The sequence below is a fragment of the Leptopilina boulardi genome, unplaced genomic scaffold, assembly GCF_019393585.1.
Source record: "Leptopilina boulardi isolate dan_hultmark-lab unplaced genomic scaffold, ZJU_Lbou_2.1 LbouV2_265, whole genome shotgun sequence".
Classification (NCBI taxonomy): domain Eukaryota; kingdom Metazoa; phylum Arthropoda; class Insecta; order Hymenoptera; family Figitidae; genus Leptopilina; species Leptopilina boulardi.
Genome location: NW_026137824.1, coordinates 18979 through 163157, shown reverse-complemented (window position 1 = coordinate 163157; position 144179 = coordinate 18979). Strand labels below are relative to the sequence as shown.

Below are 144179 nucleotides of genomic sequence, written 5' to 3'. Positions count from 1 at the left end.
TATATATTAAATTTATAAAATATAAAGAGAAAATTATTCTGGTGGTATATAAATTCTCTGCAAAGATATATCGCTTACTATTTAGTAAAAGAATAATAAAAAAAAAAATTTCGTACTCAAAAAAAAGAGATTACACGCGAAAATTTTTTCAATTCAACGTTAAATAAGAAAAAAATCAAACGAAATTACAATTATTTTGCATTATCATTGAAAAATTTTTTATAATCATATATATTTAATAAAACCTATATAATATTGTTTAGTGAATAAATTATCAATCCTTATTGATAACTTCTTTTTTCGCGCATTATTATTATTTTTTTTAATGATTTTTAAATAATCATTTTTATAAAAATAACATCCTAGACGATTTTTGGAATAATATACAGTCGTTTTTATATGAAAAAAAAGATCACATTTCACTTTTGAAAAGTTTAAAATATTCAGCGAAAAAAAATTTTTAAATTTACCTATAAATATTTCGAATGTCTTAAATAAATTTTATATGTATATATAGATAATTTTATCAAAATTTTTTTTTTTCGTTTGGATTTTTTCTTACGAAGAGGTATTTTAAAAAAATTCCACGTTGCTTTAAATAAGAACGTCCAATAATGAGTGCAAAATGCACGATAATCTGGAAATACGATATTTTTACACTGATTGTTCATTAATATTAAAAACTAGAAAGAAGCAATTAAATAATTAATATATATATATAGATATAATAACGTAAACTTAGCATTTAAGAAATGTTTAAGAAAAAATTACAATATTTAATAAATTTCATTGTTAAGTGTATATTTATAAAAAATATTTTTAATATTTAACTCTTTATAATGTCCAAAAAATTTAGCATATTTAATTAAAGTTAATTAATTATTTATTTAATACCATATAATTTACAATTTTTTATTAAAGTATGTAAAATTTATTATTATTTATTTGAAAAAAAAAATGTTTACTTACTATAAAAAAAAATTTTTTATTTTGAAAAAATGTGTATTTTGTTCTGTAAAAAAAATTTTTTCTCCTTTTTTCATGGACACTTAGAGAATTAAAATTAAAAACATAAGCAATTGTACATTTAATGCAATTTTAATATTAATATTAGAGAATTTATCGCATCTTCCCTTTGCTCAATACAGTAAAATAACAGGTAGAAAAATATCTTTTCTCGTACTTTAGATCATTTAAAAAAAAAAAAAAAAAAGAAAAAAATAAATTAAGACTGAATTTTTTGAAACCATTTTGTATTTTTAAGATTCTGAAAGCATATCTCCTGATAAAAATTTTAAATTTATTAAATTCTTTTTTAATAATCAAATTATTATCTATAAAATGTACTCTGAAAAAAATTTATTTTATTCAAATAATTGGTTACTTGACTATATTATCAAATAAATATTTACCAAATAATTTTTTTAATTTTCTTCATTTAAATAAAATAACCTCTATTTGAATCAATAATTTCTGTATTTGAAACAAATACAATTTAATTGTCTCAAATAATAATTTTATTTAATACATCTAAATCTTTTAATAAATAAGTAAATACAAATAAATATTTATTTGATAATAGTCAAGTACCCGATTATTTGAATTAAATAAATTTTTTCAGTGTGTGTTTTTTTTGTAAATTAATAAATTCCACTAAAGTCTGTTAATTTCCATTTTTCATAAATATTCAAAATAAGTATAATTAAGCAGCAAAAAAAGGGCCCAATTTTTGTAAATTTTCTTAATTAGGTTCATATGTGATTTTTATAACCTTTTTCCAAATCAATGAAAAATTTTGTACGAGTATTTCTACCTCCAACATTTTCTGTACTTTTGTAAAAAGATAAAAAAAAAAAAAGTGTACATCTACAGCCTGTATCAGTATTATTGTAATATTAAGTGGAAAATCGATTTTTACATATCGATTTTTCAAAAATAAAAATAAATAAATAAAAAATAATTGTAAGAATTTATAGTTGTAACAGAATATATAGTAATAATAATAAAAAAAAGACAGCATGCCAAAAATCTCTTGCCAAATTAAACAAAGTAGTATTTGAAAAATTATATGTTACAAAATATTAGTTATAAAATACTATTACATTAAAATAATAACTAATTGTGGCAAAATTTTCCAAAAAAAAAAAGTGATGTAATGTTTAAAAATAAAATAAGAAAATCAATGTGTGACAGTATATAGGAATATTTAATAAAAATAAACAATTTTCGATTAAAAGAAGAAAAAAAAACTTGGAATTATATTTTTTCTGCATTGGTAATTAATTATACTAAAATTATTATTTATTTAAATCGTGTGTTACATCTAAAAAAAAATTATATTAAATTTTTTGTTCTCAATTTCCTACTGTCGAAATGCAAACTGTTCTCATTTAAAAGTGTTCACAATTAAATAATTGTATTTGTACCAAATATAATAAATCACGAAGAAAAATGTTTATGAAAAATTGACACAATTTTTTTTTTTTTTTTTTTTTTTTTTTTTTTTTTTTAAATAAACTTTTTAATACAAAGAGTGAAACATGCCATTTCAACATATTGTCAATTTTTACATTTTTTTTATTTGGCTAAATTTTATTTATCTTTTTGCGCACTACAAAAAATATTTTCGTGATTTTTTTCTGGAATTTTTTTAAAATTTTTCAAAATTTCAAATTTTTTTCAACGTTTAACTTCGACGGGACCTGGTTTAAATTTTTTTTTAAAAGAAGTAGTTTTATTGAAAATTAAAAAAAAGTCGTTAAACATAAAAATGTCAAAGTCAACGATATGTGAAAATGGCATGTACATATTAATAATAATTAATCCATATTAATTAATTTAAAATATTAACGGAAAATAAAGGTAAAAATATTTTTACTGATTCGCATATATTAGTTTATTTTTTCTTATAAATCGATTATAATTCTATGTCATAAATATAAAAAGTAATGTAACAAATTTTTTTTAAGTAATTAAATTTAAAATCATGTAATAATTTGCAAAATATTTATTAAATTTTATTTTACTGTTCGACGAGTGTCTTCCACAAAATTCAACAAAGTGACAAACACTTTTCTTCGCTTTAATGTACCTAATTAATTATACATAATACAACAATGTAAAATGCAGTACATGTAAATTATTTGTTAAACTATCTTATGTAATTATTAGGTAAACTTACTTGTACAAAAACCTTCAATTTTCATACATTTCAATTATTTCTACTATTTATTAATTAAAATTCAATTAAAAAAAAATTATTACTTTTATTAAATAATAAATAAATTATAGAAAAAAAAAGAAGAAGAAATTTCTTTTCTTAAATTGATAATAATTTTTTATATACAAAATAAATTTCAATAACATTTTTGTTAAGAAAAAAGAAAAGAATTTGAAAAACTGTGAAAATTGAAGTTTAATCTATTTAATAATTAGATTTTAAGGGAAACACAATATTGTGTATTGCGTGAATTACGTGCCAAATTTTAGGAATAAAAAAAAAATACTTAGAGATACCTATAAGTATTCTCGTGATTTGTTCAAAATTCAATGAAGTAAACTTCAGAATTTATAACAAATCGTGTATATGTAATTTAGATATCTTAATAATATATTATACATATACATTATAATGAAGCCTGCAATTAAGCGTCTTATTCAATTATTCGCCTAAGATTGTCACAACAAAAATATAATATCTTCTTATTCCACTTTCAATTATATATTTCGCAAAATAAGTTATGTTCGATTTTTTTTTTTTTTTTATAAATATTTTCAAGTTCTGTGTACTAGATTAGTAAACAATTATTATTGTAACTTCAAATTAAGAAAATAAATTTGTGATTCTATTTAATGAAAAAACATTTTTTTTCTTGCATTTAATTTTACTTATTATCGTTTACCTACTTATTTTTTTTTTTTTTTGGTATAGTTTGTAATATTTTTGTATTAATATTTTGCAGAATTTTCATCAAAAAAAATTTTCTATATTACAGAATTTTTTTACTTATTAATTATTAATATTTAATTTTATTTAACAGAATTTCTAATTGATAGAATTTTCATCATTTGTCCGAAATTACAAATGGCCGAACAAACAATCGACAGAAAAATTTCGGCGCGATTTTTAAAATCAACCAATTACAAGTTATCCATAAAATTGTGATTGGTTGATTTTAATAATGGCGCCGAAATCTTTCTGTCGATTGTAAAAAAAAAAAATTTCGGACTAATGATGAAAATTCTATCAATTAGAAATTCTGTTAAGTATAAAAATTCTGTTGTATGAAAAATCTGTTATATCCCAATCAAAAATTTACTAATGGCGCAGTACTGGCGCAGTACTGGCACTCGGTATTGGCGCCGGAGTTGGCGTAACTTTGGGATGATAACATTTTACCAGTATTGGTTACCAGATTTGGCACCAGTATTTTTTTTACTACTTTCATAGTAAAATGGGATCTGTCCGAAGTTTCTGCGCATCTATGGCAACTTTTACTCCAAAAATAGTAAAATTTGCTCCAGAAATAGTAAAATTTACTCCAGAAATAGTAAAATTTACTCCAGAAATAGTAAAAATTATTACAAAAATAGTAAATTTTACTATTTTTTGAGTAAAAGTTGCCAGAGATGCGCAGAAACTTCGGACAGGTCCAATTTTACTATGAAAGTAGTAAAAATTACTTTTTCTTTTTTTCCGTGTAAATTTTATTTCAAAAAATATTAATTTTTTATAAACAAATTTATTTATTTTTAGTTTGATCTTTTAAATTTTTTTTTGGTTTATTGCATATCTGAAAACAAATAGAAAATCTTGCAAAATATTTTAGACTTGGTCTCAGGAAACTTTTTGTTCAATTAATTTTACAATATCGGCTCAGTACTGGTTGGGTGGTACTGCAGCAGTACTGATACAATGAAAATACCAGTACTAGTTCAGTACAGACTGCCCAGCCTCGGCAGCCAATACTGAACCAGTACTGCGCCAGTATTTAACTCTGGTATAATACCCTCACAGCACCAGATATCCTAGGATATTCCAAAAACATCCCTTGGATATCCTAGGGATACCCCAGAGATATCCTAAAGATACTTTAAGGATATCCAAAGTAGCGGCGGTTAGGATATCCTAGGGATATCCCAGGGATATCTAAGGATGTCCCTAGGACGTGCCAGGGATATCCTAATTATTTCCCCGGATACTATTAGGATATCCTGTGGATATCCTTAGAACGTCCCAAGGATATCCTCAGGACGTCCAATTACGTCCTAAGGTAACAGCCCAAATTTGAAAGATGATTGACAATCACGGGAAACCTATTTGTATAAAAAAATCGCTATCTCAAATAGTCAAAATTAGATCTTAGCGATATTTCTAGAATATTTTAACGATATACCAAGTTTATCCCAAGAATATTCCCACGATATCACTAGGATATCCCTGGAATATCCCAGGGATATCCCTTGAATATCCTCAGGATATCCCAAAAATATCCTACTTAACGGCGGTTTGGATGTTCTGAGGATATCCTATGGAGGTTTTCAGGATATCCTACATTAGTTTAGGATATCCTGAGGATATCCTCAGGATATCCTTTTGTTGTGAGGTTACTGAAATTTTTGGTTGGGATATGGAAATTATATCAAATAATAATTGGAACAAATAAAAATTCTATACCCAATAAAAATTCTTTAAAATGCCTATTAGGTATGTTAAATGAAAATTCTGGCAAATAAAAATTCGAGCAAATAAAAATTCTTTAAAGTGAATTTTCGGTTAATATAAAAATTCTGTAATATAGAAAATCGTTTTGAATTGAGCTCAAAATTTTATGTTGAAGTCAAAAATAGTATAAGGATTCGTTAAACATGTGTCCGAATAATTTTTAAAATTGAACGCATTGTGGCAATCGTGGCAATGATTAAAATCGCATTGTCGTCATATTAAATGTTTTTCAATTGTGCAACTTTTTAAAAATAAATTTTTTAATAAAATATTAATAATCTTGCACATGACAAAACGTGTCTTTGTATAATATTTTTGAGTTTTCCACAAAATTTTAGCTTTAATTTATCAAATATTTTGCGAGAAAACCTATATATACGAAGAAAATTTACATGTGAAATTACAACAATCACATAACCTTAAATTATAAATAATTTTTTTTTTTTACAAAAATAATTTTAAAAACTTAGTTTATTTACATTTTTTGCAAACAGGGAAAACTGTCGAGGCCCTGACCAAAGTCCTATTTTAAATACTTTGAAAAAAAAATTAATATATAAATAAATTTAAATGGGTCAATTTTTGCACGTGTAAGCATAAAAATTATCATTATATTATATATAAAAGAATGTAATTTATATATGTATATATATTTTTTATCCTATATCTGTACAATTTTATTTGTAATGTTTATTTTTCTATTACTAATAAGAAAAACAAGTTGCATATTTAATGATATAAATATCTAGACTATTGTACAATTTCATGACCATGATGATATAGTTAGTTTTGATTGTGTAGAAAATATGATCATTAATAAGATCATGAATGAGGATGTGACGTGAAATGAATGCAAGAAATTAGAGGGAACAAAATGTTAAGTTGCTGCTTGACTATAATGAGAACATTTGACTAATTTTCCTCATTCTGACACGTGTATCTATCTACCTATATTGCACAAAAATATTCATATCCTCACATTTCTCAAAAAGTATATAATTTTCAAAAACTATATTTAGACTCTTTTTGATAATCAATGATAATTTACTGAATATAGTTGAAATTTAACAATTTTTCTGAAAATGCAAATATTTTTTCTAATTTGCTTATAAATTTATTTATATTAGAATAAAATTGGGCCTTGGTCAGGTCTTAGACAGTTTTCCTAGTTTGAAAAAAAGGAAAAAAATTCTTTACTAAAAGTAATCTTTCTAATTACTTTTAATTTTTAGGGAATTGACTATAATTCCATACCAAAACCCTAAATGATGAGGTATAAACTATAATTTGAAACCGGGCTGTAGTCAGGATTTTGCCAGTTTTCCTAGTTCAAAAAAATGTAAATAAACGATATTTTTAATTAATTTATTATTTTCTAATTTGTAGAAAAACTGACGAAGCTCTGTTAGGTTTTTCTAACAGAAATTTTGACCGGGCTCCAACAAGGCCCAGGTTAGTTTCTGTACTGACTAATATTTTAATAATTTTTTTTTTTTTATTTTATAATTTTGATGAAACTTTCTGTTTGAAAAATGCATAATTCGCTTGTAAATGTCAATTCAATTAAATATTAATATCGTTAAAATTGAAAATTTTCAAAACAAACTTTTATGGTGATATTTATGCGTTTTCAAAATTCAAAACCTGAGGATATAAAGGAAAAAGAAAATTCTTTTTGTAAATTCTATTTTCTTTTTATATCAAATAAACTAGGAAAAACTTCAATAAAAATTCTCATGTGAGAATAAGAAAGGAATTCAAGCAATTTCGTTGTTTTGTTTTTCTTTCAACAACCAAGTAAAACCGATGGCCTAACAGCAGGCGTCTCACGCGACATAAGAATCCACTATTATAGCCTTCCTCATAAATAAATAATTTTTTTTTTTTGCTTGTGACTTTTTTACAATTTTAATTCTAAGTTGACCATTAAAAAATTTGTTATTCCCATACTTATACTTTTTTTATTGAAAATCATTAGCCAAGCGACTTCATTAAAGGTAAAAGCTATTAGCTTATATAGTATATATATATATATAAATGCACTATCGGAGAAATTTTTCTACAAATAAATTGAGGTAATTCAAAAGTGTATATATTGCAGGATCGATATTATTTTAATTATACAAAGGAGAACCTCAATATCATATTATTATAATTAATATAGAAAAAAAATTGTATTCTATCGATCGAGTTATTTATGATAAAAAAAAAATGAGTCATTAAATATATTAAATAAATTAAGAAAGAAATAAATTACTTAACATTATTTTGTTGAAATTAATATTAATAAATATAGTTTCGCAAGAAAATTATCATCAATATATTTGAGTCAATATTTGGTGAGTTCGAATATATCAAAATTAAATTTTACTTTTACAGAAGTAAAAGATAATAAAAATTAAAAGAAAATTATTAATAAATTACTAAGCATTTTAATTATTATTATAGTAGGCTTTTTCTCAAAACTTCAACTGTAATATTGGGCCATATGGGAAAAAGACATTTTTTACAACTGGTAAACTTTCTTTAAAAAATGAATAAAGATTTGGGTTTAAAATTTTTTAAGAAAAATTTTTGAGAAATGATTAAAAAGTATAAAAGGAATATCACTTTTCTACTCATTTACTAAGATTTAATGCAAATATTATGCAAATAAAGCAATATAACGAATAGTAAACTAATGTGTCTTTTTCTAGTTCATTCCTAGCTCGCATTGGCTCTGCCTTGATCTCTATATACGGTACTTTGATTAGAAGACAGGAAGCGCCATTTTAATAATTCCCGTTTTTTCAAAAAAAGCGGCGGGAAAATTCAAATAATATTAAGGGATTTAAATTATATTGAATAACAAATTAAATAATTAATTGTAAATAATTAAATTATATATATGAGGCAAAATTCCTGAAATGTCCGAACAAAAAATTAAAAGTTCTCGAATTTAATCCATACTTTTCTAAAATGTTGTTATTGTTGGTGAAAGTCTAAAAATCAATTATTATTGAATTTAATAAAATAGTTTTTGAATTACAACGTTTTTAATTTTTGACTTTTGAAAAAAAAAATTTTTTTCAATGTACAATATTTATAAGTAGAATGCATAAAAGTTAACATATATATAATGATTTTTAAAGCTTTTTTGATGGGCTACACGCTGTTAATAAATTTTTTTTTTTTTAAATAACATTTGACCTTGAAATTCAAGGTCAAAATGTTAATTTACGTTTATCTCAAAATCGGATTTTTTAAAATTATTTTTAACTATCTCAATGGAAAGCTTGACTAATTTCCTACAAAACATGTAATTTTCAGAGTGGGATCTTTTAAAGTTTTTGAGATATTAATTAATTAATTAATTAATGTTTATAACAAATGAAATATTTTACAAACGAATAAAGTTACCGTAATTCTGAAGTTAGTAATTGAAAGTTAACGTAATTCCGCATCCAACGAGCCCTATATGAAGTATTTTGGATAAGTAGATTGTTAATAAACAATTAGTTAACATTGCAATTGTTTATTAACAATCTACTTATCCAAAATACTTCATATAGGGCTCGTTGGATGCGGAATTACCTTAAATTTCAATTGGTAAGTTCAGCATTACCATAACTTTATTTGTTTGTAAAATATTTTATTTTTTACTAACAACAAGCATCCAAAAGCCCTATATGAAGTATTTTTGTTCAATTTTAGTTAAATAACAATAAAAAATGAAATATCTTACAAACAAATAAAGTTATTGTAAATCTAAACTAACCAATTGAAAGTTAAGCTAATTCCGCATCCAACGAGCCCTATATGAAGTATTTTGGATAAGTAGATTGTTAATAAACAATTGCAATGTTAACTAATTGTTTATTAACAATCTACTTATCCAAAATACTTCATATAGGGCTCGTTGGATGCGGAATTACGTTAACTTTCAATTATTAACTTCAGAATTACGGTAACTTTATTCGTTTGTAAAATATTTCATTTGTTATAAACATTAATTAATTAATTAATTAATATCTCAAAAACTTTAAAAGATCCCACTCTGAAAATTACATGTTTTGTAGGAGATTAGTCAAGCTTTCCATTGAGATAGTTAAAAATAATTTTAAAAAATCCGATTTTGAGATAAACGTAAATTAACATTTTGACCTTGAATTTCAAGGTCAAATGTTATTTAAAAAAAAAAATTTTATTAACAGCGTGTAGCTCGTCAAAAAAGCTTCAAAAATCATTATATATATGTTAACTTTTATGCATTCTTCTTATAAATATTGTACATTGAAAAAAAATTTTTTTTTTCAAAAGTCAAAAATTAAAAACGTTGTAATTCAAAAACTATTTTATTAAATTCAATAATAATTGATTTTTAGACTTTCACCAACAATAACAACATTTTAGAAAAGTATGGATTAAATTCGAGAACTTTTAATTTTTTGTTCGGACATTTCAGGAATTTTGCCTCATATATATATATATATATATATATATAGAGAGAGATAAAAAATTTTCAACAATCTATCTCTATGTCCCAAAGTTTTTAATTAATTAATTATTTTTCGAAAATTTGTTTTGCAATAAATAATTTTTCTATAGTTAATCTTTAACATACATTTGTGTAAAAAAAACTAGAAATAAGTAAATTAACAAGGGGTGCAACATAACCTCAAAAATGTAACATGTATACATGTTTTTCAAGTTAATTTTATAACTTTCTCTCTTAAAATAACTTAAAAAGTTTATTGGAAATTAAATTGACTTATTTGCTTAACCTAAAATAAAAATTTAAAATTAATTTAAAAAATATGTTACATTTTTAATAAATATAGATTTTAGTAAAATTTCAATTTTAACCTCCAGGTACTAAAAAATTACCCTTAATATTTTACTCGGTCTTTCAAACCGCTATTGCTTTTTTAATAATATTTTTCTAGTTTTTTTAAATTATGCAATGATAACTGACGAATGTATTTTTTATTTTTTTTTATTAAAAAGGCTATTGCATTATTTTCTCAGTAAAAAAGCGAGAAATTGAGAAGAATTGAACATTTTTAATTCTTCTCAATTCCATTTTTGTCCATTTTAAATAATTTAAAATAGTCTCAATTCAATTCTTTTCAATAACGTTTTTTCAATTTTGTGCAGAAAAAAAATTGTCGATCCGAAGATTTGAACTTTCGATTTTCAGTACAAAAGTCGAGCAATTTATCCAAGCAGCTATATCAGCTGTACTATATATAATTAATTTTAAAGATACTTAAAAGAAGACGAAGAAGAAGTATTTTCGATATTTAGAAGAATTGAATAGTTTATAAAGTATAAAAATAGAAATAGACTAGATTAAAATTTACTCTCTGAAATTCTTTGGCAAAGAGAGAGACCTTAAACAAATCGTCCTATAAAAACATCATTGAATGTAAAAATTTGATAAAAATTGATTTTAAAATATTTTTTTTTCGAAACACGGAACATTTTTTAAAACATCGTCAAAAATATCAACAATCTTTGTCTTCTAAATTTTCAAAATCGAAAAAATTATCTGAATTTATGCTAAAACGCGATTGGATCATCTTCTTCCATGGGAGAAAGAATTACTTCCACTAAATTTTCAGGAACACTGCAAAATTTAAAAAATATGATTAATAATTTAATTATTTCAAAAAGCATGCGTGTGCTATATAACTCATGAAAATGTCAACTATAAAAATTGAAAAATACCTATCAACACTCGTTTTATTTGTATATGCTTCCAGAGCATTTTCCAGATCTTCTTCTGAAGAAAGTTGATTTAATATCTCATCTGGCAAATTTGTAATCTTCAGGCCCGCTCGAATTGGTCCAAAAACAGCCTCATATGGAGTCAAGTTTAAAATTTTATGCTTGGTTGTATTTTTTGCCCACTGAAATTGACATATATTATTATTATTATTATTATTATTATTATTATTATTATTATTATTTATAGAATTATTAATGGGGACACGCATGATTATGTTCTAAAAATCATTAGTTATCCCTATTGAAAATTCCTATACAAAGTTTCCCAAGTGCGTGATCCTTTAAAACTAACCTATAAGGAATCCTCATAAGATCCTTTGTAAGATCCCTCACAACAAAAGGATATCCTGAGGATATCCTAAACTAATGTAGGATATCCTGAAAACGTCCATAGGATATCCTAGGATATCCTGAGGATTTCCTCAGAACATCCAAACCGCCGTTACATAGGATATTTTTGGGATATCCTGAGGATATTCTAGGGATATCCCTGGGATATTCCAGGGATATCCTAGTGATATCATGGGGATATTCTTGGGATAAACTTGATATATCGTTAAAATATTCTAGAAATATCGCTAAGATCTCCCTAGGATATCATTATAATTCAAATTTTGACTATTTGAGATAGCGATTTTTTGATACAAATAGGTTTCCCGTGATTGTCAATCATCTTTCAACTCTGGCCTGTTACCTTTGGACGTAATTGGACGTCCTGAGGATATCCTTGGGACGTTCTAAGGATATCCACAGTATATCCTAATAATATCCGGGGAAATAATTAGGATATCCCTGGCACGTCCTAGGGACATCCTTAGATATCCCTGGGATATCCCTAGGATATCCTAACCGTCGCTACTTTGGATATCCTTAAAGTATCCTTAGGATATCTCTGGGGTATCCCTAGGATATCCAAGGGATGTTTTTGGAATATCCTAGGATATCTGGTGCTGTGGGGGATCTTACGTAGGGTGCGTATAAGGAATTTAGGTTTCAGACATCATACAACAATACTGTACGAATTTGGTTCAGGAAATGTTACAGGAAACTATATAGTTTAATTTATTAATTTAATACCGACTTTAGGTACTAAATTGTTATTTGGTTCTATTTTTAACCTAACTACCGACTGCCAAGAAAAAGAAAAATCTTCCTCATACTCTGCCAATCTAGTTTCTACTTTCCAGAGTATAAGAAAGTTTTTTTTTCTCGGCAGTCTGTGGTTAGATGTTAGTGGAAATAAAAAAATTATTTTTAATTTTCATTTTCTGTGACATCCTTTATAGGATCCTACGTAGTAAACAATATATAGTTTCCTGTAACATTTCCTGAACCAAATTCGTACAGTATTGTTGTATGTTGTCTGCAAGCTTCCTTATACGCACCCCACGTAAGATCTTACAAAAGATCTTATGAAGATTCCTTATAGATTGGTTTTAAAGGATCACACGTGGAAAACTTTGTAGGAATTTTCAATGTAGGGTAGAATTTTCATTTTATGAAATTTGATTTGTCATATGATTATTTTTTAGCCGCATTTTTATTTGTTTGAATTATATTATTTTATATAATTTACATATAACCGATTTTTCATACTTCAGAATTTTTACCTAACCGAAAAATTATTTAACAGAATTTCTAATTGATAGAATTTTCATATCATTTGTCCGAAATTACAAATAGCCGAACCAATCAATCGACAGAAAGATTTCGGCGCGATTTTTAAAATCAACCCAGCAAAATTTTATCGATAATTTTTGATTTTAAAAATTGCGCCAAAATCTTTCTGTCGATATTGTTTGTTCGGCAAATTCGAACAAATATAAAAACTTTGTGAAATGAATTTTCGGTTATATAAAAATTCTATAACATAGAAAATCGTTTTGATAAAAATTCTTCAAAATAAGAATTCGATCAAATAAAAATTTGGCTCAAAAATAATTATATGACAAATAAAATTCCATAAAATGAAAATTCTAACTAATGATTTTTAGAACATAATCATATGTGTCCCTATTAATAGGTTTTTTTTTTTGAGTGTAGAAAAATTCACAATTTAAAATTTTTTGTTCAAAATAACAATTATTTACCTGCACTTCGTAAATACCATGGCTCCAATTTGTTGATTTATTGTCCACCATCCAAGCGCGAATCATGTTTTCGATATCACTTTCTTGATTCGAAGGATGTCTAGAGTGGCCATGGACAATTTTAAAAATATGACAAATTCTTGTAAGTTCAGTTACAACAGAAGCAACAAATACTTGTCCATTATTGCTTTGAAGAATTTGTGGTGCTCCAAATGTGCAAAAAATTGTCAACAATTCCTCTGCTATATTCGCTGCATGTTTTGATTTCAACGGTCGCAATTGGATAAATTTTGTAGCATAATCTTGATAATTCATTATCCATTTATAATCACCGTCACTGCATGATTGAAAATCAATTATATCCACTTGACCACGTATATTAAATCCCTCTGAATTAATTGGTTCTATTATTTTTTTTGAAAACGATTTTTTTCTATTACAACTTTCACAGCATTGAATAAACAATTCACAAGCTTGTCTTGAAATTCTCCACTTATTTCTAATATAATATAACATTCTATCCCTTCCTCCGTGTCCAGTTTGAATGTGAGCTTCGAGTAATTTTTCATAATAATCCTCAATTGCAATAACATAAATCAACTGATTTTTTTCTTTCTTTCGTTTTAAAATTAAATGATTTTCACCATCATGTTTTATAATTTCATATAATTTTATACAATGATAGTACGAACTGCTTTTTGTTGATTTAACATTTTTATATTCTATAAGCATTTGTATTACTTCAAGTAAACGTTTTTTATTCCAAATAGTTTTATTACTTTTTTGTTCACTGTATAATAATTTTAATTTTTCATCAAATTCACTGCGATTTACACTCATGTTTTGTATAAGAAAACAAAAAAATAATAAAATTTCACGTCAACTTTAATTTATAGAGTGTAGGAACAGTATAAGATTATACTAAATGAAATTTTATTTTGTAACGCATATTTAAGCTACTATTAAAGTTTCAATCTTCTGTTTACAATTTCTATAAATTACTTGTATACATTTAACATTTCTAACTTTTATTTCAGAAATTAAATATGTTTCCCTGTTTTCAATACATATAGATGATATAATAGTTATTTTCTTCTATTTGCCTTCACAGCTTTAGGCAAATAGCCGAATTTAATCATTTTTCAAGTCCATTTCTCTATTTAATGTCGGTTTGCTAACAGTCTAGGCGTTTAGCTAAATGACGGATTCTTCTATACTTGCCTACGTTATGCACTGTAAAACGAGAGGTATTAATTTAATACCAACTTTAGGTAAACAAAATTGCCTTTTGGTTCTATTTTAATACCTAAAATCGGTACTATTTTAGTACCTTCTTTTTACAGTGTGAGGGCAAATCTCCAGAACAGAACGATTTAACGTTATAAATACGAAAATTAACCGAAAAATCATTTAACAGAATTTCTAATTGATAAAATTTTCATCATTTGTCCGAAATTACAAATGTTCGAACAAACAATCGACAGAAAGATTTTGTCGCGATTTTTAAAATCAACCAATCAAAAATTATCCATAAAATTGCACTGAAAAAAAGCAATGGATGTCACATCCATACGTCTGGTTGCCCCAACCATATTATATTGAAAAATACGTCCCATCCTTATCTATGGATGCTACATCCATATAAAATAGTTAGCTGTAAATTGATGCAATAACAAAGGTATATAGCTGTGTGAACCATATAATATGGAAGTAGCACAAATCTCACTATGGATGTCACAACCATTTTTAATTGTTGCTGCAACCATTGACCTGTGTGTACTATATTAATATAGTTAACGTATCTATTTTATATGGTTATACTTAATATTTATTTTATTTTCTTAATTATATTATTAATAAGGTTATTTTTAATTAATTTAAAACATTGCGTATCATATTAACATATTTATTTTTTCCAATAAAACGTAAATGTAAATGTTTATTACAATAAAATATAATATTATATATAATAATTCGTGCGAACAACTTAAAATAATATCGCGATATACTTTTAATAATATTATAATTATAATTTATGACGTAAAGTTGCAAAAACATGGAACCATTTCCCCATTTGCAAATTGTGACTGGGAAAGGAGAATGCAAATCATTTACAAGAACACAATCATAATTCGGCAGTATCGTAGACATAATTCTAGAACACTCGCCACACATCATAAAAAAGCTCTTCTAGAGAAGTAGAAAAAAAATTGGAATTAATACATATAATAATCGTTATTTTTGAAAATTAAAAAAAGGTAAAATTATCATGTGAAAAACATGTGAAAACATTATTATATTTAACTTAAAAAAAGCAATTAAAAATCCAACAAAGATTTGAGCACGTGGAAACATAACCTATAATTTACTGATATTATTGCTTATCTTCAAAATGCGGTATGTATTCCTCGAATCCATCTTTTTTAAAAAATTGAAAGCACTCAGCTTCCATGTTGTTTATATCCAACCCGAACCACTTAGAGCCAATTTTAAATAATTTAATTTATGCCAAAATTGCTTTTTTTCTTTCAAACACGCTTTTAGGACGCGAAATAGAATGACGCAATATGTGACCAGCTGACCGAGTCTGATTACCGCGCAAACGCGTACATCTATTTAGATCAACGAGCGTAACCATTTAAAAATGGATAGGAGATCCAAACTAGTAAAATCCATAGCGGTATTGAAAACACAACCAAACATATGGTTGGTACATCCATATCAAATTTACAAATATTATATGGTTCCCACAACCATTTTTTTTTTTGTAAATTCTTCCATACTTGAAGTTGCGCCAGCCATATGAATGGATACCCCAACAATATTATGAATAACAATATTTTTATGGTTATGATATCCATTCATTTTTTTCCGTGTGTGATTGGTTGATTTTAAAAATCGCGCCGAAATCTTTCTGTCAAATGATGAAAATTCTATCAATTAGAAATTCTGTTAAATGATTTTTTGCGGTTCAGTAAAAATTCTGTAGTATGAAAAATCGGTTATATGGAAATTATATCAAATATAATAATTCGAACAAATGAAAATTCATCTGAAAGAATAAAATGAAAATACTATGCAATGAAATTCTACCGAATAAAAATTCTTTAAAATGCCTATTATGTTAAATGAAAATTTGAGCATATAAAAATTCTGACATATAAAAATTCGGTGAATTGAATTTTCAGTTATATAAAAAAATTCTCTAATATAGAAAATCGTTTTGTAAATTTTCTCTATTAAATATGTTCTCAAATGGCACTGATATCTATAAACAATATATTTATTTATTTATCTGTTATTAAAATGTTTTCTGTCATAAGTAACATTGAAATTGCCCGATTCTATAGATTTGCCCATAAATATATAAATGAAAGTGAATGATGAAAAAAAAAAAAAAAAAATACTGCCAGCTGCTACTGCGCGTCAGCCACCACCGGAAGTTAAGGGAGTAGAGGGTAAACTGCGTAGTATTAGAAGCACGAGATTCTATAGGTACTATATAGTCAGCAATGTGAAACGTCACGAGCTACGCCCCCTCGAAATGTTGTCATTGATCCACGAGGATTTAACCAACACAACGTTGTATTATTGGTGTTTCAAGGACCACCGAATTTTCAAAGTGTATAAATTCATCCCCTCAATATAAGTGGTAACGCTTTAGAGAATTTTCCCTAAAAAAAAAAAAATAGCGACCTCCCGTGGTTGGAATTTCTATGGTTTTTGAAATTAATAATCTTTGAATTTATATATTGAATTATCATATTTAAGAATTTTTATTTAACTAAATTTTTATAATATAATTCTTATTTCACCGAAACTGAATTTTTATTTGCAAATTATTATCAAATCACCGAATTTTTATTTGACCGAAATTGCAAATAGCCGAACAAATAACAGACAGAAAATTTTTGGCGGGAATTTTAAAAACAATCATACAATTTTCTTGATTATTTCTATGATTTGAATAATTTTTAAAATTCGCGCCAAAACTTTTTTGCCGCCGGATATTTGTTCGGCCATTTGTTATTTTTATGAAATGAATAATAAATTTGATGATTTGATAATTCGTGCAAATAAAACTTCCGGTAAAGAAAGTTTTAATGAAATGGAAATTCTGCTATATTTCAAAGTTCGACTAAGTATGGAAATGATATTATAAAAGATAATTCTGCTAAATAATAATTCGTTTATAAATAAAAAATGTCTTTATTGAAAATTTAGTTAAATAAAAGTTTTTACAAATAAAATTTATGTTACAAAAGTTATCTATGCGAGTCCTTAGAAAGAGAATTTATAACTAATAATTAGTTATTTTTAACTAAAAAATTAGTATATATAAATATTACTATTTGAATTAGTAACTGATTTTTTCTTATGTCAAATTAGTTATTTTTAACTAATTCAAATTAGAAATTTTACATATTTAAATTGTAAAAGAATGGAGGCTCTAACATAACCTTAAAACTGAAAAACGATTTTTAACGCAAACGAAACCTTCATATATATAAATTATTAATTTTCAAAAGCAATTTTAAAACACAGAAAATTATAAGGTATTTAAATAAGCTGCAACGCTTATTATTTTAATCCAATTTTGCTTATTTTAATACCAAAATGGATTAAAATAAGCAAAATTGGATTGAAATAATAAGCGTTGCAGCTTATTTTAATGCCTTTTAATTTTCTGTAAAATGTTTAAAAAATAATCATTATTGAACAAAAGATTTTAATTTAACATATAATTTCTTCCAAAAAGTGTATATAACTAGATCTTTTAAAATTGTTTGAAATTAATTTTTATTGAAGTTTTGTTTGCGTTTTAAAAACATTTTCCAGTTTTGAGGTTATGTTAGGGCCTTTATCCTCCCTAAGGGTGCTTCGCCAATTAACATAACCTCAAATTAAAAATTTATTTTTAACAACAAATAAAACTATAAATATAATTAATTTCATTAAATATATATTAAAAAATTCAGTTGCACAATTATCAAAATAAATTATTTTGCTGAAAAATTTCTTTTTAAATAATAATTATTTCATTTTTTATATTTTTTGTTTAAAGTTGATGAAGAATTGTAATTTTTATTCAATTTTTACAAACAATAGCGTTTTTCGAAAAAAAAAAATTATAATAATATAAAAAATATTTTTCTAATTGTAAGTATAGTAAGATAAATCATTCCCATATTATATAAATTATACTTGAAAGTAAATAATGTGGATTTATGAGCTAAAAGTTCTGAACGTTCAAATGAACAAAATTTTTTTTTTCAATCTATAAATTATTAAAAATTATAATATTAATGTAAAATAAAACAGAAAAATTAAACAAATATTAAATTAATAACTTCTTTTTAGATATTTAAAATAATATTTTGTAATAAAATTCATACTTAAAAAAGTTACAAAAAAAAATTTACGTTCATTTGAACGTTCAAAACTTTTGGCTCATGTGGATTTTTGATTGTTTTCCTTTCCCGTATACTCCGTGAAATATATACATATATATATATGTATATGTGAAAATGAATTATGATTCCTTTGCTAAATTACTGCTCTGTCAATTAATAAATTACATATACCTTTAGGGTGAAAATTCATTAACTGATACGAAAATATTAACGATTTTGCAGAACAATTATTCAAATAAAAATTTTAACATAAATCTTTTTACAAATTTGAAATAAATAAAAAATCCACACTTTAAGTAAAAAAATTTAGTAAAAAAAATTTATATATGCTTTAAACCAATTCTTTTTTCATCATGGATTATTATTATTATTGTTTTATTTGTATTATTTTTATTATTATTATTATTTATAATTAATTATGATCAATGTTATTTTAATACCAAAAATAGTAGATAATTTTTTTTTTTAATATTAATAAATTTTTAAATATATATATATATATACAAAGAAATTGGAAATATAAGATCTAAAAAGAATGAATGTGCTATTTTTAAAGAAAGTCTGACAGAACCTTCAATTTTAAATTTAGAAACACACGGAGATGATACAAAATGCTTAAGGGTACAGTATATAAAAGGGTATATAAGTATTATAAAATATAAATGTGTAGGTATATAGCATAACCTTTTCTATTGTCACTGAAGACTGACAGTTCTTTTTTTCGCACAAATGACAAAATATAATATGTTTGTTTCATATATACCTTCTAACTTTGAATTATAGTTAAAAATAAGTAAAAATAGCAAAAAGTCAATTACTGATGATTCAAATTGTAATATTTCTACTATAATCAATGATCTATATACTGAAAAATAATAATAATCTTAAAAGGAGAATATTTCTTAATTTAAAAATTATTTCTTATTTTAAAATTATTTTATTCTAAATTTAAGAATAAAATACGTGGTAATAAATATTCTTAAATAGGCGCCAAGAAGATATTCTTAAATTTAGTACGAAGCTGAAGTACGCAACGTTTATATGATAAACGATTTTTAAAGAAATAATTTTTTAAAATGAAAAATTCTATAATTTTTTGCCTAAAAAATATTTTTTTATAATATTTATTGATTAATAAAAACTGCAAGAAATATTTTTTTAGGCAAAAAATTATAGAATTTTTCATTTTAAAAAATTATTTCTTTATAAAAATCGTTTATCATATAAACGTTGCGTACTTCAGCTTCGTAAATTTAGTTTCGTTTTTTTTGGGTGTAATCATAAGTTAAATTCATTTTTAGGTTATTTCAAAATAGTTAAAAATTTGGTATATTTTTGTTTTTCCTTCCTAATTTAAAATTAATTTAAAATAAAAATTATTCAATTATATAATTTCACTTTCACTGATTCTTATTTTTATTCATATTTTCACTTTCATATCCAATGATTCTTATTTTTACTTATATTTTCACTTTTACTTCCACTAATTCGTATTTTCACTTTCACTTCCACTAAATTTAATTTTCACTTCCTCATTTTCCCTTTTTTTTTGCATTGATTCTAATTTTTCACTTCCACTTCAACAGATTATAAATTAGTGGAAATAAAAATTAAATCGTGAGTTAAAATTCAAATCAGTGAAAGTGAAAGTGAAAGTGAGAGTAAAATTAGAATATATAAAGTGAAAATATAAGTAAAAATTAGAATCAGAGGAAGTGACAGTGAAATTATCAGTCAAAATTAGAATCGGTGAAAGTGAAAGTGTAAATGGAATTACACTTGAATTCAAATAATTTACAACAACAACATTGTTTACTGACTTGTACAAAATTTACTAATCCAATAGACGTTTTATCATTAAAAAAATTTTTATTTGGTCTAATATTTTCAGAAACTTATTTATTATTATTAAAAATAAATTTCTAAATACAATAATAATTTCATTCTTTGAGAAAAATATTTTTTATTTTTATAATAATCAAAAAAAAAATAATAATAATATTCCAATGACATAGATATATTTTTCAAAGAGAAAGAGCAAATTTTTTAGTTTGAGTTTATAATAAGAAAAAAAAAAAAAAAACCTCCCCTTCGCTCATTTCTCCCTTATTTCACAATTGAAGACGGCCCTGAGTTGAGGTTTCCTCGCCTACCCTGGGGGTACCAATCGTCAAACGGTTTGGATGGTCCCTTTAGTCCGTTATCGGCCAACGAACGGAACACATCGCGACGTTATAAGAAAAAAAAAAAAAATAACACATTTTTTTCCAATTCAAAAATTCACGACTTTTTATACAAATTAAAAAAACAAAAAATTTCACCAAACTCAAAGTTTTCAAAATATTGACATACATGGGTTCAAAATTGACACCGGCTATTATTCACACCGATTATAACGCAAGTTTGCACAATCTCAAGAGTATCAAATTCAAGTAATCCACGCCTTTGCCGGTTAGCATTTTATCGACTCCTCGCTGTGGAATTTTGACAGAGTTTACATGATTAAAACAAAATTTACAAGCATCCAATAGAGAAAATCCAGAAAATTTCATCTAAATTTATAATCATCTGAATTTATTTAGATTCAATTTTGGAATCACTCTCTCTTTTTTTTTAAATGCAAGAAAAAACCAAATACAAAAATATAAGAATATAAAAGAAAAAAAAGAAAGAATAGAAAAGAAATATCGATTAAAAAATAAAAAAATTTAAATAAGTTAATAATGAAAAGAGAAGAAAAAAAAATGATGCAAATATGAAAATGAAAACAAATGTATTTATAAAAATGTATAAAAAAACATAATACTCTGTAAATAAAAGAAAAAAATTTTCGTAGGCGAAAAAAAAATCAGTGGCAATTTTTTGCAGCCTTAAAATCAAAGTGTTCCTGTTTTAATCAAATATTTGAATTTCAAAGGTGAATCAACATTGAAATATAAATTTGCGCAATAATAATCCTTGATGGAATGAATCATTAGTAAAAAAAACCAAATTCACTCCCTAGTGTCACGTGCTTTTTTTAAAAAAGTAAACATCAAACAGTGGAAAATTAATATCAATAATAAGACTCTATAGTTCATTGCATACTCGCGATCTTCCAGTTAATTTCTTTCTCAGTAATTATTAAAAAATAATAAAAATTTTCTCCATTTTTTGGATTTTTATTTACAATATTTCATTGAAACAAAAATTTTTATAAACGTTTTGTTTTTAAAAGTAATTATTGTTGTTTTCTTCGAAAAATTGTTGAATTTTACAAAATACGATTTTTTTTTTTTTTTTTGAAAATAGTTGAAAAATTTTTTTTGATATTTTCTTTTTCAAAATAGTTGAAATTTCAAAATATAACTGAAAATAATTGAAAGTGACAAAAATAGTCCAAAAATAGCTACAGTCACAAAAGTATATAGAAGAAACTTTTAAAAATAATATCTAAAGTCTCAAAATAGTTGAACTTTCCGAGAGAAAAAAAAATACCTAAAAATAGTGAATTTTCAAAAACGTTAAATTTAGAAAAATACAATAATAATTTAATTTTGAATTTTATTTTAAAAATATAATACAATTTTTCAAATTACGTTTATAAATTAAAATTTTAATTACACAAATTTAAAAAAAAAAAAAAAACTATCTGAAAATTAAGAAAATTGTAAAATAGTTCCAAAAAATAGAATTTGATAAAAAAAAATATTGTTTTATTAAAAAGTGACATTTTCGAGTGTTTAAAACGTGTGCATTTTTTTCCCCCTCCCCACTCGTGAAATGAATTTAAAAAGTCGATACTTTTTTATAGACTTTTTTCTTTAACGGTGTTTTAAATATATTAAATATAAAAATAATTCTTTCGACATTTTTTCTCCCCACTAAACGAAAGGATTAAAGTGAGAAAGAAGAAAAAAAACAAAAGCAATTTTATTATCGTTTGGATAAAAAAAATATATATATATAATTAAAAAAAAAAACAAAATTTAGCATGGGGGTAAATCCGGAAAATTCAAAACACGGCCATGAATTGGCTCCCCTGAATGAAGGTAGATTACATACTGGACACAATGTCACCATTGTTGTACCAGCAAATCAAAATGCAAGAAATCAGGAAACCGAAGAAGCTAATCGGGCACAATGGAGTGGCAAATTGCAGTTTTTTCTCAGTATTATTGGTTACAGTGTGGGCCTCGGGAACATATGGAGGTTTCCATATTTATGCCAACAAAATGGAGGCGGTGAGTATATATATATATTTTCAAAATATATAAATATATCATTCTTCTAGCATGGGGAAAAAAATTTTAATAATATATTTTCTCAAAAATCAAAATTTTGTGGCCAATTTTTAATTTTTTTCAAAAATTTAATTTTCACTTCCTTTACCATAATTTTTTTTTTTAATTAAAAATTTCAAAATTTCAATTCAAAATCGAATTTTAATTTTATTTTTTACATTGGTGAAGTTCAACGATTAAGAAAAAATTTTTTTAATCAAATTATTTAGAATTTTTTAATCTAAAAAATTTTTTTGCAACGTTTCTCTCTGTGTAAAAAATTTTTAAAATAAAAATTTTAGGCAAAAAAATAGTTGTTTTTTGAGTAAAATTTTTAAAATAAAAATTTTAGGCAAAAAAAAGTTGTTTTTTGAGTAAAATTTTTAAAATAAAAATTTTAGGCAAAAAAATAGTTGTTTTTTGAGTAAAAAAATTTTTTTTTTTTTTCAATCGTTGATAATAAACGTTGGAGAATTTCATCAATATTTTTTTTATTTTTTTTTTATTTTAAATTTATTTAATAATTTGAATTGAAGAATAAATTTCAAATAGGGGGGAAAAAATTAAATAAGTAAAAAATAAATTTATTTATTTTCCACCCATATGGACTGTGGGGAATGTAAAAATAAATAAATAAATAAAAAAACGATATATTAAAAGAAGGAATAAAAAAGAAAAGATTTAAAAAAATTAAAGTTAAAAAAATAAATAAAAAACTAAGCTTTTTTTTCTTTGTGTGATAATAGAGGATAATTTGAACAATTATATATGAAAATTATAATCAAAGCTCTAAGAAATCAATTCTTTATAACTGGTTTGTGGATTCAGGGAGGTAACCCAGATTGAAAGTGCAGTCTAAAAGAATCAATAATACTGGATGTCAGTTGGTGAATAAAGTGCAGATGCTCTATTAGGAAAATTATTATTATTATTATTATTATCAAAGGCCTAAACTTCTCGAGGACTTTTAATTAATAAACTCACATATGACAGACGTCAAACATTTGAAATTTTAATCCATATATATATATGTATTTCAAACTTAGTTAATTCTCTATCTCTCTGCATATAAATTAATAATTTATTATTCTCGTACGCCTGAAACGTGCAATTAGAGAAAACTCAAATAACTCTCACGTATCGGCGAATTTTATTATCTTAAAAATAATAAAATTATCAAGAATCAATTAGTAATTTTATATTTAAAAGTATATTAAAAAAAAAATTTTCTTTTTTATTTTATTATTTATAACTCAAACTTTTTTTTAAAATTTGTGTGCACTTTTAATACTAACTCTATTTATATCAGGTATATTATTATTATTTATTTTTTTGTATTAGTTGTTATTATATTGTTATTGAAAATAAAAAAAATATAGTTATATATCAGGTCCCGTGAGTAAATAAATAAATATTATTAAAAAATTTTCTGTAAAAAAATATTTAATTAAATTTTTTTTATTATAAAATAAATGATATATTAATAATAATTGCGCATTACATCAAGATCATATAATCCAACCTGAAGGAATTAATTTTTTTTTTGTTTTCTTATCAAAGTTCTACACTCTGTTATTTTTGGAATATTTCTTAAAAAAAAAAAAAGAAAAAAAAAGACCACAAGCCAATCCCTTGAGAAAATGGGGAGAAATGTGATTTACCGTATTATATAGATCAAAAACTTTTCTTATTTATATATATGGATAAAATTTTTGCTGCGTCACACTTTCTCTATTCTTAATTGAAAAATATATTTTTGAACCAAGAAGCTGAATGAGAGATTTTCCTTTGACAGTTATTCTGTAATTTTTCATAGGAAAAAAAATATACTCAAAAAAAAATATATATAGAACACAATGCAAAAAAAAAAATTTATAAAATTTTTTTTCAAAAATATATTTTTCACAATATTTATTTGTCGTCAAAATTTACGTCGCGGTGAAATTCACAACGCATATGATAAGCGATTAAAGACAAATTTAATGAAATAATTAATTAATTACTTAATTAATTAATAAATGTAATAAATAATAAGTATTTTGTATGCCTGCAAATTTTTTTTCAAAAAATTACTGTTCAAGAAACGTTACAAAAAATTTTTTTAGATAAAAAAAAAAATAATAATAATAATAATTTATATAAAAATTTAAAATAATTAGGATTTAATTATATTATTAATTTAATAATTAATATTGAATGCTATAAATATTACATAAAAATAATAATAATAATAATAATAATAAAATAATAATATATGTACAAATTTATTGCGAAGCCTCAAAAATCAAAATATCTACAGGGAAAAAAATCTTTATCTGGAACAGCGATATGTTTCTCTAGATTAGCGAATACTTTCCCTGTTTTAGTGAAATATTTCGCTATTCCAGTGAAACTTATCTTTGTTTCAGATAAAGATTTTTTTCCGTGATAGAAACTTTTATTTTGAACAATTTTGTGTTTTTTTATTTTAACAAAAATATTTTACAGATTTTTAAATAAAAATTTTTCTTTTTAATAATAATCCTTTTCGAAGGGTTAAAGTTGAAATTTTTAGAAATAATTAAATTTCAAAAGATATTGTTAATTTTCAAACAATTATTAAATTTTACAGAACTAAAAATAATTTATCAAACAATTTTTGGAAAACATTTTTTAAAATTAATTGAATTTTCAAAGATTTAAAATTGAGATTTTTGAAATTAATTGAAACTTTAAGTGATTTTTAATTAAAATTTTAGATGATTTCACTAAAAATTTATTAGAAAATGCGGACAAAATACAATAATTTGAAAATCATTTTTTTTAATTGAAAAATGGTTTCAGATAGTTGAATTTTCAAAGAATATTATTAAAATAGTTAAAAATAATTGAATTTCCTTAGAGTTATAATTGAAATTATTAAATTTCAAAAAAAAAAAATTTTCGATGGAAAATTTTAGAAATAATTAAATTTTAGATGCTTTTAAATTCAAATTATTGAAAATTCAATAAATTTTGAATTCAAATTTTTGAGAACAATTAAATTTTATTTGATTTTAAATTTGGAAAATAATTGAATTTCAATTCATTTTAAATTGAAAATTTTGGGAAATAATTGAATTTTAATTGAAATTTTGGATAATAATTTAATTTAAGTTCATTTTTGATTGAAAATTTGGATAATTAATATTGAATAGAAATTTTAGAAAATAATTGAATTTTATTTCATTTTAAATTGAAAACTTGGTAAATAATTAAATTTTAAATTGAAAATTTTGGATAATTATTGGATTTTTAATTGATTTTGAATTAAAATTTCGGGTAATAATTGAATTTTAGTTTATTTTGAATTGAAATTTTTAAAAAATAATTCAATTTTATTGTGATATTTTTTTTTAAATTATAAACAATTGTTAAATTTCATAAAAATTTTAATTGAAAAATAATTTTGATATAATTGAATTTGTGATGTATTTCATTAAAATTATTAAAAATAATTAATTTAGTGAAGAATCATTTTAGTTCAAAATTTGTTAAATAATTGAATTGAAGAAGATCTGAAGAAGATCTACATTTTATACTAAAAAAATGTATTTTATTTTCATTTTTTTTTCAAATGTAAAAAAAAGTCGCATTTTATTAAAATAAGTCGATATAAAAGTCGTATTTTTGAAAAAAGTCGGAAAAAGTCGTATAATCCAAGGCCTGTAAACGAATAATTTTCATTATTATCATTTAATATGTAATAATATTCTAATAAGTTAAATTATTATTGATAATATTAATCTTTAATTTCTTTATAACAAACAATTAAATACTCAATTTGGCGCGCGTTTACTTTTGCTAGTTATGAATAAAATAATAATTAAAAAAAAAAATGAAGATATTTTTTAAATTAAAAATATTGCGATTGAAATCATATATGAAAATTTATACTTTCAAGTGTCGTTTATAAAGATGTAACTATCACAGAAGTGTCAGTTTGTGACGTTATCAACGAATCAATGACATACGCTATATACGTACGCTCACTAATCTCGTTGAAATTGATGAAATGCGATTCAAGCAATGTATATATGTGTATGTATATGTGTCCTGACGCGGTGAAAGGGACCTTACGGTTCCAAAGCAAATTTTACAGGAGAGGCGCTCGAAGTGTAGCACGAAAATAGACATTTGAGTAGTGGGGACGTACAACTGCAAATCAGCACCACTGCTCACCACTACAACGCTACACTCATATGTCTGTGAGCATGCTACCTTCGTGCATCTTCGGCTCTACCATATCTTGTACCTCCCTACTCTTTCTAAGCTCTGATGTAAACATTGCCCTGGGCCCGGCAAATGGATTCATTTTCTATTAAAGTTAATCGATTAATTTTGATTGACAAAATAATACGTAAATAACTTGAAATATCTTGTTCGGATTTGTCGGATTAATTAGATGAGGGCGAGCTGATTAAGAAGCATCTCCATTTTTAAAAGTAATTTTGTGGTTATAAAAGTTGGATTTTTGACAGAAGTGGGGACAGACATTGAATCTATGTGTCAGTGGCCCAGAAGGTGGCGCCAATTCTAGCTAGTGGCCGCTGCTGAACTAACTTACCCCAAATTACTCCACTTTAAATCTTTAATAAAATAATTTCCTCACAATATTATTGCAAAAATAATATTCCTCTATTATTCCTCCAAATGCCAACTCGAAATACTTTATCCTTTAAAGATGAGAAGAAATTTACGAAACCCCTTTTTGACAATGTTTAAACATTTTTTTAATAATTATTTATTAATTCTCTGAAAATCGTTGTTATCAAATAAAATTAATTTTTATTATTTATTTTATCAACAGAGAAATTTTCAATTTTTACTTTTCTTACAACAGTAAAAATAACATTACTTTTGCTGTATAAATAAGTTATATGTCTTGAATTTAAAATATAAATTATTATTATTATTATACATTATTAAAATAATGAAAATCTAATAAATTGTTTATTGCAATTTTACTGGCTTTAATATGAGATAAATCCATTTTCCGGGCCCAGCGCAATGTATACATCAGAGCTTAGAACTAGTGGGGAGAGACAAGAAATGGTAGAGCCGAAGATGCACGAAGGAAACACACTCACCGATATACGAGGGTAGCGTCGTAGTGGTGAGCAGTGGTAGTGGTTTTGCAGTAGCCACGAGGCGCCCGAGAATACGCGGAAAAGTACTTATGTTTAAAGCTATATAACACAATAAGTATTTGAAGGAGACAAATTTTAATTGTTGGAAATGAAAAAGCAACTCAAAAACTATCGATTGGTATAAAAAAATAAAAATCGATTTATTTAATCATAAGGTCCCTTTCACCGCGTCAGGACACATATATGAAACGGTAACTCGAGAGGCTAGAATATTTCCTATTCAAATAAAGTATGCAATTTTGTATTGCAACAGAAATAGAAGTTTGCTGAACCTTGAGTTTAGAAACAAAAAACATATGCCGGCAATAATATTGCTAAACATACTGTAAAATTTTCTTTATTTTGATCCGAGAATATATATACAAAGACCTTTATATATAACGTATTTGTTAAATATATTTTTCAAAAACAAAAATGAAATTTTTTTTTCGATTTTTCTTCGAAAAAATGAACGATTCAAAGAGATTTAAAAAGTTAAAAAAAACAATAAATCAAAAACATTTGTAAAAACACAAAAAAAGAAACAAAATTCCCTTTTTAACATATATAAATAATAATTTAAATAACTTTTTTTTTAAATTATATTTTCTTTTTTTTGGTCAATTTTATTTTGAAGTTATTATTTATATTTTATTATTTTATTTAAAAATATTATTTGTGATGCGCTCTGAAAAAAAGGACGTATAGAAGCAAAATGAATTATAGGTTATGTTTACGCTAATGTTTTATCTTGATTTAAAAGTTTCTTTTTTATTTAATTAAAATCAAAATTAGTTTTTATTAAATTTTACAGTTGTAATAATCAATTATTTTTGTATTCTAAATTGATTTTTGTGTATTTTTACTTCAAAATTTCGAAACATAACCTACAATTTTTTGTGCTTTTTTAGCGTCCCTTTCTTTATAGAGCGCGTCATATTTCTTATTTGAAAGCATTATTTATATGTTTTGTTACAGAACTAATATAATAATAGCTACAATTTTTTTTTTAATATAAATAAATTTTGTTAAAAAAGCTAATTAATATTTATCTTCATATATTTTTGCTATATTCCTTCAACATGCGTTTTATTTTAAGACCTTCTTTTAAAGATAACGCGAATAACTCTGGAATGTACAAACAAAAAGTGAGAAAAAAAATACAGAGCCTATTTCTGTTTTGCTTATTATTGCAGTCTCTGATTTGTTCATTTTTTTCAAACAAACTCCCCCCCCCCAAAAAAACAAGAAACATTGCAATTTTTTTTGTTTATGAATAATACAAAAATAATAAAAAATAGGAGTCAATTCATTATATTTCGATCAAAGCAGTTGCGACCTATTTTTTTAAAATTCTAATATTTTTTATATTTTTCTAGAAATATAATCTTAAATGTTCTAATAATATTTATTTTATAAATGTTTTTCTAGAAAATGAATTAGTATTTTTGAATCTGCTGAAAATTAAGTATTTTTGAAGCGCATGATGACTGCTTCTCAATTTTACTTTTAAAGAATTATTTTTCTTAGTAACTTCAAATACTCTATAATTTTTATAGGTACGAAATATTTTTTTTCCATAATTTCATTCTGACATAGTTTTTATTTTTTTTTATTTTTTATTTACCCGAATAAAGATTTTTTTTATAATTTTCATTTATCGAATTTTCTATTTCCAAAAAAATGCAAATTCAATAAATTTAAAAATTAAAAGAGTTCAAAAAATGTACAAAAGAATATTTAGATAAAATAAATTTTATGATAGATAAAATATAGGTGAAATAAATTTTATGTTTAATAAATGAGCCAAAAGTTCTGAACGTTGTTCAAATGAACGAAATAAACTGTAAAAAGTAAATCTTATTTTAAGATCAGTCTTAAATTCAGCAGTACTATGCCATAATGTATTTAAATTCAAATTGCATGTAAATTCATTGCTTAAATTCAGCAAGGGATGCATTAAAAATATTGCCTCTTAAAATAAGACACCTTTTCTGTCTTAAAATAAGACTTTCTTTTTACTGTGTATTTTTTTCAATCTATAAATTTATTAAAAAATTATGATATCAAATATAAAATAAAACAGAAAATTAAACAATTATTAAATTAATAACTTCCTTTTAGTTTTTAGATTTATTTAAAACAATATTTTGTAATAAAATTCGTATATTAAAGAAGTTGCAAAAAAAAAAATTTTGTTCATTTGAACGTTCAAAACTTTTGGCCCCGAATTTTTAATTTATTTTCATATAATCTGTTAAGTTTTAAAATTATTTTTGTTGAAATACGAAATATTTTACCTTAAATTTTGAAGTTTTATTAATTTTCAACAATTTCAAATACCAATATCTCCGCTCACCAGAAAAACACAGAAAATTGCCATTTTGGTTTTAATAATCGAATTGAACTTTTCTTTTCATGGTTTCGAAGTTTTGCGTTAGAGAAGCAGATATATATTTTCCAAGTTAAACTGAATCCGGGAATTTTGGTCAGACCTCTAAAATAAAAAAAAAACATTATTTAAACACTAGTATAAAGATTCCTTCGAAATGTTTACAATATATTTTTTTACAAAAGGTAATATTAAAATTTTTTAAATATTTATACATTTTTTTCAAATAGGAATAAATTGTCAAGGCTCTGTGTCTAAAGCCAGATTTTAAATTGATTTTATACGTAACTGTCTTATTTTTGTGTCAGAAAATATTAAAAATAAGTCAATTATATTATAATTTCACAAGGTTTACAACCTAACCTCAAAAAGTATAACATCTATTTATTTTTACATGGTTTTTAACCCCTGAGCTGTCGACAAGATTTCCACTGTTTGGGCCAAAAGTGTGTTGAAAAAAATTTTAACGGATTTTCATGACACTTATGGTATACTAAGGTTTTTAGGGTTGCTGATTACGAATCTGACATCAGTTTTTCAAAATTCAAAATGGCGGATCCAACACTGAAAAAAGGGTTTGGTATTCACAACCAAACGTTTGGTTGGTATTTAAGCAACCAAACTTTTTTTGTTGAATCAACAAAATGTTAGTTGTCCCAATAAAATCTTTAGTTAGGACAATAAAAATCCTTTTTTTCTAACTTTATTTGTGTCAAACAAATTTTGGTTGAAACAATTAAAATTTTGTTGATTCAACAAAAAAATTTTGGTTGCTTAAATACCAACCAAACGTTTGGTTGTCAATACTAAATCCTTTTTTCAGTGAATATGGTGGATTGAAATTCTTAAAAATGTGCGGATTCGATTATTGACCTTTTGGATCCGCCATTTTGAATTTTGAAAAACTGATGTCAGATTTGGAATCAGTGACCCCGAAAACCCCCGAGTAACCGCAGTTTGAGGAATATTTAAGATTTTTTTAATCACTTTTTATGAGTTGCGCATATACACAGAAAATTAAAAGGCATTAAAATAAGCTGCAACGCTTATTATTTTAATCCAATTTTGCTTATTTTAATACCAAAATGGATTAAAATAAGCAAAATTGAATTAAAATAATAAGCGTTGCAGCTTATTTTAATGCCTTTTAATTTTCTGTGTATGCGTCAACGACAGGCAACGGGTTAAGTGGATTTAAAAATTAATTATTTTATGAGCAAAAACAAATTTTGTACCACAAGTTCCCCAACCGCGGGGCTATTATGGTACAAACTTTTAGTTATAAACTAACTCAGATAAAAAAAAAATTCTAATAAAATTTAATGGCGTCTTTTTTTGTAAGCAAATGAGTAATGAATAAATATTCTACTTTACTATTATCAAATAATTATTTACTTGAACTAGATAATTTTTATTTGAATTAAATAAACACTATTTGGACCAATAATTTCTATATTTAAAGCAAATAAAATTTAATTGACTCAAATAAAAATTATTTGGTTCAAGGAAATATTTATTTGATAAATAGTTCAATAATCGTTTATATTTGAATGAAATAAATTAATTTTTCTAGTGTAATAATTTAAAACATTTTTGTATATAAAGTTTCCAAATTGTTTTTTAAGACAGAAAAATAAAAAATACAATTGAGACAAAAAATCATAATACTTTTTATTTAAAAAAATATTTCTTTAAAAATCATTAATTATAAATATTGGAAACTTCAGTATGGTTTAAATTTCAATTTTTTAAAAATTTTTTTCTCCAATTATTTTGTCAATCAATTAAATTTAACTAAGTATATAAATTAGAAACTGAAAAACAGTAAATTTTCCACTAGTGGAAATTTATAAAGAATTTATTTAGGGTCAGTTGGGGTAAATAGGGACAGGGGGTAAATAGGGACGAGAGGTTTTGGAGCTTAATTTACAGTTTTAAAATTAAGTTTTTTTTCCCCATTTACCCCAACTGACCCTATTTAAAAATAATAAAAAAAAAGAGAAAAATTATTTCATATTTGAATAAGTTTCAATTTGTTGGTAAACTTAAATTTCAAAGTTAAAAATTGAAAATATTTTGAATATTTATTTATCGAAAAATTTTGAAACAGCAATTTTTCTATATATTGAAAAGTAGACTTTTTTTTGAAAAACGCAATAGATATATTTTTATTAATATTCATTGTAAATGTTTTAAAAATGTACTGATAAAAGTTGTAAAAAGTGCATAAAAAATGCAGAATAGTTATGTTATATCTATATATAGTATAACTTAAATGAATATAGTGAAGTGATAAGTAACAATTAATATTTCCGATTTAAAAGTCGAATGGGATATATATAAAGCTCTTAAGAAACGGAAATGATGATATGGCTACTACGTCATCAAGGACGTGCGACGTAACAAATGATTGATATATATATTTGCAAGTGTGTATAATGCAGTAAGTGCTGCTGACCTTTTCATACACTCTCTGTTCGTATTGATCGAACGACAATGTATATATACTCTGTTGCGTTGCATCGCGATGTCATCCCAATTTTCTCGAAACGCATAAATAACATTTCGGTGTGAATTTTAAAATTAGCCAATCAAAATTTTCTTGATAATTTCTGATTGGTTATAATTTTTAAATTTACGCCTAAAAGATTCTGTCGAAAGTTAATTCGAAGAATTAAAATTTCTGTCAAATGAAAATTCGATCAAATATAAAGTAATTTTTAAATTAAGTTTTGGTTAATTAAACATTCTGCAATTTGAAAAATCGTTTATATGGAAGTTCTGGCAAATATAATATTTCGAATAAATAAAAATTTGATTAAACAAAAATTCTATGAAGTAAATGTTCGGCTATATAAAAATTTTGTAATACAGAAAATCGCTTCAATGAAAATTTTTATTCAAAAAATAAATAGAACAAATTAAAATTCGGCTAAAACAACATTCGATCTAATGAAATTATATCAAATAAAAATTCTAACAAATTAATCTTGGCATTATTAATATAAATTTTTATTCGGATTTTTGCGGAGTAATTACCTCCATGAAGTTGGCTTCGACGCTCAGCGCCGAAAATTGTTTTTCACAGGATCAAAAATTATGTATTATGTGAACCCAAGACCTTTTTAAAAAATAATTTAATATTTTTGGTTTCGACGCCAACTTCATGGAGATGAATAATTCCAGATTTCTTACATAAAGAATGTCGGAATATTCCACACTCATTTCTGATTCATTTTTTAAACTGGACTAGATTTAGATTGTTGTACAAAAAGACAAAAATTTAAGATCAGTCCGGAATTTTTATGAAATCTGTTTGTATAATACTAATCCGATTTTAATTCAATTCATTTAAATGGCCATTATGTTAAATGAAAATTAGAACAAATAAAAATTTGTCTAAGAGAAAATTTTATATGTAATTTTGTTGAATAAAATTTTTAACAAATTAATTTTAGGCATTATTCATGCGTCTCATTTTCTCTCGCGCATATATGACAATAAATTATGAGCAGATGAATTCATAAATTATTCATCACTTTCTATCAGTCTTCTATTATTATCATCATTATTATCAACATCTCAATTTTTGCCGATAATTATATACAGTAATTATTAAAATGATGAGATTATTGTAAATTTTAATTGTTTTTTGTTATTTTTGTCAACTACGTGTTATTTATTTTTAATTTTAATAATTACTAACATTAATAAAATAATCATTAGTAAGTAAATAATAATTAATACTTTTTATATACTTCAAAATTTCTAAATAGTACTGACAAAAATAATAATCTTTCTGGTATTGTTGAAATATTAGAAAAAATAATTGTAATCCAAAATTATTTTTTAAATGATGCCAACATAGAAATCTGAAATTCTGGAAAGGTCGAAGAATCATTTTGAGTAACATGAAGTTTGTCCCTATTACTCATTTCGATAGCCAACTTAAAATAAGTTGCAACAAAAATGAGTCCAAGTTTTTTTTTGTGTTACACAAAAAACCAGGAAGTGGTCCACTCATGACTACATTCCCCTACATATGTAGAATATCACAAAACTATACATGACCTTAATATTTCCTCATTTTATTGTTGAAAATATTATTAATTTAGGTTATGTTTTGTGATGTTCACTTTTGGCCGTATATGCCTACACTTTTTTGTTCTTTTCTAACTCACATGTTGTCATGGCAACACGTGCGTTAGAGAAGGACAAAAAATTGTAAAATTGTATCCTGACATTTTCAGGACTTTTCATGTTAAAAATTACATTTTGTAAGTTTTTCATTAAGTTATAATTCCATGAAAACACGTTTTTTAAGTTTCAATTATAGGCATATTGAAGAATTACATCCATCTTTCTAGAGTAATATTTTGGTAACATTTTTACCCATCACAATATTACCTTTTACCCTGTACCTAAACGCATTTTACCCTCTACTCACAATCACTTTTTACCATTCTTTTTTTTCTGTGAGATTGAATTCTGAATTGAGAAAAATCAACAATAATATCAACAAATCAAATACAACAAGGTGAATAATAATAATGATGATGATAATAATAATAAAAAGAAAACTGCGCAAAAGTGATATACATAGAGTGCAAGGTTAATACCGCAAAGATAAATGATAATATTCGCGTGACCCAGATAATAGACGAAGAAATGTCATTTATGATTGTTCAAATGTAGAAAATGAATATATAAAATCGATTTTGAAGAAACTTTTTGAGCCACGCGAATTTATGGAAATTCTCTCTCCCTCTCTCTTTCTATATATATATATATATATATATATATATATATATATATATATATATATATATTTAATGGAAATAGCATTTCATACGATATAAGAGCAGGCAAAAAGGGGGACATTGAATCTTCACATGTTCCAGTGGAAATTTCCACGGGATCAGGTCTCAACTACGTTTAAATCGATTCACCCCAACAAACGTTAGAAAGCCACACATATGTATGTACACTATTATTATATAGATGTGAGCGGGTGTCAGCTATAGGTTTTCTTCAGGGGTTTATATGTATATACATTAGAAATCTAAAACGTTGAGTTTTTATCCAATTCTCTATACTTATAATCAAGCAACGTCACTTTTTGATCCTTTATTCTTTTCATCGCCTAAAATCGATTTTTATCAAAGTGCTGAATGTGAAATTGCGTTTTGTGCAAAAAAAACTATTCTCCCTCTATATATGTATAAGTTCTTTACAATATATATATATATGGAACATCCATCAAAAAAGAAATATATATATATTCTTTCTCTGAGATTATAATCTCAATTGTAAGATATTTCTATTGTTTGTTTGACATTTGAAAATACGAGTTTATATTCTAAAACTTAATTTCTATATATAGATATAATTGACAAAAAAAAGATTTCATGTTAAGAGGAAATTATTTTTGGAAAAATATTAAATTTTCTCTCATGCAAACCACACATTATATAACGTTCAAAATTAAGAGTGTCGAACGGTCTCTGAAATTCTTTGGCATTTAACTATCGCCCTATAAAAACGGCACTGAACGTAAAAATGATTGATTTTAAAATGCTTTTTTCTTAAAACGCGGGTACTTTTTACAAAATCGGCCAAAACACCAAGGATTCTTATCTTATAAATTTCTTAAATCCAAAAGATTGTGCAAATCTGTACAAAAACGCGATTGTAAAACGAAAAGTAGGAAAGTATAATATAATGACAGCTGCTATATTGTGCTCCCTGCATGCTTCTGCCACCTAACGGCAGCAGGACGTAACAAAGCTGTCATTATATTACTTTCCTACTTTTCGTTTTACAATCGCATTTTTGTATAGATTTGCACAATCTTTCGTATTTAGGAAGTTTATAACATAAGGATCCTTGGTGTTTTGGACGATTTTGTAAAAAGTGTCTGTGTTTCGAGATGTAAGGCATAATGATTTATTCTGAAAACAATTTTAATTCAAAATTGATCTAGAATAATAATAAACGATTTTTAAAAAAAATAATTTTTTGCCTAAAAAATATTTCTTGTAGTTTTCATTAATCAACATAAATTATAGAAAAATATTTTTTATGCAAAAAATTATAAAATTTTTCATTTTAAAAATTATTTCTTTAAACATCGTTTATCATAAACGTTGCGTATTTTAGCTTCGTATCTAAAATAGGAATAATACGAACAGATTTCATAAAAATTCTGGACAGATCTTAAATTTATCTTTTTGTTCAAACTGATATTGGTCTACTGCGGATGATTTTCGGACTGTTTTTTGTACAACAAGCTGAATCTACTTCAGTTCAAAAAATAAATCAGAAATGAGTGTGGAATAATCCGACATTCTGTATGTAAAAAATCTGCAATTACTTCGCAAAAATCCGAATTTTATATGGTTTTTGCTGCTTTCGATACTGAATAATAATTCGTATAAATAATGCCGAAAATAATTTGTTAGAACTTTTATTTGATAGAATTTCATTATGATCGAATGTTGTTTTAGCCGAAATTTAATTTGTTCTAATTATTTTTTGACAGAATTTCCATTGAAGCGATTTTCTGTATTGCAGAATTTTTATACAACCGAACATATTTACTTCACAAAATTTCTGTTTTATCGTATTTTTATTTGTCAGAATTTGTATATTTGTTTGAATTTTCATTTAATAGAATAGCCATTTTTTAAATGAATTATTAATCAGCAGAATTTCTTTACATAGAATTTATTTTTAGAAGAATATTTATTTGTTTGAAATATTATTTGACAGAATTTCCATATAACCGATTTTTCATATTGCAGAATGTTTAATTAACTAAAACTTCATTTAAAAATTAATTTATATTTAATCGAATTTTTATTTGACATAAATTTTATTTTTTCGAATTAACTTTCGTCAGAAACTTTTAGACGCAAATTTAAAAAATAACCAATCAGAAATCATACAGAAAATTTTGATTGCGGTTAATTTTAAAATTCGATCCGAAATTGTTTCTGGCCAAATGTCTATTCTATTAAATAGAAATTTTGTCAAATAAATATGTTTGTTTATTTAAAAAATCTGTAATATGAAAGATTGGTTTAATGGAAAAATTCTATATCAAAAAATAATAATTAGAACAAATATAAATTGAGCTAAAAAAAATTCTATCTAACATAATTTTATCACATATAAAAATTCGAACAAATTAATTTTCAGCATTATTGATGTGTCTCAAAATCAAAAATATATGATATATTTTGTTACGTACGATCACTTAAACTTCCCTCGGTACTAGAGTACGTAACACTTTTTCAAACCTCTCTTTAAATCCCCTAAATTCTTACATAATTTTAAAGCAACTTATTATGTCTATAAATTGCGCCGTACACCACTAAAAGTACTTTTATTTAATAAAATTGATTCTTTTTTTATAATATCAATCACGCGATGCCAATTTTAATTTATAATTAAAGATTAAAAATAAATTTATATTGTGCACTTATTGTATTTGAAAATTGTTACTTTAATACCAATATTACATCATTCATATATATATAAGATGCTATGGATAAAAAAAACATAAAAGATTCATATGAAAGAAAGAACATTGTGCCCGTCAATAAACTAGGGTTTCCCACCCTTGATGCATAATATACTATATTTTTGTATCCTCCATCGTTAACAGATTATAGTCATATTCAGATGCGTATAACTTGAACATAAATTTATGGATTTTAATTATCAACCAGTGTTTTTTGAAGGATTTTTCATATATGAGGCAAAATTCCTGAAATGTCCGAACAAAAAATTAAAAGTTCTCGAATTTAATCCATACTTTTCTAAAATGTTGTTACTGTTGGTAAAAGTCTAAAAATCAATTATTATTGAATTTAATAAAATAGTTTTTAAATTACAACGTTTTTAATTTTTGACTTTTGAAAAAAAAATTTTTTTTCAATGTACAATATTTATAAGTAGAATGCATAAAAGTTAACATATATATAATGATTTTTAAAGCTTTTTTGACGAGCTACACGCTGTTAATAAAAATTTTTTTTTTAAATAACATTTGACCTTGAAATTCAAGGTCAAAATGTTAATTTACACTTATCTCAAAATCGGATTTTTTAAAATTATTTTTAACTATCTCAATGGAAAGCTTGACTAATTTCCTACAAAACATTTAATTTTCAGAGTGGGATCTTTTAAAGTTTTTGAGATATTAATTAATTAATTAATTAATGTTTATAACAAATGAAATATTTTACAAACGAATAAAGTTACCGTAATTCTGAAGTTAGTAATTGAAAGTTAACGTAATTCCGCATCCAACGAGCCCTATATGAAGTATTTTGGATAAGTAGACTGTTAATAAACAATTAGTTAACATTGCAATTGTTTATTAACAATCTACTTATCCAAAATACTTCATATAGGGCTCGTTGGATGCGGAATTAGCTTAACTTTCAATTGGTAAGTTCAGAATTACCATAACTTTATTTGTTTGTAAAATATTTTATTTTTTACTAACAACAAGCATCCAAAAGCCCTATATGAAGTATTTTTGTTCAATTTTAGTTAAATAACAATAAAAAATGAAATATCTTACAAACAAATAAAGTTATCGTAAATCTAAACTTACCAGTTGAAAGTTAAGCTAATTCCGCATCCAACGAGCCCTATATGAAGTATTTTGGATACGTAGATTGTTAATAAACAATTGCAATGTTAACTAATTGTTTATTAACAGTCTACTTATCCAAAATACTTCATATAGGGCTCGTTGGATGCGGAATTACGTTAACTTTCAATTACTAACTTCAGAATTACGGTAACTTTATTCGTTTGTAAAATATTTCATTTGTTATAAACATTAATTAATTAATTAATTAATATCTCAAAAACTTTAAAAGATCCCACTCTAAAAATTACATGTTTTGTAGGAAATTAGTCAAGCTTTCCATTGAGACAGTTAAAAATAATTTTAAAAAATCCGATTTTGAGATAGATGTAAATTAACATTTTGACCTTGAATTTCAAGGTCAAATGTTATTTAAAAAAAAAAAATTTTATTAACAGCGTGTAGCTCGTCAAAAAAGCTTTAAAAATCATTATATATATGTTAACTTTTATGCATTCTACTTATAAATATTGTACATTGAAAAAAATTTTTTTTTTCAAAAGTCAAAAATTAAAAACGTTGTAATTTAAAAACTATTTTATTAAATTCAATAATAATTGATTTTTAGACTTTCACCAACAATAACAACATTTTAGAAAAGTATGGATTAAATTCGAGAACTTTTAATTTTTTGTTCGGACATTTCAGGAATTTTGCCTCATATGTACTTTTCAATGTTATAAATTTTTTTTCAAAATTAAATCTTATTTTTCAGTTTTGACCCTCTTCGGAAATTTTTTCTTCCTTTTTTTTGAATTTTTTTTTTTTTTTTAGAAGGACGAGATTTTTTCCAACAAAAATAGAGGTCATTCAAGTATTACGTAAGCATATTTTCAAGCGTCTTTGACCCCCCCCCGCCGCCTTAGATGCTTACGTAATAGTTGAATGGCCCCACCCAATAAAAAATTTACTAATGGCGCAGTACTGGCACCCAGTATTGGCGCCAAAGTTGGCGTAACTTTGGGATGATAACATTTTACCAGTATTGGCTACCAGAGTTGGCACCACTACTGGTTCAGTACTGGCCGAGTACTGAAAAATAACATCCAGAAACAAATTACAATAATTTTATTGACTATTAAAATATATAAGTTTGTAGCTTTAATTATTTTTTATAATTTCTATTAAGAAAGGTTAATCGTATATTTTATATTATTGCTAATATAACATTTGTGCAATTTTACTTGTGATTGTATTTAATTTTTGAAATTAAATGTATATTATAAATTTTATTTTTCAAAAATATTAATTTTTTATAAACAAATTTATTTATTGTTAGTTTGATCGTTTAAAATTTTTTTTGGTTTATTGCATATCTGAAAACAAAAAGAAAATCTTGCAAAATGTTTTAGACTTGGTCTCAGGAAACTTTTTGTTTAAATAATTTTACCCGAGATTTTACCCACAGAAAAAGCAAAATAAAGTAAATTTTAATTTTGAAAAATAAAATCAAGTTGAAAAAATTCTGATGAACAAAATATTTAAAAACAAAAAAATTCATTGGGTTCACTTTAGAACTTTTTGTAAACTAGTATTACTCAAAAAGAAAATCTATTTGAGCCAATATTGGTTCAATATCGGCTCAGTACTGGGAGGGTGGTACTGCACCAGTACGGATACAATGAAAATACCAGTACTGGTTCAGTACAGACTGCCCAGTCTCGGCAGCCAATACTGAACCAATACTGCGCCAATAGTCAACTCTGGTATAGTACTGAAATTTTTGGTTGGGCATATATTAAAGCGAATAAGCTATGGGAAAACAAAAAGTTTGTGAGGAAATGTAAAAAAACTATTTATTTTCTTATTTTAAATTTTCTCAATGAAGTAGTATAAGGATCTCCCACTCTATGGATATACATTCGAAAAATTTTGATGACGATTTTTCTTTTCTACTTGAGTCATTCTTACACTGAGAGACCTTTTGCACTCACTAATATTTTGGGCAGTCACGCTCCCAAAATTGCACCGCCACACACCAAAACCATAGTGGCGCTGCTGTCACTTACCTTGTTCCGCTGCAGTCCAAAAGGTCTCTCAGTGTAGTTAGCGATACTAGCGCTCTTGCGGGGAAACTGTTGCAACTCAGGTGAGAAATGAATTATTACAAATGGCGGACATGTAAATCTACGCATGCGTTATGTGTTTAGCAGACGAAAAATGTGAAAATTCTTGAGTTGCAACATTTTTACGTTAGATGTACTCCAATCGCTAACTAAGTATGACATCAGACAGAAAAAAAATCGTCATCACTTTCTACATTGAAAGACTTTTTATTTCAAAATGAGGAAAACTCTGTTTTTGTACTGTTTAGTCGTATTATCTGGTCAGAAAGTAGTACGTTCATAAGATTAAATAGTACAAAAACAGAGTTTTCCTCATTTTGAAATAAAAAGTCTTATGAGAGCTCCTTATACTACTTTGTACTTTTCCCGAAAACCCATTGTTGTCCCACTTTCAAACATAAAGTTTTAAAAGATAATTATGTGGATTTTAAAATGCCAGTGTCATTTAAAACTTCAAAACTTTCACCCACAATAATTTAACAAAATTACAAGCTAGTTCAATAACTTTAAACATTTGATCTCGAATTGCACCCCTTACACGGAGAGAAATTTCTAAGAATATTTACCGTGCTGACACCTGAAAGTGAGTGCAAAGTACATTCTGGCAGTTTTTACTGTGCTGCCCTTACAATTTTGCATTACAGATTGTATAGAGGAAGCACAGTACAAACTGCCAGAATGTACTTTGCACTCACTTTCAGGTGGCAGCACGGTAAATATTCCTAGAAATTTCTCTCCGTGTATATACAATAGTAGTTTTTGGAAAATAGGGGTGGTTTTTTAAATTTTTTTTTTTTTTGTAAAGAACCTTAGATGCTTACGTAATACTTGAATGACCCCTTTTTTAAAAAAGGGAGAGGGTGTTTTTTAAAAATAGGTTATTGATTTTTATAGCCCGAAATTATGGTACAGATTATTTTTTATTTCCAATTTTTTATATAAAGGTAATTTTTTGTACAAGGTGTCATTCAAGTATTACGTAAGCGTCTAAGGGGGAGGGAGGTGTTCCTGAGTTGCTTACGCACCATACAAAATTTTAAATTTTTCCATTAAAATTTGCTTATTTGGAGGTGATGGGGGGCTTACATAATACTTAAAAAGCCCCTAAAGGTAATTTCAAAATTCATTTGTAGTTATGCTATATAACTAAACGTATCTTATAAAAAATAAATTGATTATAAAAAAAATATATAGAGAAAAAAAATATAGATTATTTTAATCCATTTATTTTTATCTACAATTCATTCAACTTTTTTTGCTTCAATGTTTTTTTTAAAAAAATTATGTAGTATAATATATTACAAAGAAGGGAGCTTAATTAATTTATATAGGTCAAACAAAATTAATGAGAATGTCTTATGTGATTAATTTAATAAATTTTTTCGATTTGGAAATTCATTTTTTTTCTCCCCTTCCTCTATTTTTTTTTCTAACCTCTCAACTATATAACAGAGGAATTTCTAGAAGCTTCCATATCGGTCCCTTTCATACCCTTTGCGAACTAAAGTAATTCGATTGTGAGTTTGTAGTACGAGGAAGAGAGAGAGAACATCAGAATGAGAAGAGAGTGAGAAAGTTTGAGAGTATATGTTGCTGGATCAATACGAGACAGTCTGGCTGCTTGGCCTGTAAAGGATACATGAGAAAGAGAGAGAGAGAGAGAGAGAAATGTTGTGAGATGGTATGCGGAAGGAAAACCCCCTATATAGATTTCATAAGGATTGAGATGGTTAGGGTCTATTTTCAAGGACATATAATATACTGAGTCCCATTTTGCTAAATATTTATAGGTACTCAACGGTACTCAAATTATATTACTGGAATTCATTTCTAAATATTCATGTTTATTATTGAAAAAAAATGTTTTTAGTACAAAAATTTTAGTAAAATTTAAACGAAAATCGCTTTACGCATGTTTCGACGCGTTTTTGTTTGGTTCTATGATCAAAATATTAAATAAACTTATTCAAAGGAATTTAGATTCTGCGCAGATGAAATCACATATATTTTTGAGGTTAGACTTTTATCGCATCTCAAATATCCGCGTTTTCATGATTCTGCGCATGAACGATTATTTATCGATCCTCGCGCTCAGTTATGCATTTTGAAACGAGTGCATCACTCTTGATCTTTATGTGTTTATTAATAAATGAAAAAAATCAATAACTTTTTAAAACCAACTGGAGCAATTAGAAAAAAAAATTTTATACCGTGGATGTCCCAGTTACCGTCCACCTAAGACCTAGTTTCCGTCCAGTTTAATTTTCAAAATAACATTTATAAAAAAATTATTTTCTTTTATTTGTTTACTTAAACTAATAAGTCGATTGTGTGACAAAAGGAATAAATTATTGTTAAAAAATAATTTAAATTACTATACGAGATATTTGTAAAATGGACAGAAACTGGGACATGGACAGTAACTGGTACATCCACGGTATATAAAATTTATATAACGGTATTATTTTGACACAAAATTTTTTCAAAACAATTGTTAAATTTTATGACAAAAAACATTTTAAACTTATAAAAAACAAAATTTTTAGAAACCGAATTTTTTACTATAGAAAGAATTTTTATTTTAAATATTTTCTCAGTACCAATTTTTTATTTAAAAAGTTATAATCTAACCGAATTTTAAGTGATTCGAATCTTTAAATGACGGAATTTCTAATTCACCGAATCATCATTTTTGCCAAAATTTTGATTTTTTGAAATTCATAAAACGCGGAATTTCTATTTGTCCAAAATTCCAAATAGCCGACAAACAAACGAGAGAAAAATTATTAAAAATATTCTTCGTTGGCCATTTGCAATTTTCAATAAGTAAAAATTCAACGTTATTATGGAACTTCATTAAATAACAATTTGGGAAAATGAAGATTCGTTAAAATTCAGCCATTTAAAAATTCAAATCACTTAAAATTCTATTGAATGAGAATTCTTCTAAATTAATATTCGGTTAAATGAAAAGTTTTTAAATAAAAAATTGAGACTGAGAAAATTTGTAAAATAAAAACTATGTCAAATAAAAATTCGGTACACAAAAATTTTTAGACGAATGAATATAATTTCTAAATTTCTGATAAATTAATTTTAGATATTCAAGCGCACATGATTATCCCATAAAAATCATTAGTTAAAATTTTGATTTGAAAGAATTTTTATTAGATATAATTATTTTTTAGACGAATTTTTATTTTTTTAATTAGAATTTGACACAATTTCTCTTTTTAAACAAATTTTTATTTGTCCGACATTGCAAATGGCCAAATCTAATTCGAAAAATAAAAATTCGTCTAAAAAATAATTATATCTAATAAAAATTCTTTCAAATGAAAATTCTAACTAATAATTTTTATGGAGAATTCATGCCCTGAAAAATCATCATTCTTAAAATGACTTTTGGCATCGCTAAGTAGTAGATTTTGATAAATTTTACAAAAGTATAAACTCAGCTTTAAAATCAGATTTGCGAATTCAAAAGGTGGATGATTCTCCTGAAAGTGACCTTTTGGTTAATTTTTGATTTTAAATGAATTTATAAAAATTTCTTCGATTTTAGGTGTTGCTGATTTTCTTAGTGGTAGTTTATATTTTGTTGAGTAATGTAAAAGCAGGTTTGGACAAATATATATAGTCCTAAAAAGTTTATGCAGGAGCTTGGGAGATGAAATGTCTCCCAAAAAGGCTACGGAGATGAAATAGTTTTAGCTCTTATACATAGATTCTACTTGATCAAACTGCTAAAGAATTTTTTATTTGCAAAAGTATAAATGCAAAATTTTGACTGTAGATATGTGTCAACAATTACTAGTGAGTTAATTTCGTAAAATTAATAAAAAAGAAAAAATAATTTAAAAACGTTCAGGATTGTCACTTTCAGGAGAAAGTGAATATCAACTGTGACGTGATAATTTTGACACGTTACACCCGAGTTAAAATTGTTTTAATATTAATATATTAATATTAACACTGATACTAATTAAAAAGGTCTTAGCCAATCACCATTTCTATGCAATGAAACACTAACGACAAAAATTTTTACTATTCCAAATTAATCGCGATTTTAAAATTCGAATACTGATTTTGAAATCAAAACTGCTTGTATTCCTTATATCTGAAATAAAGAAAATCATATATTTATAGATTTCTGGTAATTGTAAATAATTAACAAATGATTTTGATTTTATTCCCTTTTAGGAGCGTTCCTCATACCCTTTTTCATCATGCTCATATTGGAAGGTATACCTTTGTTCCTGATTGAATTGGGCCTTGGTCAAAAAATGCGACAAGGCGCACTTGGTGTATGGAATACTGTACATCCATGGTTAGGAGGTATAGGAATGGCTGCTTGTATCGTCACATTTTTCGTGGCACTTTATTACAATGTAATCATCACCTGGTGCTTCTATTATCTCTTTAACTCATTACAGGTAATATCATCCGCAAATAATTTCGAAAGAATTCAATTTCTTTTTTCATTAATAATACTAATTTTTCTTTCCTTTTTTTCCCCACCACACACAATTATTTGCACATCAGGCTGTGACATATAAATTTGGTGTAAGTATTAAAAATACGTTGTTTTTTTTTAAAAGAAAACTAAAAACAATTACTAATAAAAAAAATTATTTAGGAACCTTTATTGTGGGCTTCCTGTCCAATGGTGAATGGAAAACCGGTCGAAGAATGTGCAAAAAGTTCGGAGACCGCTTATTTTTGGTATCGTGTAACTCTTGATGCATCACCAACAATTGACGATGGCCAAGGATTAAAATGGTGGATAGTTATATGTTTACTAATCAGTTGGCTAGTTGTATTTTGCATCGTTATGAAAGGAATTCAATCGTCGGGCAAGGTATGTATGTAAAAATTTTAGGGACGTCTCTTGTTGCAATCATTTTTGGAATGCAAGGAGTCGCCGAATTTTTTTTTTTTTTCTCTTCCCATAGCTTCCTACAAGAGAGGCAATTTCTCCATCGAACTTAATTCGTCGTCATCGATTCGCAGGTGGTTTATTTCACCTCAATGTTTCCCTACTTGGTCCTCACTATTTTCTTCATTCGTGGGATTACGTTAAAGGGTGCTGGAGCCGGATTGGCTCATATGTATACACCAAAGGTATTGGCTTCTAGTTTTGTGATTGTGTTCGGATTTTTTTGGGGCTTAATTCTAAAATAGGAAATTTGAAACAATTCTTTTTGTATTTTAATGTTTAGGTGGAAAAATTATTGGAGCCAAAGGTTTGGTTGGATGCAGCAACGCAGGTATTTTACAGTTTTGGTTTGGCGTTCGGATCTTTGATTGCTTTTGGTAGTTACAACACTGTCAACAACAATTGTGTTAGGGATGTGTTACTTGTGAGTTTTTGCAATGCTTTTACTGCAATTTATGCAAGCGTTGTTATTTTCGCAATTCTGGGTTTCAAGGCAATGAGTAATGTGGAAAAATGTCTTGAAGGGTAAGAATTTTATTTGTTGAGATTTTGCACGCAGGGAATAAATTTTTTTGTTTAGGTGCGACAACAATCCTTCGATTTGGTTCAAATATTTTATAGATGATTTTCATCTTGGAAAATAGATAATAAATAGAAATTTCAAAACTCTATTTTAAAAACTTAAGCCTCTAATATACCAATTGTTAATTTCCACAAATACAACATACACATCTTTTAGCTGCGAAAAAGTTCAATTATTTGGATTTTATTTTCTCTAGATCTCTAACGTCCTTGAGCATGAATCAGAAAGTAATTGCAATTCGGCTCAAAAATAATGATGACAAATGAAATTCCATAAAATGAAAATTCTAACCAAATAAACTTTCAATATCGTATGAAATTTTAAAATCAATTCTAGCTTGGGATTAAGAAATTGGATAGAATAGTATATACGAGATACCCAAAACCAGAGGAACTAATAAAATTTGTAAAATCCAGTACTAGAGATATGAATTTAAATTCGTATGTGCAAATTTCAAAACCATTTGAACCAAATTGTAGAATTACCATAAAAAATATTTATTCCTAGCGTGAAATATATTCCTCAATTAAAAATTTATGAATGCTTGACATTTTAAATGTAAAATCTGTAAATATACAATCAACGTTTTTTATTTTACAAAAGAGAATTAATATTTTTTAGAAACAAAAATTTGCTAATCGAGGCTGGACTATTAAGTGGAAATACATCGATTTCAGTTCATTCAAATGAATTTGAAAATGCTGTACATCATTTTAATTCTTCAATGAATTTAAGTTTAGATGTCTGTGATTTAGGGGAGCAACTAAATAATGTAAGGAAAATAATAAATATATATAATATTAATTGTAGTTAAGATGATAAATAGGTGTCTCCTATTAAGTATTTGATTAAGCTAATCAAAATTACCATCCTCACTATAATATTAATTCTTAACATTTATAAATATACAAAAATATCTTTTTACCAGGCTGCAGAAGGCACAGGATTGGCTTTTATAGTTTTTACACAGGCAATAGTCGAACTTCCAGGTGCACCATTTTGGTCTTGTATATTTTTTTTAATGCTTCTTGCTCTTGGTTTGGGATCACAAATTGGACTTTTAGAAGGAATGCTGTGCGTTATTTTTGAAATAGATCTTTTCAAAAGAATCAAAAAACAATACATGACAGGTTAGTATTATGTAATTGTAAATTATATAAAATTGTTAAATTCTTATACTAATTCTGATTATTTAGAGAGTATATAAACTAATGAAAAAGTTTTATCTAATTGCTAAAAATTTTTTAAGGTGTTGTTTGCATTATCTGTTTCTTCGTGGGTCTTATATTCTGCACAGGGGCAGGTGAATATTGGTTAACAATGTTTGATAGTTTTGCCGGAACAATTGGTCTTGTTTTAGTTGCTCTCATGGAAATGTTAGCTCTAATATTTGTCTATGGACATGAAAAGTAAGATTTTGCCTTTGCAAACAGTCTTTATTGTAAAAGTTCGAAATTCATGAATAATTATTACAGATTCACTAAAGACATTGAAGAAATGACTGGATACAGACCAGGATGGTATTGGCAAATAACATGGAGATTTTTGGCTCCAATAATCATGGTTGCAATTTTAATTGCCAGTGTTGTACAAATGATTATGAATAAACCAAAATATCCTGCATGGGTTGCTGCTTTGGTAAGAAATTAATTATTATTTTACACGAAATTTAAACACAAAATAGATTTCTATACACGGAAAAGAACTTCATCTTGGAATCAGAGAAAAATTTCAATAGAATTGTAAAATATTTAATGGAAACAATTAAAATTTTTACAATTCCAGTAAAATCTTTTGCTATTCCCAATAATTAAAGAAAGGTTTTATTAAATTTGAATTAACTTTATTTAATTAAACCAGACAAAATAGATTAATTGATCTTTTTGCAGTTTAGTCAAATTAATCATTTAGGTAAATATTATTTTAAAAATTGTAGAAAAAAAATGATATTTTTTTTTATTACAGGGCAAAACCGAATTAACAATATATCCAGATTGGGTTCTCGCAATAGGAGTGGGAATTATTCTTATAGGAATCGCGCCAATTCCTGTCGTTTTTCTTATGCGAAGGTTCCAATTAACGAAACTTGATGTCGACATTCATCATGGAAGTATTCGTCGAAACGATACGACAGTGTCAACTAAAGAAATGATGGGCGATGTCGATGTAAGTATTTTAAAAAAAAGAAATTCAGTTTATAATCTCTTATTTTTTTTTTTAGTACTACAAATTAAATTAAAACTATATATTACGTGTTTTACTTTAACCCGCCGTGACTAAAGTAGGGTAAATTTTACCCTATGAAACTTTTATTCCTCGATAGTTTGAACTAGGAATGCTGAATTTTACTGCGATTTTTATATAAATGCAAATTTTGTTGTGACACTAATAAATTACATTACTAGACAATATAAAACAAATTTGTTAAAAAATTTCCATGATTTTAAGCTTTTCTTAAATATAGAAACAGAAAATCATTATAGGGTAAAATTTACCCTACCTTAGTCACGGTGTTACAAAATTGAACCTTAGTCTCGCCGGGTTAAAATGCAGAAAATTTAGTTTAGAATCTTATTTCTTTGAATATAATTTATTATCTGCATTGTTTAATATAACTTTGAATAAAAATTTTCAATTTTTATTATAAAATCACAAACTTTTATAGAATTGCCACCAACACCTTTTAAATAATAATAATAGAATTAATTTTATTTATTATGCAATTCGTTACCAGTTCCCAGATAGTACGTAAGCTTGCAGCAACCTTGCGATAAGCTTGCCGCGCAATATTGCCAACCTTGCACGGCAAACTTGCCGCAAGCTTCAAATTTCCCACCTGACCCAAGCTTGAATGGTAAGCTTACCGAAAGATTACAGTGTAAGATTACTGCAAGATTGCACAATAAAATTATCGTAATATTGCTCAGTAAGCTTGCACGGTAAGCTTGTAACAAGGTTGGTGTAAGTTTGCCAAATAACCTTGCATTAAACCTACAAATTTTTTTTTAATGTTTCGTCTAATTTATATAATTTTATTATATAGATTTTTTTATATAAATTAGTAAGAAACATTAAAAAAAATTTTTTAGGTTTAAAGAAAGGTTATTTGTCAACCTTGCACCAACCTTGCTACAAGCTTACCGTGCAAGCTTACTGAGCAATATTACGATAATTTTTATTGTACAATCTTGCAGTAACCATGCAAGCTTGGATCCTGTGGAACATTTGAAGCTTACAGTAAGCTTGCGGCAAGTTTGCCGTGCAATGTTGGCAATATTGCGCGGCAAGCTTGCCGCAAGGTTGCTCTAAGCTTACGTGCTATCTGCGTTGTAAATGTTTAAACACAGCTTGAAATTAATATTTCTCTTGTTTGCTTTTTTTGTTTCACAAAATGCTTTCTTTGGTAACGTAGAATTATATCGTTGAACAGAGAAAAAAAAACGTTTGAATGCAATTTTAACAGAAAAAAAATTCAATGTAATGATAAAATTGAGTTGTTTCTAATAATGACAATCCAGTAATTAAAAAAAATTCGTTTTAATATTTATGGAATATAATATTTGGGATAAATAATATTAATAATATAAATTCTTGTGATAAATAATAAATTGGCATATCTAATTATTGAAATGAAATATTTACCATACCTAAATGTGATCCGCAGATGTATGGGTAATCAACCCCTGTCTGTGGTAACGTCGGTATCCGCTTAGCTACTGTACATGTGAGTCGTTGGTAGTTATTTTGAGAATGCAAATTTTAGATAAATTTCATGTTAGCTAGATTCTACATACAAAAAAAAGTATATTTATTTTTATTGTTTTTATAATAATGAAATCAATTCAAAAATCATGTACCACGTCAATCAATATCATTATGCCATAGTTTAGATCAAATAACATTTTCATATATATATTCATAAATCTAAATTCTGGACTAAGGACATTTTCAGTTTGTGTTGTCTGTAAGATATGAGAATGCTGCGCGCGTCTGTTGAGAGTGGTGGGGGGGAACATGCATCTACCAATCACAACACCGCTAATTCCACTCTTTGTGCAGTGATTGGTAATTGCACATTATCCCCACTCCTCGAAAGTAGTGTTCTCAACTTTGACATCAAAATAAAAACAAGCTAAAAATAACGCTAGTTCGGGCTTTAATAATCATTACTAACATTTCTACAAAAAAAAAAAAACTGGATTTATCTATTAAAAGAATTCAAGATTTATCTGGTAAATTAAATTCCATTTTTTTTCCATTCGACAATGTTTGAAAAAGAAAATTCATCTTCAAACGCCGAAAACATTAAACTTCATATTTATGGAATGAATTATAATAAATCTTCTGATCAAAACATTCTTTATGTAGTAAGAAATTATTCAAAAATTATAATATGAAAAAATGTAATTTTACTTGTGTACTTTTATTAATGAATAATTTCTCACTAATTAGTAAATTATTACATTATTCATTATTAACCCTTAAAGGTCACACCTCTTTTTGATGTTTTTGGTAAAAAAAAAAATCATAACTTTTTGAAATTTTAATATTTTTAATTGAAATTTGTACAGTTAATATAGAATACCTAAGGAAAAAATACGTTTTTTTGTTTCCTTGCAAAAAAGGTATTTATATTGAATATTAATCTTCAAAACTAATGAATGAATGACATTCATACCCAGTGTGACCGTTAAGGGTTAAATTCATTATAAATTAAGGGTAGATCAAAGTCGATGCAATTTTTACATATAGAGCTTCAATGAAAAAATTACAACGACTTTCACCTAACCTTAAAAATAAACTAATTTAAATAATATATATTTATCAACTGATTTTTGATATTATACATTTTCAGGGCGTATGGATTTCCCTAAAAAAATCAAATCAATGGTTATAATTTTCATTTTAAACATTTTTATTTAGTTCATTTTTAGACAAATTTTCATTTTTTACAATTAAATTTTTCTTTTAAATTCTAATTTAACCGAATATTATTCATTTAGCAGAATTCTCATTCAACAGAATTTTAAATGATTCGAATTTTTAAATGCCATAATTTTCAAATTATCAAATATTTATTTGTTTAAATATTTATTTCCAAGAATATTGTTATTTGATAGAATTCATAAAAACGCCAAATTTCGAATTTTCAAAAATTGCAAATATCCGACAAACAATAGACAAAAAGGATTTCGGCGCTAATTTTAAAATTAATCAATCAGAAATTATCAAGAAAATTGTGATTAGTTAATTTTAAAATTCGCGCCGAAATTTTTCGGTCGATTGTCGGACATTTGTTAATACCGAACAAATATGGAAATTCGGTGAATTGGAAATTTTTGGAATGTAAAAATTCGAATCACTTAAATTTCTGATAAATTAATATTCGGCTAAATTAACATTTTTTTTTTTTTAATAAAAAGTTGGTTAAGGAGAAATTTTGTAAAATAAAAATTCTGTCAAACAGAAATTCGGCATCTAAAAAATCTGTTAAATAAAAATTTTTTTTTAAAACAAATTCTATATCAAATTTTGTAATTCAAAAAATGATTATTCGTCTAAAAAAAAAATTATATCTAATAAAATGCATAAAAATAAAAATTTAAACTAATGATTTTTGTGGGAAATTCATGCGCTTCTATGTTTTGAATTTAGAAAAAAAAAATTTAATAATTATAATTATTACCTATTCGTTTAAAATAATATTTTCAAAAAAAATATTTATTGTGCTTTTAAAACATTAAAAGAATATACTCTTAATTTATGATAGAATCAATTGATAAATTAGATTTAATGTATTAAAAAGAAAAATATATAATATTCTATAACAAAATTGATTTTTCATTCACAGTTGGACGATTATCAAGATCGATTAGAAGACTTTCCTGAAGAAGATGAGAATATCGATAGTGACGATGATAATAATGCACCCCCACGAATGAAAGATAGAGGTAAAGCTTTCGAAATGAAAGTTATTAACTTCTAACTTTTATTATAGGCTCAATTTCTCGTACTTCCGATATAAATTATGCGAAAGAACATGAGATAATGAGAGAATTAGAATGACGAATTTTAAATATCGTGAATAGAAGTTTGCAGAACATTATCTCAATAATCATCTATTTATTTACCATATATATTTATTATACCCCCTTAGACTATAAAAAAAAAATAAGAAAAAAAACTATTATTTATTTTTCAAATAAAAATAATATATATATATATATATATTTTTTTAACTTGGTAAAAATTATGATTTGCAAAATAAACGAAAATAAGGAAAAAAAATTAATATATTATGTATTATTGTACTAATATTATTATTATTATTAATAATTTATTTATTTATTTATTTATGAAACTGAAATATTTATTTTATTTGTAGTGAATATTCAGATTATCTTAAAAATAATTTATTTAAATTAATATAATTATTCATTTTTTTTAGCTCACTGGCACAAAAATAGTGTTTTTAGACCCTATATTTGTGCCTTTGGAATAAAAAAAGTATGCGGTAAAAAGAGAATTATTTTTTCTCTTTACAATTTTTACATCGGTGAAAGTTAACAACATTTATTATCAACGATTTAGAAGAAAAAAAAATATATCTTTCTTACAATTTTTTTATTTAAAAAAATTTTTGCAATTTTTTTTTATCAACAATTAAAAAAAAATTTCTGGAAAAAAAATTAATTTTCGCAACTTAAAAAAATATATATTTTTTTTTCAAACGTTGATCATAAACGTTGTGAACTTGATCGACGTCAATTTTTTACCAAGAATTAAAAATTTTATATATCTTGTATCTGCAAGCTTGACAATTTAATGCGGCTGATTTCATCAACTGTAGATTAAAATTAATTGACAATTATGAAAGAGATTTTAGTGAAAGTTGATGAAATTAGATCTAAAATTATATAGTTTTAAGCTTATTATGTAAATTGTAATTATATATATATATATAGAGAGAGAGAGAGAAAAAAAAAGTAAAACGAAAATCAGATTTCGTTTGAATGAGCAAACTAATTGAATGAATTAAACTGCCAATTAGGGATAGTTTCGCTAAAATCATATTATAGAACAGAGAATGGGCAATAGTTTCCTATATATAATATATACATATAGTATTATTACAGTTTAAATATATTGCGTCGATGTGGTCTATACAAAATCTTTGCAAAATTTTTATTATTATATAAAAATTAAATTCCACTATTTTCGATTTAAAACTAATTTGAAAAATTTTCACTCTTCAAATTTTTTAACTAGATTTCTCTGATTTTTCATTTATAAACTTTTTACTACAGAAAAAAATTATTTCATTTTTATAATTATTTCTTTCGGTTAAAAAAAATATTTTACTTCAAATTAAAAAAAAGTTATTTAATTTAAAAAAATTCAAAATTTCTATATTGTTTGTAAAGGAGAAAAAAAATTTTTTTTTTAAGAAAACTTTCAAAATATAAAAATAATTTTTGTATTTTATAACTGGATTTTTGAATTTTTAATCACTCATTTGATTAAAATCGACAGAAATAATTATAAGAATATCGAAAACACGAAATAAAAAGATTAAAATCAAAAAATGCGTTTTCGTTTAGGAAAAAAAAAGAAAAACAATGATTTTTAGTAAATTTCCTAATTATGATAATCAATATTTATACCTTTTGAACAAAAAAGAGTGCTATTTAATTTTAAGATTCGTCAAATATTGATAAAAAAAAAAAATATTATATACAGAAAACCATAAAAACTCGGGATGACCAAAAGTTAAAAAAGAAAAAAGAAAAAAAAACCTTTTTAACCTGAACGCGCAATTTTTAAGTAGAAAATAAAATGCATAATCATTTTTTATCGCAGAAATAAAAGTAAATCAAAGACTGTCTTTTACTGAATACATTTTAACGTAGTTTCGCAGAATATTGTCTATAAATGAAACATTTCAAAAATTAAAAAAAAAATTTTTTTAAATTGACTGACATTTTTTTTGATAATAATGGAATTCTTTATATAAAAAAATACAAAAAAGGAACAAAAGGGTAGAAAAATTAAATTACATATTTACGATTTAATTTTTTTTTTCTAAATTTAGTTCAAAAATAAATTATTTTTCATTAAAAAAAAAAAGATTGGGAGAAATATTTTTTTGATTCGTTAATTAAAAATATTAATTAATTTTTACAAAAATATAATATACAATATAATTATATAATTATATCATAAGAATAATATAATATAATTATATAAATATATATATTAGAAAATTATAAATTAATCTAAAAGATACATTAAATTTTCTTTTTATCTTTGAATATAAAACGCTAATTACGAACAAGTGACAATTTTGTATATATCGAACTAGCAAAAAAAAAAATTTATTTATTTTCATATGTTTCAAGGAATTAAATTCTACTTATCGAAGATTGAGAAATAACATTTAAAAAAATTTATATCGTTTTTTATTATTCATTGAAAAACAATTTTCATTATATATTCTAGATTTTTCAGGTCAATTTATAATTTATAAAATTCTTTAGAAAATTTACAAGAAAAAAAAACTTGAGAAAAATAATAATACAAAAAACCGTGATAAAATAATAAAAATATCTCTCGATTATATTTAAATAATGAAAATTAAAAAAATATAAATCCTAATAAAACCCAAAAAAGAGATTAATTTTAATTATTCAGTCGTTATTTTTTTAAATTGAAATTTTATATTTCAAATATTTCAAACAAACGTAATCTTAAAAAATTACGAAGAAAAAAAAGTCATTTTTATTTATCTCTAAATTTGATTATCCAAAAAAATTAATTACTTACAAGAAAATTATAATTTAATTTTTTTTTCAGATTTTTTCAAAAATTTTTCTCAAAATTTTATCTCTCTTTTTCAGGTTATCAACATTCTGGCATATATTTTAAATGAAATAATAAATACAGTGATCTAAATGAAAAAAAAAAAAAAATTAATCAAAATTATTTAATTTTTAAGAAAATCGTCACTAATTCGTAATTATCAAATTAAAAGGAAAAATTTATAATAATAAAAAAAAAAAATTTATGTCGCGTTCAATGTTGGTCACCCGATCTTGTACTTGTAAATAATTATATTATAATTATAATATATCCTATATAAATATTTATATATATAAAAGCTAAGTAAGACCAAATGAACTGTAAGCTACGATGTGATCCAAAATGAACATAAAAGATGAAAAGATATATGCCGAGAGATATAATATATATATATAAGTATATGTTATATTCTTCTGTTAAAGAGTCACAAAAAAAACGGAGTATTTAAGAAAAAAAATAAAGCAAAAACAATCTCAATGCAGTTGGAATTTTTTAATTTCAAATTTTTCAATTAAAATTCACAAATGAAAAATTAAATAACCCTGATAACAATGACAACTACGATTAATGTATAAATCTGTTTAATTAATTGGAGCATTCAATTAATTAAGGCTCAATTAGAAAATGAGATAATTATATCTAATTTTACATAATCAGAATATTACCGAGTACACACACATCCAACTGCACATTTGCATAATTAAAAAAAAAAAAAGATAAGACAAATCTGAATAGCAAAAAAAAAAAAAAAAAAATTTTTATTAAAATTAATAATTATAAAGTTTTGTTATATAAATTTCCTTTATGCTCATCTGTGTTTTATTTATCTCAATTAGTGTAAAAACGTATATTACAACAAAACATAAATTTTAATTTGTTGAGTATTAAAAAAAAATTAATTAAAATTATATATTTAATTTATTTAAATGCTGGTCCATTTGTTAAAGCATTTACGATAGATACATAAATGCTGAATTTTTTACGTTTACTTTTCATATGTGTATTTTGTGAAAATTTAATTAATAATAATTTTGTTATAATCATCGCTCAATATGTGGAAACAGATTTATTAATTTGAGATTAAAATTTAAAGATTAAATTGAAAAAAAATAATTCTTTTCGAAAAAAAAGGTTTCGAGTTCAAAATATTAAAAAAAAAAAATTATAAATTCCGATATAGGACGCATTTAATGTAATATTTTCATTTGAAAAAAATTTTTCTTTGTCTGCAATATTTTTTTTTTTGAAATCTTTATGAAAATTAAGAAAATACATATTTTTTTTTATTTCTCTATTTAATAAAAATTGTCGAATTGGTGATTTTTTTTTATTATCTATAGAATTTACATATAGCCGAATTTTCATTTCTTCGAATTATTATTTGACAGAAATTTCATTTAACTGTATTTCTTTAGTACAAAATTGTTACTTAAACGATTTTTTATTTTACAAACTTTTTATTTAATTGAATTTGACAACAGGTTTCAAAAGTGCTCGGCTTCTGAAGACGTTAAATTAAAAAAAAAAAATCCTAACTTTTATAATTTTTATCAAATCGAAAAATAAAGTAATACATTTTTTATTTTTCATAAAGATTACGAAAAAAAAATATTTTTGAATGAAAATCACACCCCATATAAGGATATTATATTTGAATAATTGTAAAAATAGTATAAAATTCCAAAATTCAAATTTCAAATTGAAACTTTTTTAAATTAAAATTTTATAAAGGAATTATCTATATATAATTGAAAAAAATTGTATTTTATAAAATGTTAATGCGTCGAATTTTTCGTTTAAATTTTCATTTTCAAAATACTCCAATTGTGATTGCTTCTTGCGGAAGTGAAAAAGTTCAAAGCTATATAATATATATAATGTATTAAAAAAAAGCCACGTAAGATATTGTAACGGAATCGTGACGAGAGAAAAATATTATTACTTTTTCTTTTTTTATTTACATATATGCGGGTATTTTATAAAAATATTATAAAAATGAATTTAAACTTCAAAATTTATTTAATTTATAATTGACAATTACATATTTATGGAATGAAAAATTAATTTTAATTACAATATTCAAAATATAACTTCAATATTTTATTGTATTTAAAATGTTTTTTTTTCCTACTTTTTTTTTTTGAATAATAATTTTTTTTTTCTCTAATCACGACGAATGTAGAAGACAAGGTTCCGATATTAACTAGAAAATGAAAGCGATCTTTATTTTTCTATATATATAAGGAAAAATAAAGCGCAAACGAATGTTCCAAATCTCGTGTGTTCAATCGAATTATATTATACCACGTTTTCAAAAAGAAGAAAAAAAAAATGTTTACTACGAAAATATGTTTTTTATATATATGTTTCATTTACAGAAAAAAATATATTATATATATTCGTTAAATGGTGAAAAAAAAAATTAAATAATTAAAGCGTGGTTATAAATATAAGCGTAAAAAAGTACGTTGGATCCTCGAAGCTTAAATTTTCCGTCGACTGATTTGTATTTTTTTTTTTTTTTCTTTTTGCTTCAAACGATTCTTCCCCCTTATTTTCACTTGTAAATATAGAAACAGATTTTTGGGGCTGACTAGAGAGATTTCTTAATTAAAAAAAAAGTAATAAAACCCACATCGAAAACTCCTCTCTTGCTTTTGACAAAAAAAAAATAATAATTTTTGGTAAATCTTACGAAAAAAATAATTGTACATTTATTTATAGATTGGTAAATTATAGTGATATAACGTAATGTTTTAACAATAAGTAAATTATATCAGTTCTTTTAGTTTAATTACAAAAAAAAAAAAAAAAAAAAAAAACCGGTTTATTAGTAAAAAAAAAAAAACCATTTTATTAATCTTAGAAAAAGTAATTACTTCGTTGTCCCTACAAAAATTATTTGCTGTAAAATTATTTATTTGTCAAATTTTTACCGTCATCTTTTTTGTATAATTTTTATAATTTATAAAAGAACAAATCATTTAACCCAAAGTGTTTTTCTTTCATTTAAAAATTTTTCTAAATATATTATGAGTTACACAATATTTTATTGAAGTTTTTTTTCTCCTTTTTTTAAAAAAAATAGGTTTTTATTTTATATTTTAAAATACAAATTTTTCTTTAGTTTGCCTATAAATTATTTTTTCTTTAAATTTAAATTTTTCAAAATTTTCAGGGTACAAGAATGAATTTTAATTTATAAATTAATTGATTTCATCAAGAAATAATATTTATGTTAAATTAAACAAAATAATTCAAAGAGAGACAGCTTTTCATAAGAAATATTATCGAATATTAAAAAAGCTCCATAATATATAGTGTAATGAGTTTTTAAAAGTGTTCCTAATAAATATTAATAACTGATAATAAAATTTCTTTCCGTAGTAATTTTTATAAACATAATGGTAAAAAAATTGAAAATTCAATTAGTTTATAACAAAATTTCACATAATAAATTCAATCAAAACTATAATTTTTGAAAATCAATTTTCAAAAAATTGTAAATAAAATTGACTTATACTAAATTTATTAATTTAGAATCAAAAAATTTGAATGACGTATTTAATAATTTCTTTGTTTTCTAAACATCTAATTAATATTTATTGTAAATAAGATTATTATTATTCTTATTATTATCACTAAGAAATTTTACTATCAAAACCTCTAATATAACCAGAATCTCTTTTTTTCTGACTTTTAATTGTAATGTAAAATCTTTGAAAATATTTATTAGTTTCTGATGAAATAAAAAAAAAAGTGATATACAATAGGAGCGTAAAAAGGAACCATAAATATATTTTAATTATGGAACCCCATGTGTAGTATTTCTATTGCGAAACAAATTGATGAATTCCTTGAATGCGCGCAAAATTTCTGCAATATATATAAAAATAATATAGTATATAATTCGTAATTACAAAAAAAAAAAAAAATTAGAAATAGATCGATTTAAAAAAAGTATTGTATACAAGAATTGTAATTATTTAAATAAAAGCTTATTTATTGCCAAATAAAATTTACTTTATTTATTATAATTATAACTATAATAACTACAGCAAACTATGCGCACACAGAAGACATTAATTTCTATACAAATTTTTTTTATTAGCAAATTCTATGATTAAATTTAAATATAAATTTGTAGGTTAGGGATGTTTGCGTTTACTATAGGGTTTAACAAAAGATTCACAGATCGTTCTCTATTTTTATTAGATTATGTTTAACAGAAGAAAACTATTATGATTTAAATTAAAAATATTTTATTATAAAAAAATATTTTTACAAAATTATATATGAAAATCCAGTCAGTCGAGACTCTCGACAAGAATTAGAGACGAGACCGACACTATAGTCTCGTCTCGTGAGCAGCCCTAAAAAAGAACTGAAAAATCGATTGTGAAGTTAATATTATTATTTTTATTGTTTTGCATTTTTAACAAATTAATTAACTCACAGTTTTCCTAAAAGTATCAAATTGAGACCAAAAATTGCATCAAATCTTTGCAACGTTCAAACGTTTTCAGCTTATAAACATAACCTAAAATGCATGAGAAAAAATTTGTCGATAAAATCAATATAGCCGAGCTTTTTAGAAGGTAGATGGCAGCACTCATCTATTTTCTTTCTTTAAATTTTTTCTGAATAGTTTTTATAAAAAGCAAAACTGCCATCTACCTTCTAAAAAGCTCGGCTATATTGATTTTATTGACAAATTTTTTCTCATGCATTTTAGGTTATGTTTATAAGCTGTCACTTTTTAATTATCGAATTGCACATTGTCTTTGATTTTCTGTTATTTTCATTTTCAAATTAAATAGTGAAATGGTCTCCGCAATTGTACTATTACCAAAATATCTGAAAAAAATTCGTTTAATTTTGAGTCGATTCAATTCGGCCATGATTCATATAAATTGATTAAATTTTTTGCATCAAAAAATGAGACCGTTTCGTGTATCATTTCTAAAAATGATACACAAAACGATCTCTTTTTGATATAACTTATGTGCATCAAAACGTTGCAATAGCAAAAGATACAACCAAGTTTACTGTGCGCTTTTTATTTAAATCAATTATGAAAATTATTTCATTCAATACTGCATGTTTTTTGATTCAAATAAATATTTATTTGCATTAATAAAATAATTTTTTTGAAACAACTAAAAATTTTTTTAAATTAAATATTCGATTATTTATTATAAGTAATTGTTTTACATAATTGAAACTAAAACCTCTTTAATTGCGCCCAGATAGCACGGAAACTTGCGGCAAGCTTACCCTGCAAACTTGTCAAGCTTGCTGCAAGCTTGTCTGCGCTAGCGAAATGTCCCACCCAGGGCAAGCTTGCCGTGAAAGCTTGCTGTAAGCTTTCCAGGAAAGGTTGCTGCAATCTTGCCATGAAAGATTGCTGCAAGCATACTAAGAATGATTGCGGCAAGCTTGCCGTGAAAGATTGCTGTACAAGCTTGCTACGTAAGGTTGCAGGAGAATTTCAACAAGCTTCTGGAAAGGTTGCTGCAATTTTTAAAAAATACATTTTAAATTTAAAAAAAATTTATTTGTTTTCTAAATTTGAAAATCCTTGTGACGTTTATTATTATTAATTATGTCCTGTTTATTTTCATTTGGAAACTTAAGGAGAAAATTTTCGAAACGAGAGGACTATTCTAAAATTGATAATAAAGTTTTCTTATTTTTACTAAAACTATATATAAAAAAGGGAAGCGGATTCGTTTTCAGCACAAAAAAATCTACAAGTAACACCTAGAAATATTTTAGATTCATCACCTTCGCAGGACTGTGAAATTAATAATTACTGAACTGCACATTATGATTCGAAATTGTGATTCTTAAAAAAAAACTTCTTAATTATAATAATAATTATTATTGTAAAATTTTCAAAAAAACAAATTGTTTAATTAGTGAATTTTTATTTTTTTAAAAAATGAATCTATTTTTTTGTAGAATCATTTCAACTTTTTTTTTAGATATACGTTAATCCTTGACAGTTATCAACAAACGTAAATTTGTAATAAAATTTTTAGTACTAAAAATAAAAGATTGCAACTTGCTTTTTCATTTACAAAGTTCATATTTGTCGCATCAGTAGTTTTAAAATATTGTACACATAAATACTTTAAAATTTAAATAAAAATAAATAAACAATACTCAAAATTAAGAGAGAAGACTGCGGTAAGCGATGTTAATAAATTAAATTTTTTATGATAATTGTCAATACATAAATAATTCAATATTAATTGATTATTGTATAGAATGTCACTGGTTTTCAGTCATCTGTTTCACTGAGTGAATTAGTTAAAAACAAATATTAGTAAACAGTGAAATATCTATAGTAATATCACTGATTTCTAATAAAAAAATCGTTATTAAATGATATAGGGTCAGTTGGGGTAAATGAGGTCAAAATCACTATTTTTCACAAATTACATAAGTTTCTTTTTTTAAAAAATAATATTTGCGGGTTTATTTTTTTTAAGTTATTATTTACATTCCCAGGATTAATTTTACGGATCAGAAAGAAATTTGAATAAGCTTTAAACGCATGAAACTGACTGTCCCCAATTACCCCAAAATTTAGAAAATTTCATAAAATTTGGGGTAAATGGAGACAGCATAGTTTCTAAGAAAGTTTTAAGAAAAAAGTTTCCTTAAGTATATTACTGTATTAAGGGATGAAAAAATTTGAAAATTTGTAGTAGATGTATGATATGTAGTTGAATCAATTGAATGGTATTGTAACATAAAAGTTGAAAAATCAACCATTCAAAAAGTAGTAATGTAAAAACTTAAATAACTAACAAATTTTAACGGATTTTCATTAAACTTGGTGAAGAAAGGTTTTTAGGGTCGCTGAATAAGAATATGAAGTCCGATTTTTAAAATTCAAAATGACGGATCCAATATGGCGGACGAACTTAAAAATTTTCTTAAAAATTGATTGAGCTTGGTTTATGTAATTATTCCCTTTTCGTGACAAAAAAAATGTATTTAACTATTTTTTTATTAAACCCTTTTTTTTAACCATTTAACGATTAGCATTTCACTTTTTATTTAATAGGTTTCTTTCAACGTTCGCAACTGATAACCCGCTCATTAGAAACGCATTCATCAACGAATAATGATTTTGTATTTACATTAAAATAGAATTTCAAATTTTAAGCATTTCAAGTCCATCGACTTTTATAAGAATATTGAAAAAATAAAGTTCCGTCAATTTTTAAAAAATTAATATCAATTGAAATAATTAAATTTTCTTTTATTGCCATAAAATTTCGTTTAAATTAAAAATTATTTTTTTTTTTAATTATATTGTTAAAGAATATAGAATTAAATTTTTAAGAAGACGAAAATATGTTGCATAAATTTGCAGGCAATTATTATTTTAATTTTTCAAATGGTTAAACATTTAGTGTTTTTTAATCATTTTACATATATATATATATATATGTAGAAAAATAAATAGTTTTACGTAAAAACGGGTTTTACAATACAGAATTTTTGTGATTATAAGATAGTTTTTATTATATGTGAAGCATTTCAGTGTTGAGGAATGTTTGAAATAAAATTCAAGCTTTTAATTGAAATAATTAAAATCTTTTTTACATGATGTACCAATAAGCAAAGGTATTTAATTAAAATATAACAAAAATTTATTTAAAAAATGTTTTCACTACTATTTTACTATTTTTTTAATTTTTGATATTCGACGATAAAATATCATATTATAATTTAAATATAATTTTATTATTATTTATTATTATTTTTATTGTCAAGTAAAATTAATTTAGTAATATAATTAAATTAAATATTACATTTGTAATACATATATATATATATATATATGCATGCACAGAGAGCCGCGGGTGACGCGCTAGTGTGTTGCACGCGCTTTCTTAAAACTTTAATATTTTTATAAAGTTTTTAATAAATCGACTTAAAATTTTCCATAATATTTCCTTATACAGTAATAAACAAATGTCTCATTGGATGTTCTCTCAAATTTAAACTTTCCTGCAAAGTTTTTGTCGACGAATGTAAGAATACGTGATTTCCAATAGGTCGCTCTATTTATATTAAAAAATTATTAAATAATTAATGATTTTTTTAATTTTCATTATATTGTAGTGTTCAGTAGACCCAAGTGCGAGTATATATCAAGTTTCAATCAATTCCATTAACAATTGTAAAAGATATGATAATTAATGTTTTAAAACTTAATGAAATTTGTGAATCGAAATTTGGTACTTATTATTTAAAATATCTATTCGTTATAAAAAAAAAAATTTCAAAGGAAAAAAAGATGCGCCTTTTTATTTCCTATAAGGTAGTACTTTTCAAAAATCAAAATTTTGAATTTTCTTATCCTTTTTTTTGTAGGTTTGACTAGCTCAAGCACCTACTGCAGTCAGGCGTATAGTAGTGCGAGTTATTATATCCAGGTGCTCAATTTATAATGGTCTGACATTAGTCATTTTTCTCTTTTTCTAAAGAAAAAAAATTTGACACTAATTTTCTTTTAAAACGTTGCTATATTGAAAATTTAAATTTGAACTTAAGACCAGGTGCAACTCGTCAAATGTAAACAAATATGAAAATATACGTAATTTTTGACAAATTTGCGACAGCCTTTTTTTAAATAGAAAATAAAAATTGTTCTTTTTCTATGTGAAAATGGAAAATTCATATATAAAACTACAGCCTGACACTGTATTTGACTAATGATATGAATAATTATAATAATTATAATAAAATGAAAATTACATTGAAACAACAATTTTCTCAATATTACGAAAAAAAAACCATTTGAGTATATCTGAGGCACGGACGTTGTGAACCTAGGTGGAAGAAAGTGTTGAGCGATTGGACGGTCACATCTTGGAAAGGGTAAAATTCTGTAATTATACCCCAACCAGAGGACAGAGACTAGGTCTTTTACCCCCTCCCTACACTATTTCTCCCACCTAGGTTCACAACGTCCGTGCCTCAGTCAAATGGTTTTTTTTCGTAATCTTGAGAAAATTGTTGTTTCAGTGTAATTTTCATTTTATTATAATTATTAATATTATTCATATTATTAGTCAAATACAGTGTCAGGCTGTAGTTTTATATATGAATTTTCCATTTTCACATAGAGAAAGAACAATTTTTATTTTCTATTAAGAGCATTTGAACCTTCGTGACGTCACAAATCATGGCGCATGACACGCAAACTTCTCAGGTATGTGAAAAGCACAATTTTGAATATTTTTTAAAAAAACCTTTTGGAAAATGTTCAGAATAACATAGACTCTGTCTGTTATGTGCGGAAAATTCAAAATTTTGCGTTTAAAACGTTTTTTAAACAATGTTAAGGTCACAAATCATGGCGCATGACACGCAAACTTCTCAGGTATGTGAAAAACACAATTTTGAATATTTTTTAAAAAAACCTTTTGGAAAATGTTCAGAGAAACATAGACTATGTCTGTTATGTGCGAAAAATTCAAAATTTTGCGTATAAAACGTTTTTTAAACAATGTTTAAGTTGGTTGTCACAAGTAAGGAAAAATACACGAATTGCTTATATGTAGGCATTGTTTAAAAAACGTTTTAAACGCAAAATTTTGAATTTTTCGCACATAACAGACATAGTCTATGTTATTCTGAACATTTTCCAAAAGGTTTTTTTAAAAAATATTCAAAATTGTGCTTTTCACATACCTGAGAAGTTTGCGTGTCATGCGCCATGATTTGTGACCTTAACATTGTTTAAAAAACGTTTTAAACGCAAAATTTTGAATTTTCCGCACATAACAGACAGAGTCTATGTTATTCTGAACATTTTCCAAAAGGTTTTTTTAAAAAATATTCAAAATTGTGCTTTTCACATACCTGAGAAGTTTGCGTGTCATGCGCCATGATTTGTGACGTCACGAAGGTTCAAATGCTCTTAAAAAAAAGGCTGTCGCTGTCAATAATTACGACGTACATTTTCATGTTTGTTTACATTTGACGAATCCCACCTGGCCTTAAGGGCCGGAGGTACCAGTGAAATATTTAACCTTTTTAAATTCTCTGTTTTAGGGTCTATATTACATTATTTTTTCGACTTTATTACTGTTCGTTCAAATCCCTTCTAGAAAAAATCGATTGAAAACAATAGGAAAGAAATTTCTATTGTCCCCAATTGTGTTTCTTAATCGTGTTCTTACAATTGAAGACGATTGACTTTCTTATTATATTCAATCGTTTTCAATCGTGTTCTATAGATTGTATTCCATGCACCACAGAAGAAAATCATATATTTTGTCAAAAATTAATTAAAAGTTATTTTTTAATTTATCTTTGAATGAAGCTGCACAAGACGAAATGTTTGTAATTTATCGAAAAAATGTTTAAAAAATAAATTTTGACATTAAGTTTTGTTTTAAATTGAAATTTTCATTAATTGCTGAAATTTATTTTTAATTTCAGTCAATATTGAATATTTTTTTTAAATAATCGATTATTGGAAGATCTACAATAATTATAAGATTCGTAGAAATAATTAAAATTCAGGTGATTTTTAATTGAAAATTTTGAAAATATTTTAATGAATGAATAACTTTATACAAATGTAACGGGTTTAACGTCCGTTTCTAGTACTAAATAAGTTTGTAAAGAATTTTAATTTGAAATTTTTAGAAAAAATTGATAGGGTACTCTCTAAATTTGAATCAGTGAAAAATTCACTGATCTCAAATCAGTCGCTAAATTCTATAGCTATTTGAATCAGTAACATTTCAATGATTTTCAGTCCAAGTAATTGATTCTCCAGTGCAATGTCACTATAATTTTTTTGTTAAATTTTTTTGAAAAGCTGCTGGACACCCAAAGTTTAGAAAAACTAAAAATTTGTTCTAAAAAAAAAAAATGAAAAACTGAAATTATTTTAAAATGTAAGAAATAGAATTTTTTCTTATATTTATTTTTATATGTACCTAATTATTTATTTAATTTCTGTTTACATGTATTTTTTTACGTACCCATTTATTTATTTTTATTTTTTTGAGGTTATATACTAACAACTCAAAGGTTGTCATACTTAATTTTTTCATATATAGCTAGGATAAGTAAACATATTGACATTATCCATATCACTAGGAATTTTACTTTAGATTTTAAATATTTGACACATACGCATGAACAGAACAAACTATATATTACAAAACATCTTTCCTGTTTGATTCAACACTTTTCTTATTCTTATTATTAACTGTTTGCGCATGTGCGTATATCGTTCTCCCGATGGCACCCGATTAAAAACAATTAAAAAAGTATAACTTATTTTACACGATTGAAAACAATTCGAATCAATTGAAAATATATATACTCCAATTGAAAACAATTCAAAACGATTAAAAAATTTTTGTACTCAAGTCAATCGTTCTGAATCGTGTGTTCAATTGATTTTTTCTATAAGAGATGAACGAAATAATTATTTTGCCAAAAAATTTGAAAAATTTACTACAGTAACGAAAAACAAAAAAAGTCGAAAAAAATTGACAACTTTACATATATAATGAACATTTTTGATTAATTGTAATTTCATTACATTCATTATTAATTTTTTTAAAAATTTAACTTCTTTCTCAATTTTTAATATTTTTTATTGACAATTTTTTTTTAAACTTTTTTTATAACTTTGAACAATTAATCGTATGGATTTCAGAATTTGTTCAAAATAATAAAATTTCTAAAATGGTTCAAAATATATAGGTATATATTTTTTTTAATTTTTAAAACGTAAAATATTTAAAAATTTTAAATAATGTCAGGAAAAAAAATTGTTGCCTATAATAACAACGAACAGTGGTTTCTTCCCTTAAATCATAATCAACGATTTAAAAAACAAAGATTATTTCGGAAAAAAAACAATTCTTCTACAAGATGTCATTCTTTACTTTTTACTATTTTTTAGAAAACATAGTGTTAAAAATTCAAAAATTTGATCTAATAAAGAACTATAATTAAATAACTAATAATTAAAATAATTTAATTATTCCTATTGTTTTTCAACATTTATGTATTGGTTTTAATGATATATTTTCCAAAAAAAGTATTTAAAAAAACTGAAAAATTTAAGTCTTCAACAAACTAAATTACTTAAAAATAATTATAGAAGTTATGAGATTTTAAAGAAAAATTTGCAAAAAAAAAACTATTTTTTCCTAAATCTTAAAATATTTCATAAAAATTAAAAAAAAATTTTTTTTCTTTTTTTTTTGTAGAAAATTATATTTTATATATATTTATATTTTATTAATTTTATTAATTTAGAAAATTAAAATTCAGTTTGTTTTTAGAAGTTCTCTGGATGAATTATACAAAAATATATAATTTAAAAAATTTTTTATATTATTAGAAATTTTTTATATCTCATTAAAATTATTGGTTCAACTTTAAATTAAAATTAAATTAAAATTAAAAAAATGTATTTCTTTGAAATCAATTTTCAATATACTAAAAAAAATTTTATTTAATTGATATAATCGATTACTTAACGCTATTGTAAAACAAATATTTACATACTTTAACCAAATAATTTTTATTTGAATTAAATAAATTGTATTTGAACAAATAATTTCTGTATTTAGAACAAATAGGAATTTAATTGACTCAAAATAATAATTATTAAGTATTTATTTTATTTTTTTTTATTTACTCACTAATATTATATAAATAATAATAATAATAATAATAATAGAGTTTTATTATTATTGTTATTATTAATAATAATTATGTAATATGAATAAATAATTATTTGATATGTAAATATTCGATTATTTTAATAAAATAAAAAATGTTTTTTACTGTTAATCTTTAAACGTTGAACAATTTTAGAATTACACATATGGCTTTAAAGTAAAAAAAAAAAAAAATAAATAACATAATTACAAAAATAGAAAAAAAACTTTTTTCATATTTCCATATTATATAGTATTTTTCATTTTTCAAATAATTATTCCGAAAATCGAAAATTTTGTCTACCCCCTATATATATAAAAATTAATTTGTATATACAAAAAGAAAGGAGGGATGGATTTATACTTTAGTTTTACGAATTTTGTTAGTAAACGTTCGTTACACGAGGGTAGAGGTGTATAAACCTAACACCTAACCACATCGTAATAATAGAATTTTTCAATATAATTTTTTTTTTTTTTTTTTTTTTTTAATAGAAAATCACGAAAGTAAAATTAGTTTCAAAAAAATTTGAACAAAAAAAAATTGCAATATTTAATGACAAATAAAGTAAATTAATTAAAAAATTATTTCTCGATATTCACTATTGTAACTAAAAATTATAATAAATATTTTTCATAAATGATAAGCATATTATATTGTTAAGTAAAATAATTCTTTTACAGTTTGTTACATCATATCTGTTACATCTTATGTGATATATAGTTTGCTTGTTCGGAACTAATATAGATTTTCACACGATAAATCAAACACTTTGCACGAGTCTATAAGAGAAATAATAATCACGTTTTGTTATTATATTAATTGAAAACTGGCAAAAAATTTTAACAAGTTATGACTGAGAGATTGAAAAATTTTGAAAATAACAATAAAAAATTATTGGAAATGAAAATAAATGATAGTGATAATGAAAATAACTCAGTGAATGGGAACAATGAATTTTTAGTGAAATATCGTGGTAAAAATTATGAGATTAGTGATTTTTTAAAAAAACATCCTGGTGGTAGTAAAATTTTACAACCATTCAAAGGATTAAGCCTCGACGATGTTTTAATTCAAAATCCACATTCTGAAGCTGCTCTACATATTTTTCAAGAATTCGTCAAAGAAAATAGAGACGACTATGACAGTATTGAGGTAAATTTTATTAATTTCAACGAAAAAAAATTTTTAAAAAATGTTTCACAATATTTTTTTTAATCTTATTATTATTAATTAAGACGATAAATATCTATATAGAAAAAGAATTAATAATTTAATAAATTTACTTCGGTAATGTTCACAACATTTATGAATCATTTATCAATTTATCATTTATGAATCAACATTTATGCAAAAATTTGTTCAATCAAAAAATTAATATTATATTTTTCTTTTAGAAATTGTTAATTAAAAAAAAAAAATTTTTTTTTTTAAATTATCAAAAAATGATATGAGCCTCTGGAAAGTAAAACCACACATAAAATTTTTGACCGCCATGCTATAATTCAATGGGAGTCAAAATTTTATGTGTGGTTTTACTTTCCAGAGGCTCATATGCAACAAACAAAAAAAAAACATTTTTTTTTCTTTTAAATCATTGAACGTAAATATTGTGAACATCATTTTTTTTTTAATTATTCATTAAATAATATTGTATATATTTTTGTAATTTTGTATTAAACCAAGTTCACTTCTGGGCCGAAAGGCCTGAAGCTTAATTAATAAATAATAATTACATTAAATAATATTGTTATACTAAAATTTCTTTGTTATTTATTATTATATTTAAAAAAAAGAATTCTTTTTATTATTTATTAGTTTGTTAAATAAAAAAAAAAACATTTAATTTTGATAAAACATCAAAATTGATTTTCAATTAAAAGTTTTTATCAAATAATTTAATTAAATATAAAATAGTTTTAATTCATAAATAGATGAAATATTTATTTATGAATATATATGTGTTATATGTGACACGATTTAAGTGTAAAGTTCCTCCCATTTTCACGGACAAGTATCATAAATAATTAATGGGGAAAAGTTTACTTTGTTTCACTAAGTTAGACACGTTGTATACATATATTATAAAAAAAAAAGTATCACCTGCTTAAATTTCGATGTTCTCGTATATGTAATAAAAAAAAAAGAAAATTACACGACACCAATTTGAATTCAATAAAAGAAATTGAAATATTGATTTTCAATTTATAAAAACATAATTTACAAATATATAAATTTATATAAATAAAATGAAAAATTTAATTTGATATAAAATATACAACAAATATTATATTTTATTATTTAATTCATTATATTCAATCATAATTTGTACATTATTGAAAATCATAATATTTAATAATTTAAATAAATTGTAGACACAAAAAAATCATATCTTGCAAACTTAAAAATTATACACAAGATATTGCTTATCATTTTATCGAGAATTCTCAGAAAAGGCGCACCTAAAGTTCTAAACGTTTAAATAAATAAAAGAAATTATTTTTTTTTTGCTGTATTCATTTTTTTTTTAAATTACTACAATATTGAATCTTCATTGATGTTTTGTCCAAATTGATAATAATAATAATTTCAATATTGAAAAATAATTAAGTTCATTTAACATTTATTAAAAGTTTTAATTTAGTTTTAGATACAGAAATCAATATTTTATAACAAAATTTCAAGTTAAAAAAGTATTTAAATTTTACAACATGACGATGATTAAAATTTTTATTGGCGATTCAAACAGCTACACTAGCGCCACAGTTGAACTAACTTAGGCGTGACTCGCTCTGTAGCACTCCATGTGTTTAAAATTATTTTTTTTTATTTAACGCTTAAAAATTATTTTACAAACGCAATAAAAATATCAGAATAATTAAATAATTTGAAATAAACTGTCACAACAGAGACTGCTTTAGAGCGAGTCACGCCTAAGTTAGTTCAACTGTGGCGCTAGTGTAGCTGTTTGAATCGCCAATAGCCGAGCTTTTTAGAAGGTAGATGGCAGTTTTGCTTTTTATAAAAACGATTCAGAAAAAATTTAAAGAAAGAAAATAGATGAGTGCTGCCATCTACCTTCTAAAAAGCTCGGCTATATTGATTTTATTGACAAATTTTTTCTCATGCATTTTAGGTTATGTTTATAAGCTGTCACTTTTTAATTATCGAATTGCACATTGTCTTTGATTTTCTGTTATTTTCATTTTCAAATTAAATAGTGAAATGGTCTCCGCAAATGTACTATTACCAAAATATCTGAAAAAAATTCGTTTAATTTTGAGTCGATTCAATTCGGCCATGATTGATATAAATTGATTAAATTTTTTGCATCAAAAAATGAGACCGTTTCGTGTATCATTTCTAAAAATGATACACAAAACGATCTCTTTTTGATATAACTTATGTGCATCAAAACGTTGCAAAGATTTGTTGCAATTTGTGGTCTCAATTTGATACTTTTAGAAGAACTGTGTACCTGAAATTTATTTACATTATTAATTATTATTTTTCTTTTTATTAAATGTACTAATTATAAAATATAATAACAAACCTTCTTAAAACGAAAAAAAAACCATTTGAGTAAATCTGAGGCACGGACGTTGAGCACCTAGGTGAGAGAAAGAGTTGAGCCATTGGACGGTCACATCTTGGAAAGGGTAAAATTCTGAAATTTTACCCCTTCTTTCACTTTCTCCCACCTTGGTCCTCAACGTCCGCGCCTCAGATAAACTCGAATGCTTAAATTTTTCGTAACCTTGAAAAAATTGATATTTCAGTGTACTTTTCATTTCATTATAATTATACTTATTTGTTCACATAATTAGTTCAATATAGTATAGTTATCTAGTCTAATATATAAATTTACCATTTTCACAAAGAAAACGACAAATTTTTATTTTCTACACAAATGAGAAGTGCGAAAAAATGTGCATGGTTTGTTTACATTTCACATATTGGACATACCCTTAAACCACTAATATCAAATGAATGACTGATAATACAAATAAAAGGCACATTTTAAAATAATTAATTTAACTAATAAAATTAAACATTAAATTATTGAAAGCAAAAACTTTTTATAAAAAAATTCATAAATTCATGAAACGAATTTTCGTGAAATTTAATATTTTTAGAAAATAATTGTTAATTTGATGTAAAGAATTGTATACAAACTGCGCATATATAGATTCGAATTTCATTGGCGGAATATTAATTCAAATTTAAAAATTCCAATTTTTTTCTCTATATTATTTCTTTAATATTTATTATTATTATTTATGAAAACTTTTTCTCATTTCAGAGGCTTATTGATTGGAATTCACCAATTTTATATCAAGTGGGTTCACTGGCTGAAAATTATTGGAAATGGGTGAATCTACCAGTAAATCGATCAATTCGTCTTTTTCGCTCAAATTTTTTGGAAAGTATTACAGTCACCCCTTGGTTTATTGTACCAATCGTATGGATACCAATATCACTCTATTATTTTTATCTCGGATGCTTGACAAATACTTCAGGTCATTTCAGTAAGAAAAAATTGATTATTTTTAAATGTTATTTTTTTTTTTAATATCTTTTTAAAATTATAAATTTTAAATTCATTGGAAAAATTTTAATTAAATTTTTATTCAAACTAAATTAAAAAAATATATATTTTTTGTTTTTTTGCATTCAATATAACTTATAATGTAAATTTTTTTACATAATTTTATTTTGTAAAATAAAATAAATAATAAATAAATATAAAATAAATGTAAAAAAAAAGAAATACAATAAAAAATCTTTTTCATTTTTTTTTTCAGTTTATTTTTTGCCTAAAATTTTTATTGCCTTTTCCTGTGGAATTTTGTTGTGGACCTTTCTTGAATATAGTTTACATCGAAAATTATTTCACATGAAACCACCATCGAATTCCAAATTTCTCATTACTCTGCATTTTATTTTACATGGAGTTCATCACAAGGTATTTTTTTTTTTTTAATACTTTTAAAATATTTTTTTGTTATTTCTTAAATTTTCTAAATGTATTTGTAAAGTTTTATTTAATTTATTAAATTACCACAAAAATAATTAAAAAAAATTTTTTTTTTAATTATTAATTTTTTTAATTTATTTATATCATATTTGTGTTTTTGTCAAATTCTAAGTGGCTATTATAATAAAATTATTTTTTCAGGCACCTTTCGATAATCAAAGACTGGTTTTTCCACCTTTACCTGCTGCAATAATTGCATTTATTTTATTTAATTTGTATAAATTATTATTCCCTCAATTATTTATGCATTTTGTATTATCGGGTGCATTAACAGGTTTGTTTAAAAAAGAACATTATTATCATTATTTTTATTATTATTATTATTATTATTAAAATTGATAAGAAATGATAATATATAATATATTGATGATTATATTATTAAATTTAAATGAAATAGTATTAATAATATTAATTATTAAATTCAATAAATAATTTTGAATTTTACATTTCAGGATATTTATGTTACGATTTAATGCACTATTATTTGCATCATGGTTCTCCCAAGGCTGATACTTATCTCTATGATATGAAACGTTATCATAATTATCATCATTTTTCACACCATGATATCGGTAATTAAATGTTATTAATTCTATTTAATAAATTTAATTATTTTAAACAAAAAAAAAACGCAAATAAACAAAGTCTTATTTTTAAAACAAAATTTAATTAGAATTTAAAATATTTTATTTTTGATAATTTATTACAACAATCGTTTATAATTTATCCAAAGTAGTTTAAAATTATTTTTTTTTAAAATAAGAAAAATATTTAAAGAATATAAATAAAAAACATTTTTTTTTAAACTGAGTGAAATTAAATTTACATAAAAATAAATTAATAACTGAGAATAAATGGAAAATAAATTTTAATAATTTCTTTTTTTTTTATTTTTACAATTTTTATATTGCACTATTATTTTTAAAGTACCTATATATGTACTGAAAAATAACAAATAATAATAATAATTGCTAAACACATTTATAATTTTCTAATCGTGATAAAAAAATAATAAAATAATTACTTATATTTATAAAAAATTATTTTTATTAAAAAAAAAAATTTGTTTTTAATTTTAGGTTTTGGAATAAGCACAAAACTCTGGGACTATATCTTTGAAACTATAATTCATTTACGAAGACTCGCAAAGTCTATTGAATGGTAAATAAAAGAATTTATTTTTTTTCAAAAAATTACTTTATTTTTGACATTTTTTTTTTTTTTTGTTTCTTTTTATACAGTGTAAAATAAAAGATATTATAATTTAATTTAAAATGTAGAATATAAAACAAAAAAATGCATGTCATGTTGTGGCTTATAACTATTATTATTATTAACTTGTAATTTGAAAAAAAAACTTCATATACCAAAGTCAATCACAGTGAAATATTAATTTATATAAATTAAAAATGAAATTTTTTTTGTAATAAAATATTATTTTCAATAACGTATTGATTTCATTTTTTTTTTTTAATTCCTCGATGTCAATATATACTAATTAATAATATGCAACAAATTTTAATGATAAATAGTATCATTTATCGGATAAGGAAATTTTTTTTTTATAAAAACTAAATTTCTATATAAATAAAATATAAAAATTTTATGTATATATAAATTTTCATGTAAAATGAATATAACATTATATGTTTATAATAAATATCAACATTATTAAGTACACAAAAGGAACGTATTTGCAGAGAATATAAATATATTATATATATAAAAAATGCCTAAACAGAGGTAATAAAATATATAAATTAAAAAATTATTAATATCATTAATAATTAGTTAATTGTTAAAAATAATAATTAATTTTTAATCGATAATCAGTAATTTTATTACAGGCATCACAGCACATACCTTTTCTTTTCAAAAAAAAAGTTAATTTTTTTTTTTTTTTTAATATTAAATCGTCTTTTTACTTCTACTGTAATCAAAATATTTCTGAAAATAGACCAAAGAAAAAAACAATTTTTTTTTTGTTAAATTTCCATATTTTTGATTACAAGAAGTTGAAAAAGTAACAATTCATCAAAAAAAAAAGAAAAAGTTAACTAAATCGAAAAAACATGAAAAGATATTGACAATCTGTGATAACGGATTATCAATAAATGCTTGAAAATTTTTATTATTTCCGAGAAAAAAAAATTAAGTACACTTATTAAAAATTATTTCTTATCATTTACGATAGATTATTTTTAAAATATTTTTTTTAATATAGAAAAAAAAGATCTAAAGAGAAACAATTGAAAGAAAAAACGATAAAAAAAAAAATTACCGCGAAAAAAAAATAGAAAGCGTAATTATTTGTAAACAATAAAAAATATTTTGAAAATTTATGTAAAAAAAAAAAAAAAATTAAAACTTGAGATTCGGTCTCCATGGGAATAAAAAATATATCAAATCACCAATAAACCATCAAGTGGTTTCGGTTCGTGTATTTTTTCGTCCCATACTTAATTGGGGAAATGTACTTTTATTTAATGGTGGATTTAATCGCGATGATAAATAAATAAATGCCTCATATAAACTTGTTCTATCAATAATATTAACTTCAAAATGTCGCACTTTTTCACGTGTACACCAATTTATTGCTTTATTCGCTGTATTTTCTAATGTTTGCATTTCAGGTTCATTTCTTGTTTTATTGCCAATGACAATTATTGTTATTTCCTTTTTGTCTTTATTTTTGTCAATATCCTTTTTTAATGGTAACAAAACATCGAGTGACTCGGGTTTTGTTGTGTCATAAACTAAAATATAACCATCGGCAAAACCAAGATAATGCCTTGGTAATTGTTGATTATTTGTATTATTGTGCATTGGTTCTAATCCAGCTGTATCGTAAAATCGTACTTTTTCCTTTGTTCCACGATCCGATTCAATATTTGCCACATAAATATCCTCAATTGTCGGATGTATTTCCTATATATATATATATGGAATTATTAATATCGATGTGAAATAATTAAATATAGTTTTTATTATTTCAATTAAAATTACTATATTTAATTTGAAATAATTATAAAATAAATTTTTTTTTAATTTAATAGACTAAAATAATTGGGAAAAAATATTCTAGAGTATAAATTAATATTACGATCAACGATTGAAAAAAAAAAAATATTTTTTGCCTACAATTTTTTTTTCAAATAATAATTGATCAAGAAACGTTGCAAAAAATTTTTTTAATAAATAAATAATTTGCATAGAAAAATAATTTCTCTTCTCAATCATTGATATCATAAACGTTGTGAACTTCACCGACGTTTAATATTATAAAAGAAAATTTATTAAAAAATTAAATATTATTAAACAGAAATTACATTGTACAAATGTTTTTTTTGCTGATAATAATTGATACTGTAAAATTTAAAAAACAAAAGTAGAAAATTATAAAAAGTATAGAATTTAAATAAATTACGAGAAACATAACCTATATAAACTTACAGTTTTTGAAGTTACATTTCCGTAAATGAGTTGCTCCAAAAGAGCAGTTTTGCCTACACCTTTCATTCCACAAACCACAACACGTGTTGTTTTTCCCATAATTGTGTTTATTTTCCAATTTTCTAGTCGCTCATTTTATAAAGAAAAAATGATCATTTTTTTTTTTTTTTAATGGTTGACATGAACCTTAGAAGCAGATAATTAAAATTTCTCTCTCTCATGCCATTAGAGTCAACAATGTATAATAAATTAATATTTAATGCCTTTTTTTTAATCACTAAATGCAAAATTGTTAAAGTAATTATACAGTTTGGGAAACAAACACTACTGACAGCTGTCAAATAGAATTTCCACGTGTCATTTTCCTTTGAAAAACAGCGACATCTACAAATGCTTCTACACACATTTTCCAGAACTAAAATTAAAGATCAACATAAACGTGTCAAAAATTTTTATATAAACATATTTTTAATTTTATTTTAGTATAAAAAATTTATGAGATTTTATAAGGGGAAAAAAAAAGTTGTAAGGAATATTTAGTATAATGATTAATTTTCACTGAATATTTTTAAGTGAAAATTATATATATTTTAACAAATATTAAAAATATATATAACTAAATAAATTTTGAACAAAAAATATTATCGAAATGGATGAAGAAAAGAATGATAAAAAATTAAAAACAGAAAATAAATATTCAATTTTACTTCCAACTTATAATGAAATTGAAAATTTACCAATAATTGTTTGGCTTATTGTTCAAAGTTTGAATAAATGGTAAGTAAACATAACCTCAAAATTTATTATTTTTTTTTTGAAAACGATAAATGTTTTAGATTGGAAAATTTTTTTATGAATTTTTATATATAAATTGACATAAAATTTAAGGTATTTTTTGTCATAAATGTTATAAATTTTTTTTTTATTTTACCTTACTGATATTTTTCTGTTTTTTCAATTTTTAAAATAAATATTTAATAGACAATTATTTTTTTTTATTTCTAATTGTTATTATTTTGTTTTATAATTATTTTTACAATTTCTAAAATAAAAAATTATAATTATTATTTATTTAATAATAACAGTAATTATTATTATTTTAAAAGTTTAAAATTAAACGAAGCTGAAGTACACAACGTTTATTATAAATAATTTTTTTAAATAAAAATTCTATAATTTTTTGCCTAAAAAATTTTTTTTTTTATAATTTGTTGAATGAAAATTACAAGAAAAAAAATTGTTTAGGCAAAAAAATTATAGAATTTTTCATTTAAAAAAATTTTTTCTTTAAAAATCGTTTATCATAAACGTTGAGTACTTGAGCTTCGAAATTATTAAAAATTATCATTATTATTTTATATATTATTAGCAATCACAAATTTTTTCAATCAATTTTCTACAAATATTAATACATTTATTTAGGTATAGAATAATTTTTTATATATTATATTTATTTATTAATTTCTAATAGAAAAATTTCAATATATATATATTTGAAAAAAAAATAAATAAAAACATCGTAAAATTCTTATAAAAATAGAAAAAAAAATAATTTCTAATTTCTATAGTGATTTTGAATATGAAATAATTGTAATTGACGATGGCTCACCCGATGGTACTTTGGAAATGGCCCAGCAATTACAAATGCTTTACGGAAAGGAAAAAATTGTTCTCAGGCCAAGAGAAAAAAAACTCGGTCTTGGCACTGCTTATCTTCATGGCATTAAACATGCTACTGGAAATTTTATAATAATTATGGATGCTGATTTGTCACATCACGTAAGCCAAAAAAAAAAAAAAAAAAACAAAACAAAAATTTTTCAGATTTTTAATTACTATTTTTAATTAATAAATAAATAAATTTCAGCCAAAATTTATTTCCGAAATGATTAAGAAACAACAGGAATTTAATTTTGATATTGTCACGGGAACAAGATATGCAGGAAATGGCGGTGTTTATGGTTGGGATTTTACTAGAAAATTAATAAGTTGCGGTGCCAATTTTTTGACACAATTTTTATTGAGACCAGGCGTCAGTGATCTTACCGGAAGCTTCAGGTTGGAAAACAAAATAAATAAATAATAATTATATAAAAATTTGTTTTTTATATTAATTTTTTAATTATTATGTTACTATTATGTAGAAAATATTGTGCATAATCTACGAAGCTGAAGTACCCAATGTTTATATGACAAATTATTTTTTAAAGAAATAATTTTTTAAAATGAAAAATTATATAATTTTTAGCCTGAAAAATATTTCTTGTAATTTTTATTAATCAACAAATTATAAAATTATTTTTTTTAAGGTATACAATTTTTATAAATTTCCGTGTTAAATAAAAATTAATTTCTAATCGTTGATCATAAACATTGCGTACTTCAGCATTGGCATAATCTTATAATTTTTAAGGATTAATTTCGTTACTAATTAATTAGTTACTTTATTGTATTAATTAAATATTGATTTCTTTGTAGACTTTACAAAAAAGAAGTTTTGGAAAAGCTCACCCAATCGTGCGTCTCAAAGGGCTACGTGTTTCAAATGGAAATGATGGTGAAAGCACGACAATTTGGATACACAATTGGCGAAGTGCCAATAACATTTGTCGATCGTGTTTACGGAGAATCAAAATTAGGAGGCTCCGAAATCATTCAATTTGCTCGGGGACTTTTATATTTATTTTTCACTTCGCTTACACAGTGAAAAATTCTGACTGATAAAACATTCCTCCAATTTATACACATATGCCTCGTATTTTTAATAAAAAAAAAAAATGATTTTATTCAAAAAAAAAAAAAATTGGGCACAAGTTATTTAAAAAAAAAAATCCTAACCAAAATTGTTGGAATTGTTTCATCTTTTTCACCTATTTTGATGATTTGTCTCCTTTTTTACTTTTTTTTTTTTTATAAAAACCCATGTCATCGATTTTTGAAAACATTTTTTTTTCTTATAAAATCACTAATAAATTAGAAATTTTTTTTCTTTTTTGGCCTCAAAATAAATAATATAAACTTTTAGCTTCAAAATAATTGAAAATATTATTTGAACAAAAAATACTAATCCCGAAAAAATGGGAAAAAAATTCCCTAATGACTGTATTAAAAATTTTTTCAATAATTGATGACTTTGGTTTTGAGAAAAAATTACTTTTTAGAGGAAAAAAAAAAACTAAGAAATTAAAGTATTAAGGGGAGGAACCATTGAAATTTCAACTTTTCGAAATTAAGGCTGTTAAAGGTTGTAAATTTTTTTTTCTAACAATATTGAGTATTTAAAACTGTAATATACTATATGGAAAATTGAAAAATAATTAATTCGTGAATAATTTTTTAAATAAAACTCGAAATTTTTTTCAATTTTTTCAAAAAATAAAATTTCTGAAAAATAACAAAAAAAATTATAAAATTGTTAAAAATTATTTTCTTTCATTTTTTATAGTGAAATATGATTTGAAGTTCTAAAAAATTTTTTTAAAAATTTACACTTAAACAAAAGCAATTATGTTTGGCTTAAATTTTATCAATTATTTCTTAAAAATTTAACTTCTTCTACAATTTTTATTATTTTTTATCGGCAATTTTTTTAAGGCTTTTTTTTATGATTCTGAACAATAAATCGTGTGGATTTTTAAGAATTTTCATATTTTCAAAAAAATAAAATTTCTAAAATAGATAAAAATTTTTTTTTTTAATTTTCATATAATTCACAATAGGATAAGTGTACCAATTACGGCGAGTGCATCAATTACAGCGCGTTCATAAAAAATAACTATTATTATTATTATATTTAATATAACTGTTTGCAAAATGAATAAAAAAAATTATTTTAATCTTTTTTTGATACAATTACTTATAAAGATGCACATTTAAACAATTATTAATTTAATTATTTGAGATCAAATTTTTTTCCGCGTCGCAATTGAAACATTTTTAAGATTTTCATATGGCTCCAGTTTCGGCGGGCAAAGTATCTTATTAAAATACACATAATTTTGGACACCGAAATTGATACAAACGCGCCCCAATTGAAATAATCGTTTAAATAATCGATTTTTATAAAGTTAATCATTCTTTTTAAGGCCAAGTGCAACTCGTCAAATGTAAACAAACATGAAAATGTACGTAACTATTGACAAATTTGCGACAGCCTTTTTTAAAATAGAAAATAAAAATTGTTCTTTTTCTATGTGGAAATGGAAAATTTATATATAAAACTACAGCCTGACACCGTATTTGACTAATAATATGAATAATATTAATAATTATAATAAAATGGAAATTACACTGAAACAACAATTTTCTCAAGGTTACGAAAAAAAACCATTTGAGTATATCTGAGGCACGGACGTTGACTTTGACTTTGAAAACCATATTTATTTATCATTGAGAGTTGTACATTAAAGTTATACAAAAATTTTTTAATTCTAAGATATATATTCAGCGCCTGTTATTTTAAGTAACTTATCTGAATGTTTCTTTATTTTATTAAAGTTTATATATTTAATAATATTTATATATTCTTTGTTTGGGTAAAAAGGTAAATAGGCACGGACGTTGAGAACCTAGGTGGGAGAAATAGTGTGGGAAGGGGTAAAAGACCTAGTCTCTGTCCTCTGGTGGGGGTATAACACCGTCCGACACAATTTTTGACCCACAAAAAATTTAACATTTTCGTAAAATTTTCGTAAAAAAAATTTTGTGGTTTTTAGGGGTGAAAACAACCCCTATAAATGAAAAGTGACAAGATATCTTTTAAAAATTATTAATATTTTATAAAACTTGGTACATATCTGGGGGTTTTCAGGGTCACTGATTATTAATCTGATGTAAGATTTTCAAAATTCAAAATGGCGGATCCAATATAGCGATCAAATTTTTAAAAAGTTATTAATTTTTTTATTTTATATTTGCCATTTTGAATTTTAAAAATTTAACATCAGATTCGTCATCAGTGACCCAAAAAATCCCTAGATACCAAGGTTTAAAAAAAATTTAATAACTTTTTAAAATTTTGACCGCCATATTGAATCCGCTATTTTGAATTCTGAAAATCTGACATCAGATTAATAATCAGCGACCCCGAAAACCCCCAGATACCTACCAAGTTTTATAAAATATTAATAATTTTTAAAAGATATCTTGTTACTTTTTATTTCGGGGCTGTTTTTACCCCTAAAAACCACAAACGACTTGATCTAGCAAAACAGCCAGACACAGGTATTTTTTTGGGTCCTAGTTTCCGAAAATGTTGGATTTTTTTTTGTGGGTCAAAAAAAAATTGAATTTTGTCGGACGGTGTAATTTCAGAATTTTACCCTTTCCAAGATGTGACCGTCCAATCGCTCAACTCTTTCTCCCACCTAGGTTCACAACGTCCGTGCCTCAGATATATACATACATATGTGGCCATACTTTCCAATACTTTTCTAATTAATCAGGTTTTTATTAAAAATTTTTACTGATAAAAAATTTTATAATATATGATATGTTAGCATCTTTTAAAATTTATAATAAAATATTATTAGAATAAAACTACTAAAGGCAGATATTGTAAAGATAGAGTCCTTGTATATTTTAAGACATTAACTGTACTATGTATAAATGTTATTTTATTTGATAATAAAGATATTTTCAAGTCAGTACTTTCCAATGTCCAACATTGTAAAATTACACAACCGTGTGAATTCACAACGTTCAGCAGTGTAAAATTAAAATTTTTAACGTTATAAATTTACAAAGCATAATAAATTAACATTGTTGAATAAGTTATTTTACATTCGGCGTGTAAATCGACACAAAATTTTTTTTACAGTGTATGAAAATTAAACTAGTTTTTGAAATTATATTAAGTTTTAGGTTATGTTATGGCTAAGAAATAAAAAAAATAAAAATTATTGTAAAATGTCAATATTTTATAAAGACAAACAGAAGAAGAATCAATACTTTTTTTTTCTCTCTTTGGGAATATTCTATTTTGTATAGCCAATTTTGTAAATAACACACACGTGATTGAGATGCACGTGGATGCGGCGTAGTATGTATGTTATGATTCGCATGGTCTCGTTCTTGCAAACTCCTCTTTTATTGATCCATTTGCTAAAATTACCGTCTATATTTTGACGCGCGCAGACGGCACTGCCCTTTTGGCAATATCCGTCAACATTATCTTCAGATATAGGGTCCTTAATAAAAACTGAGGGAGTCTATAGGGAGAGAAATCACGACCTGTTAGTTGAACACCCCTACCCCTGATCCGCGCACAAAAATTTCAAGAAAACATAAGTGTGACGACCCAAAAAAAAAAAATTACCCTCGATTAGATATATACAAAGAGCTACATTCGCCAAGCCCAAAAAGTATCGACTCTAAACCAACCTCCCTTTTTTTTTTTTTTATTACAAAAGAGAATTTCAATGAAATTCTCATTCTTTTTTCTGCAAAAATAAATATCGTAATTATGTTTAAAATGAATTTCGTCGAAATAGTTTTGAACAGAAAAAAAAGTTATAATAAATATTGCGAGATATTTAATACAATTTATAATATTAAATTTTGAAAAATAAATAATAAAAATATTACAGATTAAATTTTAAGTTAAATTAATATTTTTGCTTCCCTTTTGTTATTATTTGCCAACTTTTTTATTTTCTATTATTTATTTAATCATTGTTTTTTAAAATTATTTTTATTTTTTCTACACTTAACAATAAATAGAAAAATAAAATTAAATAACAATAGAAGTATTAACACCTGTATTGTAAATGAAAAAATTATATTTTATCAAGAATTTTTAACCTCAAAAATTTCTTTTAAATTTTCTTTTATTTGTTGTTTTATTTTTCTCCTATATATTATTGTTGTTATTATCTTTATTTCTATAACATTTTAAGAAAAAAAAATTTGCAAAAAAAATATAATAAAAATTTGTAATTAAAAATCATAATTTCTTTTTTTTTATAGAAGAATTGAAATTAGCTTTTTTTTCGCAATTATTGACAATATAATAATAATGACATATACGATCTAATTTTTTTAATATATTAAAAGCCGTTTAGGCTGCGCAATGATAGATCGAAGCTGTTCCGGCATCAGTTTTGCCCCAAGCTTCGTAGTGAGTGGATGTTCGAAGCTTTGCAAGCTCCGCGTAAAGAGCTTTCAAATGGCTGTGCCTTTCACATTTGACGTTTCCGTTAGTTTTGTCGTGTATATTTAAAAAAGAGATAAACAAAAAAAAATTGTTTCGCATATTTAGTTCTTTTTTTGGGGGGTGGGGGTTGAGGGCAAATTTTTCAGCATGCCTAGAAAAATTGGATTCAATGTTGTACATGCCACGAGTAAGAAAACATTCTTTATACATATTTATTATTTCATCAAACATTTAAATACAATTTAACCTCTTTTCTTGTGGGGTGAACAATTTCGCAAAAATGTTTCAATTCTTTTTTTTTTTTTAATTAAAAAAATTTCTAAAAAGCGAAATTTACTCTTTATTTTTTGGTTATTTTTTAATTTCAATTCTGTGGAATAAATTGTGTAAATAAATTAATTTTGAATATTGAAATCTAAATTTAATTAATTGATTTCAATATTATAATTGCATTTTCTTTGTAAATTTTTCCAATATATTAAAATTAATGTGTTTTCAATAACAAAATTCTAGTAAACATTAAACTTATTAATTTCAAATTATGATTTTATGATGTTTTTTCCTCGTCCTATCAATCAAAATAAACTGTAATCAATTGAAAAACAAAACGTAAAATATAAATTTTGAAATTTCTTTTACAATTAAAAATTGAAAACATAAAAAAAAGTTACAAAAAAATTTAATTAATTATATTTAAACTTAAAAAAAAAACCCCCCCGTTTACAATATAATTATGGCAATATAATTTTGAATGTGGTGTCAAATCAAATATTATTGAGTATAATAAACGTTTGGCAAAGTTTTGCAATTAATGAGTTCAGTGCCAGGTGGCACTTATGGATTTGTTAAAACCTTGGCACAATATATCTGATAAGAATTAAATTTACGAAATAAAAGAAAAAAAATAATCAAGAAACCTTTTAATTTTTTTTAATTAATTAATTTTTTTTAATCAAAAAATATAGTACTAGAAAGAAATTAAAAAAAAAAATTTTTTTTTAGTTACTTTTTAAATATTTTTTTTAAAATTAATTAAATTTTAATTTTAGGTTAAAAAAATTTTTTTTTTTTATTATTTTTAAAAATAAGTGAATTAAAAGTAGTTTCAAAAAAAACTTTTTACATATAATTGCGTAATTAATTAATCAGGTGAAGAAGAACGACATTCGTCTTTGGAATTAAATATCCATGGACCAACAGTTCGAGGATGGCAAAGTGCAAGAAAATGCATTTATCCTCAAGAACTTATTCTTCGTCTTCATGGACCCGCGAAACTAACCAGAATACAAGTTTTGGTTCATCAATATTTAATTCGTAAGTTTGTTCATAAAATTTTCTATAATTTTTATCATTTATTATTATTATTATTATTATTATTATTATTATTATATTAACATTTGTGAAATAATAATTTAATAATTCAATTAATTAATATTTTTGTTTAATAAAATTTAAATTACCTATTTTTTGTTGTTTTTTTTTTAAGCTCAAAAATTGGAAATTTGGGCATCTCGAGAAAATGGTTCATCGTCGAGGGATTTTGATTATTTAGGATATATCACACTTTCCGATAATGCATCGACAATGTATAAAAGTAGAGAATTAAAAAGTGTTGCACTTCCGGAAACAGAAACCGTCTCGCTTAAATTTAAACTCCATAAACCCCATAGTAATTCACATAATATTCACGAGCAGGTGAGTTATTTATTTGTTTTTCTTTTAAATTCTTTATTTGTATTATTTATTTAGAAAATAGATTTTTTTTTTCTTTAGAAATTAAACCACTATTAAAAAAATAATTAAATTTTGGAAATCTAAAATTTAGATGAAAAAAAATTTTCAAAATTGTGATTCTTATTAAAATTTTATTTTTTTGAATTATTTTATTTAATTTTAATTTATGAAAATTAATTTTTTTTTTGTATTTCGATTTTTAATTAAATTTTGAAATTATTTTCTTTTAGTGCTTCTTCATTGTTTGAGGTATAATATTATAATAATAATAATGAAAATTTTTAAACTTTCTAAGGTGGGTCTCATTGCCATTAACATTTTGGGTGAACCTTTTGGTCAGGAATTAAGCGGCCAAGGAGATGCTCCATATAATCCTCATTATACGTCGCCTTATGACGATTTGGCATTTGAAATGTACGTCGATCGAGAGGCTGCCAATATCATTCGAAAAATGGAAACAAAAAAGCTTCAAGCTGTTGAAGGTAATAAAAATAATTCGCAAATAATTTTTTTTTTTTTTTGCTTATATTCCAATATTTTTTTTTTTTCTTTGTAAATGAAAGAAGAAAAAATAATGTAATATAAAAATTTTAAAGAAAATTTAAAAATAATATCAGGCCTCGAATTATACGAATTTTTCTCGACTTATTTTAATAATCGACTTTTTCAACTTTTTTTTTTTTTTCTTTTTATTTACAAAATTTTTAAACAAAATACATTTTTTTTATTATACAATAAAAATCTTTAGATCTTTTTTTTTTTATTTCAATTATTTAACAAATTTTTAACTAAAATTATTCTCTAAATTAATTATTTTCAATAATTTGAATGAAAATCTTTACAAATTCAATTATATCTTAAAATATTTTCAATTCAATTATTTTTAAAAAAAGGTTATCTAAAATTATTTTGATAAATTATTTTCAATTCACTAAGCTGAAGTACGCAAACGTTTATGATAAACGATTTTTAAAGAAATAATTTTTTAAAATGAAAAATTCTATAATTTTTTGCCTAAAAAATAGTTGTTTTTTTTTTATAATTTGTTGATTAATGAAAACAACAAGAAATATTTTTTTGGGCAAAAAATTAGAGAATTTTTCATTTTAAAAAATTATTTCTTTAAAAATCGTTTATCATAAACGTTGCGTATACTTCAGCTTTGTTTCAATTCTGTAAAATTTTACAAAATCTTTTGAAATTCAATTATTTCTAAAAATTTCAACTGTAATTCTTTCAAAATTTAATTATTATTTTTAATAATTTTAATATTTATTTAAAAATTTAATTATTTAAAAAAGTTTCAATTTAATTATATTCCGGAATTTTTTTTTTTTACTATTAGAACTAAAAATTATGCAAAAATTTTAAATTCGAGTTATTTGCTTAAATCAGACTTTAAAAAATGTTTAAAATAGAACTTTAAATTATTTTGTTTTTTTTTAGAAATTCGTCCTACTTAATTAAAATTTTCAAAATTTGTCTTAATTCGGTTTTGAAATATTCGAAAGAAATTTTCTTGATAATATTCTTGTAGAATTATTCTTATAAAGAATGAAAAAATGAATTAAATATAATATACAATAACATTAGATATTTAATTAACTAATTAAATGTAATTAAATTAAAAAATCGACTTTTTTGCGCGTTAAAGTCGATCCGAGGCCTGTAATATTAATTTATATATTCTTATTTATAATATAGAAAATATAATAAAAAATATTATTAATTAATAAGTGTAATAAAAATTTTAAAAATTGGAAAAATGAAAAAAAAATTATCAAGAAATGGAAAAAAATAAAGTATTCAAAGTGAAATTAAAATTGAGAAAATAATCGGAAATTTCTTTTTACATCTTGAATTCAAAGAATATGTAACTATTAGATTCGTAAAATCGTCGAAAAGTCTAAAATTTGATTTTTTTCCCCCCCTTTTTAAGAGGAAAGATTTGAATATGCATCAAAATTGAAAGTAGCAATGGAAAATCTAAGAAAGGCGGGTGAACGATTAGGAAAATATGAATTGGAAAAAAAATATGCAATAGCACTTGAGGATTATGATAAAGCGAAGGCCAAAAAAGCACAAGCACAAAAATATCGACAACAAGTTTACGAAAGTTTGGAAATTGAAGATTTACTCGAAGTTAATGGAGTATGTACATTTTTATTTCTTTAATAATTCAATAATTTCAGACAATTTAATTATACAATTCAATTTTAATTTAATTTTATAAATTTGTTTCTTACTTTTTGTTTTTTGTTTTTAAATTTTGTTTTATTAAATTATATTATAATTATTCATGTAAAATCATCCAGAGAAGAAAAAATAGTTAATTATTTTATACGAGTTGTCTTGAATTTCTTTTCTAGCCATTGGAGAAAAATAATCTTTCAATAGTTGAAGAGAAGGAAACAATTCCTTTGGAAATTTATGGAACTGGTGCAGTTTCCGGTTCAGACGATACGAATACTTTGCCCCGATTGACAATTCCGCCAAATCGTGAAGGAACTATTTCACCAACTGGTCCTCCACATTCGCAGCCAATTTCACCGTTACGCCAAAAAAATCAAAGTCCAGGTATGTATTTTCATTTTGCTTTTTCTAAAAATAAAGTTTGACAAAAAAAAATTCAAATTTCGCTCATTTTTGAAATTTAAAGAAAATTTATCACACAAATACTAAACAAATAATGAAATAAAACTTTCTTGAATTTTAAATTCAATAATTATTCATAAATATATATATAAATAATAAAATTTAATTTCAGATGTCACTAGTAGTCCGCCAAATGGAGTTTTAGAAAGACAAAGAGATTATAAGGGTTCTTTGCAAAGGAGAAAAATAAAGTCGGCGGGACCGGCTCTTAGATCAAGCTACGAGGCTTACGAAGAAAGAACTATTCCTGCTTTGAGACAGTAAATAAAATCATCAATTTCAAAATACTATAGAATTGAAAATTAATTAAATATATTTTCAAAGTTATAGCCTAACTATATTTTATTTATTTTATTCAATTAAATTTCTACTTTGTCTTCTTTTTTTTCAATAAATTTTGTTATTCATGAATAAAATTTCCAGTAATAAAACTAATAAAACAATAAACAGCAATCTATAAATAAAATATAAAAACACACAACAAAAATGTTAAGATAATAATTAGTAAATTGATAAAAAAAAAATTGGATATTTTTTTTAGTTCACACACAAATGAATTTACAAGAGAATGTCATACGGACGGTGCGGATACAAAAATTCCATCCAAACTCAATGACAGAGAAAAAAAACAAGCAGCTTTGCCGATAGCCGTTTTTGGCATGGACATGGTATGTATTAAAATTTTACCAAAAGAAAAAATAATAGAAATAATTATTAGATGCGGAAAATTTTAACAATATTGATGGTCCTTATATTTGTTAAATAATAATAATTTTATTAAACAAATATTAAAATTTTCTAGTCGCCTTTTAATTATTTCTATTTACTTTATGTTTAAATTTTTATTTTAATTCAATAACTTTCTCTTAAATACTTTTATCAATTTATATTATTAAATTTAGTCATTGTTAATAAATTTCAAAAAAAAAAATTACACTTTTGCAATAAATTGTACGTTTTTTTTTTTTTTAATATCTTCTACTGGCTGAATTTTCTACTCATATACTTTAAATTTATATTTTTCAATAAAATTCTTTTTGTTTTATGATATCTTGATACATTCAAAATCATTCGATGAAAGTATTATAATTTTTTAAAATCATCGATAAATAAGCGATCAGCGTCAGCGATTGACATAATAAAAATAAATTAAAATAGAAATATATATAGCAAATTAGCTTTTCTCACGCAACAATAATGTAAATTTTTTTTTCAGGTGGAAAAATTTTACTCAAAACAATTCACCGACAAAGAGGAAGGACTAATGTTACTTAAACAAGAACTAAAAGATTTTGATCTAACCACGTCAAAACATTCAGCTAATAAAACAGCGAGGGCAGCAATTTTACTCTTACATCGAGCACTTAGGGACAAAGTTTTCAGTGTTTATAGTTTAGCTGCACAACTTATTAGGATATTTTTTTCTGAATACGCTACCAATAGGTATAATAATATTTTAATAAACGAAATTTTTATTTTATTTATTTATTTTTAAAACATTTTCTTTTCTCAATAAATAAAAAGAAAAAAATTTCTAAAAAAAAAATTTTTTTATTAATTACAATAAATTGTAAATTCTTTGATAAAATTAAAAATTGCTTATAATTGATATAAAATTATAATGATAATATAAAAAATTAATTTTGTTTACAGAGTTTCATCGACGGAAATTGCTAGAAGTGTGGATCGATTATTGCCGGAACTTTTGACAAAATCAGGCGATACAACACCGCGTATTCATAATATGGCTGTTCATACAATTTTAAGTATGGCCGATTGTCAATGTGTTCGTGATTTACATATTATTCCTGTTCATTTAACGCGAACTGTCAGCAGTAGTACTCATCAGAGATTGGCACTCAGTAGACTTGAAATGGTCGAACAACTTATTTTAAATCATGGAATATCAACGGACAAACAAAGGTGATACAAATAAGTGCCAGTTTTCTTTTTTTCAAAATAAACTTCCACTGGTAAATAAAAATAATAATAATAATTTAATACTAAAAAAATAATGTTATCAGTTATCAATTTACACTTTTTTTTTATTTATTTGAATTTAAAATAAAAAATTTAAATCACAAGAATTTTATTTTAATTAAATAATTGAAAAACTTTTTTTTTCGAAAGTAAACTAAAAAATTATTAATTTAATACAAAATTTTAAATATTTACAATTAATTTTAATTTAATTTTAGGAAACAACAGATCATTTATTTAAAGAAAAAATAATAAATAAAATGTAACTAATAATTTTTGTTTTGTTTTAAGAATGTTCAATTTTTTTATATAATTATTTCTAATATAAAATATATAAAATTATGTACTGGTTCGTGTAAAAATAATTCATTAAACTTATTTTTTTAATGAAAGAAATAAAAATATCAATTTCTTGTAAAAACCAATGGAAGTTTATGAAAAATACAAAAGCACATGAAAATGAGGAATAAAATAAATGCACGTTTTTTTAAAGGAGATTTGGACCCCCCTTGTTGGACGTTCTAATTTTATGTCTCCATAATAATATATTGTTTCTCTGTAATTGGATGAAACAAAATTTAAGAAATCTTTTTATTCCAGTGAAGCTGAGAAAAAATAAATATTGAACCGTAAAATTTTTCGTTTGTTTAGAAGTGTATATGTTTTTTTTTTTGCGGTTCAACTTTTTTTTTTTAAATTGAAAATATTGTCAATGACTCGGGTGGTCCCGTCTCGTGATTTATTGAAAAATGCAAAATTCATGTACTCTGATAAGACATTGTGATTGTTGCAGTGGATTAACATGTCGAACATTATCCGAATTGGGATCATCTGGTTTACATCATCCCGCGGAAGCTGTGAGAAAAGTATCTGAGAGAATTTTAATTCTTGTTTATAAAGTAAATCCACGATTAGTGCGCAAACAACTTCCACCTGATGACGATATTACCAGGCGAAATTTATTGTATCGACAATTATTTCACGAATTCGATCGAATTGATCTTCAGGTATTTTTTCTCATAAGCTAAGAATTTAAAAAATAAAACGAAGCTGAAGTACGCAACGTTTATATAAACGATTTTTAAGGAAATATTTTTTTTAAATGAAAAATTCTATAAATTTTTGCCTAAAAAAATAATTTTTTATAATTTATTGATTAATGAAAACTACAAGAAATATTTTTTAGGCAAAAAATTATAGAATTTTTCATTCTAAAAAATTATTTCTTTAAAAATCGTTTATATAAACGTTGCGTACTTCAGCTTCGTAAAATAAATGGAATTTTATTTATAAAAACTTCAATTTATAGTTTATTATTCCAAGAATGTTTTTATAATCAATTCTTTTAAATTTTTAATTAAGTATTGTAACGTACTTTTGAATTTCTTATTTTTGCAAAACTTATTCAGTTGAATTTTTTTTTTTAATTTTTCTCGAGTTTTTTTTCTCAATTTTAAAAAAAAAATTGCTTTGAAATTAAAATTTTAAACTGAAAGGAATTTAATTGTTCCTTATATGTAATTAATATTTTTGTGTAATTGACTTTTTCCTATAGAGAAAGAAAGAAATGGAAACTGGTCAGAAATCAATGATGACACCAACGAGAACGAGGTCAATTGACAGTAACGTTGCTAGTTTAACTAAATCTCCGCCAAGGACAAGTCCTCCAGTTAGTACAGGAAGTTCAACCAGCGTCACATCTCCTTCTGATAATAGTGGAGATCACAAGGGTGACAAGTTAGTGTTTCAAATTCTAATAAATATTTCAAATTTTAATTCCAATTTTTCTCAAAAACTTGACAAGTTCTTTCAAAAAGAAAGAGTTTAATTTCGTCTTTTTTTTTAAGGATTAAATTTAGTAAACAATAATAATAAATTAATTTAAAAGGGTCAATCCATAATATTTGCGGCCTATTTTTAAAAATGTCGAATAATTCCTAAAAAATATTTGGTATCCTTACAATTCATTTTCGGCAAATTTTTTTTTTAAATTTAATTTATTTACAACTTTAGGTGAAATATTATGAACTGATCAAAAAAAAGAACTTTTAATTTTTAAATTATTTTTAAAAAATTATTTAAAATAAACATCAACTTATTAACTAATATTTAATTTTGCCATTCTAATCGATTTTTCTTTCAGAATGTGTATTTTTTGCTTATCAAAAGGAAAAGTTTATTCGGAAGAAGGTTTAAATATTCATTATTGGCGAAGTTGTCCAATGTTAACGAAATGCGAATCGTGTAAACAAGTCGTTGAAATTTCTCATCTTAATTCACATTTGCTGTGTAAGTAAATTATATAAAAAAAAAAATAACATTTTGAAATTCAAAATTAAAACTGTCCAACAATTCACGTTTTTGAAATTAATTTTTGAAATTTATTTTCAGATGAATGCGATTTAAGGAATAATTACGTCAAATGTGAAACATGTAAACAGGCTGTAAATGAAAAATTATTCGAGGAACATACAAAAGATGAAAAATGCACAAGTAAAAACATTAAAAAATTTTAAAAAAAATTTTTTATTGAAAATTTTTCTTTTTAATTGATTTTTTACATAATTTGATTTTGTAACGATTGGTTGTAACTGTTTTTTGTAAATATTTTCAGAGCCAATGGACGGTTATGGAAAATGTCCTCTTTGCCGTGGTTTGGTAAACCAAAACAAATGGAAAGATCACTTAATGGGTGATCATCCCTGCAGTAGTAATCCACGATTAAAAGCAAATAAATCTTGTACGTTTTAAAATTATAATTCATCAAAATTTTTATTTCTATTAGTCTCATTAATTATTTAACTTCTCGTAAAATTAAAAATGTTTTTTTTTTTTTTTTATTTATCCAAATCGTTAATCAATTTTTTTTTTTTATTAAATTTTTCTTAATTATTAGTAGGTATTACTTATTTTTATTATTTTGTTTTAAAGACAAAAATAATTTTTATTTATTATTATTATTTACAGTTTTAATGATAATTTAGTAATTTTTTGAAAATAATGTTTCAGGCACAAAATCATCGTCGAACGCACAAAATCTCAGTGGAAAATTAACATCACCAACCGGAAGGGATTACTAGCAGTAAATAAATTTTTAGATTAAATTTATCAAAACTTCTAGTCAATTTTGATAATTTCTTTTTATGTTTTTTTGATAATCTATATATTATGTATATTTGTTATCTATTTGAGATCTGTTTTTTCTTTTTTGAAAATGTATATGTTTAAAATACTTTTTATAGTAAAAAAGAAAACCCGTCCTCTTACGTAACATTAGCAATTATTAGAAACTAAGTACTATTCAAAAATTAAAAATAATAATAATAATCTGTTGAATCAATTAAAATTATTAAAAAATTTCAATTTTCAATATCTAGTAGAAGGATTAAAATTTTTGACGCAGATTAGTTGAAATACTTTAAAATTCACTCTTAATATACAATTTGAATAAAATTAAGAACAAGTGAATTTTTCATCGACTGTAACTATTTTTTTTTTTTTTTTTGCAAAATATTCAAACATCTAAAAGATATTTTTCTCGATCCGCCCATTTTGCAAAATCATTAATCTTTAAGATATTGCTCGAGGACAGCGAACAATAACTTTCAAGGGTATTTTAAGCTCAAATGTTATAAAGTAAATTATATTGTAATTTCATACATTCATTGTTTGATAGAAAAAAAAAAAAAAAAAAAAATTGACTATTAAAATATCATTCAACTCAATAGCGATTTTTATATTTCCCTATACACAAAATTTTATTAGATTATTAACTGAATTAATTTTTGATTTATTTCAAACTAATTAATTATAAAGTATTTAAAATTTCATTCAAAATTGCTAAAAAAAATAAGGAATTATGGAAAAAAAAGTTAAATGATTATAAAGAATAAATTAGAAATTATTTCATTTTTTCTTGTTTATTACTATTTATTTTTAAAAACAAATTGAAACAGTGATTTAAAAAAAAAGATAGTACCTGAAATTCTCCAAGGAAACGCAGTTTCTTTAACGTAAATATTATTTAGTTACATTATTTTCTTCTGAATCTTTATTCTCGTCATCTGATTTTGTCGATCCATTTTCGACTTTGTCCACTTTAACTGCATTTCCATTATTATCATCATCTTCGGCGTCCACTTTTGATGCCTGCAGCCTATTGGCTTCAAATTTGTTTTTCTCTAAATCATAAAATTGAGAAAGTTTCAGTTATTTCTTGTTTTGAAGAAGGTATTTTTCAAAATACTTTTTTTTTGAATATTTAATAAAAGAAGTTTAAAAATCATATTTTTTTTTGCAAATTCTCACCAAATTTAGAACAATCGGCTCCTAAAAGTCGTAAATAATGAATAGCATCGTGAATTGGAACATAAGCTCTCAATGACATTGTTCCTCTCCATCCAACCATTTCTAATCTCAAAGGATACGGATTTTCTGATTCTTCTTCTCTATACAATAATATACAACTTCCTGTTGCTGTAACAAGATAAAATTTTATTTTATAATAAAAATTTCTCTTTCTTTCATAAAAAGAAAATTTCAAATTTTATTAATTAAAATGTTAACTTACTATTTTTATTTTTCAAATAACTTTTCTTTTAAATTTCAAAACTAAAATTTCAATTAATTCATAATTTTACTGAAATTATATTTAAATTTACAAATATTATTCATCTATAGATTAAAAAAAGAAAAATGAATAATATAAATATTTTTATATTTTGTAAAATAAATAATTATTTAAATACCAAAATCCTTGACGAGTTCCTGAGTTTTTTGACTGAGTTTAACAATTTCTGGCGGTGTATGATGATCATCATTTTGCAATAACATAATAAGATCTTCCTTTAAAATTTGTATTTTTCTTAAATCGCCAACAAAATGAAAAATACTTGGCATTCCCTCTTGGGCTAGACGAAAAGCACATTTCATATTTTTATTATCACAACGAACAAATGTTTTTACACCCGTGTTAATCATTTTCACTTTATTTTCATTTGAAAGAACAATATCACGAATTGCCGCTGATGTAAAGTAAATATTCTTCTTTTTACCCTCATTACATCTCACGAGCAAACATTTTGGATCTAAATCATCGGAAATGTTATAAAATTCTCTGAAAACAATAACAATCATAATTTGAATTCGTTATTTTGAAAATTAAATTAAATTTGTGTTTTTAATTATAAATTATTATTATTATTATTATTATTATTATTATTATTATTACGCATTAATAATTAATTTGTCAATGAAAGTTTAAAGAATGAAAAATATCGGAAACTTTGAATTAAATGAGAGAATAATAAAAATAAAGAGATTCTCACTTTATTGAAGACCAAACATCTTCGTTGTTGTCCTTGAAAAATACAAATGGATCTTCTCGATAGCCAGTGAGTCTTTTCTTCTTCCTCTGTGGACCCCAAGGTTTCTTGTCATCGTTTAAGGCAGCTCTCTTTCTATCACCCTCTTTTCTCTCTTCAGTTATTTCCACAGTTGTCACTTCGCTACTTTTGCTTTCCTGAATTTCCGAAGTCTCTACTGTTTCGTTCAATGTTTCTTCATTATTTTCCCAAGGCAGTGGTTTCACTTTTTCTAAAACAGCGACAAAAAAACCGCCCGTGTCCTGATGGTGTGGCAATATCCTCATACTGCAAATTCAAAAAAAAAAAATTTCCTTAATTATTTATTTACCAAATTATTAATAATCATATAATTTTATATTAAAATAATTAATTTCAATTATTATTATTATTGTTTTAAGTAACAAAAATTATAAATTTATTCTTATATTTATTTGCAAAATATTTTTTAATTTTATCCTTGTAAAATTTATGTATAAGAAAATTACCATCGCTCCAAATGAAATTTGTCAACATCCTCAGGATTTGGGGCGAACATTTTTGGTCGAATTTGCGTTTGCCAATGCTCAGGAACTTCTTCCCAAGTTTTGTAATATTGTAAATTTTTCGAAGCTGGCTGCCAATTCGTAACACCTGAGATAAATTATTTTACTTATTATTTATTTATTCTTTTCAATGATTGAAATTAATATCCCAATTAGAAAAAAAAAAAAGAAAATACAAACCAGGATTGCATTTTAATCCAGGAACAAGATCTCGACAATCAATTAATTGAACAGAATCGTTTGTTTCAGTTAAAAGCCTATGAAGTACAGCTTCGTTTTCTAATGGATTTAAGGAACATGTTGAATACACCATTCTTCCTCCAACTGTCAACATTTCTAATCCCCTCCTCGCTATTCTATACTGTATTCTAAAAATAATTAACAAAAATTTACACATATTAAATAATTTAAATATATAGATAAAATTAAAAATTTCTTTTCAATTTATCAAAATTAAAATTTATAATAAAATTCCTTTTTAAAATAACTGACAGTTTTCATTTTAGTATAACAAAGATTGTTTTTTACCCATGAAGATTGTTTCCATTTGCCGGACTCCACTTGCACCAGATATCAGGATTTTTTCTCATTGTTCCATCACCACTGCAAGGAACGTCGGCCAAAATTCTGTCAAATCTATAAACGATCAATTTTCAGATTATATTTTCTATAAAAATTTAATCCTTTCTCTCATTTAGAAATATCTTAAGAGGAATAACATTATCAGAATTAATTCAACTTTATGTTATGTAAAAATTGGGATAAATTAAATTTAGAAAAGATTAAAATTTCCTTGAATATAAATTTTTCAAATAAAAATTAGAATTTATTAAAATTTGTTTGATTTTTTTTTAAAGTTTTAAAATTATTCTAACTATACGCGAAAAACTAGGAGGAAATATTAAAAAAAAAAACAATTATAATAATTCAAAGGTTTCATTGTTGTTGAACCTGGATTTTATAAAATAAGCGTTAAAAAAAATGATTTTTTGAAAAATAAATTATTTCAAAACTTACTTCAATATTCCCTTTGATCCATCAGGATTGGTAATTGTAAAATTTGGCATCACTGACGAATCGTGATTGGTGATAAGAATATTTGGACTACTTAATCGTTTTGCTTGATGAACTAACATGTAACATCTATTGTTATCTAAATCGTTAGCTATAACAAAGCCCTCTGTAAAATAAGAACAAAACAATTATAATTTTTTTTTTCATCCGGTTTAAATTTAAAACAACTTTACAACAAAAAAAATAATAATTTCAACTACCAGGAAGTGTTTCTTTTTCCTCAGCGTGAATCATTTCTATCAATTGTGCTGTTTTTGAACCTGGAGCTGCACACATATCTAAAACCTATTTTAAAAAAATTCATTTTATATTTTTCAATTTCTTTTATTTATAATTTACAATTTTTTTTAATAATGTCGAAATAAATTAAAATGTTGTAATCACCAAAAATAACATTTATTTCAATTCATTCGTCATTTCAATTTTTTTAATCATTCAAAATTATATTATCAGGCCTCGGATCGACTTTAAGGCACAAAAACAGTCAATTTAGTCGATTTATATTCCAAAAAAAAAGTCAAAAAAGTAGATTTTTTTTTTAACAAAATTTAATAAATAAAAATTACTTTAAATAACTAATCTTATTAGATATTAAATTCATATTATTAATTCTGCAATGAGAATAATTCTATAAAAATATTATCAAGAATATTTATTTTAAATATTTCAGAATCGAACTAATTGTAAGACAAATTTTCAAAATTTTATTTAAGTAGGACAAATTTCAAAAAAAAATTCTTAAAGTTCCATTTTTATAATTTTTTTCAAGTCTGATTTAAACAATTTATTCGAATTAAAAATTTTGTCATAATTTATAGTTTTGATAGTCAAAAAAATTTCAGACAATACTTAATCAAGTTTTACAGATTTTTAAATGAAAATTTTTTTAATAATAATTTTTGGAAGAGTTGAAATTTTTAGAAATAATTGAATTTCAAAAGATTTTGTTAATTTTCAAACAATAATTAAATTTTAAAAAACTAAAAATAATTTATCAAATAATTTTAGATCAAATTGCTGAACATTCCATGTATTTAACAGCTCTTATCTGGAAAATTATGTTAATTTTATTAGGAACACAAAAAAATTCAAAACAATCAATGATGAACAAAAATTTTTTTTTTTAATAAATTCAAGATAAAAGCTAAAAATATTAATCTTTTCAATAATAAAAAAATTTTTTGTACTATTTTATTCAGGAATTTTTTTTAAAAAATTTTTATTAATGTATATATTCTGTTTTTAAAATCATTAAAAGCTGTAGTAGTTGACGTAGTTTTTTTAGTACGGAAAAATTTTACTTTAATTAAATGATAATTTCTATCTTCTCCATGGAGTTTTGGGTTACTAATTTTTTCCACATATTTACATGTGTGTACAAGAGATTTGTAAAGTTTATGGATTTTTAAAATTTTGAAAAGATGCCGTAACATTTAATTAACGAAAAAGTAGCAAAAAGAAGATAGAAGGTTCAATATTAAGTGATTTTTTTTAAAAATTCCTATTGCATTGGAGTGTGGGAATGACTCGAATTCAAAAATTACAATTGTAAAGGCCACCTAATAGGCAATCGTATTTTTTAAATAAAATTATTATTATTACATTTGCTTTTGTTTTTGGAAAGTTTTGATAATTTCGTATTTATAGGTAATGCATAATTTTTTCAAAAAAATTTTCTTTGCGGTAATTTAAATATTTTTTATGTTTTTTATTATATTAGTTTATTAATTACACACCTTGGATCGACTTTAACGCACAAAAATCTCGTTTTAGTCGATTTATATTTCAAAAAAAGTCGAAAAAGTTGATATTTTTATTTTAACAAAATTTAATTGGTTAATGAATATTTTACATTAAATAACTAATGTTATTAGATATTAAATTCATTTGATTAATTCTGTAATGAAAATAATTCTACAAGAATATTATCAAGAAAATTTATTTCGAATATTTCAAAATCGAATTAATTGTAAATCAAATTTTCACAAATTTTATTTAAGTAGGACAAATGTCGAAAAAAATTCTTAGAGTTCCATTTTTATAATTTTGTCAAGTCTGATTTAAACAATTTTTTCGAATTTAAAATTTTGTCAGTTTTTAATTTAGATGGTCAAAAAAAATTTCCGGCAATACTTAATTAAATTTTACAGATTTGTAAATAACAATTTTTTTAAAAATAATAATAATTTTGGAAGAGTTATAGTTGAAATTTTTAGAAATAATTGAATTTCAAAAGATTTTGTTAATTTTCAGACAATAATTAAATTTTACAAAACTAAAAATAATTTATCAAATAATTTTAGATCAAATTTTTTAAAAGTAATTGAATTTTCAAAGATTTACAATTTAGATTTTTGAAATTAATTGAACTTCAAGTGATTTTTAATAGAAATTTTTGGTGATTTCTCCTGCTGAAAAATTGATTAGAAATTGCAGACAAAAATACAATAATTTGAAAACTTTTTAAGTGAAAAATGGTTTCAAATAATTGAATTTCAGGAGAGTTTATAATTGAAATTAAATTTCAAAAAATTTTAGAAATAATTAAATTTTCGAAGTTTTGGAATTGAAATTTTTTGAAAATAATTGAATTTCAAAAGATTGTGTTAAAATTTCAGACAATAATTATAAGAGAAATTTTTAGTGATTTCTGTTGATGAAAAATTTATTAGAAATAACAAAAAAATTGAATTCCAAAAGTTTTTAATTGAAAAATGCTTTTAGATAATTAAATATTCGAAGAATATTATAAAAATCATTAAAAATAATTGAAATTTTTGCAAATAATCAAATTTAAAGTGATTTTTAATTAAATTTTTTTTGTAATTTTATTTGATAATTTGTTTTTAAATTATAAACAATTATTAAATTTCATAAAAATTTTAATTGAAAAATATTTAAAGATAATACGAAGTTGAATTACGCAACATTTATATAAACGATTTTTAAAGAAATAATTTTTTAAAATGAAAAATTCTATAATTTTTTGCCTAAAAAAATAATTTTTTATAACTTGTTGATTAATGAAAACTACAAGAAATATTGTTTAGACAAAAAATTATGGAATTTTTCATTTTAAAAAATTATTTCTTTAAAAAACGTTTATAATTTATATAAATGTTGCGTACATCAGCTTCTTAAGATAATTAAATTTGTGGAGAATTTCATTAAAATTATTAAAAATAATTAATTCAGTGAAGAATTTTAGTTAAAAATTTGTTAAATAATTTAAATAAAGAAGATCTGTACTGTATACTAAAAAAAATGTATTTTGTTTAAAATTTTTTTTTTAAAAAATGCTTAAAAAAAGTCGAAAAAGTCGCATTTTATTAAAATAAGTTGAAAAAAATCGTAGTTTTGAAAAAAAAAGTCGGAAAAAGTCGTATAATCTGAGGTCTATATTATAAATTACAAAAATATGTAAACTTTACAAAAGAAAAAGAGGTAAATTTTTTTTTCTAATTACCTTATGCCAAGGTTTAACATCAAGTACTAATGGCGGTATCATACTGACAACTTCCTGTCGGCTGATACTTCCGCTATTTGTTTCAGCGATTAAAAAATTATGTAACCTGAAATAAGTTTCAGAACGTCGAATATCTTTTCTAGTGAGTTGCAATTGCCATGCTAAACCCTCAGGATAAAAGGGAAGGCAATGAGGTTTCATTTTTTCCACTTTATCAATTTCATCATGTTCTTCTTCTTGATCGTCCAATTTTAAATTTAATATTTCCTTAAAGAAATCACCTTTAATTATTTCCAATAGGGCTTTTGCCTCTGATTTTGAGCCTGTTATACGAAAGGCAACTGGAAGATTTTCCCTCATCATTTTCATAAATGAATCCCATTCTTCTTCGGGAACAATATTTTGCATTTTATAATAATTTTCAAAATCCTTATTTTCACGAATTATATCGGCGTAACATCGTTGTGGAGTTTTATCCCAATCAGTTTTATTCTATATAAAATAATTGTAAACACATAAAAAAGATCTTTTTTTTTTAATTAAAAAAATAAATCAAATTTTTCTTAAATATTGATTTCTCTATTCAAAAATAATTTATTACGAAAATATAGATTTTTGACGTTTTTTTTTTTTTTAAATGTATTATTTAGGTAAAAAAATAAATAAAATAAAACCATAAAATACATATAAAAATATTATTTGCAAAAAAAAATATATTTAAACATATTGTTGCTATGCAGAATATTTTTGAGGTTAGGTTAACAGGAAAATTTATATATCTAAAAATGAGAGAAATAAAAACAAAACGACTAGATAATATTTTTAACATTATTTACTATATATATATATATAGTGAAATAATTAAAAAATGTGAAAAATTTTCTTTTTTTAATAAAAATATAAATGTCAGATATTAAAAACAAACATAACCTCTTTACAACCGGTTTCATATGCGTGCGAGAATAAATCAGTTTTAAACTTACCTTTTTCTTTTCACGTCGTTTCTCGGCGAAATTCTTTTTTGGCTTATTTTTACGACCTTTTCCCATGATTTATTTTTTCACAATTATTACGTTAATTCCAACACGTGTTTGAATTAAATAAATTACGAAACTTGTTTGAAAATTGTGTTTGACAATTCTAATTCCTCTCCCAAACTTCATGTATATGTAGTTCAGTATAAATTCCACAGATGGTGTATTAAAATTAAAAAAAAAATTTTCAAAGTATTATTTTAAAAATTTTAATAATTTTTCTTTAAATTAAACTATTAGAAGAATTTTTTATTTCTCAAAAAAAAGAAAGGATTTTAAGAACAAATAATAAATTCAAAAATAGGTGGAAAAATTAATTTATTTAAAAAATTTTTATATACTTAAATTAACATTTTTTTGAAGAAATTGTTTTTAACAAATTATTTACATCTTCATCTTCTTCCTCGTCCGAAATATTCTCAGAATCACTGCTTTCATCTTTAGATTTTTCTGCAATATTTTTGATACATAAATTTTTTTATTAATTTTATTTAAAATATAGAGGAAAAATGTTTTTAAATTTCTAAAATATTCACCGGTAGGTTGAATTTTTTTTTCTTCATCTACAAGTTTTGTTAAATAAGAATTTAAATTTTTTTGAACTTCTTCCGCGCTTTTGCGTAATGCTTTTAAATTATCATCGTCAACAATTTTCCTTCCAATTGTTTCGTAAATTAAATTTTCCCCTTTAGTCACTTGAACTAATATTGGTACGTCCATTTTTTGCTTTTTGCACTCTTCTTTCTTCTATTTGAATAAAATACCATGTTTAATGTAATAAATTTTTTAATTGTTTTTATTTGTATATGTAAAAATATTTTTTTTTTTTTTTTGAGGTTAGGATGTAATAAAATATTTGACATTGAATTTCAGGTTGTTAAAAAAATAATACATAATTAATTTAAACGAATAATTAATTTTAATTTACTTTTTTTGAAAAAATAGTTAATTATCTTTGTAATTATTAAAACTTTACCATTAACGTTTTTCTGGAGGCAATTGTCAAGATCACGACAATCACTGAAATTACAATGTTAGAATACGAGTTTATAATATGTTAAAAAAATGACTACATTAGAAACATTTTCATAAAATTATCTTACCGTGTCTATTTCCATTTAAATAAAAAATTAACAAATAAATAATCAAAACACAAGCGTAATATTTTTTGTTATACTTTATTATCACATTGTTGAAAATGTAGGAATCTATTTTTACAAATTTTAAATAATTATATTTTTCTTTTTCAAGTAAGCTGTATAAATTTTTTTCACGTATTTTTAACAATAAATTTTTATTTTTTAAAATTTAACAAAAATTATTTATTTAGAAAATTGTATATAAATTTAAATTTTCCTATTTTGAAAACAAAGTGCCAGACGTCGCTAGTTGAAAATTCCTAAACATACTCCATTGTTGTCCAGCTGTATTAATTTTGGCATTTTTTTCACAATAGGTTTTATAAACTGCGTATCTTGGTTTTTTTTTTTATTGTGATATACATATGGGAAAAGGGCACTCTCAAATTATCGGTCTTTGGACAGAAAGTTAGAAAAAAAAGGAAAACTGTGATTAAAACTTTTTCAAAAAAAAGGTGCTTAAAAAACATTAATGTTTTTTTATGATCAAGAAAAATCGCCATTTTCAAGGTAAATCGAATGGCAGTTCTTGCGGCAAGAAATAAATGAGATAACCTCTACCCAGCGCTTCTATATATATTCAGTGTTCTTTATTAGAAAAAAAAAAAGTGAAATAAGGAAGTGATTCAGAAACATCTGCTTATTCAAGTTTAATTTACATTGTTTTCGGGAAAAATAGCCAAAAATTTTTGTAAAAACAACCATCATGGCAACCTAGTTTTTTTTTTTTTTTTAATAGTGATTGAGAAGATTGATTTGGAAATCGTCTTATGAAATCCCAACGTTTTTACACAAGTCTGCTAATCCATTTTTGGTAAGAAGTCTCGTATAATTAAGATCTCCAATTGTGGACACGAAATTTTTAACTTAACAATCGATAAAGTTCTTTCTCTATCTCTCTCTCTCTTTCTAATTGCCGTCTATGTGGGTGTTAATTTTTATGTTTTTTTTTTTTTTATTACTTTTATTAAAATAAAATTGTTTTTCACATTCAGTGCGTCTGTTTTTATGTTAAGTTAGTAATAAAAATTTATCGATTTTTCATAATATAATTCAGTTTCATTCGAATTCTTTACTTTATATATGTAAAAAGTTTCGAAATAATATTTGAAACTTTTTTTTCATTTTTAACGTAAATAAAAAAAAGATATAGAAATTTTTTTTTCTATTAAAATTGAGTTTTGTATAGTAATTTTTTAAAAATTGTCAAAAAAAAATTATTTATTATTATTATTATTTTATTATTTTAACGTTCAGAACTTTAGGCAAATAAAATTTGACTAATTTTTTTTTATTTATAGTTTTTATTATATTTTATATACTAATTTTTCTAAATTGTTACTGAGAATATTTAAAAAAAAAATACAAATAAATTATAACTTATTTTTTAATCTAAAAAAAAACTTTTTTTCGTTTTAAATTGAAATTTAATTAAATTTAAACATTTTTTAATTATTAGTTTGTAATAATGTTTTTTTGAAAAAAAAAATTTCAGATCGAACATCATGAGTTCTGGAAGACCAATTAAATGTGTTGTTGTGGGTGATGGAACTGTTGGAAAAACTTGTATGTTAATATCTTACACAACAGACAGTTTTCCCGGGGAATATGTGCCTACAGTGTAAGTATTTGTCTTGATAATTTTTTTTTTTTTTTTTTTTTAATTACAAAATTGCAATTTTTCATTAGTTGAAATTTTTTTTTTAATTTCTTCAAAACACCCCTAATTTTGTCCAAGTGAAACAGAAAAAAAAACCACAGAATTCGCTCAGCACTTAACTAACTGAAGATCAACGACAGATTATTTTTATGCGAATATCTCAATGATGTGACACTAAAGTAGAATTATTTTTTTTTTATTATTTTGTCACATAAGTCTTCCTAAGAACAGTAAACTAGGGTGTCTATTAATAGTTTAGCAGGGCTCACAAACACCCTACTCTTCACAGGAAGCAATTCGTTTCACATTATCTTTTTGCTTTTCTTCCTTTCTCTTTAATGATTAAAAATAAACACATTTTTTTTTTTTTTTTTGACGAAAAGATAATAATTTTCAAGGCGCCCACAAAGTCATTTACATTATATTAGAGAGACTTTGTGTTATTTACTCATTTAAATTTAGATTAAAATTTAAAAAAAAATGAATAGAGTAAATTAAAAAATGATTAAAAATTTATTTTTCCTTATAGATTTGACAATTATTCTGCTCCTATGGTGGTGGATGGAATTCCAGTGAGTTTAGGATTATGGGATACTGCAGGACAAGAGGATTATGATAGATTGCGTCCCCTTTCATATCCTCAGACAGACGTTTTTCTTATTTGCTTCTCGGTGACAAGTCCTTCTTCCTTTGAGAATGTGACTAGTAAATGGTATCCTGAAATTAAACATCATTGTCCTGATGCGCCAATGATACTTGTTGGAACAAAAATTGACTTGCGAGATGATCGTGAAACACTCACTGCACTCGCCGAACAAGGACTCAGTGCTATTAAACGTGAACAGGGACAGAAACTTGCGAATAAGGTATATTTTTCATATATTTATTATCGGATTAATTCATTATATTTGGATGACTTAGTTTAAAAAAATTATAATACTTTGCAGTAATGATTTTGACACTATCAAGATGACAAAATGAAAAGAATTTTAGGAAAATTTTTGTTTTAATATAATAAAATATCAGACAATTGAAAATTAATAGATTTCATTTAAAAATTTTAAATTAAAATATTTTCAATACTAAGCAAAATTTATTAGATAAATAATAATTTGAAGAACATTAAATTTTTAAAAAGTAGTTCTTTTAAATAAGAAATTTTTTAATATTGCTATTACATCTGAGAAAACAAAAATATTTTTCTATAATAATTTAATCGTTTCTAAGTAGTGAAACAAGTAATTTATACTTTTAATAAGTTTGGATAAATAAAATAAATATTATTAAATATATAATAAAAAAAAAGATTAAATAATATCGTTTTTAAAAAAGCACAATGTTCATTACTATAAATGAATATACTAAATCTTCAATTTTTAATTATTAATTTCATACAAAAAAAGTTTTTATAATGTTAATTAATTAGTCATCGGAATATACGACTTTTTTCGATTTATTTTAATAAAATGTGATTTTTTCGACTTCTTTTTTTTTTACATTTTTTTACAAAATTTTTAAACAAAATACGTCTTTTTTATTATACAATGCAGAAACTTCTTCAGATTTTCTTTATTTCAATTATTTAACAAATTTTTAACTAAAATTCTTCACTAAATTAATTATTTTTAATAATTTTAATGAAATTCTTCACAAAATCAAGTATCTTAAACTATTTTTCAATTAAAATTTTTATGAAATTCAATAATTATTTATAATTATAAAAAAAATTATCAAATAAAATTACAAAAAAAATTTTAATTAAATATCACTTGAAACTTAATTATTTGCAAAAATTCCAATTATTTTTAATGATTTTTATAATATTCTTCGAATATTTAATTATCTAAAAGCATTTTTCAATTAAAAACTTTTGGAATTCAATTTTTTTTATGTAATTTCTAATGAATTCTTCGTCAAGAGAAATCACTAAAAATTTCTCTTATTATAATTATTGTCTGAAATTTTAACACAATCTTTTGAAATTCAATTATTTTAAAAAATTTCAATTCAAAAGCTTCTAAAATTTAAGTATTTTTTAAAATTTTCCATTTAAAATTTTTTGAAATTTAATAATTACACTTATAACTCTTCTGTAATTTAATTATTTTTAATGATTTTTATAATATTCTTCGAAAATTCAACTTTCTGAAACTATTTTTCACTTAAAAAGTTTTCAAATTATTGTATTTTTGTCTGCAATTTCTAATAAATTTTTCAGCAGGAGAAATCACCAAAAATTTCTATTAAAAATCACTTGAAGTTCAATTAATTTCAAAAATCAAAATTGTAAATCTTTGAAAATTCAATTACTTTTAAAAAATTTGATCTAAAATTATTTGATAAATTATTTTTAGTTTTGTAAAATTTAATTATTGTCTGAAAATTAATAAAAATCTTTTGAAATTCAATTATTTCTAAAAATTTCAACTATAACTCTTCCAAAATTATTATTATTTTTAAAAAAATTGTTATTTACAAATCTGTAAAACTTAATTAATTATTGCAGGAAATTTTTTTTGACCATTAAAATTAAAAACTGACAAAATTTTAAATTCGAAAAAATTGTTTAAATCAGACTTGACAAAATTATAAAAATGGAACTCTAAGAATTTTTTTCGACATTTGTCCTACTTAAATAAAATTTGTGAAAATTTGACTTACAATTAAGGCCATCCGGGAGAAAATAATGGTTTTGTAGATTTCTTCTCATTTGAAAAAAATAGAATATTTTAGGTTGTAATTTTTTGGAAATAATAGAGGAAGGTACCCTGCCAGGGGCTCTTCTCGGAATTTTGCATAATCTTGATAAATAATTATTGAAAAAAATGTTTAAACATTGGCAAAAAGGGGTTTCGTAAATTACTTCTCATCTTTAAAGGATAAAGTATTTCGAGTTGGCATTTGGAGGAATAATAGAGGAAGGGTCACTGAGTGGGGCTCTTCTCCATTTTTGCAATAATATTTTGAGGAAATAATTTTATTAAAGATTTAAAGTGGAGTAATTTGGGGTAAGTTAGTTCAGCAGCGGCCACTAGCTAGAATTGGCGCCACCTTCTGGGCCACTGACACATAGATTCAATGTCTGTGTGCTCGCCTCCCCTACTGTCCCCACTTTTATCAAAAATCAAACTTTTATAATCACGATTTTCAATACTTTTTTATAAAATTACTTGTAAAAATGGAGATGATTCTTAATCAGCTCGCCCTCATCTAATTAATCCGACAAATCCGAACAAGATATTTCAAGTTATTTACGAGTAATATCTCGCGCGGGAAAACACTTTTAGGTTAGGGATTTTTCCCGGATGGCCTTAATTCGATTTTGAAATATTCGAAATAAATTTTCTTGATAATATTCTTGTAGAATTATTTTCATTATAGAATTAATCAAATGAATTTAATATCTAATAACATTAGTTATTTAATGTAAAATATTCATTAACCAATTAAATTTTGTTAAAATAAAAATATCAACTTTTTCAATTTTTTTTGGAATATAAATCGACTAAAACGAGATTTTTGTGCGTTAAAGTCGATCCAAGGCCTGTAATTAATAAACTAATATAATAAAAAACATAAAAAATATTTAAATTACCGCAAAGAAAATTTTTTTGAAAAAATTATGCAATGCCTATAAATACGAAATTATCAAAACCTATCAAAAACAAAAGCAAATGTAATAATAATAATTTTATTTAAAAAATACGATTGCCTATTAGGTGGCCTTTACAATTGTAATTTTTGAATTCGAGTTATTCCCACACCCCAATGCAATAGGAATTTAAAAAAAAAATCACTTAATATTGAACCTTCTATCTTCTTTTTGCTACTTTTTCATTAATTAAATGTTACGGCATCTTTTCAAAATTTTAAAAATCCAAAAACTTTACAAATCTCTTGTACACACATGTAAATATGTGAAAAAAATTAGTAACCCAAAACTCCATGGAGAAGATAGAAATTATCATTTAATTAAAGTAAAATTTTTCCGTACTAAAAAAACTACGTCAACTACTACAGCTTTTAATGATTTTAAAAATAGAATATATACATTAATAAAAAATTTTTAAAAAAAATTCCTGAATAAAATAGTACAAAAGATTTTTTTATTATTGAAAAGATTAATATTTTTAGCTTTTATCTTGAATTTATTAAAAAAAAAAGTTTTTTGTTCATCATTGATTGTTTTGAATTTTTTTTGTGTTCCTAATAAAATTAACATAATTTTCCAGATAAGAGCTGTTAAATACATGGAATGTTCAGCACTCACGCAACGTGGATTAAAACAAGTTTTTGACGAGGCAGTTCGCGCTGTATTACGACCCGAACCACAAAAACGTCGTCAACGAAGGTGCACATTATTGTAAGCATGAAGAAAAAACACTGACCAGACAAAATAAAGTAGGTAAAGATGAAAACAAACAAAAAAAAGAAGGTATAAACACATCATCGAAGAATCTAGACTTTACACATCATTTAACAAGTTCGATGAATTCACATAATTTCTATCTATTTTCTTTTCATTTCACTCATAATTCAACTTTCTCGCACCATTATTTTTCTTCTTTCACAATTTTTCCATACTTAAAATTAAGATTATACGAAGTGCTTGTTTAAAAAAAAAAAAATTCTCATCATCGTGCCATATTTATCGAGAAAAAAAATGGCAATTCTACTTAATGGTGCATATTTAGAATGATAATTGAAATTTAATGAACAAAAAACTAGTTTCATGAAAACAGAAATCTATGAGAAAAAAAAAATATATATATATATATATCGAGTAGAATTGTGGTCAATAGTAAAGCTTTAAACTCACTTAGAGTGCCAGTTCGAATATTTAATTTCTGTTTAAAGAAAAAACAAAAAAGCCACATTTATTAAATATTTAATTCATGTACAATTAGAAATATAAAGTTTCAAGCATTTTAATTAGAAGTTTACAAAATATAGAGCAATAGTTCGTATATTATAAATTGTGTGCCATAGGAAAGAAAATTTGTTTTTTCAGAATGTGTCAGTTCTTGATAGGGAAAAAAGAAAGAAAAAAACAAAGTTGCATGAATATTTCTTACAAAAACAATTTTTTTTTTGGTTTCTATTTAACAGACTTTCTTAATAATAAGAAATTATTATAAAAATAAAATATAAAAATATATAATAATAATAATATTATTATTATTATTAATTATTATTTTTCGAATTTTTAATTTACAGAATTTTTACTTAGGCGATTTTTTAAATAACAAATTAATAAGCTAGAAATTCGGCTGAATAAAAATTCAGGTAATTGAAAATTTTCTAAAATAGAAATTTCGATAAATTAAAAATAAAAATTTTGATAATAAAAAAATAAAAATATTTAAATAAAAATTAAATTAAAAATTTAATTGTATAAAATTTCAGTTAAATATTTGTTACATTATAAATTTCAATCTACTCGAAATTTAATGTAAATGAATTTAGGAAATATTTATGCATCTTATATTAAAATCAAGTACATATGTTTCAATATGTACGATTTTACGCTCAAAGAGGTTTTTACTTTATATTATAAATAAATATATGTATATCATATAAACAGTTAATTTTTTGAATACAAGCAGTACTGCCATATATTTAAAATAATGCTTAAATACGAGACGAACTGATTTTTATACGTAATTAAAAGACTTCGTAAATACTTTTCAGTATCTATACTATATACATTTTTTTTTAAGAATTCTTAATGTCATTTGGGCACATCGATATAACTTGACTTGTAATCGAATCATTCTTTCTAATATTTGTTCGATTACTGTTCAATTTATTGTTCTTTTTTTTCTATTTTTTAAAAATATTTTAATGTCTAGAATTTTTACAAATAAAATTCCAAAATGGCAAATAACGAAATGAATAGGGTGATTAAAACAAGAAACGAGACAAGAATTTAGAAAGTAATAATCGCAAATGTAAATTTTGTCTGGCAAAGATTATTTCTTATTGATCTGTGCTTAAAAAAAAAACAGAAAATTTAGTCCTTTTTTTTAGGATAACAAATAATAATAAGAAAAATCATTTTGCCATTGAATTTATTCTCGTCTTCGTTTTTCTTTTCTTAAATAATAAGTCAATTTCTTCGAAGTAAAAGAGAAGACAAACGAAAAATTTCGTGGCCTAATATTGTACACAGAAAAGGTGCTTCTTTAAATATTTATTTTTATTTATTTATTTTAATATATAATATATATTTATTATTTAATTTTACTAATTTTCTCGTTTTAATAAATCACTTTTTTGCAAAGGACCAAACAAAAAAAAAAACGAAAACGAGAATTAAATCTGTGACTGAAATATTCTTTTTCATGATTCCATTATTTCTAAATATTGATGAAATGGAACATTTTTGAGCTCTTTGAAGAAGTTTTTTCCCAACAAAATGAAAAATATGAAAGTAGAGAAACGAATTAATATTTTTGCGATTTTTAACGAATTTATTTCACGAGCCACTAATAAAAAAAAAAAAAAAAAAAATGAAAGAAAAACGGTGTATAAAACTTACCTCATTAAGTTAAACAAGGAATAATCAAAAGAAAGATATCTACTCTATGTGTATGATACGATTAAAAAAAAAAAAAAAATGAGAGGAGAAAAAGGAAAAGGAACAAAGTCTCTCGAGACTAGAAAATCACGAAATATACCTATTTTTAAATCAAGTTATTTTTCAAATTAAAATATAAAGATTTCGAATTTTTTTTTCACTAATAATAATTAATATCATATATATACTCTACGATTTTTTTTCTATTCATAAAATTATAATAATAATAAAAAAAACTAATTTTTCCCCATTTTTTGAATAAAAAACAAGATTACATTTTTAAAATATCAAATTTTTTCACATAAAAAAAAAAACAATATTTTTTTTAATGTGAAAAAATATTGCAATTATATCTAGAAGAAGAATACGAGAATTAATTTTTATAAATTATTCCAAATGACTATCTTTAAATGTGTCTAAAGTAAAATAAATAAGAGTAAAAATATTTAACAACAAAAAAGGGGGGAGAAAAAAAACGAACTCGTTACAGCTTGCTAAATGTATATACTGTAGAATAAAAACTAATTTCAATTTGAAAACAAAAAAATGCCTTGCAGCTAGTCTCAATTATCAATTTTTGTGAGTTTTCAATCCATTAACATTGTTGCAAACTAATTGTTAATTTTTAAATAATTTTATTTATATTCATTAAATTATTATATATAGGATTCAAAGAAAATAAATTTTTACTAAAAAATTTTTTATCTCTTTTTAAAAATAACAATTTAAGAGCAAATAAATTTGATATCTTTTTTAAAAATTGTAAATTGATTTGCAATTTTTTTTTTAATTTTTATTTAATTTAATTTTTTTTTATTGTAAAACGTCTTTTGGTTTGAAATGATGTCAATGTGAATGAAACTTTCTTAAATGACAATTTTTTCATTTTTCTTACAGATTTAAAGAAAGTCTTAATTTTTTTTTTTTTTTTTTTTATGTAATTTATAATAACAAGAACTAGGCCTTTATGCAATTAGATAATCAATATTATGAAAAATAGATCACATAGAATGTGCATACAATGGTATTCTGGAACGAGAGAATAATCTTTGGTGCTTTTATATGTGACAAATTTGTTTTTTGCACAATTTTGAACACCAAATTTTTGATATTTTTTGATAATTCGAGTTTTTTTTCAATTTTTTTACTGCGTAAATTTAAAACAAATCAATTTTTGATTTTTTCGAAAAAAAATTGAATTAATTAAAATTAAATTTTAAAAATATCCTATTCAAAATTGTTTAATTGAATTGACTAAAATTATATTTAATAAATAATATAGGTAATTTACAGAATCTATAATATATATATTCAAGAAATATTTATTATGTATTTTTCAAAATTTTATATTTTACGCAGTAAAAAAATTTAAATCTTCTTTAAAAATCCACATATTTTTGAATGTTGAATCTGAATTTTGGTTTGAAATTCTAAAAAAAAATTGTTTATTAAACTTTTTAATTTAATAACTTAAAATAAATTCATAACGTATGATACAGATTTTTTTTACTAATAGAATTATTAAAAATAAAATATTAAAACAAAATTGAATTCTACTTATGGAAATTAAAACAAAAATTTATTGTATTTTTTGTAATTTTCTTTACTTTCTCTTATTTTCAATTTATTTTAATTTTTTTTTTTTTTTAAAAACCAAATTCAGAATCAAACTTACTTTTTTTTGTTATTTATTAACAAAATGATGAGTTTAAGATAATTGCGCTACAGCGTACAGAACAGTTTTGTATCATATTAGTAGTTAATATATCACATGCGTGTTGCATTTATTGTATATTATTAAAAAAAAAAGAAAGAAAAATAGTGCATTTATTCAATAACTTTTTGAATAATCACATTCACAATTTTTACAGTCGATCATTTTAAGAGAGCTATTGTGTAATTATTATAATTTTTTGGTACCACAAGAAGGTTTGTGACAGCAGCTAAAAATAGTTTAAGAATATAGTAGTTGTACAATATTCAAATGAAGCCTAAGAATATTTTAATTTATTTAACAAAAAAAAAAAAAAAAATAATAATAAATAAATGAGGGTGGTAAAAATGAAGAAACGAAAGTGAAATCGAGCTTTGAAGCCATAATATATCCATAATTATTCCAATTTTTTTTCAGTGTGTAATACATTTTTTTTTTCTTCTTAATCAGAATTGTATAGGCATTTTTAAAAAAAAGGAGTTTGATTATAAAGAACTTGAAATTTTTAAATGAAGAATTTACGTGGAAAATTTAAATTAATTAATTTATTAAAAATGAAACAATTTCGATTTTTTTAATAAATTATTATAATTTATTTTGAAAATTGTTTAATTAGTCAAAAATTATAAGTAAATTAATTAATTTTAATTTTAATCGAAGATAAATGTCAATAAAATAAAAAAAATTTCAAGTTTAAATATAATATTGTTAAGCCATAAACCATTTATCGATAACTAGCACAAATTTCCATTTTTATAATTTTATTTCTTTTTAATTAGCGTTTTTGAGAGCACAAAATGTTTATTGATTTTGAATTTTCATGGTTAAAAAAAAGAGGTGTGAATTTTGATATTTGACTGATATTTTTTTTTCTTTTTTTTTGCTTCTGTAGATTTATTTATAGAAATATATTTGGAAGTGTGTGTCAGCTAACGTGTTAAAATGTAAATAAGAAAAATAATAAAAGGCTTAGGAGTCAATGCGATATTGAAAAGGAATTGCCAGTAGCTGTCTTTTAAGAAAAAAAAAAAAAAAAAAAAAAGTTTTAAAGAAATAAAAAAAAAAAATTATATAGAAAGCAAAAGAAATTAATTTGTTTCGTGAAAAATTAACATGATATTGCTTTAAACCAAAGTTTGCATGCCTATATATCACAATAAAATTATTATTATTGTGACATTTACGAATTTCACTGCGTAATATTGCAAATAATTCCACAATGAATTTAATCAATTGTAAAATATTCTAGTCAGCGTGAATCTGCTTTTCAAGTTTTATTTGCAATGAAAAAAAAAAATAAAATTATTTTGTATCTTTATAATAATTATAAGAAAGTCGTGAGAACCTCAATTGTCAACACGCGACAAATTTTATTATTAATATTATTATTATTATTTTATTATTATTACGATTATTATTATTATTATTATTATTATTATAAAGCGAGGCTATACTTTTTCTTCGAAAAAAAAAAAATCACTGTAAATTGTTCGGGGATTATTATTTCAGTAGAATGTATGATTGTATAGTACGACATGATAACAACGATATTTTTCATTATTATTTCACGATATTCGATTTTGTATTTTGAAACAAATGTGTGTGTGTAAAAAAAAGGTGTGACTTCATGAAAGGCTGATATGGTAACGCAATAAAATGCAGAGTTTTCAATGGATTTTCAAGTTGGAAAATTAATATTCACTTTGTTTATTTATTGAATTAATTTATTTATAATTTTATAATAATAATTACTGTTTTATTATTTAATGATAATATTAAAAATTAATATTATTTGTTAAATTATGAAAAATGGAAATATTTTCAAAAAAAAAAAAAAAAAAAAAATATGTAACATAAAAAATTATTGAAACACAAATATTTTGAGGAAAAATAATGGCATTTTATTGCGTTGACTACTGCTGACAGACACTAACAAAATATTAAATGCCTCGAAATTAATATTTTTACTTTTTAAATAATTCATTTTATAAAAATGAATGATAACATTACTCTCGTACATATACATTGCATGTCTACACACAATATTAGGAAGCATTTATTTTTTATTTATATGTATTTTGAAGAAACTTTTTAAAATAAACTCTCTACAATACTGTATATTTTAAATATTTAATTTATTTTCATAAATATTTATAAAAGTTTGAATTTTTTTTTTCATTTTTAATTTAATATTTTTCAGGCATCATGGATAGGTCATCATTTCATTTATTTTTTTTTCCTATTTTGGCAGCTTTTTCACCTATTACGGGATTATACGACTTTTTCTGATTTTTTTTTCGAAAATATGACTTATTTGAATAAGATGCGACTTTTTGAACTTTTATTTAATTTTTTAAAAAAATTTGTAAACAAAATACGTTTTTTTTTGGTATACAATGCAGATCTTCAGATCTTCTTTATTTCAATTATTTAACAAATTTTTAACTAAAATTTTTCTCTAAATTAATTATTTTTAATAATTTTAATGAAATTCTAAACAAATTCAATTGTCTTAAATTATTTTTTAATTAAAAATTTTATGAAATTCAACAATTGTTTACAATTTAAAAAAAAGAAATAACCAAAAATTTCAATTAAAAACCTTTTAAAATTTAATTATTTAAAAAATTTTTGAAATTCTTTTAATTTAAATTATAATTCTTCCGAAATTCAATTACTTTTTTAATGATTTTTATAACATTCTTTGAAAATTCAATTATTTGAAAGCATTTTTCAATTAAAAACTTTTGAACTTGAATATTTGTCTATAATCTCTTAAAAAAATCTTCATCAACAAAAATCACGAAAAAATTCAATTAAAAACCACTTGTTCAATTAATTTCAAAAATCTAAATTGTAAATCTTTGAAAATTCAATTACTTTTAAAAAAAATATTATCTAAAATTATTTGATAAATTATTTTCAATTCTGTAAAATTTAATTATTGTTTAAAATTTAACAAAATCTTTTGAAAATTAATTATTTCTAAAAATTTCAACTATAATATATTTTTTTCTAAAATTTGTCCTATTTAATTTAAAATTTTTAAAATTTACGTCTTGGATTCTAAAATATTTTGAAATAAACTTTCAAATTCAATTATCTTAAACTATTTTTCAATTTAAAAAAAGTTAAAATTAAAAAAAAAAACAAATAAAATTATCAATAATTTTAATTTAAAACCTTTTAAAATTTATTTATTTTAAAAATTTTCCATATCTAAAATTTTGTGAAATTTTAATAATTTCAATTATAACTCTTCTGAAATATAATTATTTTCATTTTAAATAATTTTTTTAATATTCTTCGAAAATTCAATTGTGTGAAAGTATTTTTTAATTGAAAAAATTTTTAAAGTCAATTTTTATCTGTAATTTCTAATACATTTTTCAGCAGGAGAAATCACCAAAAATTTAAATTAAAAATCACTTGAATTCAATATTATTTTCAAAATTTTCAATTTAAAACCTAAAATTTAATTATTTCTAAAAATTTCTACTATAACTTCCAAAGTTCAATTATTTTTAATAATTTTAATATTTTTATAAAAATTCAATTATTGAAAAAAGGTTTCAAATAAAAACTTTAAAATTTAATTTTTTTTTTTTTAGAAATTTGTCCTACTCATTTAAAATTAAGGAATTCATAAAATGGTTTTAATATCTAATAACCGTTTAAAAAAAATTCTCTTTTAATTCGAGGTTATGTTCAATATTCCCATATTTTTACTATTTTTCAGCTCTTAAAATTAATTTATTAATAATGTATAATTTTGAAATTAATTTTTTTTTGTTTGATAAATTAAAAAAACTAGAAATTTAATAGGTTTAAATTTTCGTGGGATAATTTATATATTCACCAGTTGGCGTAATAGGTAAATTCTCAAATTGTACAAATCGTTCTCTCTGAACGTAGTCGATTATTATTTTTACAAATGGCCGCCGGCGGCTTTACACAAGCAGAAGCGCAAATACGAACGGGCCACGTTCACAGTTTAATTTTTCTTCGACATGGCTTCCTTCTTATGGAGTTTTGAAAGAAATATTAATTGTATTTTAAGAAATGCACATTTATTACAATATTTTATAGTTTTCATTGGACTATTCAGTGTTTCATTGGGTCTTTATGAGGATCAAATTGGAAAATTTGACTGGTAAATTTTCATTTATCAAAATATAATTCATTTTTCCAATGACAATATTCTTGTCATAATATAGAATAAATTTTACTCAGAAAAAAAATTAATTAATATAGAGGGTTTGACTAATGAAATATAATATATTTTAGGAAACAAAGTTATGTTGGAAAAGTTAAATTTGCCAGTTTTGATACTGTGTCAACGACAAAAAAAATAATTGTCGCGACTGAAGAAAATGTCATCGCCGCTCTAAATCTCAAATCAGGTGAGTGTCATTACAATTAAATATTTATGAAGGTCTTCTACTATACTTCATTTCTTTATATGCAAATATTACTGTCGATAAATCTAAACGTATTTATTATGATTTTTTTTTCTTCTAATTTTGTGATATTTGAAAATGTCATTTTTTTGATTTCAAGTTTTTGTTGACATAAAAAATTTTCAACTTTATTTCTCAAATTACAATATATAGAAAGGGGGAAATGTTATTTATTTTGAATTATTTAGATTTAATTGCATTTTTTTGATAATTTTCGCTAGAAAATTAATTTATAGTTTAAAATATAATGTGAAAAATTTTGGTAAATGGTAGTTAGTAATTTTAAAAGTAAATTGAAATTAATCAATAAATGAGTGGTATTGGGAAAATGAGTCGAAATAGTCTTTTTTTTCGTTATAAAAAACTTTTATTTTATATTGAGAAATAAGTTTTATTACGAATAAAAATTATATTTTTTTTAAATTCTTTTTTTCACATAGAATTATGTGTTGACGTTTATAAAAATATTTTTCCTTTGCAAATTTTTTATAAAGTTTCTCGATCTTTTAAAAGAAATTATTCACTTTTCCTTCTTTTTTTTTTTTTATCTTTAAAATGTGAAATAATATTTATAGTTTCCTTTCAATGTAAGCGGAAAATATAATTTATCTTATTAGATAAAATAACAAAATTTGAAAATAAAATTGTAAAATTTAATTTATTTAAATATTGTATTTCGAAAGAAATGTTTTTTTTTTCGAAAATTTAGTTTTGTATGAACCAAAAGTTTTGAACGTTCAAATGAACGAAATATTTTTTTTCAATCTATAAATTATTAAAAATTATGATGTCAATGTAAATTAAAACAGTAAATTAAACAACTATTAAATTAAATAACTTCTTTTTAGATTTTTAAAACACAATATTTTATAATAAAATTCGTACTTAAAGAAGTTGCAAAACAAATTTTGTTCATTTGAACGTTCAAAACTTTTGGCTCATAGTTTTGTACACTGCATAAAGAAAAAAAGGATTCTATTTTATAAAAAAAAAGGAATTAATTCAATATTTTGTGGAAAAAAAAAGTTTAATTTTTCAACAGCTTTTTAAACGGGAGAAAAAAAAAGTTTAATCGATCGGTTTACAAGGTTCTATTATATTTTATGTCCGTTTAAAAAAAACTTAGAGTTTCGTTAAATATGCATGGATTTTTACGCACACATTCACACAAGTGTTGATATTATTTTTTTAGACTTCCGATATCGATAAATAAATAAAAAAAAAAAATATTGAAATTTTAATGTCTCAAGGGGAAAATTTTTTTTTTTTTTTTCAAATTCAGGTCAAATACTTTGGCGAAGAGTTTTGGAAAGAGGTAGTGGTGGTCGAATAAGGGCATTAAGTGGAATAGAAGATGAGATATTAATTTCTGTAAGTGGTGGTGTACCAGCAATTGTAAGGGCTTGGGATTTAGCAAGTGGACATATTGTAAACGAATGGCCAATGACGGAGAGAAATCCTGATAGGTGAGTTAGAATATTTATTAATTAATTTTTATTTACATACAGCGGTTTTGAAATTTTTTTTCTAAAAAGAATGTAATTAACAATATTTTAGTATAAGAAAAAAATGATTTTGGCTCCTCAAACTTTGCTTCTGGTAGGGAGAGTAAATAATTTGTATTGAAAAAAAAAAGAATTAAAAATCTAGTTTCATAATAGTACGTCAATTTCTGACGCGTTATCAAAGAAATCCTAATTTGGATTAAGAAAATATAAAAAAAAAATGTTAATAACATATTTTAAGCGCCTTGTTATAATTAATTTTTAGAAAAAAAACCGAACTCTATTTTTAACCGTTTAAACAGTTTTGAGCAATTGTTATAACAGACCACGGATTATACGACTTCTTTTTCAAAATACGACTTTTTTCGACTTATTTGAATAAGATGCGACTTTTTTGAATTTTTTACATTTTTTACCAAATTTTTAAACAAAATACGTCTTTTTTTTAGTATACAATGCAGATCTTCTTTCTTTCAATTATTCAACAAATTTTCAATTAAAATTTTTCTCTAAATTAATTATTTTTAATAATTTTAATGAAATTCTAAACAAATTCAATTGTCTTAAATTATTTTTCAATTAAAATTTTTATGAAATTTAACAATTGTTTACAATTTAAAAAAAAAGAAATATCCAAAAATTTCAATTTAAAACCTTTTAAAATTTAAATATTTTTTAAAAATTTTTCATCTAAAAATTTTTGAAATTTAATAATTGTAACTCATGCAAAATTTAATAATTTTAAATGATTTTTGTAATATTCTTCAAAAATTCAATTATTTGAAAGCATTTTTGAATTAAAAACTTTTTAACTTGAATATTATTGTTTGTGATTTCTAATAAATTCTTCATCAACAGAAATCACCAAAAAATTTCAATTCAAAATCACTTCAATTGTTTATCAAAAATTTCAAATTTAAAACCTTCTAAAATTCAATTATTTCTAAAAATTTCAACTGTAACTCATGCAAAATTTAATAATTTTAAATGATTTTTGTAATATTCTTCAAAAATTCAATTATTTGAAAGCATTTTTCAATTAAAAACTTTTGAACTTGAATATTTGTCTGTGATTTCTAATAAATTCTTCATCAACAGAAATCATCAAAAAATTTCAATTAAAAATCACTTGAATTCAATTATTTATCAAAAATTTTAATTTAAAACCTAAAATTTAATTATTTCTTAAAATTTCAACTATAATATATTTTTTAAAAATTTGTCCTACTTAATTTAAAATTTTTAAAATTTACGTCTTGAATTCTGAAATATTTGAAATAAATTTTCTTGATAATATTTTTATATAGAATTATTCTCATTATAGAATTAATAAAATGTATTTAATATCTAATAACATTTATTATTTAAAGTAAAATACTTATTAACTAATTAAATTTAATTAAAAAATAAAAAAATCGACTTTTTCGACTTTTTTCGAATGTAAATCGACTAAAACGTCTTTTTTTTGCGCCTTAAAATCGATCCGAGGCCTGTTAATAATATTGCCAAGTTTCAAACAAATCGTTGAAGGTGCTCTGAAAATTAGTAAATTTTTCGTGGATTACCACTATTATCTTAATTTATATTTTCATTTATTATTATGTTTAATTTATACATTTATTTATTTGAAATTAACAAACGGGTGATAAACCTTTTGCAAAGTATAAATTAGTGTATAAAGACAAAATTTATTGTGTTACAATATTTCAGCCAAATTAAAATTTAAAAATAGTTGTGCTCAAATTAAAAATAAACAAACGAAAAGTCGATTATTAAATTGTTTATTGAAATTATAATTACGGAAGAACAATTTTAACTAAAAGAAAGTTTAAAAAAAAAAATCTATATGTAAAGGAATTAGTTTCCTTTGCTAATAAATATTGTATGTAAATTTTTTCAGAATTGACTCTCCATTTATATCATTTTCAACAGTAGGATTGTACGATGTTAAAAGGTTCTTTTTGATAAATAATCTTTTTAATTTGCACCTCACTCTTTCAAAACCGACACGTTTATTTAAAAAAAGAAAAAAGAAAAAAAAACACCAAAAAACACTGCAAATAATAATAATAATGACGAAATTGAATTTGTAAATTTCACTTCTGTATATAATAAAAACTCTATGTTGTCTTTCTCTATTAAAATTATGTTCTTGTAATTTGATCTTTGAAAATGCATAATTATCCTCGTAATTCTAGATGTTCGCGATTTTGAATTTTTCGTATATATACGACTATTTTTATAATATTATAACAGGATAATCATGTTCGTCTATTTGATGGAAGAAAAATTGTGTGGTTTCGATAAATTTTTTTCTTTTTTTTTTTATTAAATCTATTTTATTTATGTTTCTTAGGATAGAGGACGTTAAATGGTACATTAAGGACGGTACTTTACATCATATTTTGCCAATTTTCAATAGTGGCGTTGAAATTACTTCTTACGATAGTAAAACTGGAGAGAAACTAAAAACACGAACTGTTTCCGCTCCGTTTATAAGTCCAGAGACTGAGTAAGTTTCCTTTTTTTTAAATTGTTCTTTTTTTTGAATTTAAAAAAAAATTTTAAATTGTTTTTTGTATATAATATTAATATCAAGGAAAATTACTTGATTTGAAAATAATATATATATTTGAATGTTGCAATTTTGAATTTTATTTTTTTAGTTGCGTATTAGCTGCGCCATATTTAGGTTGCTTGAAAGGTGAAAATGATTTGGCAATTCTCTTTTTAATAAATATATTTGAACCAAATTCTGAGCCCCAGACAATCACAATAAATAGCATATTTGGAGCGGGAGTTCAAAGTCCTTATCGACTTGAATTGGTACGCGGTGATAAATCAGCTCTTGTAATTAGCGCCGATGGCAATGCAAGAAAACGAATTCTCATCACTGAAAATGATCCAACAATATTGGAAAAAGAAATTTCAGGCGATGCTTCCGTTTATATTGTCACCGTTGAAAAGGAGAAGGCATTATTGGAAATGATTAATAAAAATGGCGTAAGCTTTTTATAATATTTATTTATTTCAAATTTTTTTTTCAATTTTATAATAACTTATTATTATTTTTAATTACTATTTGCGGGATGACATTTTATTTAACTTTGTAGGAGAAATTATAAATGTCTTTTTTTTTTTTTCTTAAATTTAGATTACAGAAGTAACGGCAACAGAACTTTCAAGTCTAAAACCATTGCCAGCATTGTCATTTACAAGTAATCATAATTCATTGCAAGCACCAATGATAATGGCTTCAATATGTCCTCGTCAATCAAAGGGAATAATGTGTAGAAATCTTGTTCTTTCGGAGGATCATAGTCTTGCGTTATTGCAACATAATAAATTGGTTTGGGTGAGAGAAGAGGCTTTAAGTACAATTGTTACCACGGAAATTGTTGAACTACCAATGTCAGACAGAGATCAAGCGATAGAAACGGAATTCGATCAAAAAGAAAGTGAGTACACAAAATATTAATTTTCTTTATTTCTTTTTTTTTTACGTTAAACGACAAATTCAACGAAACTCATATAGTTCTCAAAATTTTCATTTCTCCCAATGTTTAATTTCCAAATTAAAAGAAAAAGATTTCATATTAATTTTTAAATAAAATAAATTTGTCGATTTTTTATTTTATTCATTGATGTACTTAATTTTTGAATGTAATGAATATTTATTTTTTTCCAATTATTATTATTGAATTTGTGAAATTTTAATTTAACAAAATTCACATATAAACGAATTTTTATTACTTTATGTAATTAAATTGTTATTTAACTGAATTTTAATTAAATCGAATTGGATTTTAATTAGTTTTCAATTTCCAACAAAATTGTTAGTCGATGAATTTTTTTTTTTTGAACAAATTTTTATATAACCAAATTAACTGTTAATTTAATAAGATTTTCAATTAATTGAATTTTTTTCGATTAATTTGTCATATTTTACAAAATTATTATTCTTTTATCATGAAAATTATATTAAGTAAGATTTGGAAATCATGGAATTTTGAAATCAAAAAAAATTTGTGGAAATCCTGTAATCTCTTTTTAAGAATTTTAGAAAAGAAAGAAATAATTAAAAGTGAGTTATTAAAAATATAAAAAAAATATTGAAAAGAAGAGAAAATTAGTTTTTTTTTTTTCAAATAAAAATTATGAATTGAGCAAGCAAAAATAATTTAGAAATAGAATATTGGGAAAATTAAAATTTTGAGGTTTAATCATCTTTATCGTTTCATGAGCTTTTGGAACGTGTGTGAAACATAATTTACAACTAAAATTATCATATTTAATGTACATATATAATATTGCAATATTTCATGCTCTTTTTATATAATCTTTAATATTTATTTATTATGAAAATTAATTAACTAGCCGATGGACCTAATATTTTCAAAATTATATTAACAAATTTTGGTAACTTATTAATAAATTTTCTTCTGTGAATGGCTGCTGACAGGTATTGATGTAGACGGTTCATGTAAGTAAAGACAAAAAACAAAACAGGCTAGTTTGAAAATTAAATTTTCACATTCGAATTATTGAAATGCTTTATCAGCAGCATGGTTTGAATTTCGTTTTAATCAATATTTTCGATTTGTCAATATTGACAAGGTGCTTGAATTATCTTCATTTTTATTGTTTAACATATTTTATTCAAAAAAAAAATTTTAAATACTTTCTTAATATATCATTATCGATTTTTTTGCATTAGGATCAGATAATTATATTTCGCAATAATAAAAATTTTAATATAATTCTTTTTATTTCGTTCTTCAAATATATGATACAAATTCATTTCTAAAAGTATCATTTTATTGAAAATTAAGTCTTTTTTGACTCCAAAAAATTGTTTATATTCAATTTTATGTTTTAAATGCTTGGTTTATTTACAATGTTAGTTTTGTTTAAAATTTTTTTATCAATAAATAATGATAGTTAAAAAATTTTTATTTAATTTTTTTTTTTTTTTTTTAGTGAAGAATGTAATAGAAATTTTTATAATTAGTTTGTTTGTTGAATTAAATGATTAATAAATAATAAAATTTATTAATTAAATAAAAATAAAAAAAAATATATTAAACAAAAATTGAGGAGATTTCAAGTTTCCCCTGTAGATTATCGCTTTTCTCTAGGATGAAAATCTGCTTATACTTACTTGTAGAAAAATGCTCATCATATATTCTAATTCAATGAAAAATTGATTTTTTTTAAACGTATTTTGCAATATTTAAATATTATTCATGTGATTTATTTTATTTGAAGAAAAAAGTATTGAATTATTTTATTTGTCAATTGCTATTATAATTTGTTACTGATATAAATTTTACTCGTTTTTTTAACTTTATTAGTTATTCATCTATTTAATTTTTATTTATTTATTTTTATTAACTAATTTATTAATTTAAAAATAATTATTCATTAATTTTATTAATAATATTTATTTAGTATTTACTTATTGTGATTGTAGAAAGAAATTTTGCTTAATGCATGGTAATTTATTTTTGATTTTTTTCGTTTAAATATTTGACAAATCATAAATAAGACAAAAAAACAAATTGCATGAATCATGTTTGTTTAGAAATTAATTATTTACAATATTAAGAAATTGTTTTCTCTCAAAATTTCATGTTTTTGATATTAGTAATTTTTTTTTTTTTTATTTTTTTTTTGAAAAAAATGTGAGATTGAAATAATTTCTCACTTTGAGTTATGTACAAAATGAAAAAAAGAAAATAGTATCTTGTACTCTATTAGTGGCATGAAAATTAGAAATCATATACTATATGCCATCGTTAAAAAAAAGTTTGATTTGTGCCGATTATTATTATTTTGCGAAAGAAATTATTATTTCAAATTATATTATATAAATATCAACTCAATTTGACTGCTTTTATATTGTCAATTTTTTTTTCTTTATTATCAAGAAATTAATTGACTTTAATTAATTTTTATGCAAAAATAAAGGGAACATCATCGATATGATTATAAGAAGGATTGGTTCTCAAGTTTATCAGGCAAAATCATTGATTCAATCACTTTTGGGAATTGAACCACAACAATCAAATCAAAGAGCCGATTTAGTTCGCGATAAATTTGGTTTGCACAAAATGATCGTTGCCGTTACTTCCAGTGGAAAGGTAAGAAAAGAAAAAATTTATTTTTTTTATTTAACATAATGTAATTTTTATAAAATATTGGTGAATTTCACAACGTTTATGATCAACGATTGAGAAGAGAAAATATTTTTTTATGCAAATTATATTATTATTTTTGATTTAAAAAAAAAATTTTGTAGACAAAAATTTAATTATTATTTTTTTGTGTGGAAAATGTATTTTTTTTTCAATTGTTGATTATAAACGTTTCGAACTTCACCAACGTTTTATAAAATAAAATAAAAATTATGTAATAATTCATCTATTTAAATGTATGTTTAGATTTTTGGTATCGAGACGAGAAAAGGAGAGATAATTTGGCAATCGAGAGTATCTAATATTCAAGGATTGTCAAAAAATTCAAATAAAATGATTTTATATTTGCAAAGAGGCAGTAGACATTTTCCTCATCCTCCTCAATGCGCTTTAGTTGCAGCCAATAAGGTTTGTTGTTAAAGAAAAATATTTTTTTTTTTTAAATAATAAAAAATTTATTTTTTTAGATTAATTTATTTACAAACGATAAAAATTTATTTTAATATTTTCAATTAGTTAATACTTACTATTTTATGATTTTTTTAGTTCATAACTTCAAATTCATTTACAATTTTTTAAATTTATTAATGTTATACCTTGGAAAAGTAAAATAATAAATCCCGTTTGTTATTTAACAGGAAAATGGAAACGGTGTTGTATTTACATTTAATCCAATTACTGGCCAATCAATAGGAAAATTAATAAAGTTGGATTATAAAATAAAACAATCAATGCTTTTACATGCAGCCACAGATGAATTTCTACGTAGTATTTTGATTCTTGATGAAAAAAATCAAATTCACATTATTCCAGAAGAAGCCACACCATTTGCAGTTTCAGTGGGAAAAAGCATGTATCTATTTACTGCCGATCAAACTACTGGTGTACTCAATGGATTTTCCTTATCTTATAGTCATGAAAAGGTTAGTTTTTTCTAATTAAAAATTCTCTAATTGAGTTTTTTTTTTTTTTGTCATCATGAGGGTACACACATATTTTCAATGTATTTTACAGGCCTCGGATTATACGACTTTTTTCGACTTGTTTTAATAAAATGCGATTTTTTCGACTTTTTTTTTACATTTTTTTTTACAAAATTTTTAAACAAAATACGTCTTTTTTTAGTATACAATTCAGATCTTCTTCAGATCTTCTTTATTTCAATTATTTAATAAATTTTTAACTGAAAATCCTTCACTAAATTAATTATTTTTTTATTATTTTAATGAAATTTTTCACAAATTCAATATTATCTTAAACTATTTTTCAATTAAAATTTTTATGAAATTTAATAATTGTTTATAATTTTTAAAAAATTATCAAATAAAATTACTAAAAAATTTTAATTCAAAATCACTTGAAATTTAATAATTTGCAAAAATTTCAATTATTTTTAATGATTTTTATAATATTCTTCGAATATTCAATTATCTAGAAACATTTTTCAATTAAAAACTTTTGGAATTCAATTTTTTTTTATGTGATTTCTTATAAATTCTTCATCAACAGAAATCACTAAAAATTTTCTTTGGTATAATTATTGTCTAAAATTTAACATAATCTTTTGAAATTCAATTATTTTCAAAATTTAATATTTAAATACTTCTAAAATTTAATTATTTCTAAAATTTTCCATCTAAAATTTTTTGAAATTTAATAATTTTAATTATATAATTCTACTAAAATTCAATTATTTTTAATTATTTTTATAATATTCTTCGAAAATTCAATTATCTGAAACCATTTTTTCACTTAAAAAGTTTTCAAATTATTGTATTTTTGTCTGTAATTTCTAATAAATTTTTTAGGTAACAGAAATCATCAAAAAATTTTAATTAAAAATCACTTGAAGTTTAATTAATTTCAAAAATTTAAATTAAAAATTTTTGAAAATTCAATTACTTTTAAAAAATTTTATCTAAAATTATTTGATAAATTATTATTTTTGATTCTGTAAAATTTAATTATTGTCTAAAAATTAACAAAATCTTTTGAAATTCAACTATTTCTAAAAATTTCAACTTTAACTCTTCCAAAATGATTATTAGTTTAAAAAAAAAAAAATATTTAAAAATCTATAAAATTTAATTAAGTAATTGACTTAAATTTTTTTTAACCATCAAAATTAAAAACTAACAAAATTTTAAATTCGAATAAATTGCTTAAATCAGACTTTCAAAAATTATATAAATGGAAATTTAATAATTTTTTTTCGAAATTTGTCGTACTTAAATATAATTTGTGAAAATTTGTCTTACAATTAATTCGATTCTGACATATTAAAAAAAAAAAAATTCTTGATAATCTTTTTATAGAATTATTCTTATTACAGAATTAATAAAATGAATTTAATATCTAATAACATTAGTTATTTAAAGTAAAATATTCATTAATCAATTAAATTTTGTTAAAATAAAAAAACTAGTTTTTTTCGACTTTTTTTAAAATATAAATCAACTAAAACTACTTTTTTTGTGTCTTAAAGTCGATCCTAGGCCTGTATTTAAGAAATTATTTTAAAAAATTTAACAAAATTATTTTCAAAGAAATTTTTTGCAAGAAATTCAAATATCATAAAATAAAATAGATGAAAAAAATATTTTGACAATTTTTTTCATTTTTCGTAAAAATTGGAAGATTTTTCTAACAAATTTCAGATAATTAGGATTTTTTTTTTTTAATTTTGCCTATTTTACTCAAAGTTTTATTGTTTTAATTAAAAATCTAAAGAAAAGATAAATTTTGTTGTTTGTCGGTTGATACATATAATAAATGAGGATATTATTTTCTTTTTTTAGAATCTAGTCGCTGATAAAGTTTGGGAGTTGGTGCTCTCGCCAAAGAATCAAAAGATTATTGAAATTGTATCGAAAAATCCACTTGAGCATGTACATTCACAAGGACGTGTGTTAAATGATCGTTCGGTACTTTATAAATATATTAATCCAAATCTCGTTGCTATTGTTACTCAAGGAGTCAGCGCAACTCATAAAAGTAATTGTTTCTCTCTCTCTATTGATATTATATTTATTTTTTGTTTCATTCCATAAATTTTATATTTACTTCACATTAATTTTTTTTTTAAATTTTATCAATTTATTGATAATGTATTTAGATTATTTTTTTATTTAACATTTGAAAATAATTAATAAGAAAAAAAATTCTCACAGATACATTGAATGTTTATCTATTGGACATTGTATCTGGATCAATGATTTTCTCGATGGTACATAAAAAGGTTCGTGGTCCAGTGCACGTGGTACATTCTGAAAATTGGTTAGTTTATAGTTATTTCAATGATAGAAGTCGAAGAACAGAAATTGCATCCTTGGAACTCTACGAGGGAAAGACACAAAATAATTCGACTGGTAACTGAAATTGGCATTTCTTTTAAATGATTTTAGTTTTTAGTTAGAAATGAAAGAAGAATTTTTTAAAAATACATTTTGCTAAATTTCTTTTTTTTTCCTTTTAGTGAAAATTAAAAAAAAAACACACAATTGTTACTGTAATTTCTTTTCTGTTTCAGTGTTTTCCTCTTTGTCAACAACAAAATTACCAATTGTCGAGAGACAAGCTTTTATATTTCCAGGGGCAATTGAATCGATGAAAGAAACAATTACCGAGAAAGGAATAACTAGTAAACATATTATAGGTAAGAAAATTAATTTTAAACAAAATATTTTTAACAAATTTTTCACAATAATTATTAACGATAATAATAATAATACCCTCTTAAATATAAAATTAAAGTGATAGAAATAATAATTATTATTTAGAATTATTGTTTTAATTAAATAACATTTATGTGTGAAAATTTATTTAAATTTTCAATAAAATGTGTTTTTTTTTTTTATTTGTTCAAGTGGCCTTGGCAAATGGAGGCGTTTTAGAATTGCCATGGATGCTGGTTGATCCAAGAAGACCAATAAATCCAGAAATACGAGAAGAAGGAGTGATACCTTATATGCCAGAGATTCCAATTCACATGGACTCTGTTATAAATTATAATCAAAGTGTCTTTGGAGTATCGGGAATTCATACTAGTCCCAGTGGCCTTGAAAGTACTTGTCTAGTCTTTGTACATGGTCTTGGTATGTAATATTTTTTTATTTTAACTTCAAATTTCTTTATAAGAATTGAATTTTTTCAATTTCCCTAACATTAACAAATTTTTCATGACAAAATTTTATTTATCAAATTTACTGAATTTTAATTCTAATAATTTTGAAGTTAGAAAAACGAATTTTTCTACTATATTTCACTCTTTTCACTAGAACATAATTGAGGGGGGGTGTCCTAAAAAGAAAATCTTAATTTATTAAACAATCTATTTATTTTCTTGTATTTTTTAAAATTAATTTTCCATTTTATTACGATTAAAATTATATTTCTATTTTTTTAAAAAATAAATTACATAAATTGTTTTTTAAGAAAACCTTTTTTCTTTTTTTTTTAAAGAATAAAACACAATTCTTTTGTTTTTCAGATTTATTCTACACTAGAGTAGCGCCGTCAAAAACATTTGACGTTCTTAAAGAAGATTTCGATTATTATTTAATTGTCATTGTTCTCGCGGGATTAGTAATTTCATCTTATGTCACAAAAAAATTGTCTTCACAAAAAGCTCAGAAACAAGCGTGGAAATGATGTTACATTACAACATTAGAAATTAGTTCATTCGTGACGCGACAACTTTCATAAAGAATAATAAATAATGATGTTAAAAAAAAAAAAACAAAGAAAATAATAACAAAAAGGTAATGTGTAATATATTCCATTTCATATATATAGATATATAGTTACTATTTACTGCAAATTAAATTATAAATGATATTTAATGTTATTTTCATCCAAAGATCATCATTTTACGACTGCGGCTTAACTTTTTTCCCTGAATGAAAAGTTTTGTCCAAATAAAAGTTTCAATTAATAATTTAAAAAAAGGTACTAAATTTTTATAATTAAAAAAAGAAATTCATGTTAAGGGGGAAAGGGAAATTAGCAGGAATTGATTTTTCTTAATTTTTGACATTTCTAATAGTGAAAGAGTGTATTTTTAAAGAATTATAAAATATGGAGAATAACCCCTCTTTACACTTTTTATCAGTAGTTTTCTATATTAGGAGAAATAATGAATAAAATAGAACATTTTTCTTAGACGAAGACTTAATAATATATAACTTGAAAATGAAATATATATATAATGTGAATTCAAGATACAAACAATTTTCACTAATGTTTCAAATTTTTGATTATTAATTTAATGAAAATTTGTATTTACAAAAAAAAAAAAAAAATACTAGTAACAATTTCTAAATATCAATAAGTAATTTTAATGTCAATTTACACTTTTCATCTTGTTTCTTATATTTGTACCTGCATTTCTATTTAAAAGTGGCATTTATCAATTCCATGTTTATAAGAGAAAAAAAAAAGAACATTGCCAACTTCACATATATTGTATAATTGTTACGTAGATGGTAATGGCTTTTTTAAAATAACAAAACTAAGTATATAATAAATAATGAAAGATTGTCAAGAACACATTTTGTAAGGCAGTCTTTTCATTTTTATCAATGAAAAAGGACAAACTGAAAAAGAGTATTTTATATAAATACTCTTGCAATAATTGTACAAAAAATTATGCGATTCGTATATTGTATAACGTAAAATCGATCGCTTACAAATAATAATTGAACTGCCAAATAGCAGTTAAGAGTTACTATAATAATTTGGAATAAAAGTAAAGAAATTTTCGTTGTTGATATAAAAAAAAAAAAAAAAGAAAACAAAAAAAAAAAAAAATGAAAATAGTATCGCAATTATTCCAAATATTCCTTGCCTTGTGGATGATAGAATAATTATTAGTTTGCTATTTATATGCAATATTATACACAAAAGAAGGTGGATTATCATGATAAATAGCTGATATGAAATATAATAAATGAAATATTAGTGAATTCTTAAATTAAGATCTCTGTACAGAAAAGGCACGGTTTTAACTGCGCTTTTATTATTACACTTATAAATTACATACAGTGTAAAACGAAAGCCGAGAGGAACGAGAAATTAATCCGATTAAATATCGACCATTCGTAATGTACATAATTACAGAAGCACAATAAATGTGATTTTGTAAAATATCCATTTTTCAATTTTTTTTTAAACATTCCAACCAAAATATTTCATTTAGTTTATGCTTATTTTTAAAATTATTTACTCTAAAATAATGATAACCATAGTTTATTGGAATTTCTAAACTCAAATTTAGATTTTTGTTTTAAAATTTTTCCCTTATACAGATTTTTTAATTAATGAATATTAGATTTCTTTTTCAATTTTTTAAAACGATGTAAACTAAAATAAAAATTAGATAATGTTATTATGTTAAAGAATTGATTATTTGTGTTTCTTTAAAAAATTCAATTTTCTACTGTAATTTGTGTTTCTTCAATAAACAGAAGTTCAATTACATAATTATTCCGGATAATTACGTAGGACTAATTTTTTTCTTATTCTACAGTAAAAAAAAAAAATTCTCCCTAAAAATAATAAAAACTAAAATTGTTTCGAAATATCAATTATTACCTTTTGTTAAAAAAGTTTGACGTAACAATGTTTTAAAATTAAATATATCAAAAAATAAAAACGGAAATCTGCATCGACAAAAATGAAATGTGGAATAAGGAAAGTGAAAAGTAAAATTCATGATTTGGAAAATGTAAAAACGGAATTTAAGTAAAAAATAAGAGTAAAATCTAGAATGTGGATTGCTGAAAGTTAAAAGTAGAATGCGAAATTAAGAAAGTGATAAGTGAAATTTGAAAAGTAGAATGCCGAAATTCAAATTCGTTAATGTAAATGAAATATGTACCCAATAAATAGAAAAATAAAGAACGTAAGTTTCAAACGTAAAAAATATTTGATGGCCCTGAAAAGGGCCGATTGTTTTAGAGGATGTTGGTAGAAATTTAAGCTTTCTTTTCGGTCTTTTTGGGCAAAAGCACAGCCTGGATGTTGGGAAGAACACCACCCTGGGCGATGGTGACACCAGAAAGAAGTTTGTTCAATTCCTCGTCATTCCTGATGGCAAGTTGGAGATGACGGGGGATGATTCTGGTCTTCTTGTTGTCGCGAGCGGCATTTCCTGCCAATTCCAAAACTTCAGCAGCCAAGTATTCCATTACTGCTGCGAGGTAGACTGGAGCTCCAGCACCAACTCGCTCAGCGTAGTTTCCCTTGCGCAAGAGACGATGGATACGACCAACTGGGAATTGAAGTCCAGCTCTGTTGGAACGAGTCTTTGACTTTCCCTTGACTTTGCCTCCTTTTCCACGTCCGGACATTTTTTCGATTTAGTTTAGTAGCAACGAAACGAACAACTCAAAGGTTGGATGACTAATACAAAAATTTCAGTAAAATCGACTATTTATGCACTTCCATTAGGGTCCCCCACCACTATTCTTCTACCACAATACTGTGACAGGTGGGCATTTACAGCGAGTGCACGAACCAATCACAATGTAGCATAGCCACTGCGACAGAACATAAAAGAAACCCGGTTTGTGGTCGGAGTATCAATTCACTCCGTATTCTCATTGAGTTTACACGTGTTTATCTCTGAATATCCAAAATGCCTCCTAAAGCAAGTGGAAAAGCTGTTAAAAAAGCCGGCAAGGCTCAAAAAAATATCACCAAGACTGATAAGAAAAAGAAGCGCAAGAGGAAGGAAAGCTATGCCATCTACATCTACAAAGTGTTGAAACAAGTCCATCCCGACACTGGAGTCTCCAGCAAGGCCATGAGCATCATGAACAGCTTCGTCAACGACATCTTTGAACGTATCGCTGCCGAATCTTCCCGCTTGGCCCACTACAACAAGAGGTCCACCATCACCTCCCGGGAAATCCAAACCGCTGTCAGGCTTCTCCTTCCTGGTGAACTTGCCAAACACGCCGTCTCTGAAGGCACCAAGGCTGTCACCAAGTACACCAGCTCCAAGTAAATCTAAATCTTCATCTCTCCGAATACAAACGGCCCTTTTCAGGGCCAACAAATTTTTTTACGAATGAATTAATTTTTTCTTTAACATCTTTAAGTCAGTATTTATTTATTTTTACCACCATTATATTTTAAAAAAACCGCCTTAAATGCAAAATTTTTATTTTGAATTTTCCGCAATACACAAACCTGATTGATTGTTCACAATCTGATAATGGACAACCAATTAGATTTTTGCATTCCAGAAAATAAAAGTAAACAATTTTTTTTATCAAATTCTCCATGAGATACTCAAACGAGAATTTGAGAATTAAACCGTGAAGGATTTATTTTATACATGAATCTTGCATTTTACGAGTAGCTGAATATTTCCATTTAGAAGAAATAAAAGATTATATTAAATTTATTATTTAAGTTTAGCGCAATATCTCGTAAGTTCGACATATCGAAATGAAATTCGAGCAAGAATATAATCGCTTGTTATGGCTGTCACATGGAGCAGATTAGTAGAAGAGAGTTTAACCAATCAAAAATATAATTTCAACCGGCCACTAAAAGAGAAGAAGAAGAGAAGAACCAATTAAAATGGAGTCTCTTACAGCAAAAATTACCTTACCGTAAGACTCAATTTTGATTAGTTAAAATAAAATCTATTCTGCTGGGTTGGTTTCCATTGGGATTGGTGGCCTAGTGACTTTTATGTTTTATCTACTTCGTCAGAAATTTTGGTTTTTGTCTCTCTTTTTTATCGTGTTAATAAAAAAAAAACGAAAAAGAAAAATGGTTTCCGAAGTAAGTAAACTCTAGATGACGTATTGAAGTTTAGCCAAACCCAATTTTCTCCACTAGCCATTTGTCACAATTCTCTTCAATTACCGCACCCTGCTCTAGTGAAAATTTAGTTATTTTATTGTAAAAATTAAAAGTTACTAAATTTTTACTAGAGCAGTGACAAGTAGCTTAGAGCTAGCTAAACTAAAAACTTTTACGTGTTCGAAATATCAATGTCTTCATAAACAATGAAATTTTTACTAATAAAATCAATTATCAACATCAAACTATATTTTTTTGTTTTGAAAACATGTTTTAAAAAAAAGAATTCCAAAGTTAGAAAATTTGGTGGCCCTGAAAAGGGCCGATTGTATGCAAATGATGATGATGATGACGTGTATATTTAACCGCCGAAACCGTAAAGGGTGCGGCCTTGACGTTTCAAAGCATAGACGACGTCCATGGCGGTGACAGTCTTCCTCTTGGCGTGCTCGGTGTAAGTGACGGCGTCACGGATCACGTTCTCAAGGAACACTTTGAGAACACCACGAGTTTCCTCGTAGATCAATCCGGAGATACGTTTCACTCCACCACGACGAGCCAAACGACGGATGGCTGGCTTGGTGATACCTTGGATGTTATCACGCAAAACTTTGCGATGCCGCTTTGCTCCTCCTTTTCCCAAACCTTTACCTCCCTTTCCGCGACCAGTCATTTTTGCAGATAATAAAGTTCGTACGTCAAACTCGAACGAAGAACAAACTGAGAATGCTTTTCGAGGGAAGTGAGCATTATTTTATAACATCGTGTGGCACACTTCTCCCACCACAATTTTAATCTACCAATCGTGTTGTTAGTTTCCCCTCCCTTTAGCTGCTTATTGAACAGAAGGGTCGAAAGTCCATAAATACAGCATTTTTCCCGCAAAATTTCATTGTTTTGTTAGTCTCCGAACTTACAGCATCGTCATGGCTCGTACCAAGCAAACCGCTCGTAAATCCACTGGTGGTAAGGCACCAAGGAAACAACTCGCCACCAAAGCCGCCAGAAAGAGCGCGCCTGCAACTGGTGGAGTGAAAAAACCCCATCGTTACAGGCCAGGAACTGTCGCTCTCCGTGAGATCCGTCGTTACCAGAAGAGCACTGAGCTCCTCATCCGCAAGCTTCCTTTCCAACGTTTGGTTCGTGAAATCGCTCAAGATTTCAAGACCGACTTGCGTTTCCAGAGCTCTGCTGTGATGGCTCTCCAGGAGGCTAGCGAGGCTTACCTCGTCGGTCTCTTCGAAGACACCAACTTGTGCGCCATCCACGCCAAGAGAGTCACCATCATGCCAAAAGACATCCAATTGGCTCGTCGTATCCGAGGAGAACGTGCTTAATTTTTTTCCAACACCTTCCAAACACAATCGGCCCTTTTCAGGGCCAACACATTTTTTTACGTTGAAATTATTTTGTTTCTAACTGCTCCATTGATTGATCTTAAAAATAAGAAATAAAGAAATCGTTATGTAATGATTTTTGGTAACAATTTTTTTCAAAACCACATAACAAATTGATTTCAGATTTATAGGGCTTATTCAACGGAAGGTCAGTTATTCGTGAATACTAGTATATATTCGCAACAAACTTGGTTAGTAACTCTTCATTACATATTCAATCATAAAATAGACTTTAAATTATTCTTTACTTTGTCAAATCTTAAGTTAACCTAAAGAAAAGATTCTCAGTGGCGGAATCAGATAATTAAATAAAAGCAAACAGATGTACCATTCACAATCTTTATAACTTTCAAATTATTCATTTCAACCACAAATTGATAATCAACAACCCAAAAAACATCTAGTTTAGTTTAACCTTTAAAGTGCATGGGGGGTGTTTGACACCCAGCCCAATTTTGGGACTCTCGAAAACATTACTTAATTCGAAAAAATCGGATATCATCTCATATAATTAAAATGAATAAATGATTAAAGTGCTACTTGCATACTAAAATAGATATGTTAAACCATGTAGGATAAAATTTTTGTAACAAAATATTCAATAGCGGCTGAGTAAGCAACCTTCAAAGTCACTTGGGTGTCAGGCACCCGCGATGCGCTGAATGATCGAATTTTCAACGATGCACTTTAAGGGTTAAAAATATTTTATTTATTTTTATAAAACAAATTTTATGCATAAATTCTTGTAAACTAAAATATTTTTCCTAATTTTTACAAAATTTTAAATTGATAATAAAGATCTGGAATTTTTTAAAATTTATAACTTAGGCACCGGCCACAAATGATGTCACGTACTGAGTGGATTTAATTTAATTTTTAAAAATTAATTAAATTTCAATTCATCTAAATTTTAATTGACTAAAGTTTCAATTTGCTAAAATTTTAAACTATTAATGCTTCAATCGTTGATGAAAAATTGAGATTAATAAAAACGCTAGCGTAATAAAAAATTAAATAGATATACAAACGAATTATTTTGCACATTAATTCCAGTCAGCACAATTGTTGCAACAGACTTACAGAAAGCTTGCCGTGCAAGATTGCAGTTCTAACATATAGCATGTTTGGTGCAAGTAACAAATAGGCCTCATATGGCAAGCTTGCAGGGCAAACTTGGCATAAGCTTGCTGCAAGTTTGCAAAACTTAACACGATGCGCAGTTGTGAACGGAATCTGCTACGGCTGTGCAATAAATTTTTTAATCTCCAAAGCAGGTAGTCCTTTATGTTTATTTAGAAACAAATTTTCATTAATTTCTTTTTAATATTATACAAGCTTTTTACAAGTGAAAGGAGATTTTCCGTAAATAATTCATTTGTTACCTTTTTTTCAAACATTAAAAAAATGACATTTTAATATTAATTATAGATTAGTATATGTACTGAAAGTAATAAATATATGTGATCTGGACACAAATCAATAAAAAATTGATTTTTTCGTAAGTAAGGTCCCTTTTAACTGTTCAGTTCATATTTACATATATGTATGTACATAAACTCTTTATTGGAGCATGTAAAAATTTTCCTTTATTTTGCAAGTCCATAGTTAAAAATAAAAATTCCTCAAACGATAAATTAAGTTTAAAATTTATACATGTAACAATGCTAAAAAAATGTTAAAATTTTTTTCATTATTGATCAAGACAATCATTCTACACGTTTACGCTCACCATATCAAAAATTTGAACTGATACTGAAATTAAACTACTCGTAACACCTTCAATATATTGTTAAAATATAAACAAATTAAATATTCATAAAGGGGAACAAATACAGAATTAATTTGCAAACTCAAATTTTTGACAATGGAATTTGTTAACATATTTTTAACAATTTTTGAAACTTGGTACGCTCGATCAATGTAAGCAGAGCTTCGAAAAATGTTTAATTCTACCCAAGAATGATGTAAAAATAAAAATTATTTTTTATTAGTCAAAAAGTAAAATATTCGTAAAATTGAAATTAAAGATATTTAGAACGATTTATTAAAGCGTTAACACTTAAAAGTTAACAAATTTTTTGAATGACGTTCCCAAGTTATCGAGAATTCGAATGGCAAGCGGCGCACGAGCGTAAGGGTCTTTCTTCACCGTCCGTGCAATCCCCTAAGTCACGGATCGTCAGGGAAAATTTTCATTTCTCTTTCACCAGTTGCGTTGAGAGTATCTCAAGAGTTATTAAACTTTTTTTCGAATTGTTTCATTATCAAAATGACCGATAAAGTAGAATCACCAGCAGCGCCTGCAGTTGCAACTCCTAAAAAGGCTGCAGCTGCGAAGGCAAAAAAGCCCCGTGCTAAAGCCAGTCATCCACCAGCATCAGAGATGGTTAATGCAGCCATCGCATCTTTGAAGGAAAGAGGTGGCTCTTCCCTCCAAGCCATCAAGAAATACATCGCTGCCACCTACAAAGTCGATGTCGAGAAGCAAGCCCCTTTCATCAGAAAGTATTTGAAAGCTGCAGTTGCCAATAAGGCCTTGATCCAAACTAAAGGAAAAGGAGCTGCAGGATCCTTCAAATTGAACGTCACCAAGGCTGAAGGTAAAACTAAGCCCAAGGCTAAGACTCCTGCTGCTAAACCCAAAGCTGCTGCTCCTAAGGCTAAGAAAGCAGCTTCTCCGAAAAAGGCTGTGGCAGCCAAGACCAAGAAAGCTGTTGCCGAAAAAAAGAAGACCCCGAAAGTTGCGGCAAAACCACCAAAGGCAAAATCCACCGCTGCCAAACCTAAAACCACTAAAGCTGCTCCAAAAAAGGCAAAAGCTTCCCCAAAGAAAGCTGCTGCACCAAAAGCAAAAAAGCCCGCGGCAAAGAAGGTTGCCAGGAAGTAAGATGGTGAAAATGTTATTCTTGTCACATTTTCAAAGCATGATTGTAAACAAACGGCCCTTTTCAGGGCCACCACTCGTTTTATACGAAGGAATTTCTTTTGATCTGTAAAACAATTTATTCCTATTTAATTATGTTACAACAGTTTCTGTTAGTTTTACGATAATAAAGATCACAATGCTTTATAATAAAAACTGAATATAGAAATCAAGGCATATGAAATAAGTAATGGGTGAAAATTTCCCAACTCGGCCACTTAAAACTGAATTTTCAAATTTAAAACATTTTTTTTCATAATCTATTGCAGGAAGCCGAATTAAAAACATTCCTAAAATGCGTTTTTAAAAAAATTAAGTTTTTAATTATTTATTAACAACTGAATATTTTGTTACCTTTCCACTAAATTTGGAATTACTCTGTTGCTTGTAAATGAAATTTAATAAAATTTGGTGAGCATATAGAAAAATTATGTCTCATTGAAATGCAATAGATACTACACTGTGGATACTACACTGTGGATACTACACTGTGGATACTACACTGTGGATACTACACTGTGGATACTACACTGTGGATACTACACTGTGGATACTACACTGTGGATACTACACTGTGGATACTACACTGTGGATACTACACTGTGGATACTACACTGTGGATACTACACTGTGGATACTACACTGTGGATACTACACTGTGGATACTACACTGTGGATACTACACTGTGGATACTACACTGTGGATACTACACTGTGGATACTACACTGTGGATACTACACTGTGGATACTACACTGTGGATACTACACTGTGGATACTACACTGTGGATACTACACTGTGGATACTACACTGTGGATACTACACTGTGGATACTACACTGCGGATACTACACTGTGGATACTACACTGCGGATACTACACTGCGGATACTACACTGCGGATACTACACTGCGGATACTACACTGCGGATACTACACTGCGGATACTACACTGCGGATACTACACTGCGGATACTACACTGCGGATACTACACTGCGGATACTACACTGCGGATACTACACTGCGGATACTACACTGCGGATACTACACTGCGGATACTACACTGCGGATACTACACTGCGGATACTACACTGCGGATACTACACTGCGGATACTACACTGCGGATACTACACTGCGGATACTACACTGCGGATACTACACTGCGGATACTACACTGCGGATACTACACTGTGGATCCTACACTGTGGATCCTACACTGTGGATCCTACACTGTGGATCCTACACTGTGGATCCTACACTGTGGATCCTACACTGTGGATCCTACACTGTGGATCCTACACTGTGGATCCTACACTGTGGATCCTACACTGTGGATCCTACACTGTGGATCCTACACTGTGGATCCTACACTGTGGATCCTACACTGTGGATCCTACACTGTGGATCCTACACTGTGGATCCTACACTGTGGATCCTACACTGTGGATCCTACACTGTGGATCCTACACTGTGGATCCTACACTGTGGATCCTACACTGTGGATCCTACACTGTGGATCCTACACTGTGGATCCTACACTGTGGATCCTACACTGTGGATCCTACACTGTGGATCCTACACTGTGGATCCTACACTGTGGATCCTACACTGTGGATCCTACACTGTGGATCCTACACTGTGGATCCTACACTGTGGATCCTACACTGTGGATCCTACACTGTGGATCCTACACTGTGGATCCTACACTGTGGATCCTACACTGTGGATCCTACACTGTGGATCCTACACTGTGGATCCTACACTGTGGATCCTACACTGTGGATCCTACACTGTGGATCCTACACTGTGGATCCTACACTGTGGATCCTACACTGTGGATCCTACACTGTGGATCCTACACTGTGGATCCTACACTGTGGATCCTACACTGTGGATCCTACACTGTGGATCCTACACTGTGGATCCTACACTGTGGATCCTACACTGTGGATACTACACTGTGGATACTACACTGTGGATACTACACTGTGGATCCTACACTGTGGATCCTACACTGTGGATCCTACACTGTGGATCCTACACTGTGGATCCTACACTGTGGATACTACACTGTGGATACTACACTGTGGATACTACACTGTGGATACTACACTGTGGATACTACACTGTGGATACTACACTGTGGATACTACACTGTGGATACTACACTGTGGATACTACACTGTGGATACTACACTGTGGATACTACACTGTGGATACTACACTGTGGATACTACACTGTGGATACTACACTGTGGATACTACACTGTGGATCCTACACTGTGGATCCTACACTGTGGATCCTACACTGTGGATCCTACACTGTGGATCCTACACTGTGGATCCTACACTGTGGATCCTACACTGTGGATCCTACACTGTGGATCCTACACTGTGGATCCTACACTGTGGATCCTACACTGTGGATCCTACACTGTGGATCCTACACTGTGGATCCTACACTGTGGATACTACACTGTGGATACTACACTGTGGATACTACACTGTGGATACTACACTGTGGATACTACACTGTGGATACTACACTGTGGATACTACACTGTGGATACTACACTGCGGATACTACACTGCGGATCCTACACTGTGGATCCTACACTGTGGATCCTACACTGTGGATCCTACACTGTGGATCCTACACTGTGGATCCTACACTGTGGATCCTACACTGTGGATCCTACACTGTGGATCCTACACTGTGGATCCTACACTGTGGATCCTACACTGTGGATCCTACACTGTGGATCCTACACTGTGGATCCTACACTGTGGATCCTACACTGTGGATCCTACACTGTGGATCCTACACTGTGGATCCTACACTGTGGATCCTACACTGTGGATCCTACACTGTGGATCCTACACTGTGGATCCTACACTGTGGATCCTACACTGTGGATCCTACACTGTGGATCCTACACTGTGGATCCTACACTGTGGATCCTACACTGTGGATCCTACACTGTGGATCCTACACTGTGGATCCTACACTGTAAATCCTACACTGTAAATCCTACACTGTGGATCCTACACTGTGGATCCTACACTGTGGATCCTACACTGTAAATCCTACACTGTGGATACTACACTGCGGATACTACACTGCGGATACTACACTGCGGATACTACACTGCGGATACTACACTGCGGATACTACACTGCGGATACTACACTGCGGATACTACACTGCGGATACTACACTGCGGATACTACACTGCGGATACTACACTGCGGAAACTACACTGTGGATCCTACACTGTGGATCCTACACTGTGGATCCTACACTGTGGATACTACACTGTTGATCCTACACTGTGGATCCTACACTGTGGATCCTACACTGTGGATCCTACACTGTGGATCCTACACTGTGGATCCTACACTGTGGATCCTACACTGTGGATCCTACACTGTGGATCCTACACTGTGGATACTACACTGTGGATACTACACTGTGGATACTACACTGTGGATACTACACTGTGGATACTACACTGTGGATCCTACACTGTGGATCCTACACTGTGGATCCTACACTGTGGATCCTACACTGTGGATCCTACACTGTGGATCCTACACTGTGGATCCTACACTGTGGATCCTACACTGTGGATACTACACTGTGGATACTACACTGTGGATACTACACTGTGGATACTACACTGTGGATACTACACTGTGGATCCTACACTGTGGATCCTACACTGTGGATACTACACTGTGGATACTACACTGTGGATACTACACTGTGGATACTACACTGTGGATACTACACTGTGGATACTACACTGTGGATACTACACTGTGGATACTACACTGTGGATACTACACTGTGGATACTACACTGTGGATACTACACTGTGGATACTACACTGTGGATACTACACTGTGGATACTACACTGTGGATACTACACTGTGGATACTACACTGCGGATACTACACTGCGGATACTACACTGCGGATACTACACTGCGGATACTACACTGCGGATACTACACTGCGGATACTACACTGCGGATACTACACTGCGGATACTACACTGCGGATACTACACTGCGGATACTACACTGCGGATACTACACTGCGGATACTACACTGCGGATACTACACTGCGGATCCTACACTGCGGATCCTACACTGCGGATCCTACACTGCGGATCCTACACTGCGGATCCTACACTGCGGATCCTACACTGCGGATCCTACACTGCGGATCCTACACTGCGGATCCTACACTGCGGATCCTACACTGCGGATCCTACACTGCGGGTCCTACACTGCGGATCCTACACTGCGGATCCTACACTGCGGATCCTACACTGCGGATCCTACACTGCGGATCCTACACTGCGGATCCTACACTGCGGATCCTACACTGCGGATCCTACACTGCGGATCCTACACTGCGGATCCTACACTGCGGATCCTACACTGCGGATCCTACACTGCGGATCCTACACTGCGGATCCTACACTGCGGATCCTACACTGCGGATCCTACACTGCGGATCCTACACTGCGGATCCTACACTGCGGATCCTACACTGCGGATCCTACACTGCGGATCCTACACTGCGGATCCTACACTGCGGATCCTACACTGCGGATCCTACACTGCGGATCCTACACTGCGGATCCTACACTGCGGATCCTACACTGCGGATCCTACACTGCGGATCCTACACTGCGGATCCTACACTGCGGATCCTACACTGCGGATCCTACACTGCGGATCCTACACTGCGGATCCTACACTGCGGATCCTACACTGCGGATCCTTCACTGCGGATCCTTCACTGCGGATCCTTCACTGCGGATCCTACACTGCGGATCCTACACTGCGGATCCTACACTGCGGATCCTACACTGCGGATCCTTCACTGCGGATCCTACACTGCGGATCCTACACTGCGGATCCTACACTGCGGATCCTACACTGCGGATCCTACACTGCGGATCCTACACTGATATTCACAATCATTTAAAATTTGCTAGTTCTCAGAGACACTCAGTTTTTGGTTAGGTTCAATTTGACATTTTACATGTGTAAATGCATGTAATGTAATCAATTGAACCAATAAACGAGTGCAAAGAATTCCGACTTTATTCTTAGTAAGTAAATTGATCTGAACGAATTGACCATATACCAAATTTAGTCATTCACAATCATTTAAAATTTGCTAGTTCTCAGAAACACGCAGTTTTTGGTTAGGTTTAATTTGATAGTTTACATGTGAAAAAATACAAATTAATGTTTACATTACCTATGTTTCTTTGTTACTCTTAATCCCGTAATCAAAACTACTTTTAACGGTATTTATACGCTAGATGATATCCCAAAAAGTAATAAAATCGTCAGTAGATTAAAAAAAACGAAACGAGGCGACACCACGATGCACAACATCTTTGCCGATTATCCCGACACGATTGGGGATGGTGAATGTCGAGTAGAACCAGCAGTAGCTGTCCATGATATGCTCGGGGATTCCGTTGACAATGCAGTTGATGGGGTTGCCAATGTACTGTCTGGAGGTGACCAGGAGCGAGAAAGCGATCAGGATGATGACTGTGGCTTTGTAGTGCAGTCTGAAGACGTTGTCTATGCAGACGGTGTCGAGCTTTAGCAAGCCCACCATC

The 144179-nt window shown here is 24.8% G+C and overlaps 15 protein-coding genes across 20 annotated transcripts; 9 read left to right on the top strand and 6 right to left on the bottom strand.

Annotated features, from left to right (window-relative positions):
• Positions 1–10681: 10681 nt before the first annotated feature.
• On the bottom strand, positions 10682–14615 carry LOC127281089 (KRAB-A domain-containing protein 2-like). The gene is made up of 3 exons (XM_051304582.1): positions 13585–14615; positions 11435–11616; positions 10682–11333 (listed from the first exon to the last, which is right to left on the bottom strand). Exons 1-3 carry the CDS (start codon positions 14422–14424, stop codon positions 11267–11269), a joined length of 1089 nt encoding a protein of 362 aa, XP_051160539.1. The 5' UTR covers positions 14425–14615; the 3' UTR covers positions 10682–11266.
• Positions 14616–22621: 8006 nt separating this feature from the next.
• On the top strand, positions 22622–56378 carry LOC127281086 (sodium- and chloride-dependent transporter XTRP3). Of its 3 annotated transcripts, none has more exons than XM_051304579.1 (13): positions 22622–23221; positions 45734–45966; positions 46076–46096; positions 46170–46391; positions 46544–46654; positions 46753–46994; positions 47674–47824; positions 47981–48182; positions 48302–48461; positions 48528–48690; positions 49018–49218; positions 52904–53003; positions 55950–56378. In XM_051304579.1, the coding sequence occupies exons 1-13, from the start codon at positions 22972–22974 to the stop codon at positions 55979–55981; spliced, it is 2088 nt and encodes a 695-aa protein (XP_051160536.1). In that variant the 5' UTR covers positions 22622–22971; the 3' UTR covers positions 55982–56378. The 3 variants fall into 3 exon arrangements, with proteins under 3 accessions (XP_051160536.1, XP_051160535.1, XP_051160537.1); XM_051304580.1 differs by lacking the exon at positions 55950–56378 and adding an exon at positions 50717–50776 and having other exon boundaries at positions 22624–23221; positions 52904–53034; XM_051304578.1 differs by lacking the exon at positions 55950–56378 and having other exon boundaries at positions 52904–54024.
• A 5567-nt stretch (positions 56379–61945) lies between these two features.
• Positions 61946–75002, top strand: LOC127281090 (fatty acid 2-hydroxylase). 3 transcript variants are annotated; one of them, XM_051304585.1, is made up of 8 exons: positions 61960–62103; positions 64309–64370; positions 69321–69792; positions 72941–73166; positions 73443–73603; positions 73817–73949; positions 74128–74247; positions 74755–75002. In XM_051304585.1, exons 3-8 carry the CDS (start codon positions 69490–69492, stop codon positions 74838–74840), a joined length of 1029 nt encoding a protein of 342 aa, XP_051160542.1. In that variant the 5' UTR covers positions 61960–62103; positions 64309–64370; positions 69321–69489; the 3' UTR covers positions 74841–75002. The 3 variants fall into 3 exon arrangements, with proteins under 3 accessions (XP_051160541.1, XP_051160542.1, XP_051160543.1); XM_051304586.1 differs by having other exon boundaries at positions 64309–64387; XM_051304584.1 differs by lacking the exon at positions 64309–64370 and having other exon boundaries at positions 61946–62103.
• A 791-nt stretch (positions 75003–75793) lies between these two features.
• On the bottom strand, positions 75794–77475 carry LOC127281092 (NF-kappa-B inhibitor-interacting Ras-like protein). Its single transcript, XM_051304588.1, has 2 exons — positions 77129–77475; positions 75794–76603 (listed from the first exon to the last, which is right to left on the bottom strand). The coding sequence occupies exons 1-2, from the start codon at positions 77225–77227 to the stop codon at positions 76097–76099; spliced, it is 606 nt and encodes a 201-aa protein (XP_051160545.1). The 5' UTR covers positions 77228–77475; the 3' UTR covers positions 75794–76096.
• A 91-nt stretch (positions 77476–77566) lies between these two features.
• Positions 77567–80039, top strand: LOC127281091 (dolichol-phosphate mannosyltransferase subunit 1). Its single transcript, XM_051304587.1, has 4 exons — positions 77567–77905; positions 78697–78907; positions 78996–79186; positions 79607–80039. Exons 1-4 carry the CDS (start codon positions 77778–77780, stop codon positions 79833–79835), a joined length of 759 nt encoding a protein of 252 aa, XP_051160544.1. The 5' UTR covers positions 77567–77777; the 3' UTR covers positions 79836–80039.
• A 4168-nt stretch (positions 80040–84207) lies between these two features.
• On the top strand, positions 84208–94375 carry LOC127281081 (centrosomal protein of 104 kDa). The gene is made up of 16 exons (XM_051304574.1): positions 84208–84468; positions 85431–85595; positions 85768–85976; positions 86311–86497; positions 87955–88166; positions 88385–88592; positions 88783–88930; positions 89212–89338; positions 89887–90113; positions 90324–90593; positions 91444–91657; positions 92206–92387; positions 92794–92939; positions 93042–93143; positions 93265–93390; positions 93660–94375. Exons 1-16 carry the CDS (start codon positions 84429–84431, stop codon positions 93728–93730), a joined length of 2634 nt encoding a protein of 877 aa, XP_051160531.1. The 5' UTR covers positions 84208–84428; the 3' UTR covers positions 93731–94375.
• Positions 94376–94551: 176 nt separating this feature from the next.
• LOC127281082 (tRNA (cytosine(34)-C(5))-methyltransferase) lies at positions 94552–102255 on the bottom strand. The gene is made up of 11 exons (XM_051304575.1): positions 102082–102255; positions 101099–101590; positions 97833–97917; positions 97576–97738; positions 97087–97194; positions 96739–96926; positions 96502–96646; positions 95978–96301; positions 95399–95766; positions 94959–95126; positions 94552–94831 (listed from the first exon to the last, which is right to left on the bottom strand). The coding sequence occupies exons 1-11, from the start codon at positions 102145–102147 to the stop codon at positions 94671–94673; spliced, it is 2268 nt and encodes a 755-aa protein (XP_051160532.1). The 5' UTR covers positions 102148–102255; the 3' UTR covers positions 94552–94670.
• A 178-nt stretch (positions 102256–102433) lies between these two features.
• On the bottom strand, positions 102434–103374 carry LOC127281080 (uncharacterized). The gene is made up of 3 exons (XM_051304572.1): positions 103236–103374; positions 102669–102879; positions 102434–102582 (listed from the first exon to the last, which is right to left on the bottom strand). Exons 1-3 carry the CDS (start codon positions 103248–103250, stop codon positions 102479–102481), a joined length of 330 nt encoding a protein of 109 aa, XP_051160529.1. The 5' UTR covers positions 103251–103374; the 3' UTR covers positions 102434–102478.
• Positions 103375–103559: 185 nt separating this feature from the next.
• Positions 103560–115343, top strand: LOC127281079 (ras-related C3 botulinum toxin substrate 1). Its single transcript, XM_051304571.1, has 4 exons — positions 103560–104085; positions 104767–104892; positions 105461–105797; positions 109164–115343. Exons 2-4 carry the CDS (start codon positions 104777–104779, stop codon positions 109296–109298), a joined length of 588 nt encoding a protein of 195 aa, XP_051160528.1. The 5' UTR covers positions 103560–104085; positions 104767–104776; the 3' UTR covers positions 109299–115343.
• Positions 115344–117154: 1811 nt separating this feature from the next.
• On the top strand, positions 117155–131533 carry LOC127281076 (ER membrane protein complex subunit 1). Of its 2 annotated transcripts, XM_051304568.1 has the most exons (15): positions 117155–117378; positions 117513–117628; positions 118968–119151; positions 121547–121702; positions 121857–122193; positions 122345–122648; positions 123653–123673; positions 125161–125333; positions 125634–125795; positions 126026–126310; positions 128186–128381; positions 128558–128755; positions 128917–129042; positions 129254–129481; positions 129877–131533. In XM_051304568.1, the coding sequence occupies exons 1-15, from the start codon at positions 117236–117238 to the stop codon at positions 130035–130037; spliced, it is 2790 nt and encodes a 929-aa protein (XP_051160525.1). In that variant the 5' UTR covers positions 117155–117235; the 3' UTR covers positions 130038–131533. The 2 variants fall into 2 exon arrangements, with proteins under 2 accessions (XP_051160525.1, XP_051160526.1); XM_051304569.1 differs by lacking the exon at positions 123653–123673.
• A 776-nt stretch (positions 131534–132309) lies between these two features.
• Positions 132310–132797, bottom strand: LOC127281078 (histone H2A). The gene has a single exon (XM_051304570.1). It carries the CDS (start codon positions 132734–132736, stop codon positions 132362–132364), a length of 375 nt encoding a protein of 124 aa, XP_051160527.1. The 5' UTR covers positions 132737–132797; the 3' UTR covers positions 132310–132361.
• Positions 132798–132988: 191 nt separating this feature from the next.
• LOC127281074 (histone H2B) lies at positions 132989–133488 on the top strand. Its single transcript, XM_051304566.1, has one exon. The coding sequence runs from the start codon at positions 133024–133026 to the stop codon at positions 133393–133395; it is 372 nt and encodes a 123-aa protein (XP_051160523.1). The 5' UTR covers positions 132989–133023; the 3' UTR covers positions 133396–133488.
• Positions 133489–134530: 1042 nt separating this feature from the next.
• Positions 134531–134948, bottom strand: LOC127281094 (histone H4). The gene has a single exon (XM_051304590.1). The coding sequence runs from the start codon at positions 134875–134877 to the stop codon at positions 134566–134568; it is 312 nt and encodes a 103-aa protein (XP_051160547.1). The 5' UTR covers positions 134878–134948; the 3' UTR covers positions 134531–134565.
• A 169-nt stretch (positions 134949–135117) lies between these two features.
• Positions 135118–135588, top strand: LOC127281083 (histone H3). Its single transcript, XM_051304576.1, has one exon. It carries the CDS (start codon positions 135131–135133, stop codon positions 135539–135541), a length of 411 nt encoding a protein of 136 aa, XP_051160533.1. The 5' UTR covers positions 135118–135130; the 3' UTR covers positions 135542–135588.
• Positions 135589–137797: 2209 nt separating this feature from the next.
• Positions 137798–138817, top strand: LOC127281075 (histone H1C-like). Its single transcript, XM_051304567.1, has one exon. It carries the CDS (start codon positions 137871–137873, stop codon positions 138486–138488), a length of 618 nt encoding a protein of 205 aa, XP_051160524.1. The 5' UTR covers positions 137798–137870; the 3' UTR covers positions 138489–138817.
• The last annotated feature ends 5362 nt before the right edge of the window (positions 138818–144179 follow it).

Bases quoted from the DNA above. Each gene is read 5' to 3' on its own strand.
- LOC127281089 (XM_051304582.1), bottom strand. From the start codon at position 14,424: ATGAGTGTAAATCGCAGTGAATTTGATGAAAAATTAAAATTATTATAC. The intron at 11,617-13,584 runs GTAAATAATTGT...TGTCAATTTCAG, and splicing joins ATGGTATTTACGAAGTGCAG to TGGGCAAAAAATACAACCAA. The intron at 11,334-11,434 runs GTATTTTTCAAT...TAAATTTTGCAG, and splicing joins AATAAAACGAGTGTTGATAG to TGTTCCTGAAAATTTAGTGG.
- LOC127281086 (XM_051304578.1), top strand. From the start codon at position 22,972: ATGGGGGTAAATCCGGAAAATTCAAAACACGGCCATGAATTGGCTCCC. The intron at 46,097-46,169 runs GTAAGTATTAAA...AAAATTATTTAG, and splicing joins CTGTGACATATAAATTTGGT to GAACCTTTATTGTGGGCTTC. The intron at 46,655-46,752 runs GTATTGGCTTCT...TTTAATGTTTAG, and splicing joins CTCATATGTATACACCAAAG to GTGGAAAAATTATTGGAGCC.
- LOC127281090 (XM_051304584.1), top strand. From the start codon at position 69,490: ATGACTGAGAGATTGAAAAATTTTGAAAATAACAATAAAAAATTATTG. The intron at 73,167-73,442 runs GTAAGAAAAAAT...TTTTTTTTTCAG, and splicing joins AAATACTTCAGGTCATTTCA to TTTATTTTTTGCCTAAAATT. The intron at 73,950-74,127 runs GTTTGTTTAAAA...TTTACATTTCAG, and splicing joins ATTATCGGGTGCATTAACAG to GATATTTATGTTACGATTTA.
- LOC127281092 (XM_051304588.1), bottom strand. From the start codon at position 77,227: ATGGGAAAAACAACACGTGTTGTGGTTTGTGGAATGAAAGGTGTAGGC. The intron at 76,604-77,128 runs GTAAGTTTATAT...ATATATATATAG, and splicing joins GAAATGTAACTTCAAAAACT to GAAATACATCCGACAATTGA.
- LOC127281091 (XM_051304587.1), top strand. From the start codon at position 77,778: ATGGATGAAGAAAAGAATGATAAAAAATTAAAAACAGAAAATAAATAT. The intron at 78,908-78,995 runs GTAAGCCAAAAA...AATAAATTTCAG, and splicing joins ATGCTGATTTGTCACATCAC to CCAAAATTTATTTCCGAAAT. The intron at 79,187-79,606 runs GTTGGAAAACAA...ATTTCTTTGTAG, and splicing joins GATCTTACCGGAAGCTTCAG to ACTTTACAAAAAAGAAGTTT.
- LOC127281081 (XM_051304574.1), top strand. From the start codon at position 84,429: ATGCCTAGAAAAATTGGATTCAATGTTGTACATGCCACGA. The intron at 88,593-88,782 runs GTATGTATTTTC...ATTTAATTTCAG, and splicing joins CCAAAAAAATCAAAGTCCAG to ATGTCACTAGTAGTCCGCCA. The intron at 93,391-93,659 runs GTACGTTTTAAA...ATAATGTTTCAG, and splicing joins ATTAAAAGCAAATAAATCTT to GCACAAAATCATCGTCGAAC.
- LOC127281082 (XM_051304575.1), bottom strand. From the start codon at position 102,147: ATGGGAAAAGGTCGTAAAAATAAGCCAAAAAAGAATTTCGCCGAGAAA. The intron at 96,927-97,086 runs GTAAAAAACAAT...AATTATTTTTAG, and splicing joins AATGGAAACAATCTTCATGG to AATACAGTATAGAATAGCGA. The intron at 94,832-94,958 runs GTGAGAATTTGC...TTTATGATTTAG, and splicing joins AGCCGATTGTTCTAAATTTG to AGAAAAACAAATTTGAAGCC.
- LOC127281080 (XM_051304572.1), bottom strand. The intron at 102,583-102,668 runs GTGAATATTTTA...AAAATATTGCAG, and splicing joins AAAAAAAATTCAACCTACCG to AAAAATCTAAAGATGAAAGC.
- LOC127281079 (XM_051304571.1), top strand. From the start codon at position 104,777: ATGAGTTCTGGAAGACCAATTAAATGTGTTGTTGTGGGTGATGGAACT. The intron at 104,893-105,460 runs GTAAGTATTTGT...TTTTCCTTATAG, and splicing joins GGGGAATATGTGCCTACAGT to ATTTGACAATTATTCTGCTC. The intron at 105,798-109,163 runs GTATATTTTTCA...ATAATTTTCCAG, and splicing joins GACAGAAACTTGCGAATAAG to ATAAGAGCTGTTAAATACAT.
- LOC127281076 (XM_051304568.1), top strand. From the start codon at position 117,236: ATGGCTTCCTTCTTATGGAGTTTTGAAAGAAATATTAATTGTATTTTA. The intron at 123,674-125,160 runs GTAAGTAAAGAC...GCAAAAATAAAG, and splicing joins TATTGATGTAGACGGTTCAT to GGAACATCATCGATATGATT. The intron at 129,482-129,876 runs GTATGTAATATT...TTTGTTTTTCAG, and splicing joins AGTCTTTGTACATGGTCTTG to ATTTATTCTACACTAGAGTA.
- LOC127281078 (XM_051304570.1), bottom strand. From the start codon at position 132,736: ATGTCCGGACGTGGAAAAGGAGGCAAAGTCAAGGGAAAGTCAAAGACT.
- LOC127281074 (XM_051304566.1), top strand. From the start codon at position 133,024: ATGCCTCCTAAAGCAAGTGGAAAAGCTGTTAAAAAAGCCGGCAAGGCT.
- LOC127281094 (XM_051304590.1), bottom strand. From the start codon at position 134,877: ATGACTGGTCGCGGAAAGGGAGGTAAAGGTTTGGGAAAAGGAGGAGCA.
- LOC127281083 (XM_051304576.1), top strand. From the start codon at position 135,131: ATGGCTCGTACCAAGCAAACCGCTCGTAAATCCACTGGTGGTAAGGCA.
- LOC127281075 (XM_051304567.1), top strand. From the start codon at position 137,871: ATGACCGATAAAGTAGAATCACCAGCAGCGCCTGCAGTTGCAACTCCT.